At 41.1% G+C, this 144179-nt stretch overlaps 1 protein-coding gene and 1 non-coding gene across 5 annotated transcripts; one reads left to right on the top strand and one right to left on the bottom strand.

Annotated features, from left to right (window-relative positions):
* Window positions 1-9536: 9536 nt before the first annotated feature.
* On the bottom strand, window positions 9537-74285 carry LOC133800774 (DNA polymerase eta). 4 transcript variants are annotated; one of them, XM_062238828.1, is made up of 16 exons: window positions 74116-74284; window positions 67625-67745; window positions 67428-67539; window positions 67177-67347; window positions 66670-66834; window positions 66444-66547; window positions 63271-63390; window positions 62707-62830; window positions 48950-49063; window positions 48396-48611; window positions 47142-47247; window positions 46930-47060; window positions 11015-11084; window positions 10799-10929; window positions 10316-10421; window positions 9537-10205 (listed from the first exon to the last, which is right to left on the bottom strand). In XM_062238828.1, exons 1-16 carry the CDS (start codon window positions 74189-74191, stop codon window positions 9958-9960), a joined length of 2115 nt encoding a protein of 704 aa, XP_062094812.1. In that variant the 5' UTR covers window positions 74192-74284; the 3' UTR covers window positions 9537-9957. The 4 variants fall into 4 exon arrangements, with proteins under 4 accessions (XP_062094812.1, XP_062094815.1, XP_062094816.1 ...); XM_062238831.1 differs by lacking the exon at window positions 74116-74284 and adding an exon at window positions 68681-70929; XM_062238832.1 differs by lacking the exons at window positions 46930-47060; window positions 47142-47247 and having other exon boundaries at window positions 74116-74285.
* Window positions 74286-121138: 46853 nt separating this feature from the next.
* On the top strand, window positions 121139-121245 carry LOC133802971 (small nucleolar RNA R71). Its single transcript, XR_009877713.1, has one exon. It is a non-coding gene; the product is annotated as a small nucleolar RNA R71 (small nucleolar RNA).
* The last annotated feature ends 22934 nt before the right edge of the window (window positions 121246-144179 follow it).

The raw sequence follows: 144179 nt of genomic DNA on the forward strand, positions 1-144179 counted from the left end.
CACGGGTGCTCTGTGGTGCAGGTAAGTGCAAGGAGAAAGCCAACCAACCATGAGTGTAGCAGGCATGAGGCGGCGTGTACATGTTTGGCCTGCCTGGCTGCCACAACCAGTGGATTTTGGGAGATGATTGTAATAAAACCTAGATTTTGTCGTTTAGCCGACTTGGTTGTATTTTTATGTTGTAAATATTTCTAAACAGTATTTTGGGATCCCAAGTGTTAAACTTTTATGATTTTCAATGAAATAGAGTTATTTCTAAAGTTTCTACTCTATTTATGATTTAATTACACTTTTGCTTTAAAAGCCTCGATTAGCGAGTGATTGCACATTTTTAAACTCACTTAGTAACGACTCTAAGGTAGTAGGGCATTACAGCTTGGTATCAGAGTGAGCCAAGGTTATTGGTTCTGGAGATTGACCGAACATGTACGCTCGCTGTCGTGACAAGCTCGACTCACGGTTGGTTGGTATGATTGACTAATATGCTTGAATATGTGCTTGAATGCCCTGTTTGCATGCTTATCTTATATAGAGCATGATAAATGAGTTAACATATGCATGATGCTAGGGCATGGCCCGTTGTGTGTTATATGTTATCTGTATGCTATATGAGTTACTGTTTGTGGATGGCTAATGTGTTTGGGAGGTGGTTTTGGATGTTGTTATCATGCCTGATGAGCGGCGTCGTTGGTTGCAGGCATATTTGTTGAGATGCCTCGACAATCATCTAGACTCCGCGGCAGTAGGGTCGAGGATGGCAACCAGGGTCAGGACCCTCCACCTGCCCCACAGAATTTGGAAGAGATGTTTGCCGAGATGGAAGCGAGACTGCAGCGAACAGAGGAAGAGCTGCGATAGTTGAGGCAGCAGGCCTCACCTTAGGTCACAGGGTTGCCAGTTCAGCAGGTTGTGGCGCCAGTGCCAGTTCAATCTGCTATGGAGAATAAGTGGGAACCTTTGTATGAGAGATTTAGGAAACAGCATCCTCCCACCTTCGAGGGTGGACCAGACCCACTGCGGGCAGAGTAGTGGATGAATATGATCTCCTCAATTCTGTATTTTATGAGGGTTTAGGGAAATGAGAGGGTAGCTTGTGCTAGCTACATGTTTAGAGAGGATGCCCACATCTGGTGGGACGTGGTGGTTCAGAGAAGGAATGTAACAGTTATGACCTGGGAAGAGTTCAGAAACTTATTTAATGAGAAGTATTATAGTGTGGTAGTTCGAGCTGCGAAGGTTGATGAGTTCATCAACCTGACTCAGAACCGATTGACAGTGACGGAGTATGCTTTGAAGTTTGACAGATTGGCGAAGTTTGCGCCAGATTTAGTGCCGACTGATGCGGCAAGAAGGGACAGGTTTGTGCGGGGGTTGAAAATTATGATCACCCGCAATGTGAATATTACTTTGGATCTAGAGATACTACTTATGCCCATGTAGTGGACAAGGCCCTTACAGCTGAGAGGGCCGAAGATCAGATCTGGAAGGAAAGCGCTGTTAGGCGCAATGCTAGGAGGACAGTGCCTCCTTTTGTTGGAACCAGTCGGGGTAGTGGTTCTGGTGAGCAGAAGAGGAAGGCCCCAGATCCCTTTGTTCCTCCTAGTGCAGATAAGAGGGCACGGGGTGCTTCTACTGGTCGTCAGGGTGGAAGTGACAACTAGAGGAGCTTTCCAATGTTTCTGCGGTGCAGGCAATGACACCAGGGTGAGTGCAAGATCAGGGTCTGCTTTGTTTATGGGAGTGCCAATCATCTGAAGAGGGATTGCCCTCAAGTCAAGAAGGAGGAGCAGAAGCAAAGTGACAATCTTGCTCTTGCCAGGGTATTTACTTTGACTCAGACCGAGGCGGAGGCTAGCCCCTCAGTTGTGACAGGTCAGAACTCTAGTGCTGGTTCTCTGTATACTGCATTGTTTGATTCAGCGGCTACCCATTCATTTGTATCTACTAGAGTGATAGATCATCTTTGTAGACCTAGTGGTGTGTATGCTAGGGGATTTCAGACTTTGTTGCCAGAAGAACTGGTAGTCTCTGGGAAATGGATTAGAGCATTGCCAATAGAGGTAGATGGTAGGGAGCTGTCTATTGATTTGATTGAGCTAGAGATGGATGACTTTGATATGACTTTAGGGATGGATTGGTTATCAAAGTATGGGGCAACGATTGACTGCAAGCGCAGAATGGTAACTTTTGAACCAGAAGGGGAGGTACCCTTTGTGTTTGTGGGGACAGTTGGTGGACCACGAGTACCAATGATTTCAGCACTGAAGGCTAGAGACCTAATGCAGGGAGGTTGCATGGGATTTCTAACGAGTGTTGTGGATACCTCTAGGGTGGTGCCGATTGGACCGGGTGAGACTAGATTGGTGTGTGAGTTTCCGGATTTGTTTCCGACAGATTTGCCAGGGTTTCCGCCGCAGCGGGAGATTGACTTTGTTATAGAGTTGGTATCAGGAGCGGAGCTAGTATCTGGGACACCTTACAGAATGGCTCTAGCGGAGTTAAAGTAGTTGAAGATTCAGTTGCAGGAGTTACTTGATTTGGGGTTCATCAGATCGAGTTTCTCGCCATGGGGTGCTCCAGTATTGTTCGTTAAGAAGAAGGATGGATCCCTTAGGATGTGTATTGATTACAGGGAGCTAAACAAGTTAACCATTAAGAACAAGTATCCACTGCCTAGGATCGACGATTTATTTGATCAGTTACAGGGAATAACAGTGTTTTCTAAGATAGACCTCCGATCAAGTTACCATCAGTTAAGGATTAAAGAGGAGGACATACCAAAGACCGCTTTCCGAACGAGGTATGGACGCTATGAATTTCTGGTTATGTCCTTTGGATTAACCAATGCCCCAACAGCCTTTATGGACATGATGAATAGGGTTTTCAGAGATTATCTAGATAAGTTTGTGATTGTGTTCATCGATGACATCTTGGTGTATTCTTAGTCAGAGACAGAGCACGAGCAACATCTGCGGTTGATTCTACAGCGGTTGAGAGGGCATAAGTTATATGCTAAGTTCAGTAAGTGTGAGTTCTGGTTACCACAAGTTACATTTCTGGGCCATATTGTCAGTAAGGAGGGGATTCTGGCTGACCCATGTAAGATTGAGGCGGTCAAAGATTGGCCTAGACCGAGCAATGTTCCTGAAGTGAGAAGCTTTTTGGGCTTAGCGAGGTACTATCGGCGGTTCGTTGAGGGGTTCTCCAGAATAGCTACACCATTGACAGAACTGACAAAGAAGAAGACAAGGTATGTCTGGACGGATAGATGTGAAAACTGTTTCAAGGAGTTGAAGCGGCGATTGATCACCGCGCTAGTGTTAAGCTTGTCGACAGATAATGAAAAGTTTGTGGTTTATTGTGATGCATCCAGATAGGGTTTGGGGTGCGTGTTGATGCAAGCTGGTAAGGTGATAGCCTACGCATCGAGACAGTTAAAGGAGTATGAGCAGAGGTATCCCACACATGATTTGGAGTTTGCAGCGGTGGTGTTCGCACTTAAGATTTGGAGACATTATCTCTATGGTGAGAAGTGCGAGATATACACCGACCATAAGAGCCTAAAGTATTTCTTTACTCAGAAGGACCTGAATATGCGCCATAGGCAGTGGCTGGAATTGGTTAAGGATAATGATTGCGATATCCTATACCATCCTGGGAAGGCTAATGTGGTGGCTGATGCATTGAGTCGGAAAGGCCCAGGACAGTTGTTTAGTTCGAGGCAGATTTATGATAAGCTAGCCGAGGAGATGACCAGAGCAGGTATAGAGTTGATGGTTGGTCAGTTGGCCAACATCACTCTTTAGTCTACACTCCTTGAGAGGATCAAGGAGGCGCAGGGAAAAGATTCCCAATTGAGAGGTCACAGAGAGAATGTCTTAGTCAGAGCGACTAAGGACTTTTCTATTTCAGAGATGGGATTACTGAAGTACAAGGGTCAGATCTGCGTCCCGATGGATTCTGATATCCGGTGGGAGATCTTAGATGAATCGTATACCACTCCCTATTCTTTGCATCTGGGTACAACAAAGATGTACCAGGATTTGAGAACTTTGTATCGGTGGTCAGGCATGAAGAGGGATGTGGTGGGTTATGTGGCCAAGTGCTTAACGTGTCAGTAGGTTAAGGCTGAGCATCAGAGGCCAGCGGGGTTGCTGTAGCCTCTGGGGATCCTAGAATGGAAGTAGGAAGATATCACCATGGACTTTTTGGTTGGTTTGCCGAGGACCGTGGGACAGCATGACTCGGTGTGGGTGATTGTGGATAGGTATACCAAGTCCACCCACTTTTTGCCTGTTAGGACAACTTATACTGTGGAGCAGTATGCTGATTTGTATGTGAAGGAGATTGTTTGACTTCATGGGGCTCCTAGGTCGATAGTATCCAACAGAGACCCCACCTTCACTTCCAAGTTCTGGGAGAGTCTGCAGAAGGCTATGGGCATGCAGTTACGGTTTAGTACCGCTTATCATCCTCAGACAGATGGACAGTTTGAGAGGACAATTCAGATATTGGAGGACATGTTGCGAGCCTGTGTGCTAGATTTTGGGGGATCGTGGAGTAAATATCTCCCTTTGATCGAGTTCTCGTACAACAACAGTTACCAGGCGACCATCAGAGTGGCTCCGTACAAGATGCTTTATGGAAGGAAGTGTAGATCACCTGTTCATTGGGATGAGATAGGTGAGAGGAGATATCTAGGTCCAGAAATGGTTCAGAGGACCAATGAGGCGATTGAGAAGATTAGAGTGTGAATGCTCGCCTCCCAGAGTCGTCAAAAGAGCTATTCATACCTGAAACGCAGGGGCATGGAATTTCAGGTTATTGACCATGTGTTTCTTAGGGTTTCACCTTTGAGGGGAGTGAAACGATTTGGTGTTCGGGGCAAGTTGAGCCCTAGGTTTATTGGCCTTTTCGAGATTCTAGAACGGGTTGGGGAGGTAGCTTATAGACTAGCGATGCCTCCAGCTTTATCAGGGGTTCATAATGTTTTCCATGTATCCATGCTCCGGAAGTATGTGTCAGATTCGATGCACGTTCTAAGTTATGAGAATCTGGAGCTTGATCAGGATTTTTCCTATGAGGAGAAGCCGGTTTAGGTTCTTGACCGGAAAGATAAAGTCTTGCAGAGCAAGACCCTCGCCTTGGTAAAAGTATTGTGGAGGAACAGCAAGGTTGAGGAGGCGACGTGGGAACTTGATTCAGAGAAGGCCCTAGGAGGGCTGCTGTCATGAGGGTGCGCCGTGACCCTTAGGGGCAAGTCGTAGCCCACCTCCCTCCAGATGTAGAGGCTCCACCTCTGACTTGAGGTGCGCCGCAACCCTCAGAGCCAGGTCGCAGCCCACCTAGGCAGTTTTTATCTAGGGATATCTTGAGGCTTAGTAAGGCTCGGGGATCTAAACTTAAGCGCTCGGGTCGATTTCTACTACCCTGTTTAGTAGAAATCAAGGTCCCGGAGGCTAGTAATTTAGTCCAAAGTTTTTAAATGGTTTAAAATATCATGGTTATCCATTGTCTCTCTGTGACTAGGTTTTTACCGCTAGGGCTCAGGAATTAAGGATCGTGCTCGGGGCCGCTATACGTTTGCTGCTCGAGATCCGAGGTAAGAAAACTGCACCCTTGTGTGGTTGTGTTGGGACTAATATTCCCTATGTTTGGATATATGTGTTGTGTAATTATTATATTGCTATGCGAAATATGAAATGAGCAGCCTAAGAGAGAGCCAAGGCTGATGACTTGCGCACAGGACGCGGCTCGGCCACTGTGAATTGGGGTCAGCTAAATAAACAATGGACTCGGCCTAAGCGAGCCGGAGTCAGCTGAGTAAACAGAGGGCTCGGCCTAAGAGCGCCGACCCTGAGCACTTGTGTTTCTAGTTTTGATATGTTCTTGGAAGTACATGTTAATTGTTGTTAGCTTGATGCTTATAATTCCTTGGATTTCTGTTTAACTGTCTTATGATTGATTGGATGCTACTGCTGCACTTTTATTGAGATTGTTGCCTATAGTCTATTGTCAGTTGAATTCGGTGAATTACATCTACTGTCTTTATTATGTTGCCTAGTTATGCATGTTGTTTTAGTTTTCTTGCTAGGCTTTGGCTCACGGGCGCTGCATGGTGCAGGTAAGGGAGTTGATTGCTGGACCAGCCATGAGTTGGAGAGCTTCAGGGGCGTTGTGTACATATGCGGCTTGCTCGATCGCCACGGTTAGGATAGCTTGGGAGGAACTAGGGTTAAACCCTGTTTTTACTGCTTAGGTCGACTAAATTGTATATGTTTATCTTTTATCAATATGTAAACTGGTTTTTGGGATCCCGTGTACACATTTAATATTTAATGAAAAATAACCATTTGCTGACCAAATCTTTTATTACTCAACCTTGATTTAGTCTTTAATTACACATTTAAGTTCAAACGAATTGCTTAGTAGGTCAAGCACTATTTTAAACACACAGTGTAACGGTCTTGGTTATCCACGACATTACATTAGCGTAATCTAGTCTGGGTTGGAGCCAGGACACGGTAAGCTAAAGTCTGGGTCAGAGCCAGGACATAGGTCAGAGCCAAGACATGGTAAAAATATAGTCTCGGTTAGAGCCAGGAAATGGTAAAAGCATATAGTCCAGGTTGGAGCCAGGACAATGGTAATATAGTCCGAGTTGGAGTCAGGACATTAATGTTGTAACTGTGTTGATGCCCGAATCCCTTATTGTTAATCTATTGATTAGTTATCATATGTGTTATATATCTTAAATGTTCTGGGAATTTTCTGAGTGCAGGTTATTGTGATATGTGTGAACATGGTTGTTAGAAACAACTAGAGTATTTATTTCGGATATGGTTATATATCTTGAATGTCTGAGATTTTATGAGTGCAGGTTGTTATGATATGTATGAAAATTTGTTGTCGGGTGCAACCAAAGTGCTTGATTTTCTGTTATGGTTATTATTAAGAATTGTATGACAGGGTTGGAACTTATCCAATACCCTAATGAGCGGTAGCAATATCTACCTTAGGTCGCCCCGATACTGAGTTTTGTATACTTGTGTTGTAAGGCTATTCTTACTAAGCGATTTTGCTTACCTAGTTGTTTTATGTTGTAGGTAAGTGCAAAAGCAAAGTGGAGCAATGAGCGTCGGAGTCTGCTTGCGGATATATACATGTGGCCTGACCTGGGGAGGTTTTTGATGGAACACCATTTTGAAAAGAAAAAGTTGGGAGCTTGTTATTTTTTTTATGACATTTGTTTTGCTATAACTTTGTGGAAGAGTAGTTGTAATTCCGTTTGCTAAACTAAAAGTGTGCGCACACAGTCTTTTCTTAAAAGTTTTCTTTTATATGAATTTTTGGTACAATTATTTAAATTAAAAGTTTAAATTTCAACATGTTTTTTGTCTTGTATGTTTTGGGTCGTTACAGAGTCACTGTATGAATTCTATTACAGTGTTATTTGCACGGGAAAGTTCATTTATGGACTCAGGAATCCTGCTTATCCGCTAATGACAACTGTAAGACAACTTATGAATGTTTGGCTACAACATGACATGACTATTTTTAGTTTAAGACTCAAGTACACAGTTGAAAACTAGTTCTAGAAGGTTACTTAAGATTGTTGTCCTAAGGAGGTTCACATACTCATAAGTAAGGTAAGCAGTTCTGATTATGACATCCTGCTAGCTATCGGTATCAAGTAAGTAAGAACTGGGTAGCTCCCAATACGTAAGTAAGCAAGCATCAGACACCTCCGGTGACTTTATAAGTAAGTTCGGTTGGCCACTATTATAAGTAAGACATCCACTTTAACACCCGCGACATAAGAGGCCGGTTAAACTCTATGACATGTAAGTAAGACATATGGTTTAACACCCGCGACATAAGAGTCTGGTTAAACTCCGTGACATGTAAGTAAGACGTTCGGTTTAACACCAACGACACAAGAGTCAGGTTAAACTCTGTGACACATATGTAAGATGATTTCAGAATCAAGCCATTAAGATTATGAGAGTACGTTGAATTCTCCTTGGAGTCTTAGTAACCAATATATTTTAAGTATACACCCGTGTTTGTGCTGAGTAAGTTGAGTATGATAAGATGATAAGTACGATATGTATGATATGCATGTTAAGTATAATATGTATGATATGCATGTTAAGTATGACAAGTACGTTATGAGTTAACATCATATGTATATATACACTTGCTCTAGGATTTTTTGTGTGCAAGTTTACTTAGCTACGGAATCTGGTTGTTGGGCATGACCATAAGTTTGTTAGGAAGTTCACACGTTCTTGAATTATATGTTAGGGATCGGTCTTCCGAAACCCTATTTATGGTTGAAAATCTGTATGATCGCTGTTAGGGCTTTCTGTTTGCATTCTTTATGATATGTATGTTAAGTTGTTCTTAATAAGCGTTTTGCTTACCTAGTTGTTTAATGTTATAGGTAAGCAAAACGGCAAGACAAATCAGTGAAAGCTGGAGTCTATCATGCGGAATGTACATGTGGCTTGACTGTGGAAGTTGCTATGCTTTTGTCAAGTTTTAAGTTGTGTAAAAACTGTATGTTGTTTGTGTTTAAGTTGTTTTAAAGTTTCAAATACAGTAATCTTATTTTAAGCATGTGCATGCTTCTAAACTAAGTAAGTATTTAAAAAATATTTATACGAATTTTTGGGTCTTTTAATTAAATGAAAGTAAGATGTTTTCCGCAAATGATGTATGTTTCCCGTAATTATGTTGGTCGTTACAGAAAGTGAGAAAAAGAATAGAAAATTTGGGCTTTTCCTTATGTTGTTAATATCATATTAAAATGTGTATCAATTCGAGAGATTGAAATTTTGATTTGTATATGCTGTGATAAATTTTGTTGTTTAACTTTTTGCTGCGATAAATTGACGAGTGTTATTGATATTGTTTGGTTAGTGCAAAAGTAAGGGAAAGTGAAATGAAGTAAAAAAAATGAAAGAAAATAAGAGAAAATTTTAATATAGTTTTGTTTTTATCTATTTGATTTTTTAATTTTGTATAATTTAATTTAATTTAAATGAATTTATAATTTAATGTTTTTATCTTTTCTTTTTAATATTCAAATTATTGTTTAAATTTTAAATTTTAAATTCGATGGACATAATTTAGTAGTGATAATAATTCGAGGGGTAAAATCCTATTTATTCTATAAATTATACAAGTGACAATACCACATCAACAAGCAAAGAGTCACGTCAATATATCCTTGCCCACATTGGACAGAAATTCCACTTTACAACAATGTGAATAGTTTGTGGGAAATTTTAAACGACCAGAAAAAATTAAAAGGTACGATAATGTATAAGTCATAGTTCGGAGGGCAAAAATCATAAATAGCTTATTTTTTGTGGTTCTTGTACTATGGCAAATGGATTATATAGCCTACAAACGTCCAAGATCATTACAAATGAAACCTTTGCCACGGCATGTCTGACTCAAGCAGAGTTGCATCATAAATTTAAAGAGGAATATCTAGGAATAGAGATGTAGAAGGACCAAATCAATAGTGATGTTAAACCAATAACATTGGAACTATACATTTAAGCACATTTTATATAATTTGCAAGTCCTGTAAAAGTGGCAAAGCAACTTGCTACTAATTACACCAGTAGAAAAGCCCTAATAAACTTTATATGATATGTTGTTTTCATTGCTTACCTCCAATGCAACAAGAACTTGATGAACAAAAATCAGAAACAAGTTTTATAACATGTCTCAGAAATCGATACTACTAGTTGAAAAAAAAAAACACAAAAAGAGCAGAAATATGTCCAGACACAATCACAAAGTCACAAGGTAGTTGAATTTTCGAGCTTCACTTCCATTTTTTTCCCCTGGACTTGAATAGTCCCGCATATGAAAAGGGCTGTATGTTTTTTCCATTTTGAGATGAAAATGCTCATGTACAGGATACACTGGAGCTGAATATTAAGTTTTCCTTGTTGGCAGGAAATAATCAGCAATACTAGAACCTCGTTTAGCTATGTTTGATCGCTTTTGAGGCCGGAGACACAATCGAACTTCTTCCTGAATTTCTGGTGGTAACTCATCAACCACAGAAGAGTCAATTTCATCAATCTTGTAACTCCATGCTTCTTTGTGTTCAGACTGAGTCAAAGTACATTGCCCATTGTTGATGTCGCTGACTTCTATAGGTCTTTCAGTTAGCCGCACTCCTTAATACAATTTGAAACAGTTATTATCTTATTGGAAAACTTACAGGTCCTATGTAAGATATAAGAAATCAACAGTAAGACAAATGGGACAAGTGGGACACTGGAATTACCTGTTGATGCTAGTTCAACATTTTGTAAATTATCAGCATGTTCTTTAATTGAAGAGCAAGACGGGTCAGTTTTCTTGAAAAATTTCAAGATTGAACGTGTGCCAAGCTACAAAAAATGTTAAGAAACAGGCTTATTAAACTACTCAAAATGTAAAAATACCCTTCGGCTGATTGGGATATCATTGTTTTGACAACAATCTGCAATTTAAAATTTCTACCTGCTTGATCTTTATATTTTTTTTAGGGAGGAGTAACGAATAGGGTTTTCACAATAACAATAATAATACCTACTAATTTCCTTTGGGCATAACATTTGGTAGCATAGTCTCCAAATTATCCTCTCTTTTTTAGTGATATATCTTTTAAAAAAAATTGCATTAATTCCAAAATAGCTATTTTTTCCTTTTTAGTTTAACGTGATGAGAAAAATTAGAATAAAGTACAATGGGGGAATCACTAGAGGGAAGGTAAAAGCCATTAAACCTTTTCTTTCATTGCCTTTCTCTTTTGCTCCGGTCTATTCAAACTAGACATGCCACATTGACCAGTAGTTTCTTCCCCATGAAAAACTTCATGTTCCTCACTTTTGTTAATGCCTGAACAGCTTTCAGTTCCTACATTGATATCATGTATTGTTTATGATTCTGTGAAAGAAGAATAGCAGCAAAAGAGAAAGTAACACCTAGTAGAAATTACTACCTAGCGTTGACAAATAAGCTTCTTGGGTGATGTCATCTTGTCCCCGGTCTAAAGGCAAGCAACATGGAATCTGCATGACGAAAGAAAATCTCATCACCGGAAATTGTTGAGTAAGAAACTATATATCACATTTCTAAAATTGAATTTTGTCGAGGATGACATTGAAGCATGTACATGTCTATGATTACTAATTTAGGCAAACATATATGGTACAATGAACCACAATTCACATATACAAATTATACATAAGCTCTTATTATCTGTAAAAATAATCTCTTATATTGTTTAAAAGAAGCTTTTTAATAAAAAGTGGCTAAAATGCCAAACAAGAGGCATAAATTTTAAAGATCAATATTTTGCTGCAAAGATAACAAGGAGGGGAATTATAACGAGATCACAAGTTACGGGCACCAGAGCAGGGAACTAAAGTTTTGACCCATACTTAGAATGAAAAAGAAAGAAGTTGAATAAGAAAATCAACATTAGACAACAAGATCAAAGTGGTAAAATCAACAAATAAATGCAGCAAGATGAGACTGAAGCTCTTAAATGTTGCTTCTGCTTCACCAACACTATGAGAGTAACCCAACACTTTCGATCTCGTTTGATTTATTTTATTTTGTTTCAGAGAATACGGAAACATTAAAGAAGCTCTACGTCAAATTAACCCATCACAGAAGGAAATGATCTTGAATTGTTTACAGACCCACAATGAAGCACAATTTTTATATAACAACCACCCCAAATTCATAATCAAAACAAATTGTTTAAAACAAAAATCTGCAGTCCTTTTACACAAAAATGTTGTCTTTAATATATACATATATGTTAACCCTCGTTTTGGTCAACTAACACGGAGTCAAATGCTTGATGTGATAGAAAGTATTGAAATAAGTCTAATGAAAATAACAGTAAACGACATAACAAATTATAGTGGTTCAGCCCCACGAATTGGTAATGACCTACGTCCACTTAAGCTATTATTGATTTTGATTCTCAAAGGAGTGATCAAAGAACTAGGGTTCTTCGAGTTTCACAAGCCTTAGAGGGATGAATAATACAATCGAAAGATAATAGCTATAATTCTCTTGTAAAGCATAAACTTAAATCAGCCAAAAGTTCCTTCCTTGAGCTATTTCTTTTTATTTATAGGCTCAAGGAGGATTACATGAATTTGTTACAGATATTATTTCCAAATTAATCGGATAATCAGGAATCATGGAAGACAATCTCGGATATGATTACAATTGCACAAGATCATCTCAAAATATACGGAGTATACGACCAAGCTGGTCGTATATAAAACTCAAATGTTGTGTCAGGGGAATCTTCCTGGTCGATGGTCGAACAGAACCTCTGTCAGGTGTCAGCCACGTGTTAAAAATGTTTGCCACGTCATCCACACCTGCTTTTTGGATAACATTTGCCCCTCAAGTTTATTTATTACGACCAGCAATGAATAAACTTTTAGGAAAACGACTCTTCAATTACCCCACCAAATCTGTCAGAGTAGTTCGTGCCTCCTTGGAAAAAACTACTCCCGTCTAATCATGCATTTTCGGTTCCCAAGCAATCCTTTGACGGCTATCACTCTTCCCCACGCCTTGAAAAAAGGGTACTTATGATTACCTCTTTTTCCATATCTCAGACGATATATATAGCTTCCAGAACTTCCTTTTCACTTTCCGCAAGCTATTTTCCTGTCAAGAACTCCCAAGTCAGAACCCAGAATTTCTTTGAAGATCATCCTTCGTCGTTCCAGGAGTCTACTGTTCGCGCACCTACACTCGAACAATCTTCATATAGGGAAGCTTCCGAACTTTTGCACCCTTTACTTTGCTATGCATGCCGATTTAAGCTAGTTTTTAGGTTCTGATATTGCACCGTGTTCTTGGGTAGAGATGCATGAAAATAGGGCATTTGTCGAGTGATGGTAGATAGGGTGGTGTATATTTTCCATTTAGGAATTATGAATCAGTTTGATAGTCGAGATCATAAATTTAGGACATAAAATCGTAGTAAAAATTCTATTTTTATACTAGTTGAAAAACTAGGTTTTTCCTGCCCTTACTGAAGTTGAAAAAGTTTTTTCAGAAAAAACTTTTTGTTTTCACTTTTTGATCTGTTTTTCAAACTGTTCATATGAAACATTTAGTTTTCGTTAAAATGCTGCTGTATAAAAGTTAGACTTTTATACACGAGCAGCGTTATTCTAACCAACTTTTTAGTTTATTCATCCTCACCTCCCTATTTTTCTGTCCGCAGATTTTAATGCCAGATTTGTGGAGAGGTAAAAGGCCAATCAACGACGATCTACTTGCGCAGCTGCTCGAGGGCGAAGAACAGCCAGCCCAGTGCATCCACAAGATTCCTTTCTCTAGAATTTCTCCTTCCAGACCTCAACCAACTCCAGTTAGAATGGGTCGTGTCAAGTCCACTGCCCAAAAGAAGAAAAAACCTGAAAACCCTTCAAATCCTCCAGCCCAGCCTGACTCGCAGGCTGGGGTTCCCTCGACCAGTGGTCGAGAAAATATTGTTCCCGACCCTCGTATCCAAATTAGGGCCCGCCCTCGACATTCAGTTCTTCCCGATGTCGAGTGGTATCTTTCCCCACTCAGCCAAGTAACCCCCAGGATGCTAGCCAACTACTTCAGAAAGTATGGCGTTACTGGGGTAACCCTCAAAATCCCTACTACGGATCAGAGGGCAAATTTGCCTGGAGGCGTTTACAGCGCATGGTCGAGGTATCACATAGAGGTTGGGGCTACCCTTCCTCTCCATCCATTCTTCCAGGAGGTGGCGAACTACTTTGGTGTTGCTCCCTTCCAAATTACACCCAATGGATATAAAATGTTTGCTGCACTCTATATCATTTACAACCATAAGAAATGGTCAGAACCTACCCCGACGAGGTCAATTATCTTTTTGACTTTAAGTCCAACCCCCAACAATCTGGTACGGGGTTCTTTCATTTTTGTCACCAAGAGACCAACCGAACCTTCCTGAGTGACACCACCCACATTTCCAACGTAGGGAAATACAGTCAGGAGTATTTCCTTACGCCTGACATAGTCGCGAATAACCTGGCCTTCGCTCGATGAGGTAAATGTCTTTTTCCACTGGTCGCTATTTTTACTTAGCAATTTTCCTTACATTTTTCTGAAACATCTTGTGTTTTTCAGGCCCATGGTTGCGACCAGACCCAACACCAGACATGGTGTTGAGGCCTGCCATGTTGGCCAGCATGACGGACGTTGAGAAGGGCGTCAAGTCTCTGGTCACTGAGGCCAATTTGAGGCTAGCTAGCCTCCTGGCCCCTCACCAGGATGTGAGGGAACCTGCAGCAGGAAGTGCCACTGCCGAGGAAAATTCTGAGCAGCAACCACCAGCGTCTCCTCGACGGAGACCGACTGGGGTTACAATCAGGGAACCCATCGGCACTCCCTCAGCAGAAAGGTCTTCTGCTCCCCAAGGAAAGGGAAAACAAAAGGCAGCCGAGCCTGTCGTAGACTTAGACGAGTCCTCTGACGAAAACGGTATTGTCATTTCACTCTTAGATAACTTGCCAATTCCCTATCATTTATTCAACGGGGACGGCAATTTTACATATGCTCCAAACCTAGGGCCAGACTTCTTCATGCCAGAGAGTGAGTGTATGACTAGTAGAGTCAATATTATAGCGACCAGTAGTAATAGCTCGAGTATTTGACTTTGTAATTTTCCTTATTTCTTTCCTGATGCAACATAACTTATCATCTATTTTTGGCTTACTGTCTGCATGTTTACCTCTTTTGCAGAAATGGCTTCTGCAAACATTTTCGATCTCTACAGCACACATGAGGAAGAAGAGGTTCCCTTGGTCCGAAAAAGGAAATCGACCAGGAAACATGACGGTGAGTCCAGTCAGGTGCCTTCAGCCAAGAAGAACCGAGCCACCAATCCTTCGAATGATGGGCCCTCTGGCCAAACATCTGCCCAGCCTCCTGCACCTGTCGAGAAGGACATTCCGCCTCCACATGCTTCTGCTGCCACAACTCCACCTCCAGCCCCAACTGAACAGACTCAACAAGCTGAGGGTGTTCCCCCTGGGGCTAGACTATCGAGCCACTCCCTAAGGTCAGCCAAGGATCGCCTTATTCGCATCCTTAAGCATAACCGTTGCAAAGAAGCCATGGCCGACCAGATCCTCAATAGAGCCCTCAATGAAGTGGCCAGTGTAAGTAATCTTCCTTCTCTTTTGTGATCATGGTCTTGATTTTCCTTTTTGAAGTCAGTCTAACTCTTATTCTTTGATTGCAGGCAATGCTGACCATAATGGCTGCTCGCGCCCACGCGGGTGCAAGCGTCGAGCAGTCCCGTGCTAGGAGGCCAGGAGATGAGTACCAGAGAGATGCTAAAAAACAGAGAGATGAGTACCAGGAGGCCAGCCGAATCCACTGGTGCAAAGTCAAGAAGCTCTAGGAGGAAAATCTTGCGAAGGACAGGAGCATCGCCATCCTCGAGAGCCAAGTGGAGCAACTCAAGCTCACAAACGCCAAAGACCTGGAGAGGTACAAGAATGCGACACTTCGATGTTTCTACGACTTCTGGAAACTCAATCAAAGTGCCAAATTCGGCTACCTTCCAGACGATGCCAGGACAGCTGAGTTGGCTCGCTGTGCTGCTCGACTGGCTGCCGAAGAAAGGGCCAGAGTTCCTGCCTTCCCAGAGATTTCGCTGGCCACGGGGATGGATGGAGGGGAAGCTGCAAAAGACGCAGTTGACCAAAATGCTCCTCAGGATCCTCCTGCTGCTCCTTAGCCTGTTTTTAACTTATTTTCAAAAACAATAGGCTAACCCGAGGGCTTCATACTCAGTTTCGTTGTTCGAAGCGGTGAAATCAAACCTAACCCGAGTTCGACTGCCCATTTCAACAAACGACCAGCAGCCTCTGGCTTTTGCAAAACTTGCCGAAGGGGCTGGTCAGTCAAGACCGTGATTGGATGGGCTTGGAAGTAAGGACGTAACTTCCTTGAAGCCAAAATTAGACAATAGGCTAATCTTTCAATGGGAGGACAACTCAATTCGGCTCCGATTAACCTCTTGCTCACATAATACACCGTCTTTTGTACGCCTTCTTCTTCCCTTACTAACACCGCACTAACAGCATATTCGGTGATCGCCAGGTATATGAGCAAAGTTTCCCCATCTACAGGCTTTGATAAGACGGGAGGCTGCGCCATGTGGGCTTTTAAGACTTGGAAAGCCTGTTCGTAGTCTTCAGTCCACTCGAACTTCTTGTTGCCCCTAAGTATATTAAAGAAAGGGACGCACTTATCTGTTGATTTCGAAATAAATCTACTGAGCGTGGCAATCCTTCCAGTCAAACTTTGCACATCTTTGATCTTTACTGGCGATTTCATATCGGTCAGGGCCTTGATCTTTTCGGGATTAGTCTCGATTCCTCTCGAATTAACAATGAACCCCAAGAACTTCCCTGATCCTACTCCGAAGAAACACTTGAGAGGATTTAGCTTCATTTGATATTTGTTCGAACATTGAAACATTCTTGTAAATCCTTCACATGTCCTTCTGCCTTTTTAGACTTTACCAGCATGTCATCAACGTACACCTTCATGTTTACCCCGATCAACTCCTTAAACATGTGGTTAACTAGTCGCTGGTAAGTCGCACCAGCGTTTTTCAATCCGAAGGGCATTACTTTGTAATAGTATAACCCTGTATCAGTTCGAAAGCTAGTGTGATCCTCATCAAGGGGATACATACTAATTTGATTGTATCCTGAGTATGCATCCATAAAAGAAAGGATCTAATGACCTGCAATTGCATCGACCAGCTGGTCGATCCTTGGGAGTGGGAAGCAATCTTTAGGGCAGGCTTTATTAAGGTCTGTGAAATCCACACAGGTTCGCCATTTGTCATTCGGCTTGGGAACCAGTACTAGATTAGAGACCCATGATGGATAAAACGCTACCCAGATGAACCCATTCTCTTTTAGTTTTTCAACTTCCTCCTTCAAGACTTTTGATCTGTCTTTATCAAGCAGCTTTCTTTTTTGCTGCACGGGTGGACTGTTTTTGTCAACGTTCAGGACATGGCTGATGACTGCAGGATTTATTCCAACCATGTCTTTATGTGACCAGGCGAAAACTTCCTTGTTCTTTCTCAAAAATTCCACCAATGCATATTTAGTTGTTGTTTCTAAATTTTTGCCGACCTTTACAACTCTGGTCGGAAACTCTTCGTCAAGCTGGACCTCCTCAAGGTCCTCGACAGGTCCTACATCTTCTTCAAAATCCCCAAAGCGAGGATCTAAGTCTCTATCCTCACTTTGGGCAACACCCTATTTGGTGACTTCATCACCTGATTGGGCTTGTACATCAATGGTCATCTGCAACTTTTCTGGGGGAGCGCTCCTCAACATACCCTTCTTGGCCTTAGTGATTGAGGCATTGTAGCACTCCCTTGTTTCCCTCTGCTTTCCCAATACGCGTCTTACCCTTGCGTCTGTTGGGAATTTCATGGCTAAGTGCCATATAGAGGTGACGGCCCGCAGGTCAACCAATATTGGCCTTCCAATTACTGCATTGTAGGCCGAAGGACAATCAACTACTATAAAAGTAGTGAGGAATGTCCTGGTGGCGGGCGCAGTAGTCGCTGTTACTGGAAGCCTGATTAACCCTGTTGGAGTGAGTCCCTCACCAGAGAAACCATAAATTGTTTGGTTGCAAGGCTCCAAGTCCTTGACATACAACTTCATTCGTTCCAGCGAAGATTTATACAGGATGTTAACTGAACTTCGTTTATCGACCAGTACTCTTTTCACCATCATGTTGGCAATCTGAACATCCACGACCAGCGGATCGGAATGTGGCAACCAGACATGCTAGGCATCGCAATCAGAGAAGGTTATTGCACCGTCCTCTGTTCGAGCCTTCTTAGATGCCCGATCCTCCATAGTCATCATCTCGATGTCCTAGTCGTGACGTAGGGTCCGAGCGTAACGTTCCTTTGCCTTTTCGCTGTTTCCCGCAAGGTGCGGGCCTCTGCAAATGGTGAGTAAGGTGCCAGCCACGGGGTTAGGCTGTAAAGGTGGCGAGCGTTGTGATAGACCTTCCCTCACTTATGTGTATTCTAGGAAGCACAAGAAGAATACCAGTGGGGTTGCAGCAGGGGATAAAAATTAAGAGTTGGTTATTTGGGTTGTATTAGAGTATGGGTGAGTGCACCGTATTTTCCTAATCTTTTAGAATAAATAGGCTGGTCTGTAGAGAGGAGAGGTTGTCAAGTATTTTGTAAAGTTTAATACCTGTTTGGAGAGAACCAAGCTCTCTGTAGAGAATGGTGAATAGAATTGTATATTTTATTCATGTGAGTGTCATATATTTATACAACCTAGGAGAAACTAAAATAGGAAAGTATAAGAGAAAATAGGAAACGAAATAATTACAATTGCCCTTATCTTCTGGCTAATTTACAGCTAATTATTCTAACACTCCCCCTCAATTGGGAGCATAGATGTTAATCATGCCCAGCTTGTTACAAAGATAATCAACCCGCACCCCATTCAAAGCCTTCGTAAAAATGTCTCCTAATTGTTCTCCAGTTTTCACATATCCTGTAGAGATCAAGTCTTGTTGAATTTTCTCACGAACAAAATGACAATCAATCTCAATGTGCTTAGTTCACTCATGAAACACAGGATTTGAGGCAATATGAAGAGCAGCTTGATTATCACACCATAATTTTGCTGGCACTGAAGTCTAAAATCCTACTTCAGTCAAAAGTTGATATATCCACATTATCTCACACACAGATTGTGCCATAGCCTTATATTCTGATTCAGCACTGGATCTGGACACAACATTTTGTTTCTTACTCTTCCAAGAGACCAAATTACCTTCAACAAAGACACAATAACTTGAAGTGGATCGTCTATCCACCTTGGAACCAGCCCAATCTGCATCTGAGAAACACTCCATCTAGGTGTGCCCATGATCCTTGTAAACAATACCTCTTCCAGGTGCTCCTTTCAAGTAACACAAAATTTGCTCTAAGGCTGCCCAATGATGAATTGTTGGAGATGACATAAACTGACTGACAACACTAACTGAGAATGCAATATCTGGACGAGTCATAGTAAGATAATTCAGCTTTCCAACTAATCTGCGATATTTCTCAGGATCTTCAAATGGTTCACCATCACGTGTCAGATGCACAGCTGGATTCATTGGAGCACTACAAGGTTTTGCTCCTAGTTTTCCGGTCTCAGTTAACAAATCAAGTACATACTTCCTTTGAGACAGAAAAATACCTTGTTTACTCCGAGTGACTTCAACTCCCAAGAAATACTTGAGCACCCCCAAATCCTTCGTGTGAAACTAGGTATGAAGGAATGATTTAAGGGAAGAGATGCCTTCAGTATTATTTCCAGTAATAACGATGTCATCCACATACACAACTAACAAAATGATACCGGCAGTTGATCTTTTATAGAACACAGAATGATCTGACTTACTTTTCAACAAACCAAATTTCTCAACAGCCTGACTAAATTTACCAAACCAAGCACGAGGACTCTCCATAAGTTGATCATAACAGTCGAACAGATGTGAGTTTAGCAACAGGAGAAAAAGTATCACAATAGTCCACTCCATAAGTTTGATCATAACCCTTGGCAACAAGACGGGCCTTTAAGCGAGCAATTGTTCCATCCGGATTGACTTTAACCGTAAACACCCATTTGCACCCTATGGCTTGTTTTCCTGAAGGCAAATTAACCAAGTCCCAAGTACCATTTGCAACTAAAGCATTCATCTCTTCTATCATTGCAGCAAGCCAGCCAGAATGAGACATAGCTTCACGAACAGTTTTAGGAATGGTGATAGAATCAAAAGAAGCAATAAAAGAGCAAGAAGAAGAGGAGAGATGATTATAAGAAACAAAAGAAGAAATAGGGTATGTACATTGGCGTTTACCTTTACGTAGTGCAATGGGAAGATCATCTTTGAGTTCTGGATCTGATGACGAAGATGCAGGTGCAGGACATGAAACGGGAGATGGAGGAGGTGGACGCCTGGTGTACACTATAGGAGGCTTAGGAAGTGGTGGAGGTGTAGGCATTGCGGGAGCTATGACCGAGGCAGATGAAGGAACAAGAGACTCGTCAGAACATGTATCAGGCGCAGAGGATGTGACAGAATATACCAACAAATCATCATCCTCCCCCTGACGAGTAGGAGTACGTGAAGATGAAAAATAAGGTGTATTTTCCACAAAAGTAACATCAATAGAAACAAGATATTTGTTGAGATCAGGACAATAACACCTATACCCTTTCTGAAGACGAGAATAACCAAGAAAGACACATTTTAATGACTTAGGGTCTAATTTGGTGACATGTGGACGGACATCGCGAGTAAAACAAACACTGCCAAATACCCGAGGAGCAACTGGAAACAATGACTTACCAGGAAAAAGAATTTTAAATGGGATCTCACCATTAAGTACAAAGAATGACATGCGATTAATAAGAAAGCATGTTGTGGAAACTGCATCGGCCCAAAAAGGTTTAGGAACTTTCATTTGAAACAAGAGGGCACGTGCAGTTTCAAGAAGATGTCTGTTTTTACGTTTTGCTACACCATTTTGAGGTGCAGTATCAACCCAAGAAGTTTCATGAAGCATGCCATTAGAGGTCATGTAAGATTGAAATTGAGCAGATGTGTACTCTTTGGCATTATCACTTCGCAAAGTACGAACAAACACATTAAATTGATTTTGAATCTCAGCACAAAAAGCACAAAATATAGAAAACAACTCAAAACGATTTTTCATTAAATATAACCAAGTTACACGAGAATAATCATCCACAAAAGTAACAAAATACCTGAATCCAGATTGAGACAAAATAGGAGAAGGACCCCAAACATTAGAATGAACTAACTCAAAAGGAACACTAGCATGTTTATTGACTCGAGAACTCAAACTAACACGATGATGTTTGGCAAACTGACATGACTCACAATCTAATGAAGACACCTTACTATACTCAGGACAGAGTTTCCTGAGTAGAGGAAGGGATGGATGGCCCAAACGACAATGAGAATTGTATATTTTATTCATGTGAATATCATATATTTATACAACCTAGGAGAAACTAAAATAGGAAAGTATAAGAGAAAATAAGAAACGAAATAATTACAATTGACCCTATCTTCTAGCTAATTTACAGCTAATTTACAGCTAATTATTCTAACACTCTCGAAATCTTGGTAATCAATACAATTCAGAATTTTCTTCTACCCTTTTCTTCTTTTTTTCTACTGTTTTATGCTATTTTGACAGGAACTTCCTATCACGTTGGCATGTTGGTGCCTGCTTGTTGCCACCTGGAGCCTCTCGTTGGGAAGCTCCCAAGGCCCGCACGTATCTCCTCAAGTGTCATTGTCTAATAAGGAACTCGATTTCATCCTTCAGCTGGTTACACTCATTTGTATCATGTCCGTAATCGTTGTGAAAACGACAGAACTTGATCGTATCCCTTTTTGAAATATCCTTTCGAATGGCAGCGGGTCTTTTGTAAGGCACACTGGAACTTGTGACCTGATACACCTCTGCTCGAGACTCGACAAGGGCAGTGTAGTTGGTGAACCTTGGCTCATAACGATTGCCCTTAGCGCGCTTACTCTCGGAGGTAGAGGGTTCGTTATGGGGCCTCTTCCCCCCATTCTTGCCGTTGCTATTCTCATTGCCTTTGCCGTTGCCGTTGGGCTTTGACTCATTGGCGGCTTTGGCGGGGTCTTCAGTCCCCTTATCTTTATTTGGGGTCTTTCCCTCGCTGGCAATTGCATCCTCGAGCTTGATGTATCGATCAGTTCGATCCAAAAATTCTTGGGTAGTTTTAACCCCATGCTTCCTGAGACTACTCCAAAGAGGCGTACGGCGCCTAACTCCTGCAGTTAGGGTCATCATTTTGCCTTCGTCTCCCACTGTTTTGGCTCCAGCTGCTGCTCGCATGAAACGCTGGACGTAGTCTTTCAGTGGTTCTCCTTCTTGCTGGCGTATCTCGACCAGCTGGTTTGCCTCAGTTTGGTACACACGACCCACATAGAATTATCCGTAAAACTCATTTACGAACATCTCCCAAGATACAATACTTGCAGAAGGGAACTTAAAGAACCACTCCTGTGCAGCATCAAAAAGTGTTGCTGGAAATATCCTGTACCGAGCGTCTTCGGACACCTTCTGAATGTCCATTTATATCTCAAATTTGTTGACATGAGTTACCGGGTCACCATACCCGTCAAAGTTCGGAAGTGTGGGCATTTTAAACTTACTGGGAGCCTCTGCCACAGCAATCCTCTGGATGAAAGGAGTGCCCCTTCTCCTGTCGTACTCGATGTGAGACGTTCTTCCCCCGACCAGCTGTTGCACTGCTTGGTTCAGGGCATCTATTTGGGCCTGAACGGCTTCAGGAATTGCCGGGGCCTCTAGTGCCGGGGGAATGTACTCGTCGTGCCGTTCTCGGCGGTCGTTGAGTACATCCCTTAGATCGTCGTCTCTTCGTCGTTGCTCGCTGGCTCCGAGCTGGCTAAAGACGTTTTGTCTGGGTTGCCCCCAGCATTACGTCCTGCTTGTTGGTCTTCTCTAGGTGGTGGGCTTCTGCCTCCACCTCTCTCCTCGTTCCTCCGACCAGCATTCCCTCTGCCTGAGTCGGCCTCATTGTAGCCGTGGGCATCTCTGAACCTCGATTTGCTATGGTGGTACCGACTGTTTCCTCGGTTACCTCCTTGGGTGTGGGGGATTGCCTTGATCAACCTGGGATGGAGGTTGCGTCTCAGGGTCTCTAGGTGGGACATCATCCTGAGGCATTGGTGGCTGCTCCGGCCTTTGAGGGCTCGTTGGCTGAAGCGGAGGGCTAGGATTAGGACCTCTTTGAGGTGGCCCATTCGGGGTTGGTCAGGCTGTGAGGCAGGCGCAGCCTGATTCCTAGCCAATTGGAAGGCGGCTTCGAGGGCTGCCATGGCCTCCCTCTGACGACGGTCCATCTCCGCCTGTCTTTCACTCAGCTCTTGGCGTTGGCGCTCTATTTCTTGCTGCTGTCGCGCCATGGTCTCCGCGGTACTTTATTGACTGGCCCTCAGATTGGCCAATTCATCTTGCAACACTCCCAGAGTAGTTCTCAGCGTTTCGGAGTCCAGTTCTTCCTCATCAAACTCCAAGTGTGGCTCATTCTCAGCCATGTTCGGAGGAGGAAGATGAGATGGTGCAGCGTCAGCAGCCTGCCCAGTCTTCCTTGTTGTCTTTGCCATTAGTACTTCAACAACCTCATCTCAAGCTCTCAATGAAAGCACCAGAATGTTGACCCTCGTTTTGGTCAACTGACACGGAGTCAAATGCTTGATGTGATAGAAAGTATTGAAATAAGTCTAATGGAAAGAACAGTAAACGACATAACAAATTATAGTGGTTCGACCCCACGAATTGGTAATGACCTACGTCCACTTAAGCTATTATTGATTTTGATTCTCAAAGGAGTGATCAAAGAACTAGAGTTCTTCGAGTTTCACAAGCCTTAGAGGGATGAACAATACAATCGAAAGATAATAGCTATAATTCTCTTGTAAAGCATAAACTTAAATCAGCCAAAAGTCTCTTCCTTGAGCTATTTTTCTCTATTTATAGGCTCAATGAGGATTACATGAATTTGTTATAGATATTCTTTCCTAATTAATCAGATAATCAGGAATCATGGGAGACAATCTCGAATATGATTACAATTGTACAAGATCATCTCAAAATATACGGAGTATACGACCAAGCTGGTCGTATATAAAACCCAAATGTTGTGTCAGGGCAATTTTCCTAGTCGATGGTCGAACAGAACCTCTGCCAGGTATCAGCCACGTGTTAAAAATGTTTGCCACGTCATTCACACCTGCTTTTTGGATAACAATATATATATATATATATATATTGAAACAAAGCACCACAAGTTGTATTATTACTTAAAAGAATAATACAAACAGAAGAAGGTGTACAAAGATTGCTCAGCCATCTTACCAAGAAAACATAAAACAACATTAACAACGTACAGGAAACACAAATATTAAAGGAAGACTTGCCATTCTCTACATAAATCAGAGGATGTGCCTATAGTGTAGTTAAACGGCATGACTTAGCAAAATCAGAGTTCATTCATTCCCCAAAAAGAAGTTTCAAGTAGAACCTCAGCCTCCCAGATCCCATGCTAAGCTAAACTGTATGAGAGCTCCAAACCGCATGGAATGAGAGACTACATTGCAGGAAAAGTAGATACATATTTTCACCCTTGTTTAATTCACTCATGAGACAAACCATAAAAGCACCCAGCTGCTGCAAAGTTTCAATTGTATTCATTTTTCTATGATTAACCAGCCAAGCAAATACACGATATATAAAAGGAATGCAAGCTTTCCCAATAGACTAATAAGGAGCAAAAGCAGGGGAAAATAGCCAAGACTGTTTATTCAAAGTGGCGCCCACTCATTAAATTCAGGGGAACCCCTTCTATCTTGATCAACTTATTTGTTAGCTTTTCTTTCTGATTATGTCTTGTGTGTTATTTTTTTTCCCTAGTGGTTTTGCTCTTGGAAGGTTTTAATGAGGGCCTGTTCTAGTTTGTATCCCTTATGGTTGGATTTTTTAATACTCTTTATATTGGTTCCTTTTTCTTATTAATATATTGAGAGTGGGGATTTAGTTTTCAAGTACAAAACCTAGATGGAATCCTATTATTTTGCCTTATGTTCTTATTCTCTCATTTTTATTCAAAAAAAAAAATCTTGTACGTTATTTAGTGCGAATATTGAAATCAAAATTAGTTGGGTTCATTTGTTTTTTATTTTTTGAATAAGAGATAATCTGGTTGTTATTTCCACGAATATGATAGACTTCAGTAGCCTTTGAAAGAAATTCCCAAACTTTATTGATCAATTAGAAACAATACACACACTGCTAAGGCACTTGGAGAGGCCTGGGAAGTCTCCTTATAAGCAAAGCCCTATCAATTACAATCATAGAACTTCGATACCCAATCCCTTAGAACACTACGAAATACATACTAATCACTTGGTACTGAAGAAAAATGTAAAGAAATTAGGAGAATATTTTCTTCCTATTTTTCAGGAAACTTTCTAGGAATAGATTTTATAGATTTATCTTTCCTTGTTTAGTTTGGATTCTCCTAGTTTTTTATTCAACTATGTATTCTATAAATGCCTTGGCATATACACGGTTTATGAATGAAAAAAAGAAGAATATTTTTCATCCTAACTTTTATGGTACCAGAGCCTAGGTTTAGGGTTGCCAAAATCAGAACACCATGTCCAAAACTCCAGCCAGCCAAACTCCTCCTTCATCTCCCACCAAAGCCGCACCTCCTGCCATTCAAAACACCCAAAACTCTGCTGATTTCAATTCCAATGCTTCCATTCAAATTACTCCTGTTAGGTTAAACGGTAAGAACTACTTAGAATTGGCCCAATTTGTGAAATTAGCTATCGATGGTAGGGGAATATTAGGTTATTTGATGGTGGAGGAGACTCAACCAAAGGAATCTGACATTACCACTGGAGATGGGGATCAGAAAATTCCCTAATTACCACTTGGCTTCTTAACTCTATTAACTCTGTGGAGGAATCTATTAGGAAGTCCCATCTTTTTATGTCTGCCAAAGAAATATGGGAAGCAGTTCGTGAGACGTATTCTGATGTGGAGAATCATTCCCAAGCCTTTGAGTTGAAGATACGGTTGTGGATATCCAAACAAGGAAACTTGGATGTCACAATGTGCTACAACAACATGCTAGCATTGTGGCAGGAACTCGACCTCTATTACAATGATGAGTGGGTAAATCCCAAGGATTTGGCTCAATTTAAGAAGCATGAGGAAACTGATAGAATTTATATGTTCTTAGCAGGCATTAATGCGGGGTATGATGATGTTAAAGGGCGCATCATAGGGCGGCATCCCCTACCATCAATTCGTGAAGTTTTTTCTGAAGTGCGTAAGGAAGGACACAAACGAGTCATGGCTGGGTCTTTCTCTCAATTTCCAGAACATGAGGGATTGGCTCTAGCCACAAGAGGTCATGATTTTGATTTCGACAAAAGGAAGAAACCTTAGTGTGATCATTGCAAATGCAACTGGCACACGAAGGAGACATGCTGGAAACTCCACGGCAAACCACCAAATTGGCAGTCGGGCTGGAAAAAGACAGCGACAAGGCACTGAACACCAGTTCTAAAACCTGAGCACAATTCTACTTCCAGGAATCCCAGCCAATCTCCATTCACCACGGAACAAATAGAGCATCTCTTAAAACTTTTTAATTCTTCACAATTTTCAGGTTCACCTTCATGTTCCTATGTCAATCAAGGTATTCTATCATTCTTTTCATCTAATAGTTCAGAACCTTGGGTCATAGACTCTAACACTACAAATCGGATGACTCGTTCTCGTATTTTCCATTCTTATAATCCATGTGCAGGAAATAAAAAAATCAAAGTGGCTGATGGTTTGATTTCAGGCATTGCAGGGATGGGTGACATAAAAGTTTCTTCATCCTTAATGCTAAAGGATGTGTTACATGTCCCCAAGTGTTCTTGTAATTTACTGTCAGTCAATAAATTAATTCGTGATCAAAACCGTCATGCTAATTTTCATCCTTTTCACTGTGAATTTCAGGATCTGATCTCAGGGAAGTGATGGAAAAAGGGCCAAAAAAATGTGGTGTCACCTTCTCATTAAGTTGCTTCGCCACTGTCCTCTACCTAGACGGCCTCAACTTGACATAAACTAGGTCTCCCACCTCAAACTAAACATCTTTGCGCTTGCGATCTGCTTGAGCTTTCATTTGTTATTGGGCACGCTGGAGATTTTGTTTTAACAAGCAAAGTATGTCATCCCGGGCCTACTAGTTCTGCTCCAATGCTAAAACCCGAGAACTAGCTGGTTCAAAGCGTATAAGAGGTGGAGGGTCACGATGATATAAGGCCAAAAATGGAGTCATACCAGCCCACGAATGAAATGTCGTATTATATCAATATTCAGCCCACGAAAGCCATTTGGACCAATGGTTGGGCTTGGAACTAACAAAACAGCAAAGGTATGTATCCAAACAATGGTTAACCACTTCTGTTTGGCCATCAGACTGCGAGTGGTACGCCATGCTTTGCTTCAAAACTGTACCGTGTAAACGAAAGAGCTCTTTCCAGAAGAGGCTGAGAAAAATCTTGTCTTTGTCTGACACAATGGAGCGAGGAACCCCATGGAGCTTGACGATCTTACGAACAAAAACCATGGTTACTATAGTGGCTGTGAAAGGGTGTCGAAGTGGCAAGAAGTGACCATACTTGCTCAAACGATCTACCACCACCAAGATCGAAACAAATCCATTCGAGGATGGTAATCCTTCTATGAAATCCAGTGAAATATTCTCCCAAACCTTTTCTAGAATAGGCAGGGGCCGAAGCAACCCGGCGAGTGATTGTGCGATATACTTATTCTGTTGACACATAGAACACTTGGCCACAAACTTTTGGACATCTTTACGCATTCCCAGCCAATACAAATCAGCTGTCATTCTCTGAAAAGTTTTGAAAACTCCCAAATGGCCACCCAGCTATTATTGTGATACTCCTAAAGCAATAACAGTATAAATGGCGATGTCGAAGGTAGCACTAGATGACCCTTAAACTTGAGGCACCCTTGAACCAACAAATATCCCCAACTCTCTCGACCATTTTCTAAATCCCGAACCACTTTAGACAAGGTCGGGTCTGAAGCTATATGTGCCTTTAAATCCAGTATAGACAAGACATTAGGAATTGAAATTGCAGCTGAAGACCCATATTGAATTTCAAAATCATATCCCAAAAGTTTCATCAACCATTTTTTATGTTTAGTAGCTATTAGTCTCTGTTCTAGCATGTACTTAAGGCTCCGCTGTCCTCACCAAAAACTTTCGCCCCAACAAATATGGACGCCATTTTTGAATTGTCAACACTATAGCCATTAACTCCCGCTCATAAACTGACTTGGTGCACGCTCGGGGAGACAACACTTGGCAGTAAAATGCAATGGGCCACTGGTTTTGCATTAAAACAGCGCCTAGGCCCGACCCGGAAGGATCTGCCTCAAGAACAAAAGGTGCTGTAAAATTTGGAAGGTCTAACACAGGGACTATGCACATGGCCTCCTTGAGCTGAGCTAAATAAACACCTCTTGTGCAGCTGGAGTCCACCTGAAAGCATCTTTTCTAAGCTGGTCCGTGAGTGGCCGAACAATATGCCCATAACCTTTAATGAATTTGCGATAATAACCCGCAAGGCCAAGGAATCCCCGGAGCTCCTTTATGTACTTCGGAATTGGCCAATTGGCCATTGCTTCTAATTTGTTCGGAACTGTTGCCACTCCCTGAGCTGAAATTATATGACCAAGATACTCCATGCTGGTTTGGGAAAACAAACATTTTGTTCTATTTGTGTAAAAACAGTGATGGTTAAGTCTCTTTAACACCAACTCCAAATGGTGCACATGCTCTTCCAATGATGAACTATAAACCAAAATATCGTCAAAAAATACCAAGATGAATTTGTGTAAAAATTCCTGAAACACCTCACTCATTAGCCTCTGGAAGGTCGTCAGTGCATTAGTGAGGCCAAAGGGCGCGACCAATAACTCGTAATGCCCTTCGTGCGTGCGAAACGCTGTCTTCTCAATGCCCCAAGCTGGAACCCGAATCTGATGATATCCTGACTTCAAATCTGTTGAATTTCTCTGATTAATTTTATTAATCGTATTGAATAAGTTTACAAATTGTGTATTTATACAAAAAGAATGAAAATATGTATCCTCTAATTCCCTCTAATTCTGTTGTGAACAGAATATCCTAAAATCTAGGACAATAAATAATAAAATATTTATACAAGGAAAGAAATAAAAATACAAGATTCCTAATAATTACGGTATCCTAATCAAACTTTTCTATTTTAATATTTCCACACTCCCCCTCAAGTTGTGTTGTATATATTAAACAAATCCGGCTTGGAATTAAATTCTTCAAAGTTTGTTCTTGGTAGAGCATTTGTTAGGATGTCTACAATCTAAATCTGTGTAGGAATATAGTTGAGTTGTATAATCTTCGAATTCACCTTTTCAGAAATAAAGTGCCTGCCTATTTCAACATGTTTTGTTCTGTCATGGTGAACTGAATTTTCAGCAATGCTAATAGCAGCTTGACTATCACTGTACATTTTAAAACCATCGGAAGAGTCAGTTCTTAACTCATTCATTAGCCTTTTAATCCACTTCCCTTCACATATACCCAGGGCCAATGCATGATATTTTGACTCTGCACTACTTCTTGAAACCACAGATTGTTTTTGGCTTCACCAGGTAACAAGATTGCCCCAAACATAGGTGCAGTAGCCACTGGTTGTTCGTCCGTCGGTTAGTTCTCCTGCCCAACTAGAATCTGTGTAAATTTCTAAGTCTCGGTTGTTGTGCCTTTTGATGTGAAAACCAAGACCTAGTGTCATCTTTAAATACCTTATAAACGGCTTCCAGGTGTTCCTCACAAGGACTGTGCATATGTTGACTAACCACACTGACAGAGAAAGCGATATCAGGCCTAGTATGAGAGAGACAAATTAGTCTTCCCACTAATCTTTGATAACTCCCCCTCTTTACTAGAATTGATTCCCCACTTCTGTTGGTTCTCAAGTTTGGATCCATTGGAGTGTCTACAAGCTTGCTCCCAATCATTCCTGTTTCTTTTAGAAGATCTAGAATATACTTTCTTTGAGATATAATAATTTCATCTTTGGATCGAGCTACCTCCATTCCAAAACAGTATTTGAGTTGTCCTAGATCTTTGATCTCAAATTCTAAAGCGATGGAGTGTCTGCAGGCTTGCTCCCAATCATTCTTGTTTCTTTTAGAAGATCTAGAATATACTTTCTTTGAGATATAATAATTTCATTTTTGGATTGAGCTACTTCAAATCCAAGAAAGTATGTGAGTTGTCCTAGATCTTTGATCTCAAATTCTGAAGGGAGAAATCTTTTGAGATTCGAAATTTCACGTGAGTCATCTCTAATGAGGATAATGTCATTTACACAGACAATGAGCATTGCCAGCTTCCCTGTTGGAGAAAACTTTAGAAACAAAGTATGATCAGTCTGGCATTGAGTGTATCCAGTCTTTACAACTGACTTTGCAAACATATCAAACCATGCCCGAGGTGACTACTTCAAGCCATAAAGGGATTTGAGATGTTTGCACACTACCCTACCTTTGGAGTGTTTTTCTAGTCCTGGTGGAACCTCCATATAGACTTCTTCCAATTCTCCATTTAGAAAAGCATTTTTAACATCCAACTGATATAAAGGCCAGTCACAATTCACAGCAAATGATAACAGAACTTACTGTGTTAAGTTTAGCAACAGGGGCAAAAGTCTCCTAATAGTCAACATCGTATGATTGAGTAAATCCCTTGGCAACCAACCAAGCCTTGAATATGTTGATACTCCTATCTAAGTTATATTTGACTGTAAAAATTCACTTACACCCAACTACTTGTTTTCCGTTAGGCAACTCAGTGAGAACCCATGTACCATTTTCTGAAGTGCATTAATCTCCTCATTGACTACAATTTTCCATTTTGGATCTTTCAAGGCCTCATAAATATTTGCAGGAATCTAAACATAATCAAGAGAAGAGACAAAAGCTCGGTATGTAGGATTTAGTTTCCCATAAGGGACATATTTTTCTATGGGATAATGAGTGCAAGTTCTAACACCTTTCCGATGAACAATAGGTAAATCAAGATCATTATAAATAGGAGAAACTAACTTATGAGTCAAGGTCAAGAGAGCTCGGATGTGTGTCTGAACATTCCTTGTTTGGCATATTGACCTCTATGTTCTCAGTTTTTCTCCTTGTATAAACAAGAAGTTCTTTGTTTCCTACGTCAAGTTGTGCTTGATTTTGAAGAGGTGATGAACTTGGAAGAGTGGTTGTATTTTCTAGAGGGTTGATTGATGGATGGTTGACTGAAGGATTGTTTATGAAAGGAGAGGTAGATGGGCTGACTGTACTATTCAGACTTGGACTTTGTTGGTTGTGCACAAGAGGCTTTGGTATTGAAGAGGAATCAGTTGATCTAGGAGTAGTGGAATGTTCATGTGTCATGATATTAAGTTGTGGAAAAGCAGCTTGATTATCTTGAAGAGTTTCCCTGAGCTGATATTCCCTTGAATACTCCTAAATATCAGCCCTTGGAAAGAAAGACTGGTGTTCAAAAAATGTGACATCCAATGTGTTGTAAACTCTTTTGGTAACCAGAGAGCAATACTTGTATCCCTTCTGAGTGTTGGAATAGCCAATAAAGATACACTTAAAGCAGACCCCTCTTGCTCTTTTGTCTTGATGCTCAGCTTCTGTCATGCGACGTGTAGGCGGACGTTTCGTAGCCTTTGAAGCACCTGTGCTGGAACTAGCTGGTGATGGCATGGTGGTCACTGAAGCAGGTGGAAGTGATTTGGCGATGAAAGGGTTCATCACCACCCTATATGATATATGATGTAATCGAACTGATGTTTGGCCAAGTAACAGAGACCCGTGGGCCTTGGCCCATCATAAACAACCGGTGCCCCTCTTCACAACTAAAAAAAAATACACAACAACACAACTAAAACAATAATAGGCACAACCTAAAACAAGACAATGATATTAACAAGACACTAAATCAACAAAGCTACAACCACAGAACAAAAGAAATAGTAAGAACAACATAGGAATTAAATGAAAATGTGTTGTGATGAGAAAACTCCCCTCGCCTATCCTTTGGGATTATCATCCGAAGAGATAGGATCGATTTGAGAAGCGATGGTTCATTGTGGAGTAATGGAGTAGAGGAGTTGGTGAGCTTTTGGTGCCTTGGCTGCCATTTCCTGCAAATTCTCGAACACCATGGGCAGCCAAAGTAGAACAATGACCACATCACACCAAGATGTCTTGGATCTAGGATTCACACAGATGGGGTGGGGTCGTGAAATCCCATGGCTGGGTTGGTTTGGGTCGATGAAGAACGCGTGGGGCGGGGTCTTGGGGGGTGGGGTTCTCGCGGTTGGTAGGCGGAGATGGAAGGGACAGAGATGCAGAGGTGGCGTGGGTTTGCGATTTCTGGCCGATAAATGGAGCTGGGCTCACGGCAATAGACGGAGATGAGGCCTGGGGGTGTCGGGAGTGCTGGGTTGGGGCTCGGGACTGGCCGCTTCAGGTTGAGGGAATCTCAACTGGGTGGGGTCGGGGTTCTCTGGCCGTGGTTGTCGTGGTGGAGGTGGCTGGGAGATTGTGGGTTTGGGAGATGAGGCGTGGCTATGGGAGGCGCGGGGTTCAGGTGGTGGTGGTGTGGTTCTTGGTGGCGAGGGTGGTGGGTGGGAGGCGGCTGGGTTGATTACAGAGAGAAGGGGAAGATGATGAAATTAGGGTTTCAAAAATAGACTAGGACTTTGGGCAAGAGATTTTGGCCCAAATTTTACTTTTCTTGTGTTTTAACAACTTTGTTGTAACGTCATAGAACTTTGCTGCAGCAAAACCAAGTCAGAGAGCAAGCTCAAAACTGATGTTGTAACATCATAGAACTTTGCTGCAGCAACAGCAAGTCAGAGAGCAAGACCAGAATTGATGCTGTAACATCATAGAACTTTTCTGCAGCAAAACCAAGTCAGAGAGCAAGCTCAAAACTGATGTTGTAACATCATAAAACTTTGCTGCAGCAACCGCAAGTCAGAGAGCAAGCTCAAAACTAATGTTGTAACATCATAGAACTTTGCTACAACAAAAATGCCCCAGAATATAACTTCTATTTCTCCTCAAAAATTGCTACAACATCACCCAAACTTCGCAGCCCCTTTTTGATTCCATTTTCCAAGTGTTTGATTTATAGTCGTCGGCTTGACTTTATGGAAAAGTGCTCATCAAAGAGCGGTTTTCGCCCATAGAGAGTGGCATATGCCCTCACATATGGTTCTAATTATGAATGCCATCAAGCTTGGCGAGATGTGAAATTGACAGACTCATGTGCTCAACTCGACTTGCTTTCGATGATTGAGTGTGGTAGATACCAAGATACGATGCTATTGATGGCAGAGGAGTTGGTGGCCAAAAAGGATCTTCATATGTGTATGGTTCCATGACTAATGGCTTCCAAAGTTGAGAATCAAGGACTTGTTGCTCCTGAAAGTGTTGCATAAGGGGTGGTGGTGGGTGGACATCTAACTTTTCAGCACTGTTTTGCTCAAACATTTTCACAGCATCTTGGGAAGAGATAGAACTTGACAAGCTTGACTTCACTATTTTCTCTCCTTTTTCTTCGCTACTTTGGATTGAAGTGGGCTCCTTGTGTCGCTCCAAATTTTCCCCAAACTTCTCTAACTCTTCACCACTTCTCAAAATGACCTCCTCACTTTTCTCTTTTCCCCTTGCATTTTCCATATCACTAAGCAACTCTTTGGCCAATAACCCAATTTGATTCTCCAACTTCTTCAAGGATGCATCTTGGCTTTGAATCAAGGCATCATTTTTAGCCATAAACTCCCTCATCAATGCCTCAGACGAACTTGATTGATCAACTTGGTGAGGTTCCTCTTCTATGATAAAATCTTGAAAATCCTCTAATGTTTCCTCCCATAATTCTTGAGTGCAATCTTCAAAAGTAGGCTCCATATGGCTAAAATTGTTCTCCAAAACTTGGTTGGTTATTGGAGAAAGCAAACAATACCACTCATCATATTCCACCATATCTTCCAACATCTAATAGGCTTCATCAATGGTTAATTGGTAGAAATTGGTGGTACCATCTCCTCTTTCTACCCATTCTCTTGTGGTGGCATACAACCCATTGAGAAAGACTTCAAGTAAACACTCTCTAGAGAGACTGGTAGGGAACCTCTGAACAAATTTTTGTATCTCCGCCATGCTCTATGTAAAGGCTCCAAGTCATGTTGAACAAAGTTAATGAGTACTTGCCTATGAGACATCTCAAGTACCTCGCAAAAGAACTAAACAAACAGGCGTAAATAGGAGCTAGGAAAAATAAAAATAAACAAATGAAAAATAAGAAACCAAATTGACAAGCAATTGATTTTAACAAACAAAAATTTCACTAAATTCAATTCCCGGCAACGGCGTCAAAAACTTGTTGCGAAATTAATAATGTGTGCAAGTATACACAGTCGTCAAACAAGTAATAAAGTGATAAGTCAAGTATCGTTTCCACAGGGATTGAAAATTGGAAATTAATTCACAAAATTAATTACTCACAAATTGGTTACAAATAAAAGTAAAACAATAAGATAAAACTAAATTAATGAAAAACAAATAAAATTAACAAACAAAAACTAAGAGAAGAAACAAGCTAGAATTATTAAATTGTCCTAAAAATACAATTATGGTAACAATGTTGCAGAGGAATGCTATAGCAACTGGGCAAAGTTGACTAGGAATTTAAATTTCATAATCTTTTTTCCAAAGTGTTTATGGTTTGGTTCTTTAATTAATTAACATATTCCTATGCCCAATTAATTTCAAGAATACCAATATAAATACAATTCCTCTAAGTCATGCAAGGTGATAATATATCCCTATACAATCACAAATCCAAATCTAAGAAATTAAGAACTTGCATCATTCAAGTTTGTGTCCATTAACATTAACATTTCCAGAATTAATATTAATTCATCAACCCACAATTGGTGATCAAACAAAAGTAAGCATTAGGCAATATACACACTTGAATGAACAAAACTCATCCACCAAAACATTCATGCAACAAAGTACCAAATCACAATTTCAAGTCAAGAAAATAATACTAGAAAAATAGAAATTAACTCATAAATAGATGTGCAAAAATACAAAATTTTAAATTAGAGAAAGATAAAAAGAAAAACCCATATGGAGTTTGTCACAAGACTCCAAGCTTTTCCCCCAAAATCATCTTCTTCTTCCTCTTGATTTTTGCCAAATCTCTAAATAAAATTACTAGAGGAAAACACCAAACCTAAAACTAACACTCAAATAAAATATTTTTTTCTTTTTCTTTTTCTTCATTTTTCTAGGTGTTTTTCTCTCTACAATAGCAGCTCTCTCTCCAAAATGGTGGCTGCTCCAACGTTGAAGAAGATAAAAATTAACTCTCTAGAGCTCCAAAATTGGGTATAAACCCTTTCTTTTTCTTCTACACGTGGGGACCACTCTTCTTTTCAGAAATTTTCAGCTCCTTTCCACCTCATCCTCACACTATTCAAGTCTCTCCCCCTCATTTAATCACTTGCCAAGTGTGCAAACTTTATGTTGCTGGCTGTACACACTTTGCTGCAGCAAAGTTGACTGATGCTACAACAAAATGCCAGAATTTCAGCTCCAAGATGATTTCCTTGCACATGTTTCACTAAGCTTTCCAAGCACCATTTCTTTTTGCTTTCAAAATAGATACCACATTTTTAGAACATAATCCCATTATTTTCCACAAAAGTTATCATTAATTAAAACAGAATACACAAACAAAATTAAAAGACAAAATGACTAGAACCACACAATAATAACACATACACTCTATTTCACTTAAAATTTTAAGTTCAAAAGCTCAATTAATAACTCTAAAATATAGAGTTATCACCCCTCTTCAATATGTTGGGCCGTTTCCATAATCTGGACTAGGCCCGTGGGCTGAAGTATATGAAGGGCCCCCTTGATGTCTTCCTTTAGGCCCTTTACAAAGCTTCCCTCCAATATGTGCTTGGGAACATCCGGAACACGCGAAGCCAAAGCCACCCACCTTAATCGGTAATCCCTGACGGTGGTGGTTTGAACCATTGACACGAACTCCTCCGTCACGAAACTAACGGAATCGGCCCGAAATCTGAGAAGTAACTGCTGCTTCAACGTGGCCCAGAATGGAAAGAAGTTGTACTAGAGGAGATGCGAGCTCTGTAAAGGAATCGAACGTGGGAAGTGATGGAGTTGCTGAAGGAAAAGAAAATTGTGGGTTGCAAATGGGTCTTCATTGTAAAATTTAAGTCTGATGGATCTCTTGAAAGGTATAAAGCAAGACTTGTTGCCAAGGGATTCACTCAAACAAACGGAGGGTCTCCCAACTAAACCAGTACAGAGCTGCCCCTTCCAAGCATATCACCGCCACCTCAAGTTGGTCCGCCACCGACAACCACTGCAACCCAAAACACCAGTCAGCTCGATACGTCCATTCATCCGAGTCCCCTCCAGAGTAAACGGATAATTCAATCTTTCGAGCCCAAAACTTCGAACAGCCACCTTCCGACCCATGCGCAGACCACCGTCGTTGCTGCCTTGTGTCGACCCCGACGATGGTAGTGCATCCCCTGCCCACGGTGGCCTGGACAAAAGCCACAGTTAACCAATTCGGAAGCAATGAAGGCTTGGCCCTTGAGGACCAGGTCTAACTTCTCAGTAATCACAACTATGTCATGAGCATGGGCTTGAATTGTCTCCTTCAACACACCCACATCGCCCTCCACAGAATCAACTCGGGATTCCATCCGAGTCACCGGCATCCACAAGACCGAACTTCTTTGATACCACTTGATATGGCCCAATTACCTGCAAGGGGATTAGATTCAATAGAACAGTACACAACTCACAGAGAGATAGAATATTGAGGGAGTTGTTATTCAATTCAGCAAAAAAAACCAAAACACCAAGTACAAGCTCCACAGGTATTCGAGAGCCTGGGTCTCTCCTAATGCAAGAAAGCAAACACAAATCCAGAATACCCTCTCCTCCTACGGATACTATATCAGCTCACCTCTAGCCAACTCAAAAATTACCAAACTACACACCCTCACATACAAGGAGAGCCAATCAAACCTATGCTTGCCCATTGACCCGCTTACCCCTCCTAGCATATGTGAAATGGATCTCGGGCCTATCATACTCGAATGGTTGTTTAAGTGTGTCGTAGTCCCACAAAATGAGCATATTTGGTTAGTTTGTCAATGACAACGACGATGTTGTTCAATCCCTTGGATTTTGGAAGACCATCAATAAAATCCATAGAAATATCCTCCTAAATCACTGCTGGTATTGGAATTGGTTGGTGTTGACAGCCAGGAAATAAAATCACAAAAATATGCAATATTAGCTGTAGTTTTTAGATGTGATAGTTGTAGTCTTTTATTGTATACAAGTTTCCTTACTTATAGGATTTTTATTCTGGCATTTATTGTGATCATTCTGTACAGTCCCTATAAAAGGGCATACCTAGCATTGATAAAATATACAAGAAAAATAGTTTCAAATCTTCTCTCATGGTATCAGAGCTTTAGGTTCTTTTCTCTCCTCGACAATTTTTTTCTGTTCAGCTCCGGTTATCTTCTCCAGCTTCTGTCCCTTTCCAGCCAATCGTCCAGGAACCCATCGCTAGTCCCAAATTTTCTTTCAGTACCACTCGCACCATTTTTCATTCCCTTCGATTCTCTGATTCACCATCTCTCCCAACATTTTTTTTCTCTAGTTCAAGATCTCACCAAATTCCTCTGTCCTATTTTTTTTCCACATCGCATAGCCTAGTCCTTCTCCAAATTGTTTAAATTGCAAGTCTAGGAGCCCATCTTCAATCACAGCAAGTCCAAATTGGACCAACGGTGTCTTTCTCATGGCTCTCAGGTGATCCTTTCAACTCTCAAGCAACTCACAGCAAGTGATCCTCTCTCTTTTCTTCGACGATGTCACCCATTGAAGATATTTCTTCTCAGACCAGTGGGCCTACTAGCCCTCAAGCCCAAACACAATTCAGTGGATCTGTGGGCTCTCTTTATATCATAGCCCACAAACTTAAGGGTAAAAATTATTTCCAATGGGTTTCAAGTTTCAGATCTCATACTATGTCTAGCTTTGTTGCCCACTCAGGTAATTTCCCCTCTGCTCTCACCAACTCTCAAACACCATGGATAATTGATTCTGGCGCCTCTGATCATATGACCAGTTTATATCCTTTGTTTGAATCCTATATTCCATGTTCTAATCCTTCTAGTGTCAGAATAGCAGATGGTGCACTCTCTCCAATTGCAGGAATTGGTACCATTAAATTGTCAGCTGACTTAATCCTCAAATCGGTCCTTCATGTTCCCTCTTTAACATGCAATTTAATTTCTGTCAGTAAGCTAACTACTGACAATCGTTGCCTTGCTAAATTTTTTTCCAATTCTTGTCAATTTCAGGAACCATCTTCGGGAAGGACGATTGGCAGTGCTAGGATTCAAGGTGGACTTTATTTCTTTGAAAATCGTCAACCAATAAAACAGCAACATTGTTCATCTAGTTTGACTTCTAATTCTATCTCTACAATAAACTCTGTTTCTGTTTCAAACTCCAGCAAAATTATGTTATGGCATTATTGACTAGGTCATCCAAGTTTTTCATATTTAAAAAATTTGTTTCCATCATTATTTTCCAATAATAATTATGGTTCTTTGCAATGTGATATTTGTCAATTGGCTAAGCACACACAGGTTGTTTTTCCTCAAAAACATTATACTCCAACCAGTCTTTTCTCTTTAATTCATAGTGATATGTGGGGACCTTCAAAAGTCACTACTTCACATGGTCATTGATTGTTTATCACATTTATTGATAATCACACACGTTTTTCTTGGGTGTATCTCCTCAAACACAAGTCTGATACATTTCATGTGTTTCAAAATTTCTATAACATGATTCAAACACAATTCCAAAAATCTATTCGTATATTCCGAACGGATAATGGCACAAAATATTTCAATTCTATCTTAGGACCCTACCTCTCCGAAAAAGGGCTTATTCATCAAAGTTCATATGTCGATACCCCTCAACAGAATGGCATTGTTGAACGTAAGAATCGTCATCTCTTAGAAGTTGCCTGAGCTCAACTTTTTACTATGCACGTTCCTAAGTCCCTTTGGGGAGATACCATCCTTACCACGACTTATCTCATCAATCGTCTCCCTAGTCGTCCAATAGGTTTTCGGACACCATATTCTCTTCTTCACACTTCATATCCTCATCTATCTTCAAAGACTCTTCCTGTCAAAACCTTTCGGTGTACCGCCTTTGTCCATATTCATCCTAAAGATCACACCAAACTTGACCCTAGGGCCATTAAAATTGTCTTCATTGGTTACTCTTCTACTCAAAAAGGCTATAGGTGCTACTGCCCTCTTACCAAAAAACTCTTCGTCTCCAAAGAGGTCAGTTTTTTTGAAAACACTCCATACTTTTCCCCCACCTCGCTTCAGGGGGAGACTAATACTTATCAAGAGAACGAAGCTCAGTGGTCATGGGGATTAGAGCTACCTCTGAGTCAATCCATAATTCCATCACATCCCACAAACTTCTCTCTTCCAGAATCGACTCACTCTCTTCCAAAATCGACTCGCCCTCCAATAGATTCAAATTTAAAAAACCTTGCCTCATCTTCTGAGTTAATAGAAACAAATACACATCCTCCAAACCAACAACAAGAGCTACGTGTTTATTCTGGACGACAAAGAAATAACCAAATCATGAATCCTCAACACAATCAAGAAGCCAACCCGGTGATAGATCCTCGTCCTCCAAACAAGTCAGGTAATAATCACTCAAACACTGATCTAGACATTCTTATAGCTTTGATAAAAGGAATTAGGTCTTGCACTCAACATCCCATCTCCAAATTCATCTCTTATTCAAAGTTGTCATCCTCATTTAAAGCTTTCACTTCTAGTTTGTCAGATGTTTTTATTCCTATTCCTGAGTGGAAATCAGCTATACTAGAAGAAATGAAAGCGCTAAAACAAAATGATACTTGGAGATTAGTGGAATTACCTCCTAATAAAAGTGTTGTGGAGTGCAAACGGGTGTTCACAGTCAAGTATAATGCTAATGGCTTTGAACGGTACAAAGCACGGGTGGTAGCAAAGGGATTCACATAGACTTATGGGATTGACTACACTGAGACCTTTGCTTTGGTTGCCAAGCTCAATACTATCAAGGTCCTACTCACTTGCAGCAAATCTAGAACGGGAAATACATCAGCTAGATGTAATAAATGCTTTTTTTAATGGAGAACTTGCAGAGGAAGTTAACATGAGCCAACCACCAGGCTTTGAAGAAACTCCTGATGCAAAGGTTGTCTGCAAGCTTAACAAGTCACTATATGGCCTAAAACAATCTCCTCGAGCTTGGTTTGATCGATTCTCGAAAGTAGTCAAAAGTCTTGGGTACACACAAGGTCAAACCAATCATACATGGTTCATTAAGCAATCAGAAAAAGGGAAAATTACTATCCTAATAGTATATGTCGATGATATAATTGTCACTAGAAGTAATACTGAGGAGATTGTAGAAATAGTGATAGCATATGTGTAAATATCTAGGGTGTCTTGTATAGCTAAGCATGAGTTGTAATATTAGACAGCTAAGCATGGGTTGTAATATTTATTTCTTTCCTTTTCTAGCTATCTTGTACATTGTAATTTGCCTATATATTGGCCTTTCTATTCTTCAATAAAATCATATTAGAAGAATTAATCCCAAAACAACTACATGGTATCAGAGCATTTGTAGTCCAAAAATTGGGAAATCTTTCCAAATTTTTTTCTTTGCCATTTCTTAAAAAAATTAGGGTTTCGTTCTTTGAAGCTCAAACTTAGAAATCCTTTTTAAAGTTGTCTTCTAATCTCACCTCCTGCCCAGAAAGCTTGCCCCACCTCCGATCAGCAAAACCCCAAATCTCGAGGTCTAGAAGAGTGGCGCGTGAGTCACACACGCCGCCACACTCTCCGGTGCCTTCTCCCACGGGCGCGCGCATGCAGGTGCGTGACAACGCCACCGGCCATCTTTCTCCAGCGTCTTCCTCCTCGGCACTTCCTATTGTGGCTATAACTCTTCATCTCGGGTTCTCCCACCATTTCATCAAAGAATTTCATTTTTGTGCTAAGTTTTTCCATCCATCTTGAGTTCATAAACATCTTTTTTCCGCTGCCTATTGTTTTCTCTGCTGCCCATTCATCATGAAAATCCGATCTCCAAATTTCATGGCTCCTCCATCTCAGCCAATTAATCTCATAAACTTGTTTCAACATCATGAGAGCCCTCTACCAACCAACTATCACAAAGTCAGCCACATCTCAAAGGAACAAAGTTTGCCACCTCTCAAAACACCTACGAACCCTCTTCGACATTTTTTGCAGCAGCTACAACCACATACAATTGAGCCAAACGTCAGTATAATGTGTCATGTTCTTCATCTCACACATTTACTGCATACGCCAACAAAGATCTTTGGATAGTGGATTCAGGGGCTTCTGACCACATGATTGGTGATTTACAAGTCTTCACCACCTTCAAACAATGTGCTCATTGCCCCACAGTCAGAATTGTCGATGGATCCCTCTCAAAAGTGATGGGGAGTGGTTCTATAAAATTATCAGATGATCTTCTCCTTTCATCTATTCTATTTGTCCCTAAATTAAGTTGCAATCTTCTCTCAATAAGCAAACTTACAAAAGACTTGAATTGTGTGACTAAATTCTATCCAATTTTTTGTGAATTTCAGGTTGTGGGCTCGGCAAAGGTGATTGGCAGTGCTGAAATGCACGATGGACTCTATATTCTCAAGAATTCTTCTAAAAGTAAACAAGTTCACAAATCAAGTTGTGGTAACCATTTAAATTCACAAATCAAGTTGTGGTAACCATTTTGAACACCAATCTTTCTTTCCCAAACATGGTATTCAGGGGGAGCATTCAAAGGATATCAGCTTTGGGAAACTCTTCATGATCATCAGGCTACATTTCTTCAACCCAATGTCTTCACACATGAACACCATCAAACTGCTCAACCCTTACCTGTGTTGTCACAGTCAACTGGTTCTCCCTTGCCTTCTTCTTTGCTTATCCAACCAAATCTCAGCCCAGAAAATACATTCAGCCCGTCCTCCTCACTTCCTATAGTCAGTCCGAGCCGATGAAAATCCAAACACTCTCAAATGTACCGCCACTTCAAACTCAAGCACAATTTGATATAGATAACAAAGAACTTCGTGTTTATAGCAAGAGACAAGCTGGGAATATAGAGGTCAACATGCAAGACAAGGACTGTTCAAACACTCAACCGAGCTCTCGCGACCTTGAAAATCATGATGGTATGGATTCTATAACTCATGAGTTAGTTTCTCCTACTATTGATGACATTGACCTGCCTATTGCTCTTCGAAAGGGTGTCAGAACTTGTACTAATCACCCAAAAGAGAAATATGTTGCCTATGGGAAACTAACACCTATGTACCGAGCCTTTGTCTCTTCCCTTGATCTTATTCAGATTCCTACAAACATTTATGAGGCCTTGAAAGATCCTAAATGGAAGATTGCAGTTGATGAAGAAATCAATGCTCTTGAGAAAAATGGTGCTTGGGTTCTCACTGAGTTACCTCAAGGAAAGCGGACAGTTGGTTGTAAGTGGATTTTCACCGTCAAGTATAACTCAGATGGGAGTATCAACAGATTCAAGGCTCGGTTGGTCGCGAAAGGGTCTACTCAATCATATGGTGTGGACTATCAGGAGACCTTTGCTCCCGTCGCCAAGCTTAATACAGTAAGTTTTGTTATCACTTGCTGTAAATTATGATTGGCCCTTATATCAGTTGGATGTAAAAAATGTCTTTTTGAATGGGGAACTCGAAGAAAAAATCTATATGGAAATTCCACCAGGGATGAAAAAATACTCCAGTGGTCAAGTAGTGCGCAAACTTCTCAAATCTCTTTATGGCTTGAAACAGTCACCTCGGGCATGGTTTGATAGATTTGCAAAGACAGTTATTAAACATGGATATACTCAAAGTCAGGATGATCATACCCTGTTTGTTAAGCTCTCTTCAACAGGGAAGCTGGCAATTCTCATTGTCTATGTGGATGACATAATCCTAACTGGAGATGATTCATGTGAAATTTCAAATCTCAAAAGACTTCTTGCCTCAGAGTTTGAAATTAAAGATTTAGGACCCCTCAAATACTTTCTTGGAATGGAAGTAGCCCGATCCAAAGATGGAATTGTTATACCTCAAAGAAAGTATATTCTAGACCTTTTAAAAGAAACTGGAATGATTGGGAGTAAGCCTGTTGAAACTTCAATGGATCCAAACTTGCAAGCAATTCGAAGTGAGGATTCAACTCCAGTAGAGAAGGGGAGTTATCAAAGTTTAGTGGGGAAACTAATCTATCTCTCTCATACTAGACCTGATATCGCTTTCTCTGTCAGCGTGGCAAGCCAACATATGCACAATCCATTCAAGGAGCATTTGGAAGCAGTTCTTCGTATTCTAAGATATTTAAATATGACACCAGGTCTTGGTTTGCACTTCAGAAAACACAACAATCGAGACTTAGAAGTCTACACAGATTCTAGTTGGGCTAGAGAGCTGACCGACAGACGATCAACCAGTGGTTATTACACCTATGTATGGGGTAATTTAGTCACTTGGCGAAGCAAAAAGCAGTCTGTGGTCTCAAGGAGTAGTGCAAAGTCAGAATATCGTGCTTTGGCCTTAGATATATGTGAAGGAATGTGGCTCAAAAGGCTAATGAATGAGTTGAGAATTGACTCTTCTGAGTCATTTAAGATGTACAGTGATAGTCCAGCTGCAATCAACATTGCTAAGAATCCGGTTCACCATGATAGAACTAAACATGTTGAAATCGACCGACACTTCATTATTGAGAAAGTAAATTCAAAGGTTATTGAGCCCAACTACATTCCCACAAAGAAACAGATTGTCGACATCTTAACAAAGGCCCTACCAGGAACGAGTTTTGAAGAATTTAATTCCAAGCTGGGTTTGTATAACATATACAACACAGCTTGAGGGGGAGTGTAGAAATAGTGATAGCATGTGTAAATATCTAGGGTGTCTTGTCCAGCTAAGCATAGGTTGTAATATTAGATAGCTAAGCATAGGTTGCAATATTTATTTCTTTCCTTTTTTAGCTATCCTGTACATTGTAATTTGCCTATATATTGGCATTTCTATTCTTCAATAAAATCAAATTAGAAGAATTAATCCCAAAACAACTACAGAGATAAGTCTAATCAAAGAGATGATGGCAAAGGAGTTCGAAGTCAAAGATCTCAGGGCATTAAAATATTTTCTACGTATGGAAATTGCCAGAAGCAAAAAAGGCATTTCTGTATCTCAACGAAAATATACTCTTGATCTCCTAAAAGAAACCGGGATGCTCGGTTGCAAGCCTAGCATAACTCCAATTAAACTTGGAGACAAGACTACAATGTTTGAAGGAGATCCAGTTGAGAAAGGAAGATACCAGCAGCTAGTAGAGAAGCTTATTTATCTATGTCACACTAGACCAGACATTGCCTTCACTGTGAGTCTAGTAAGTCAGTATATGCACGATCCGTGTCAAGGCCATCTCAATGTTGTGTATAGAATCTTGAGATATCTGAAACAAGCACCAAGAAAGGGACTATTCTTCAAGAAGACAAATGAAAGAAAGGTTGAAGTCTTTACAGATGCTGACTGAGCTGGATCAATTGATGACAGGAAATCTACATCCGGTTATTGTACCCTACTATGGGATAATCTAGTTACTTGGAGAAGTAAAAAGCAAACCGTTGTTGCAGGAAGCAGTGCAGAAGCAGAATTTAGGGCTATGGCTCACGGGGTATGTGAAGTTATATGGCTAAAACGACTGCTTGGAGAATTAAAGATAGAATACGAAGCTCCTATCCAATTATTCTACGACAACAAGTCCACCATCAGTATAGCACATAATCATGTACATCATGATAGAACCAAGCATGTAGAAGTGGATCGACACTTTATCAAAGAAAAAATTAATGGAAGGAAAATCAGCGTTAAGCATGTGCACACTGATCAACAACTGACGGATATACTAACTAAGGGACTATCTGAACAAGTATTTAATTTCCTTACAAACAAGCTTGGACTTGTTAACATTTACAGTCAAGCTTGAGGGGAAGTGTTGATAGCCAGGAAATAAAATCACAAAGATATGCAATATTAGCTGTAGTTTTTAGATGTGATAGCTGTAGTCTTTTATTGTATATAAGTTTCCTTATTTATAGGATTTTTATTCTGACATTTATTGTGGTTATTTTGTACAGTCCCTAAAAAAGGGCATACCTAGCATTGATAGGATTGACATTTATAGGATTTTTATTCTGACATTTATTGTGGTTATTTTGTACAGTCCCTAAAAAAGGGCATACCTAGCATTGATAAAATATACAAGAAAAATAGTTTCAAATCTTCTCTCATTTTATTCTTTAGTTGGAGAAGTTCAACTAGGGTTTGGGCAAGATACTTATTTCTTTGGCATGTATCACATTGCCGGATAAATTCCTACACCTCTCTTCTCATTCCTTCCCAATAAATCTCTGTTGCTAACTGCGGTATGTTTTGGTCTTTCTGACATGTCCCCCAATTGGTAAATTAAAGCTTTGTATTTGCTTTGTTTTGGCATGACCAGACGCTGCGTAAAGTGGAGTACTCGTACAACACATCAACTCATTCAGCCATTAAATGAACCCCTTTTAAAAGCTCTGTATGGCAGGGATTCACCTCCTTTCATGAGATACAAGCATGGCTCTTCCCTAGTTTCAGAAGTAGACTCCATCCTAGAAGACCAAGATGCAATACTTGATGAGCTAAGAATGCACCTACTCAAGGCACAGCAACAAATGACACTATATGCTAGTGCCAAGAGACACCATGAGGAATATGCAGTGGGGGACTTGGTATTTCTAAAGTTAAGACCTTACAGGCAGAAGCTAAAAGAAAATTCGAAAAGTTGGCTGCCAAGTACCATGGACCTTTCATGATTGTAGAAAAGATAGAGAACTACCAGCTACTGCATCCATTCATCCCACATTTCCTGTATCCCAACTTAAATGGACTCGTGGAAGAAACATATCCTCACCAGTGTTACTGCAGCAACTATCCCCAGATTTGGAAATGATATCAGAACCAGAAGAACTTAAAGAAATCAGACAAAAACCAGTGGAACTTCAAGGGACATTGAAGTACATATAATGTGGAAAGCTCTACCAGATTTTGAATCAACTTGGGAAGACTACAACATGATCAACAATCAGGGTCCCAGATTTTCACCTTGAGGACAAGGTGATGTTTGGGCTTGGGGTAATGTTAGGCCACCTATTAGGCCGATTTATTCTAGGTGTCAGCCAAGAAATAATTAGCTAAGTAATGTATTATTTCAATTGGCTGTGGGGTTATTAAAGTCTAAGTTAGTTAGGTTTTTCATTTTCCAAATAAGAGATGTTTTGGTTGTTGTGTCCAGAATATCAGTAGAGTTTATTTCCTAAAATAAAGGAGATATTTTCTCCTTTAAATAGTCGCTTTTTTGTTCCTATTTTTGAGGGATTTGGAACTGTTCCAAATTGCCTATTGAATGTGTGCATTTCTGTTCATGCATTAAGAAACAAGAGCTGTTTATTTTATTCCAAAATCTTCACATATCTTTTAAATTAGTTTTTCTTTCTAATTTTCCTGGTATGTTATATATCAGAGATGAGTCACTTAATCTATTTTTAGCAAACTTCCTAGTGCGTTAATTGCTAAACAATGAAGCAGGCCATAAACTACTCCAAATCTTCCATTTCCAATGACAGCACACAAATAAGAGCAAAACAACTTCCACTATGAACTCCTCCACTCTTCTTTGTCCCACTCTCACAGACCATAATGTCCTCAGATGCTCCATATTTATGTATAAAAAAAATATTATTGATAATCGCAAGTCATTCTAGGCTATCATAACCTGTTCGTTCTGCAAATCCTTATTGTTCTCTTGTTGATCTAGACAAGGCATCTTGCCCTTGGTCATTGTATCTTCATCAGGAAAATTTGTTTGTTGCTGAATTAAATTCATTTCTGAACAGCTTTCAGCACCTGAAAAATGTCACTATTAGTATAATAAACAGAAATATAAAAGATTATGAACTAAATTAAAGCAAAGAAGACAGGAAACACCTGAATGTGACGGCTGATCAGTATCTTGAACAAAATGATGTGATTGTTTCGATAACAAAGAGGATGGACTTTGACTATGGAAGTATTTCATGATTGAAGATGTTCCCTACCAGAAGTAATCACTTAGATTATGGCTTAGGAGCAATAAAACAATAGTTTAGGATAAATTACATTTGAAAAAAGCAACTCATCTCTTTTCTCCTGAAATTCAATAAGCAAGATTAAATTTTGTGGATATAGTCCCTTCTTACTATCTTTAGTAAACATGACAGTAATCATGTGAGGGAAGGAGGATTTCCACATTGTGGACAGTAGCCATTCTTGCTGTTTTCTGGGGTCTTTAATTGGAAAAGAATAACAGAACATTTGAAGATAAAGAGGAGTCAGTAGAAGGGTTTTGGGAGAAGTTAAAGTTTTGGGTAGCAATTTGGGTTTATCTTTTCTTGATCTTAGTAGAGATTGGACAAGTTTTCTGTACTAGTTATGATCTGGTTTTGTAAGTAGATTTTTTTTTTGTTTTAGTTTTATTTTATGTTGATTGTTACCACAGTTTTCCTCCGCCATAAGTGAGGGTTCTTAATATACTTGAGAGTAGGTCACTCAAAAACATGTGACCTTTGTCTCTTTTCAAAAAAAAATCTTTAGTAAACACGAAGCTTGAGGTTATTGAGTGGGCATATGATGATGATCCTATAAAATTGAACCTCTAACAAAGTGAGGAGCAAAAATCACAGGCCTAACAGCTCAACTAATGCCCCAGGGTTCATGGTCACTTCTTACTAAGTTCATTTATTGCATTCTTTTACTTGTTAAAAGTAAGTTTTGAATTCTGAGGTGATGCAATAGACCTTGGGATTGGTAGAACATAGAAAATAAAAGGATTATATGGGTAATTGTATTGACGGGTAGTGAATGAGCTAGAATCTAATAGTACAAATAGGAGGGTAAGTAGAAGAAATGGAGCATTTTTATTTTATTTATTTATTTATTGCTCTGAAGGAAGTGGAGCATGTTGATTGTGATGAATTGATCAGTAGCTCTTGGGGAGTTGAGGTCTCTCAAATACCTCATGTTCTTGTGTGTTCTTATCATTCAATATCAAATATCGGGTCTGCCTTCTATAATCAATGCCCTCTTTGATTTTGCCTATTACCTCTGTAATTCAATGAAGCCCCTAGTTGTGGTACATCGACAAGGAATACAGAAATTGCAAGGAGAAAACAATTATAGCGAAAAATGTAACTTGAGACTCACAGAAGGTATTTCAACAATTTTACTAGCTGAAACAGAAAGTCCTGTAATTCTCCATCCATTGTTCTGACTTCCCAGCGCTCTGGTGTTGTAAGTTCCCAAATATTCACGTAGTCCAGCTTGGAATAGGTTAAGGGCATCTTCTTGCATCTTAGCAGCTCCATACCTTAGGGGACAAGACTTGGAAGGAAAATTCTTTTGTGCATCTGAATCGCAGGACTGTAAGATGTATCAGAATAATAATAATAATAATAATGACAGCAACAATTACAATAAGAGTAGAAGAGATAAAGCACGTATGAGATATACTTTTTTTTTTTTTTTGGAAAAAGAGAGGAAGACCACATGTACATGAGTGGTCTATTCTCACAATTTATCAAGAGTCTCACTTTTGGCAGAGGAATATTTGTAAGACTAGTTTCATTTCTTATTAAAAAGGAAAAAAACAAAGTACATGCATGAAATTTACTAGCTACATTCATCACTGAAGAGGTGGGGGGAGTATTGTGACAAGAAAAGGGGTTCAAACAAGGAAATGTTAGATATAAGATCGGCACCTTATAAGCTGTAGCATGCAGGGTCAGTGTCCGTACAATTCTTTTGTTTTGATCCAAGTCAGAGTGAAGCCGTTCATTCAATTCTTCACACAGTTCATTAAGCCAATGTTCAACCTGCCCAAAGAACCAGAAAATCAAGTGGGGCCCTTGACAAATGTTTGTACGACCAAGAGCATTTAAAATTAGTTTTATGATATGATGCTAATAAGGCCCATTACTCGAGACTCCAGACATATGTTATCAAAGTTAGTAAATGTATAGGAATGGGTTGCTAGGCATCCGTGTTAGAATATAAAAACAACAGAGATAGTCATTGTTGACAGCCAAGAAATCAAATCCTCTTGAATCACCTTTTTGAAATAGATGCACGTGCTTGCCATCCCTCTACAATTAATATATAAGTCTGACTTTAATCTATTAAATATTCTCCTTAATGGCAGGCATGAGTTACGTGAAGCAACGGTAACCTCATTAATGGTGATCGTGTATGGCGCCGACCCTCTCCTTTCTGTCTGCAACTTCCGATCAGCCATGGCTACCATGGCGCCGCCTTCCCTCTCCTTCACTACCCCACGCGTCTCTTCGTACTCAGCGTTGGTCCCCTGCTGCTTCTCCGAACAACCTCCTTCATCAGGACCCGAGCCACACCCAGACTTCCTGGTCGTTTTCCTCACCCAGAATTTGCGGACCGGAAAAAGCTTCTTCCCTCGAGCTTTAACCAGACACAAGGACAACTGATTGCCGTCATACGGCAAAGAGATGAAGCTTGGAATAAAACCCAAAGCATCCCCCTTCACATTAATATAGGCACAAAAAAGATTCTTCCTTTCCAAAGTGTGCTTGTCTATAGCTAATAGCCCTCCACAGAGTGAGCCGATCACCTTGAAAACATGGTGGTTCCATATATTCAACGGAATACCTTCAATACCAATCCAATCATGTTTACAAGAAATTTTCCTGTTCTCCATTTGATTCCTCCAACTCCATTTTGCAAAGGAGACTGCAGTCAATTCAGGAATAGTAACCGAGCCAGTAGATATCAGCCTTTCCTTCTCTCTCTTGTTTGCACACCAGATTAGAGCCCTGTCGTCTGAGAAATACGAAACACATAACTTTTTCCCCCACCATCTTTGGACTCCCTCCTGAACAGCCGACCAAGGGCACCGACTATCCCTTCTGAACATGAAAACAGCCAAACTCCATTCGAAACAGGCCTCATCCCCTGTTAACAGAGAGTGGCAATCCTTAAATAACACATTATCCGGTTTGACTGCCCCTTCCTTCTCATCCATGACCACCTCCTTGGGGTTTCCTTTAACTATAGAAGCCCAAGAGACTTTTCCATCCACCTTCCTTCCGAGATCTCCTTGTGAATCAAAGCCCTTCTTCTTAACCAAGTGTCTCAGGCAATCCTCTAGTCCTTTCCATCCCAAAGTCCTCCTCCGGAATGATGATCGAATTGAAAGCACTATTTTTGAGTACGAAAATCTTCAAAAAAATTCCTCTAACGTTTTGAAAACATTCCAGCCACACCCTCATGGAATAATCCCTGAAAGTTCTCCTCTGGTGCACCCTAAGGTCAGCTCTAGCCTCGATCAACCACACTACTTCTAACAGCCACCTAGAAGCGTCTAAAGATAATGAAATCTCATAACCTGATAGTCTTGTCCTCTCACAGATCCTTACTGAGCCACCATCCTTAGAAAGGGTCAGCATGAACACCTTGAAGGCTGTACGAAAGCTCCAATACCTCTGACCAGAATACCCGATGGGACCCCCCGAACCAGAATTTTGTCCAACTCCAGTGGGAAAATGGACATATTTCTTCCCATAACCAGTGGGGTTATGGTGCGCAATAGACATGGACATACACTCTCTCTCTCACTACACTCTCACATCTAGTATCCAAAGAAATTAGTCATTGCTTGTCGGTGTTTTACCAAACTCAAAGAAATCAAGCAAGGTAATCACACTGTAACCCAATATATTTCAGACTTACGAGACCTGTGGCAGGAACTAGATTTGTATCTGATTACCATAGCATTGTGTTCTAACTGCACCACACTCCAGCGGCAACAGTTAGAAAAGGAAAGAGCCTTTGAGTTTCTTACTGGGTTGAACAGTAATCTTGATGAAGTTAGGGGTCATTTGGCTAGTCGCTCTCCATTTCCTGACACTGAAAAAGCTTTCTCTGAGGTCAGAAGTGAAGAAGCACGTCGTCGCGTCATGCTCACTACTCCAGAATTGCAGCCCCTAGAAAGCTCGCCAGTTGTCTCAAAGTCAGGACCACCACCTACCAAATCAAATCCTGACCCTTGATCTAATCGTAAGGGTGACCGACCTTGGTGTGATCAATGTCAACATCATGGTCACATTCGCTCCACTTGTTGGGAAATTCATGGCAAGCCACCAAACTGGACTCCTTGTCGTCAAAATGATAGAAAGGCCTACCAAACTCAGACTGAGAGCAGCACTAATCAGAGTGTCACTGCTACTCCTTCCTTCAGTAAGGAACAACTCGAACATTTATACACGCTCCTCAATCAATCCTCCATGAAACCCAAGTCTGGTCCCGAGTCTCATAGTTCCTCAGTTGCACACTCTGGTAATTTCTCTTCCACTTTCCAAACATCATGGATCATCAATTCAAGAGCAACTGACCACATGACACGTTTATCTCATTTATTTGATTCTCTTTCTCCATGTTCTACTACAACGAGTGTCAAGATTGCAGATGGCCCTTACTCACCTATTGCAGAAATTGGCCTCATTATATTGTCTACTGATTGACTTCTTAAATCAATACTCTATGTTCCTTGATTAAAGTGCAATTTAATCTTTGTTCACAAATTAACATCTGATAATCGCTGCCTTGCTAAATTTGTGCCAAATTCTTGTCAATTTTAGAAACTATCATCAAGAAGGATGATTGGCAGTGCAAGGATTCTTGATGTATTTTATTACTTTCAAAATCCAACAAAAGAGCAACCTTTTTTGCATTGTTTGACTTCAAGTTCTATTTCTCATTCTGTTTTTTATTCAAATTCTCGAACAATTATGTTATGGCATTATCAGCTTGGACACCCAATTTTTTTATATTTAAAACAATTGTTTCCTTTTTTGCATATCAATAAAAAGGTTGCTGATTTTCAATGTGATATTTGTCAATTTGCTAAATATACTCGTGTTTCGTTTCCTCACAAAATGTATATACCATCCAGCTCGTTCTCTATTATTCACAGTGACCTATGGTGACCCTCAAAAGTCACTACCTCTCATGGTAAGCGTTGGTTTATTACATTCATTGATGATCACACATGAATCACTTAGGTCTATTTGCTTAGCCATAAATCCAAAACTTGTCAAGTCTTTCAAAATTTCCACAAAACGATCCAAACACAGTTCCAAACATCTATTCGCACTCTTCGTATCGACAATGGTATTGAATACTTCAATACCACCCTCAGTCCCTATCTTCTCCAAAATGGGATTGTTCATCAAAACTCGTGTGGATACTCCACAACAGAATGGGGTAGCAGAAAGGAAAAATCGTCATCTCTTAGAAGTAGCCCGTGCCATTATGTTCAGAATGCATATTCCAAAATATCTTTGAGGTGTGCTATCCTTACCGCTGCCTATCTTATTAATCGTCTCCCCGATAGGCCTCTTCAGATCAGGACACCATATCTTGTTCTTCAATCTCTCTATCCACATATTTCTACTAATACTCTGTCAGTCAAAGTTTTTGGCTGCACTGCCTTTGTACTCATTCACTCCAACACAGGAGTAAACTTGATCCTAGAGCCATAAAGACAGTTTTATCGTTGCTACTATCCCTTAACCAAAAAATCATACATCTCTCGTGATGTAACTTTCTTCGAAGAGTCTCCATATTTCACTCTCACCTCGCTTCAGGAGGAGCATAGTCATCACGAGCAAGAAGCTCAGTGGTCGTGGGGTTTAGAATTACCCCTAGAAACTCCATTTCCTTTGGAGTCAGAAATTGATCAATCCTCTAAATTGATCGATCCTTCAGAGTCAGAAATTGATCAATCCTCTAAAGAAATCTTGGAACTAGAAATACTTCCTCAAGATCAAAACGTGTAGAAAGAACTTCGGGTGTATTCTAGAAGAGAGAAATAAACAAGTTACGAATCCTCATCACAGTCAAGAGCCCGATCCGGTGATAGAACCACTTCCCTCAAATGATCCAAGTACTCTTCCCTCAAAAACTCGAACAGATCTTGACATTCCTATTGCATTAAGAAAAGGAACTAGATCTTGCACTCAACACCCTATTTCAAAATTTCTCTTATTCTAAATTATCGTCTCCATTTAAAGCTTTTACCTCTAGTCTATCAGATGTGATTCCCAGAAACATCAATGAAGCAATTGCTTCTCCCTAATGGAAGACAGCTGTCCTTGAAGAGATAAAAGCACTCGAACAAAATGAAACTTGGAACTTAGTAGAGTTACCACCAGACAAGAAAGTAATAGGGTGCAAATGGGTGTTTACAGTAAAATATAATGCAAATGGATCTATTGAGAGGTACAAAGCTCAGTTAGTTGCCAAGGGTTTTACTGAGACTTATGGAATTGACTACACCGAAACATTCGCTCCAGTCGCGAAACTCAATACCATCAGAGTTTTACTCTCGTTAGAAGTCAACTTGAATTGGGACTTGCATCAACTTGATGTAAAAACTGCGTTCTTGAACGGTGAGCTGGAAGAAGTGTACATGAGTCAGCCTTCTGGTTTTGAAGAATCTCCCAATACAACCAAAATGTGTAAGCTAAACAAATCTCTTTATGGTCTGAAACAATCTCCGCAAGCTTGGTTCAATCAGTTCTTGAAAGCTGTCAAGGGACATCAAACACTCAGAAAAAAGGAAAATGTAAGTATTGATCGTGTATGTGGATGGCATTATAGTCACTGGCAACCATTCTGAAGAGATGATTCTGATCAAAGAAATGTTGGCAAAAGAATTCGAAGTTAAGGATCTCGGTGCACTTGAGTATTTTCTGGGTATAGAATTTGCTAGAAGCAAAAGAGGTATTAATAAATCTCAAAGAAAATGCACTTTTGATCTCTTAAAAGAGACGAGAATGCTTGGCAGTAAGCCTAGCAAAACACCAATTGAGCTTGGAGACAAGAGGAGAATGTTTGAAGGAAGTCCAGTTGACAAAGGAAGGTACTAGCAGCTAGTAGGGAAACTTATCTGCCTCACATAGCAGACCTGATATTGCGTTTGCGGTAAGTCTGGTTAATCAATATATGCATGAACCATGTCAAGGACATCTCAGTGTAGTATACAGAATTCTGAGGTATCTCAAGCAAACACCAGGAAAAGGCCTTCTATTCAGAAAGACAACCGAGAGGAAGGTTGAAGTATTCACAAATGCAGACTGGCTGGGTCAATTGATGATAGAAAGTCTACATCTGGGCATTGTATAGTTGTATGGGATAATGTGGTAATATGGCGAAGTAAAAAACAAATAGTGGTTGCAAGAAGTAGCGTAGAAGCAGAGTATAGAGCCATGGCTGGCCCATGGAGTGTGCAAAGCAATATGGATCAAATGCCTATTAGGGGAATTGAAGATTGAGTATGAAACTCCCATTCAGCTTTTACTGTGATAATCAGTCTACCATCAGTATTGCACATAACCCTATACATCATGACATAACTAAAGATGTGAAAGTGGATCATCACTTTATTAAAGAAAAGATTGATAAGAGGAATTGTCAGCATTAGATATGTTCATAGCTGACATTCTCAGAAAGGGGTTATCCAAGCGAGTATTTGATTTCCTATGGATCAACAGCTGGTTGACATTCTCACAAAGAAGTTATCCGAGCGAGTATTTGATTTCCTAGCAAACAAGCTTGGACTCATCAATATCTACAGTCCAGCTTGAGGGGTAGTGTTGACAGCCAAGAAATCAAATCCTCTTGATTTGTTTTTCCAGTTCAGTTTCCTATTTTATAGGAATACCATTTATTGTATTCATTCTACATTAAAGGGGATTGATATGAAAACCCTATATATGTGTAGAATTATGTAAATATCTTGTATTTATTTGGTATCAATTCTTTAGGGAAAACGAATTATCTTATTTCCTAATATATTGTATATTCCTGATTTTTAGGAGATTAGTTGACCTAGGTTAATTGTATAGCTTAGCCTATAGTTTTCTGATGTAATCTGCCTATTAATAGGCAATTCTCTTTGATGAATAAAATATCAATTATTCAAAAAACTACATGGTATCAGAGCGGGGTGGTTTTAATCGCAATATTTTTTTTTTCCTTCTCTTTCTTTTCTGCCCTAATCGCACCAGCCTCTTTCCACTCATTCTTTCTCTAAATCGTACCAGCCCTTCTCCTCTGTTCATCTTTTCACGCATCACTTTCACCATGGCTACTGGAAAAGAAAGCCTAAACTCAGATGCATCCTCCTATCCATCAACCCTCTCTAATCCACATGCATCAATCGGTTCTTCATCTCACAGTAATGATGTTGTTTCTTTGGTCACCAGCCACAAGTTCAATGGCCATAACTATCTTCAATGGTCACAGTCTGTAATGATGTATATCGGTGGAAAGGGGAAGGAGGAATATCTCACAGGGGAGATTGAGACTCCAAAATCAGATGATCCAAAGTATAAAACTTGGAAAATAGATAATCACATGATCAAGTCCTGGCTGGTTAGTTCAATGAATAATGATATAGGAGAAAACTTTCTTTTATATTCGACAGCCAAGGAACTTTGGGACGCTGTCAAAGATTCTTATTCTCATTCTGATAATACATCAGAATTATTTGAGATTGAAGCCGCTCTTTACGATCTCCGCCAAGAAGATACTACAGTCACACAATATTTTAACACTCTTGCTCATTTTTGGCATCAATTGGACCTATTTGAAACCTATTCTTGGAAGTGTGCAGATGATACTACTCTATACCGGAGTATTGTAGAGAAAAGGAGAACTTTCAAATTTCTTCATGGTCTCAATAAGGATCATGAGTATCAAGCCACTTCCGACAGTCAAAGAAGCATTCTCTGAGGTTTGACATGAAGAAAGCAGAAAGAAGGTCATGATGGGCGCTTCTCCTCTTCCATCTACTCAAGAGTCATCTGCTCTTGCTGCAAGAGGACAGCAGAAGGGTCGACCATGGTGCGATCATTGTCGTAAACCTGGGCATTTCAAAGAAACATGCTGGAAACTTCATGGAAAACCTGCTGATTGGAAGCCGAAATCATGGAAAGACAAAGAGAGTCACGGGAATGTCGCTGCCATTTTAAATACTGCTGCTGCTGAAGGAAAATGGGACACATCTGATTCATCACCGTTCACTAAAGCACAGTTAGAGGCACTTCAGAAACTCCTAAGTCAGTCACACATCGCTGCAAAGCCGAATACTACACCTGGTACAGGGCTGTTGGCCATGAAAGGTAACCATTCAGTAGCTTTTATTGTCAATAAAACAACTACTAACCCTTGGATTCTTGATTCGGGAGCATCAGATCATATGACAGGAGATGCAAATATTTTTTCTGAATTTCACACAAGTCCAGAGCATCATACAGTGAAAATTGCAGATGGCACATCCTCTAAAGTTGGGGGTTCTGGTTCAGTCAACATAAATCAGAACCTAACTCTCACTTCTGTTCTCTATGTGCCTAAACTGGATTGTAATTTACTGTCTATTAGTAAATTTACTCGTGACCTAAACTTTGTGACTAAGTTTTACTCAAATTTGTGTGTTTCAGGAATTGGATTCGGGGAAGATGATTGGCAGTGCTAAGATGTGTTCTGGGCTCTATATCCTACAAGATGACACTCCATCCGTTAGAACAACTCAGAAATTCAGTTTGTTTTCTTTAAATAATCAGTCTATTTCAACTAAAGATAGTGATATTATGTTGTGGCACTATCGTCTTGGTCATCCGAATTTTCTATATTTGTCAAAAATGTTTCCCTCCTTATTTATTAATAAAAATCCAAACTCTTTTTGTTGTGAAATCTGTCAATTTGCGAAACACACTCGAAATACCTATTCTAGAATACCATATAAATCTTCCAAACATTTTTCATTGATCCATAGCGATGTGTGGGGTCCTTCATGTGTAAACAATATAACTGGACAAAAATGGTTTGTATCTTTTATCGATGATCATACTAGATTAACTTGGGTGTTTCTCATAAAATCAAAATCAGAAGTAAGTGAAATTTTTAAAAATTTTCATTCTATGATTCAAACTCAATTTCTTACTAAAATTCAAATCCTCAAGACCGACAATGCCAAAGATTTCTTCAATTCTATTCTCGGTCCTTACCTCACACAACAAGGTATTCTACACTTAACCTCTTGTGTTGATACTCCTCAACAAAATGGGGTTGCTGAACGGAAAAATAGACATCACTTAGAAGTTGCTCACTCTCTCATGTTTTCTACTCAAGTTCCCAAATATTTCTGGGGAGAAGCGGTTCTTACAGCCACCTATTTAATCAACCGAATGCCATCCCGGTACTTAACTTTCAAACTCCATGTCAACAGTTTTGCAATCATTCCCTCATACGAAATTCATTAGTCTTCTTAATTCTAAGATCTTTGGTTGCACAGCCTTTGTTCATCTTCATTCTCAAAATCGTAGTAAGCTAGACCCTAAATCTATCAAATGTATTTTTCTTGGTTATTCCTCTCATCAAAAGGGTTATAAATGTTATTCGCCTATAACTCGGAAAATGTATAACACTACGGATATCACATTTTTTGAAAATCATGCTTACTACAAATCTGAGATTCAGGGGGAGAATGCAGGTGAATCTCATCTTTGGGACACTATTCCGAGTATTAATAATACTTCATCTCCGAGTATTCACCATGAGGATTCTTCCAACTCTCAATTCATAGAACATCAAGTTTCATCTTCCCCTAAATCCATAGGTTCCCAAATCATTGAAAACTCTCCAGGTCCATCCATGGCTATTGCACCTTGTCAAGAACCAGAAATTCGTGTCTATACGAGAAGAAAAAAATCTGGTAAAGATATAAAGCACACAACACATCTGGAGGACCACCATGCATCGGAACCGGATCCTCATTCTCCAGAAACTCATTCAGGTTTAAGTAATTCTAACCATGATAATGTTGTTCAAATAAATGATGATTTAGATTTGCCGATTGCATTGAGAAAGGGAGTTCGTGCATGTACAGAACATCCTATTGGCAATTTTGTATCTTACAAAACATTATCACCATCCTATCAGGCGTTTGTCTCTGTTATTGATAATATACAGATTCCTCACACAATTCAAGAGGCTCTGACTGATTCTCGATGGAAAGAAGCTGTGGAAAATGAGATTAGTGCTTTGGTGAAAAACAGTACTTGGACAATCACAAGTCTACCACCTGGGAAGAGATCCGTGGGTTGCAAGTGGGTCTTTAACGTTAAACACAAAGCAGATGGGAGCATTGAGAGGTTTAAAGCTCGCCTTGTTGCTAAAGGCTTCACTCAGTCCTACGGAATCGATTATCAAGAAACGTTTGCGCCTGTTGCCAAGCTTAACACTGTACGTGTACTGTTATCCCTTGCTACAAATAAAGATTGGCCCCTACACCAACTTGATGTGAAAAATGCATTCCTGAACGGTGACCTTGAAGAAGAAGTTTATATGGACATTCCGCCAGGCTTCGAGAACTCTTCCAATCAGGACAAAGTGCGCAAACTCAAGAAATCTTTGTATGGTCTTAAACAATCTCCACGAGCATGGTTTGGCAGATTCACTTAAGCAATCATTCAGAATGGGTATACTCAATGTCAAGCAGATCACACTTTGTTTGTTAGATTCTCGTCAGATAAAAGGATAGCTATCCTAATTGTCTATGTGGATGACATAATACTTACAGGTGACTACAAGGAGGAGATGGAGAGATTGAAAGATTTCTTATCTAAGGAATTCGAGATTAAAGATCTTGGGTATCTTAGATATTTTCTTGGCATGGAAATTGCTCGATCAAGACATGGCATATTTGTTTCTCAACGTAAGTACGTTCTAGACTTACTGAAGGAAACAGGAATGCTTGGATGCAAACCTGCCTCAACCCCAATGGACTCCAACAAGAAAGTGGGTTCAGGAAAAAACATGACACCAGCAGACAGGGGGAGATATCAAAGGTTAGTTGGACGCCTGATCTACCTATCTCATACTAGACCTGACATTGGTTTTTCAGTTAGTGTTGTCAGTCAATACATGAACAATCCTACTGAAGAACACATGGAAGATGTTACTAGAATCTTAAGATACCTCAAGATGAATCCTGGGAAAGGTCTTCTATTCAAGAAAAGTGATAGCAGAGAGATCAAAGTCTACACTGATGCAGACTAGGCAGGAAACGTAACAGACAGGAGGAGTACTTCAGGATACTGTTCTTATGTTTGGGGTAATCTAGTGACTTGGAAAAGTAAGAAACAATCAGTGGTTTCCAGAAGTTCAGCTGAAGCAGAATTTAGAGCTCTTGCTCTAGGTGTTTGTGAAGGGATTTGGCTAAAAAGATTATTGAGTGAACTAAGACTATTTGCAAGTGAGTCCATAAAAATGCTTTGCGATAATCAGGCTGCTATTAGTATTGCTAAAAATCCTGTTCATCATGACAGGACAAAACATATTGAGATAGATCGACACTTCATCATTGAGAAGATTGAGAGTGCCATAGTTCAAACTATCTATACTCCATCAAGACTTCAAACAGCCGATGTTCTTACCAAAGCCCTTCCTAGAATTGTCTTTGATGAATTAGTGTGCAAGCTGGGAATGTTTGATATACATAACCCAGCTTGAGGGGGAGTGTAGAATTATGTAAATATCTTGTATTTATTTGGTATCAATTCTTTAAGGAAAACGAATTATCTTATTTCCTAATATATTGTATATTCCTGATTTTTAGGAGATTAGTTGACCTAGGTTAATTGTATAGCTTAGCCTATAGTTTTCTGATGTAATCTGCCTATTAATAGGCAATTCTCTTTGATGAATAAAATATCAATTATTCAAAAAACTACAATATGTCCTGCTTTAGGTTGTAAAATATACACAGAAAAAGAATTCAGAAATTATTTCCTCATTTTTTATGGTCATCATCCACAAATCACCCCTACTTGAGAAGAGATAAAGCTGTAAATTTAAAAATTAAAAGTTATATTATTTTTCAAGAAATAAAATTACACTCAAGCTGGTAAACGGCAGAAACACAATAGAGCAGCAGCTAGAAATGGTGGGAAATTATTATTATTATTATTATTATTATTAGTATTATTATTCAAAGGAAATACAAAGTACTCCAGGTGAGCAGTAGCTAGAAATGGTGGGAAATTATTATTATTATTATTCAAAGGAAATACAAAGTACTCCAGGTGTTCGAGAGACACCTGGACACTCCCACGAGCTCAGCTCATACAAAATTATTCAATAAACCTCCAAACTCTACAAACTGACCACATATCGAACCTTCTATTTCCTCCTCTATCATTCTAACAAAAATTACTCATGATACCCTCCAATCACCATAAAAACCATTACTCTCATTTCCCAACTTGTTAGCTCCACAAACAGATCACCCATTGCACAAACAAATCAACCATCCATCGTCACAAAAGATCACAAATGTGTCTAAGGAAAACCACACTGACTCCATTTACAATCAACATAAGAGTCCACATACAGCGTCTATTAACAAATATTCTCCAAAAGAAATTATTGAGTGCTTAATGGTAATAGGCAGCAAATTAAGTGCTTAACGTTGATGGGCAGCAAGCATAATTTCTGCTGTGCTGCCTCTACAAGCAATTAATTTTTTAACTTTATAGAGAATTCACAACAGACTGTAAAGTTAACCATTTTTCAGAGGTCAAGCATATAAAACAAACTGGAACCACATATATCTCTGCAAAGTTACAGGTAAATGCTTCATTATTATAATGCTCTGCTGAAGTGAAGCTCAGAAACAAAGGATAAAAATAAAATTATGAAGCAGTTGTTGTGTTAGAATATACTGCTCCCTAACTTTTATTTTTGGAAAAGAGACAAAGGTCAAATGTCTTAGACTGACCTCCTCCCAAATTTATTACGGAGTATACTGCTCCCTAACAACCATAAATATCACACTATACATAATTCTTTAGTAAAATAAAAATATCCTAAGTATAACAATTTGCAATTATTCTTTTGTCTTTCGCTTAAATTAAATTGTTATTTTCTCTATGCACTTTGTTGTGCACCAAAATAAGCGTCGATTCAATCATTCGGCTAGGGGGTACAGCTGACAGATAAACACATGGAGAAAGCAGGCGAGCAGAATATCTAGCTAACTTCGATGTAAGTAGATCGAATTAAGACTTGACAGTGCGCCATGCAGATAGTCTCTAGATCGCCTCTCAGGACAATAACCTAGTTCGAGACATGTAATGGTTAGGTCGCCTTCCAGATATGTTGAACTTGATCCGAACTACAGTCCATTCACTCTTCGATCTCCAACTAGAGGAATATGTTCAAATCGTGGAAACCTAATCATGACGCATAGTGAAGGATCCCGAAAGACTTGGAGGTTCCTTTTACACTCATTAATGCCCGGGCTGTATTACATATTTATTGACCAAGATAACGGAAGTATTTTCCATAGGCAATCATATCCCTATGTAAATGGGAATTATCTTGATTGATTGTTTACCATATTTATACACGCGGTTACCCAAATCTGTCCAAGAATATTCACTATAAATATCAGGGATAATGGACAAGAAAAGGGACTGCTTTTTTATGATACAGAACCTCTGCAGAAATTGTAAGAGACAAATAATATTGTCTCGTGGACTAGGTGGATTTTTAACCACTAAACCACGTAAAAGTATTGAGTGAGAAATTGTTCATCTAGTTAATTACGGTTTAGAAAAGAGCACTAATATCTTTGTTATCGGATTTCTTAATTTATTGTTGGCGAAAAACTACGTCAACACACTTAAAAATCTTAGTGAGTTTAAATCTTCATAAAAATACAATTATAAGAGTTGAAATTTATCACAAAGAGCTTGTTGGTTCAGCTTTTGCTGAATTAATAAATGATCCAATGATAGACCCCAAATAGGATCCTCAAATCAATAGCACGGACAGTAGATAAGGATAGAGAGAAAACATGGAAAATTAGACAGATCTGGAAATTATCATTGAATGAACAAAAAGATAAGCTAGTACTAGAACAATGAGATATTCAAGAGACCTCAACTCTCCCTTAGAACAAAGTTCACACAAAACCACAATCCACATGACCCCTAATTCACTTCTTATATTAAATATATATACTAGTAACTAACAGTAACTAAAATCATCCCAACTAACTTAGCAAAACAACCTATGCCAACTAATCCACTAATCATCAAAAAAAAAAAAAAAAAAAAAACTAATCCACTAATCATCACTTGAATACCCATCTACCCCACTGCTACCATTATTCTATCAATTCCCCAGTTTTACCAGCCTTGGTGGGTGCCTATCATCCAAATATTTACATATTGATTCTTTAGTGCTAAGACTCCCTAAAATACCCGGAATAGCTGTCGAGGATCTATTATTGACTATCAGAACAGCACTTGATGCCCACATGCAGATTCTAATAATTATGTCATGTCAAAAAGGATAACACCATAAAGCTAACATATGCTCCTCTAGACACTTATCTGTCTGGGACAATATTACTAACAGAAGCAAATGTCTTTAGAGCTCGAGGTCCAGCAAATGACTTCCCAGATCCATGGCTCTTAGGAAGAAGGCGTCCCTGAACTTCTTCTCCACTGACTCCTCTTGCAATATTCCATAACCAAGTACTGCCATTTGTTTAATATAAAGATTAATATCAACATTATAAATCGCTACACAAATATGTAAATGGGAAACTAATGCTGTAATGGTTAGATGATGACACAAAGAAAACGGAAAAAAAAGTTACCTAGGAAAAGTTGAATAGACTAAGCCTTAATCAGGGTTTCAGTGATTAAAATGTAATATATCAGCAATAAGCTTCAGGGCATAAGAGAAATGGAAAAGAAGCCAAGTATAATTTAAAATAATAATAATAATACCAAAGAAAGTCCAGAAAAGGCAAAACAAAAACAAAACAAAACCTTAAGTTGGGACCCTGCTTGGCCATTGTATGGAAGTAATTTTGCACACAGTACAGAAGAATGTAGCACATGTAACAATATGACCACTTATAAAATTTATACCCAAAATAACTAGAGAAAATTGTTAAAAAATAAATAGTCACCCAGTGTTCACGCCATAATGTTCTTGCAGCTTTTCCTCTGGAAACTGCAATAAATCTCCAACTGTTTTTACACCCAGGTCACTTTGTAAGGAACTCCCCAGCTTACCTCCAAGCTGTTTCCTGTGAAAAATAAAATTATAACAATAATAATAAAATTATCCAACAATATATGCATTCATGATAGGATAACTTTAAAATCAAGTAACATGTGTTCCAAGAAGAATATAACATCCACAGATACTCTAAGATCAATTTTTTCACCATTGTACTTCGAGCAACTAACCCAATACAAAATTATGGGCACCACATTCACATAAACAAAATTACTATTTACTACAAGCAATATAATAAACTAAAACTGAAAAATACAAATTTGTTTGTATAATGGAACAAATTTAATGGGAAAGAAAGAGAAAAAACAAAAAAAAATACAAATCAAATGTTTGGTTTAAGTTTTCAAAAGTCATTGTTATAAGAATGGCTTGATTACTTAATATCCTTAGGCATAGGTGGTTCAGGGCTTGTGTGTATTTATCGATAATTGTCAAGGGTACAGAAGAAATTATGTAGTTCATTTGAATGGAAAGGGAATCAAAGTTAGGCTCCTCCCCAAGGATTGAGATTCCCTTTTGTGAGTTTGAACAATTCTCTACATATTTTTATTAATTAGCCAAAGGCTGAATAAATAGATACAGATACTAACAAACTAAGCACAAATATAGGAACTGACTAATAACAACATAGCCTCTATCCTGATATTCAAGCTGTAAATTCTAAATACACGGTAGACTAATTCAAAATTTTAATTACAGCTTTCTACACTCCCCTCAAGTTGGAGCATAAATATCATACATGCCCAACTTGCTTACAAGAAACTCAAAAACAGGCCTAAACAATCCTTTAGTCAAAATATCAGCAGTTCGTTCTTTGGTAGTGACGAACGGAGTGCAAATAATCCCAGCTTCCAGTTTCTCTTATATAAAGTGTCGATCAATCTTGATGTGCTTCGTTCGGTCAAGTTGTACCGGATTTTGTGCAATACTGATTGCGGCCTTATTGTCAAAGAACAATTTGAGCGGCAACTCAGCGTCTTTCTTCAGATCTTCAAGAACACGTTTTATCCATAACAACTTGCAAATTTCGTTTGCCATGGATCTAAACTCGGCCTCTGCACTACTACTTGCTACAACGTTTTGCTTCTTACTCCTCCAAGTTACAAGATTTCCCCAGACATATGTGCAGTAGCCTGAAGTTGATTTTCTATCACACAACCCTGCCCAATCTGCGTTTGTAAATGCCTCTACTGACCTGCTGTCACTTTTATTGAAAAATAACCCCTTTCCTGGACAACTCTTTAGATATCTAAGTATCCTAACTGTTTGCGATTTCCTAAGGGCAGAGAATAAAAAAATTGCAATCTCTAGGGTGAGGGGATGGTCTCTGATACCATGTGCAAAATAGCCTCTAATAGTTTATTATTTGAGAGCTATGCCATTTAAATAGGCACGGTACAACCTAAAGAGATATTTGGTATTGAATACATAATATTCTGGAGTAATTACAATAAAATCAAATCAGCTAATTACAATTAAATCAGCCTAACAAAAATCTAAGAAAGAAAATATACAAATTGGTTTCACATTCTATGTAACTAATATCTCTAACAAATATTTAAATAATATTAGCTAATAAAAAAAACAATATTTCTACAACAAATATCACACCAGAGAGATTGAGGGTTTATATTGACAAATAGGGATGGGAATAAGTGTTCAAGGTACACAAAATTTGGATGATCTGGACGGTAATGCCATAATGTGATTGTACTAATTTTATTGGACTGGTTTACTGATGTAAGAGATTGACACTAAGAGAGAGACGACAATGATTTCCATGGTTAGACTCGGGGATTCTGATTTTTAGAAGATACAAGCCCTTACTAAACTCAGTCTGGCCAATCATCATCCCTGATTCCACATCCTGAAAAACACAAAAATTAGTAGCAAACTTAGCTTCACAATTAAGATCTCCATTCAATTTGCTCACTGAGATTAAATTACAATCAAGTTTGGGAACGTATAGAACAGAATTTAAAACAAGACTTGATGAGATTGTCATGGGCTCAATTCCATCTATTCTCGAACATGAGCCATCTGCTATGCGGATAGTGCTATCTTTGGAGCATTTGCTAAGAAATGAAAATTAGTGATCTATCACTTGTCATGTGGTTTGAACCACCAAAATCCACAATCCAATGGGTATGAGGGGTTTGAATAACCTGGAGTGCATGATTGTTGCTTTCTTATGCAACTAAAGAGAAATATTGTGAAGAGCTTTGTGCTGCCATAGAGAAATACCAACGAAGACGAGGCAAAGGAGCACAAATGAGTGGTGCGCCGGAAACGAGGAATACGCCTAAAAAAGAGGTCGTCGGAGGCAGTCACGCGCCTACATGCACCAACGCATGGCGTAGCTGGCACAGGATGACGAAGGCGTGTGGGGCTCACACGCAGCTTTGCTTGGCACCAGAGTTTGGGGGTCCACTGATCGGAAGCTGGGCAATCTCCCTGGGCTAGAGGTGAGAATAGAATAACACTCAAATATGGTTTTCTAAGATTGAACCTCAAGAATATCAAACCCTAAATTTTTAAGAGAGGGCTGAAGAAAAATTGAAAAATAAATCCAAATTTTGAGCTTCTATTGCTCTGATACCAAGAAGAAAATGGTATGAGAGATTATTTTTATTTCTGTATTCTCTATCTTATACAACATAGAACTAGGTTATATATACAACAAACAACTAAGACCCTTCATATTCAAATAATAAATACAATAAATAGGAATTCCTAGACTAGGAAGCTGAAACAACAATTGGAAACATAAATTCTTTGCTTTCAACATCTTACAACCAATTACTAGCTTGATTTCCTACAAAATCAAATCCCATTGATTTGGGTTACCCGTTATTAGTTAGTTTCCTATTCTATAGGAATTCCATTTATTGTATATATTCTGTATTAAAGAGGGACTGAAACAAAAACCCTCTATATATTCATAGCATTTGGATGTGAATTCTACACATAAATAAAAAATATACTTTCTTCTTACAAATTCTATAGAATAAATCAGATCTAAATAAAGAACTTGAATTATTTATGTAAATCAAAGCTCACATTTTCTTTATTGGCAAGGAATCAAGCAATCCTTTCACAGATGATAATGGCACAACAGTTTGTTGTGCAGGTTTGTTCATACAACTTGCTAGCTTGGCCAAGATCTGCAACAAAACATATGCAAGCTTATAAAAAAAAAATAGTCCAATTCATCAAGAAAACTATTTTTGTACAATCTGAACTCAACAAAGAATACAGAAAAACTGAGAATCACTTCGCTTTCCACCTTATTATGAGCAATGCCAGCCGAACAAGTAAATTTTGTCTCCTTCAAAACTTGCATTCTAACCTCGGCAACAATGATAGCCCCACAAGCTAATAGTTTATCACGATGATCAGCGTTTTTCCTGCACAGCCACTCTCTTACGTTTTCCTTGTCATCGATTCCTCTCTGTAGTCAAAACAATTTTAACATAACACACTGCTCAGAAATATTGAGTAAGTTCAAAACCAAACAGGGTCAAGTCTTAATAAAATCTAACTAATAGTATAACTAAAAAAGTTGAAGCCCATTTATATAGTGTCATTGGAGTTTTCAAATTAAAAAATATATATATACTTTAGAAATCTCATTACAACATAGCTTTCAGAGTAGATCAATTTTTCATTGGCTGAATTTAGAATGAACAATTAGTTTTTTCTCCCCTAAAGGATTATAGATTGATAGTAAATGATAAAAAAAAGACTTAAATTATCCTAGTACTAATTTAAAAGACAATTTTTTTTACTAAACCTCATTAGTAAGCCCCAAAATATGCGACTTAAGAGTTTCATCATCAACTGGTTCAAAAATTTCTGGAGGAGCTTCTGCTAACATTTTTTCTGCTGCATCAGTAAGATCAAGATACACTTCATCAATTGACGCCCTCTCACATCGACCAGTCCTTGCAAGAATAGAAACCACCTGAAAATGTACATGTTAAATTCTCTACAAGAATTATCAGTAGTACATAATTGAAGACATTAATTTCAAATTCCATAGACCTCTGAACCAGCAGTACGGTATGTATTCAAGTCAGCTTTACCACGTGCTACAGGGACTTGGACCAGCTGAATTTCTGGGCATACTTCTTTTGCTTCATGACCTCGCATTGAACTGAAAAGTATATCTTAATCATAATTTAGAGAGACCTGTTTATTATGCAAAATCCCTTAAATGTGGACTAAAAAAATCACCATACCGCTTCACACCATATGTGCGGGCCTCATAGCTAACAGCAATTAAAGCCCCACCTTTCCATTCATTATATTGTACCACAGCTGTAGGCAAACCCCGTAAGTACGGCAGTTTTCGCTGCTCCACTGCAAAATAATCACATTATATAAGGAGTTTCTGAAAGAAAGAGTAAAAAAAAAAATATACAGGGGAAAATCATTAATAATTTGGCACCACATTCATGGATATTTCCACCGTACCAACAAAAAAAAACAGTTGCACGTACCATGGTATGATATAACATAGCTATTTCATTTCTATATATATATAGTATATATTGAGTATGGTATTAGTTTAGACTAGGAAATCAAGTATCTAAAAAAAAAATTGGTAATCCAAAAATCAAACTAGGAAGATAAAAAAGTGTCCAACAATAGGTTTTCATTCAAGCACTTGAGAAACAACAACCAGCTGACAAAAATAATTTGCATATTCTAACAATTCAATTACTTCCATTTTCTGACAAAAGAAGAAATCCAACTAAAGTATATAGCAAGCCTACAGCATGCTGCAATAGGTTACCAGGTTCTAATCCCCAAACCAAACTTTGGAGCAAAATTTGAACATTTCCTTCTAATTAAGAGATGACAACTAAAGCTCTCAACTTCATTAATTCTGTTAAAGTTTTTTTTTTAAAAAAAAAAACAAACCTGAGTAAAGTAATAAACATTTGGATTTACATTTCCTATGTGTCAAGTTTTTAAAACACACGTTCAACCAATATAATTATTTTCATGCCATGAGCAGTGTGTTAAGTTAGATTCCCCTTAAAGTTCTATCAAATAGAACACTATCTCATTGTTTTGTTCAACTACTTTCTAATATGTTTGTTAACAGTCAGAAAATAAAAAACGGAAATCAAAACATTACCAAAGGATGGTTCAGTTTCCTAGTCTATAAGAATTCCCTTTTATTGTATTTATGTTGTATTAATGATGGTTTGATATGTAAAACTGTATATAAGTCCAATTTCTAGGCTGTAAATTAACACAGAAAAAAAGAAAACATTTCTTCTCCTCACCATTTTATATGATATCAGAGCCGTAAGGCTTTCTTCTTCTCGACAATTTTTTTTCTGTCCAGCTCCGGTTGTCCTCTTCTGCGCTGGTAGCTTCTGTTCAGCAGGCGCAGTTCTCCTCAGCAGTCTCCAGGCGCAGCTCTCCTCGGCAGTCTCCAGGCGCAGCTCTCCTCGGCAGTCTCCAGGCACTACTCTCAGCAATACACTCCGGCGTGGCCAGTCCATCGCACGACCTCCGGCGGTTGCCTGAAGTTCTCGGCCAGTCCAGTCTCCAGTCGGCCAGACCAGTCTCCAGCCCGGCCTTCAGTCTGCCAGTCCGTAGCCTCGGTTGGGTTTTTTTCTTCAAAAAAAAAAGGCACAAATTGTCTTGGTCCGTGTGAGCCTTGGCCACTTGACACACAAACTGCCAAAAATCCACTTGCCTGCCCTTGCCACGTATCAACATGTCAGGCAGTGAAGAGGTCTCCTCTCAAACTAGTAAGCCTAACTCAATTCCAGCCCAAAGTCAGTCATTTGGCTCCATTTATAGTTATTGGCTCCATTTATAGTTATGATACCAACTCTCTCCACATCACGGCCCACAAACTTGATGGTAGGAACTATTTACAATGGGCACAGTCAGTAAAATTAGTCATTTGTGGATGTAGAAAACTCGGATATCTCACCGGTGACCTTCCTGCCCCTCCACTGACTGACTCAACCTACAAGGTATGGCAGGCTGAGAATTCAATTGTCCTTGCATGGCTTATTAATTCAATGGATCCAATAATCAGTCACATGTATTTATTTTTTAAAACTGCTAAGAAAGTATGGGATGCTGCTAAAAAGATGTACTCTGATCTTGAGAATGCCTCTCAGATTTTTGAAATTCGTACCAAACTCAAAGAAATCAAGCAAGGTAATCACACTGTTACCCAAAACTTTTCAGACTTACAAGACTTGTGGCAGAAACTCGATTTATATTTGGATACCACTCCTTTGTATGCTACCTGCACCACTCTTCAGCACCAACAATTAGAAAAAGAACGGGTCTTTGAATTTCTTACTGGGTTGAACAGTAATCTTGATGAAGTTCGGGGTCGTTTGGTGAGTCGTTCTCCATTAGGTTGGTTTAATGGTAATTGGCTGGTTTGACTTTATTGTAATTACTCCAGAATATTAGGTATCAATACCAAATATCTCTATAAGTTGTACCGTGCCTATTTAAATGGCATAGCTCTCAAATAATAAAAAATGAGAGGTTATTTTCCACAATATCATCAACATAAACAATTAAAGTTGCAACCATTCCACTATCAGAGAGTCGAGTGAATAAAGTATGATCGGATTGTGCCTGTGTATAGCCTTGTTTCTTCACCACTTGAGTGAATCTTTCAAACCAAGTTCGTGGTGACTGTTTCAAGCCATAAAGTGCATTTTCCAACCTGCAAACCTTACCTCCAAATTCATGTTCAAAACCAGGTGATGGAAGCATATATACCTCTTCTTCCAATCTTCCATTTAAGAAAGCATTCTTTACATCAAACTATCTCAGGGGCCAATCTAAATTAGCTGCAATAGACAATGAAATTCGAACAGTGTTAAGCTTGGCTACTGGTGCAAATGTCTCAGTGTAATCAATACCATAGGTTTGTGTAAACCCCTTGGCCACCAGTCGAGCTTTGTGCCTCTCTAGAGTGCCATCTCCATTAAACTTGGGTGTCAAAACCCACTTACAGCTGACTGCTGAAGCCCTTGGGAAGATCTTCAAGTCTCCATGTCTGATTTTTCTCCAAAGCACTCATCTCCTCGAGTACAGCCTTCTTCCACTCCGGAACATTTAGAGCTTCCTGTATACTATTATTTGAGAAAAGTAAAGCACGACTTATCTCAAGGAGATGCCTATTTTTTCTCTTGGCAATGTCGATTTGTTGAGGAGTATCGTTACAAGAACTCTGTTGCACAATTCCTTTTTCTGCAAAGAAAGTACCTAAAACTTGCAAAATATTCACATCCATTATCACTTCGTCAAACTTGAATACTCGTCTGAAATTGTTTTTGAATCATGTTATAGAAATTTTTTAGAACACTTTCAACTTCCGATTTTTCTTTTAGCAAATAAACCCATGTTACCCTAGTATGATCATCAGGTAATAAACCAGTGTTTACCATTGCAAGTAGAGACCTTGGATGGTCCCCAAAGATCACTGTGCATCAATGCAAAAGGCTTCGAAGGTGTATAAGCACGTGGAGGATATGTACTCTGATGGTGCTTAGACAAAACACATTTCACATTGAAAAGAAAAGAGATTTTTATTGCGAAATATAACTGGAAATAAATGTTTTAAATAATGAAAAATTGCATGTCCTAGTCGAAAAATGCCATAAATAAATCTCATCATCTGCAAAATCAAATGCAGCTTGCAGGCAAGAACATTCTTGAGTCTCTTTATGTAGAATCAGTCGTATGATTTCCCTAGTCATAGGCTGATTAGTTAAGTCTTTAGTCAGGTCCTATTAGTTAGGGAGTTAGTTCCTATTTTATTTATTGTAAATACAGTATAAATATCAGATGTAATCTATTCATTAAAGATATAATAAAAATATAGAATTTTCTCCCGTAAATGTTCCCTCATCTAAAATGTAAAGACCACCACACTCCCTAGCATTGCCAATCATCGTCCCCAAGGTCAGATTCTGAAGAAAAAAAAACAAGTAAAAAAATTGTGCAGTACAATTTAGAGTGAGTTAGTTTACTAATCGAATGAGATTGCAAGATAATTTCGAAACATGAAGAACATTAGACAAATTTAAAGTATTGGAGAGTTTTACATCTCCTATACCAACAATAGCAAAAAAAGATCCATCTGCTATACGAATTTTTTTATTCCCTGCACAAGGCTTATATGACAAGAAAAAACTAGAATAATTGGTCATATGATCTGAAGCTCCCGAATCAATGATCCAGGTAGTCTTAGGTGGAATACAAAGAAAAGAGGACAAGTTATTAGACTTACCATACTGTACCAAGGAACATGAGGGCTTATCAGAGTTGGAATTTAATAGTTTCAACAATTGTTCTATTTGTTCCTTTGTGAAAGGAGACTGTCCCGAATTAATGCTTGGCTCTGAGAAAGAATCAACCACAGATTGTAAAGCTCTTTCTGGGCGGTTTGGCTTTCCTCCAGGGGGCTTCCCGTGTATCTTCCAGCATGTCTCACGCGTATGCCAATATTTTTTGCAGAAATCACACCGTGGTTTCTTTTTCTTGTAATTGTTTGACTCGTTTCCTTTGACAATCAAAGCAGAGGCATCATTATTTAAAACAGAATTTGACTCGCTACTAGACATTACCTTCCTGCAGCTTTCCTCAACCCGAATTTCATAAAAGACCTCAAATTGAGGATAAGGGGCGACGGCCAAGGATCCTGCTTTTCACCTCATCCATGTTTTGATTAATTCCAGCAAGGAGCATGAAGACCTTATCATTTTCTTCACGTTTCTTGTGCTGGAGCAGATCCGCTTGACTTTTCCAAACATCATCATTACACTGATCCAGCTCTTGTCACCATGCCACCATCTCATTATAGTAACTTGTGACATCTCGCTGCCCTTGTTTGGATTGTCATAGCCGATTTTTTAACTCGAAAATCTGAGAAAAATTCTCTAGGTCAGAATAAGTATCACGAATTGAATCCCATACCACCTGAGTTATCGTCATAAGCATATGAGGTTTTGCGATTGAGGCATCCATGGAATTCAACAACGATGCCATGAAAAGTGAGTTCTCTGATCGCCATTGTCCATATCCAACATCTTCCACCTATGGCGGCTTCTTCTCTGAATCCCAATTTTCCATGGCCATCAATTGCAAGCTTCACAGACTACGACCATTCAAGGTAGTTCTTCCCATTCAGTCTATGCACAGTGATTTGCATAGATAAGTGGACAGTAGTGAATCAGGTGTGGCAGCAGCAATTTTTTGGATTGGGGTGGAGTTATAGTCATCGGCCATTTGGAAGTAGATGAAGAAGAATAAAAAGTGATTGGCTTAGGGCTTAGGCTGCAATATATTTTTTAGGGTTCTATTCCTAGTACGATAAGCTCTGATACAATGTAGTTTTAGAGAATAATAATTTTTCTTATTATTCAATAAATAGTCGAATGGCTTATATAGATTACAATATATTTACAAATCAGAAATATGTCTCCTAAATAATAGGATCTAACTAACAACTCTCCTAGGTATAACATAACAACCTATGACTTAGTAAAATATCTTTCTTTTTACAGGGTAACTTACATATGTATAAATATATAATATCAATTACATTATTCAACTCTGATTTTAAAATTCAAGTCCTCTCAAAAAAAAAAAAAGCACCACATTATTCAACTCTGATTTTAAGATTTCAAATATTCCAATCTCATTTAAGGACCTTTAAAAAAATATTACTGCAAGCTCAACTTCAAGACAGCACAGGCTGCAGATCAAGTCCAGACCTTAAGATACGAAACTTTGTGTACTAAGAAAGGAGGAACTTGTTCCAATAAATTCCACCACTCGTTAAAATTAAGATATTTAAAACCTATAATGACTTCAAAATTCTTTGACCATTAGGATTAGATGAATGGGAAATCAAGCTGACTAAACCTTTGGTATATTCTAAGTTTTCAAAGTTGTAAAGTTCACCATATGAAGGTTGCAGGCAGCATCTAATAAAACTACACCTGTAAGTTTAAAAAAAAAACAGTACATTTTCTCTTTGTAAGTAGTTTCTTCAGAAAAACTGAGTCCCCAAAGTGCGTTTTCTAGGAGGGGTTTGATTTGTTCTATAATTTATTAGGCAATTTATGTTCAGAAATGTCTGGGTTCTTCCTAAATTATACCTAAGAAAAGAATAAATAAGGATCCTGATTCAACTTAGAAAAATCATCACTCTCAAACCAATCTAGACAAATCCTTCTTCTGATATCAAATTTAATTGAGCTAAAACAAATCTCTCTCTCTCTCTCTCTGAAACTAAAACGAAAATCTCTCTCTCCCTCCCTCTTCGTCTCTCTCCCGCTCTCTCAACAACATAACATACAGCTAAAGTTGTCTTTTTATTAAAAATTTCATATTACAAACTTCAACAACTAAAAACAGTACAAGCATCACTCTCATCAGAAAATAGTGGTACATGTCATGGTTGTTGTCCAAAATTGTCTGCAAAATCAACATTTTACATCCAAATAAATAAATGAGTAATCGGGAATTTGTCAGAGCTTGTATACTATACTATACACACACAAAATCTCACATGGCCACATGGGTATCGACTGAAACTAGGAAAAATTTAGTAATCTAAAACTCCAAGATGATCCCGTAATCCTACACGGGCACCTACAAAAGGCACATGTAGACATGATAACGAAGAAAAAGAAAAACACACACGGAGAGAAAGAGAGATTGGGACCTTGAACGTAGAAGCAATCCATGTCGACGTGAGCGATGATCCTGGAGTCCGATGATTCAGGTCTAGCCACCGGCATTTTTTATGATTTTCGCGGTCCTTTCTCTCTTCCCTCCAAAGTCCAAAAAAAATGCAATGCTCTTAAATAGTGTGCTTTCTTTTACACTTGCAGGCGCAATGCGAGCTTTGGAGGTGAAAAATTAAAAACAAATGTCCTTAAAAAAAATTTGTGTGCAAAATGTCCTTAAAATTTGATTATTAAAATATATATTTTTTATTAATTTATGCTCATGTTCTTAAAAAAAAAAAAAGATTCTTCTTTTTCATGTCCTAAAAAAATATTTAGACATCAAAAATATATGAATTAAAGTAAAATTTAAAAATATATATATAAACAAAATAGAGTAAAATGATTAAAATTAACACAAAAAAGAAATTAAAAATAAAATAATATAAAAAAATTGAGAAAAAATGTTAAGAATAAATTTAAAAAATTAACTTAATGTAATTTAATTTAGTTAAGAAACGAGGATAAAATACATCTTATAGACCGATAATCACCAAGGACGTAAAGATGGTAAGCATCGGGAGAATACTGATAAGGTCTTGCTTGAGATAAGGGTTAAATAAACTCATGAAAAGAGAGCGTACTGTTCAAATTGGAAACCAACGGGCAAACGTGCCTGGAGGCACCTTCAGTGCCTGGTCGAGGTTCCACATTGAGGCAGGGGCAATTTTTCCCCTGCACAAATTTTTTCAAGGGGTGGCCACTTACTTCGAGGTCGCCCCCTTCCAAATTACACCCAACAGATATAGAGTACTATCAGCACTCTATATCCTTTACAACCATAAAAAGTGGCATGTGCCCACATCGCACGAGATCAACTATCTGTTCAATCTCAAGTCCAACCCCAACCAGAACAACATGGGGTTTTTCCATTTCTGTCACCAAGAATCTACTCGCATATTCCTGAGTGACGTCACCTACAAATCAAACATAGGAAAGTACTTCCAGGAGTACTTCCTTACGACGGACCTGGTCGCCGACAACTTGGCCTTCACCCGAGGAGGTAAATTTCTTAATCTCTGGTCGTTTCTTTTTATTGGTTTTTCCTTCACCGTCCTTAGAACCTTGATGTTGTGTCTAGGTCCATGATGAATATTGAGAAGAGTGTCAAGGAGTTGGGCACAATCTAAGGCTGTTCGGCCTTTTGGAACATCACTAGGAAGTGAGGGAGTTCACCGTGGGGAGTGCTACTGGAGAGGAAATCCTCGAGTAGCAACAGGATGTGTCTCAACCCCCGAGACAGCAGGCAATGGGAATGACCATCCGGGAACCCTCCAGTAACCCTCAGGCTACTGCTACCCTTGCCCAACAAGGGGGAGACAAGCAAAAACTTCTGGAGTACAAGGAACCTGTACTCGAGTCTTCTGACGAGAATGGTATTGACTTCTCACTCTTAGATAGCTTTCCAATCCCTTGTCATTTATTTGATAGGGAAGGAAACTTTAAATTTACGACCAGGAATTTTAATTTAGACTTCTTCGAGGCAGAGAGTGAGTAGCAGTAATTCTATAAATAATATATCGACCAGTAATAATAGCTCGTGTATATTACTTAGGATTTCCCTTTTCATTATTTCCTTGCTCTTTTAAATTATATTGTCTGATCGATTGTTTTTATATTGCAGTCATGCCTTCTGAGGAAGCCTTCAACATATACACCAATGCCGAAGCTCCTGGGGGCAAAAAGAGAGCGAGCAAGAGGCACCCAGGGGAGAGCAGCAGCGATCTCTCCAAGAACAAAGCTCCAACAGAGGATCTCCAGTGCCCACTCCTTCCAGAAATATGACACCTCCTCCTCCTCCTCGCAATAGCCTTCCCCTCGAGTAGGCGAGGAGACCCTCGACCAACGACCCATTGAGTAGCGCCTTCAATGTTACTTATGAGAAGCTGTAAAGGCTATCAAAACACCGCCGTAGCCAGGAAGCCTTCTCGCATCTTCCTCTGCTACCGAACAGCCAGGTCATCAGCCACGGACTGTCTGAAGTCCTCAGCGTGTAACTACTCGCGGTGTAAAACATTTCATTTTGATATTATAATATTTTTTATTATTATAACATTTGTTCGTATGACTGAACTTAGCATAGCACTTTGTTTTGATTTTACAAAATTTAAACTAAATTTTTTGAAAAATACTCTAAGTACCGTAGTATGTTTTCCCTTATTTTGCTTGTGTGTTTACATATGCCTATTGATATGCTTTGCTTGCTTAATATCTTCTATGCCCCCAAGTCATTGAGGAGCTTAGGGTCCTCGGTCACTTGCCATGACCAAGTCATGTTCGAACATTACTACTTGCGTACTTATAATAAAAAATGGTAATATAGCAAAACAACACACCTAATGAGCAAATACTTGTAATAAATACAATAATTTGGCAAAAGTAACTGGCTGCGCACAGTTCCTTTTATTTCTTGTAATAAATGGACAAAATCATGTCTGTATGAGTGATCAAAAATTGATCTTACACTTGTGAGCGACCGGTCAGATAATTGACTAGCCCTTATTCATAAACTTGTAAAAAGTGAAATTAATGTAAGCCAATTCTTTAAAAAGATATGTTTATTGATAATACTTATGCAGGTGTTCTCCATTCCAATAACGAGGAATGAGATCTCCGTTTAAGCGAACAAGTTTATATGTGCCTAGTTGAAGAACTTCTTCAATCTGATACGGACCTTCCCAGTTTGGTCCGAGCACTCCAGCAGCTTGGTCGCGAGTGTTGAGAAAAACTCTTCCAAGCACCAAATCTCCCACGTTAAACTTTCTTTCTCATACTTTAGAGTTAAAATATCGAGCGAACTTTTGCTGGTAAGCTACTACTCGAAGCTGAGCTTGCTCGTGCCTTTCATCGACCAAGTCTAAGGACTCCATCAATAATTGATCATTAGTGCTTTGATCGCATGTCAGCCTTCTATGTAATGGTAAGTTGAGCTCAACAGGCAACATGGCTTCATACCCATAAGCCAAGGAAAATGGAGTATGGCCTTTCGCTGTTCGATGGGATGTTCATACGACCAAAGTACTTCGGGTAATTGCTCTGGCCATATGCCTTTTGCTTCTTCGAGCCTTTTCTTAAGTGTGTCCTTTAGAGTCTTATTGATAGCTTCAACTTGTCCATTTGCTTGTGGATGATCTATTGATAAAAAACCTTATATAATCCCATGCCTCTCGCAGAAATCAATGAAATGATCACTGTCAAATTGTGTGCCATTATCCGAGACAATTTTCCTTGGCAGCCCATATCGACACACTATGTTTTTGACAACAAAGTCCAAAACATTCTTGGTCGTTATTGTTGCCAGTGGCTCAGCTTCGGCCCACTTTGTAAAGTAGTCAACAGCAACAATTGCATATTTGACATTTCCTTTTCCTGTGGGTAAAGACTTGATCAAATCAATCCCCCAAATTGTGAATGGCCACGGGCTTTGCATCTGTTTAAGCTCATTTGGGGCTACTCGCGGTATCTTGGAGAATCTTTGGCACTTGTCACATTTTTGAATGAAATCCATTAAGTCCTCATTCATTGTAGGCCAGAAATACCCTTGCATTAAGATCTTCTTCGACAAACTCTGCCCCCCAGCGTGATCTCCACAGCAACCTTCATGGACTTCTTGCATCAGCTCCTTGGTTTTCTCCTTAGAAACACACCGCAACAAAGGCATCGAGTACCCCCTTCTATACAAAATTTTGTCGACCAGAATAAATCGAGCCAATTGCCTCTGAAGCGTCCTCGCCTTATTTCATTCTACTGGAAGCAATCCCTGCTTAAGATATTAAAAAATGGGCGTCATTCATGTGTCTGTCACTTGGATCATTAGTGAAGACTCTTCTGCTTGAATGCTTGGTGCCGACAGGCGTTCAACTGGCACTATGTTCAAGGTGTCAGCATCTTTCGCACTTGCTAACTTGACCAAGGCATCAACATTTGAATTCTGATCGCGAGGCACTTGTTGGAGAGTATACTTTTCAAACTGCACCAATAAGTCTTTTGCTTTGTTCAAATAAGCCACCATCTTGAGACCCTTAGCCTGATACTCTCCCCTAATCTTGTTAACCACTAGTTAGGAATCGCTATAAATTTGTAGTGACTTTATATCCATGTCTTTGGCTAGTCTTAATCTTACGAGCAGAGCTTCATATTCGGCTTCATTATTGGACGATGTAAAGTCAAATCTGATTGCACAATGGAACCGATGTCCTTCAAGTGTGATTAAGATCAAACTCTCTCCTACATTATGCTCATTGGAAGAGCCATCTACGAACAACTTCCAGAAAGGAGTTTGATTTTGACTTTCCATTTCTTCCATCAGTTCGCTAATTGGGATCCCTGTGAATTCTGCGACAAAGTCTGCTAGAGCTTGTCCTTTCACAGTTGCTCGTGGAGAATAAGAAATGTCGAACTACCCAAGTTCGACTGCCCATTTTAACAACCGACCAACGACTTCTGGTTTCTACAAGACTTGTCATAATCGCTGGTCGGTGAGCACCACGATGGGGTGAGCACCACGATGGGGTGAGCTTGAAAGTAAGGTTGCACCTTCCTTGAGGCCAGAATCAAGCAATAGGCTAACCCTTCAATGGGTGGATACCGCAATTCTGCTCCCACTAACCTCTTGCTCATAGAATATACTGCTTTTTGAACGTTGTCTTCTTCTCTGATAAAAATAGCACTAGCAGCATACTCGGTGACTGCCAAATAGATGAACAAAGTTTCTTTTCATTCGGTTTAGACAAGATTAGTGGTTGTGACATGTTGGACTTTAACACCTGAAAATCCTGCTCGCACTCTTCTGTCCATTCAAACTTCTTCTTTCCCCTGAGTAGATTGAAAAATGGGACACACTTGTCCATTGACTTGGATATAAATCTACTCAGGGCGGCAATCCTCCCAGTTAGGCTTTGAAAATCTTTAATCTTGGCAAGCAACTGCATCTTGATCAGGGCCTGAATCTTTTTGGGGTTAGCCTCGATTCCTCGTGAGTTTACTATGAATCCCAAAAATTTCCCTGATCCAACACCAAAGGAACACTTGATGGGGTTTAGCTTCATCTGATATTTGTTCAAGATGTTTTGCTACATACAAACTCTAATACCATGATGTGGTATTTATAACAACTTTTGAAAATCTAGTACACAACCATCCATTTAGATCAACTTTATGTTCTCATGTTACCTCAGTCAAAGTATGGATGTCTTCAAAGATGCCTCATGTAGTAGTCGATTTTTCCCTCTGGTTTCACTATGCTTTTCGCCCCTAAGGTGTTCCTATAGTAATTTCCTTACGGTTTCCATGTTAATTACCTCATACATGATCCCATTACCTCCCATCACATGACCTTGAACATCTTCTGGAGAAATCAGAACTTGTCCCTCTTGGAACCTTACCTGTTTCCTTAGCCTTCGTACTATTAATAAAGGTGTTATTCGTGTTCTACTTCTAGCTGGGAGTAGTCTGAAACATCCTTGATCAATCTGAATATGACTCATCAACATCATCCCTATACTCTCTGCTTATCGAACTTACTTGGGCCACTGAAGCATTGGTTAGTTTAAAAGCCTTTACCAATAATCCATCACATCCTACTTAGTGTAAGAGGATATTCTTGAAACACCTCTTGCCTTGATCCTCAACTGGGTAATTCTTGAAAACATTGTCCTATCCTCGCAATCGGGTAATGAAATCTTTATTTTAGGCAATTGATACCTATCCCTAACAATCACTTCCTTGACTATCCATATGCGATACATATCCTAGTAAACTTGGCCTTTTTCTTGTCAAACTGTATTGACGTGTCCCATAATAAGATGCTCTGTCTGATCAACCCTCAAGTCGAACACTTCTTCAACTAAACCTTAATTCTTCCCACTGAGCTAGTTCCATTCTTTGTAATGTTCCAGATACCTCTTCTATCTATACCTTAATCACATTGCACGCTCAATTCCCTAAATGCGACAATTATCCCATCGAATCCTCATGAACCCATCTAGAACCTTATCAGCCGATCCGGTATTCATCTGGTATAACCTCAATGGTATCTTCCTCAACAGCTAGACACCCTGTAGCTGCACCCGGGTCCTTTCCCTTTTATCCTCATAAGTCACCATCTTATTTTACAATCCACAATTATCCTTTATTTGACCATCAAATCCACACTCAAGATCACCTCGTATACCTCATAGAATTAGCTCAATCAATTACTACCAATTTTCCCAGGTAGTTGCTAAAATTTTAAGCCCTGTGGCATGATAACCATATTACATGTTCCACACATCAATGTCTCTCCCAAGAGATACGTAGCACCAAATTCAATCAGCTTACTTTATAAACAGGAACAAGAACTAAGAAGTCAATCAGTCGCCTCCAAGGGGCTAGCCTCAGGTTCTTACCATATCGAGACAGTCACTCAAACTAGGGTAGAGTTATCTGTATTCTTTAGTTCTTCCGTCTTTATCTTTAGGCAACCCCCCTTGATGTGCGCTACCATTCTTCACCGATAACATGCCTTTACTCAACATTCTCCCACGTAACGTCTCCTGCGCCTAGTGTATACCATGTAACCCCTTCGGACCTCATCGTCGTCCTAACGGTCGCCCTGAACACTATGAACTCTCCTGTCAAGACCAGGAGTAATAGAACCAGTGGAGGTCTTTCTCTCCTAGTTACTGGGCCTCTGCCCCTACCTGCTCCCGCAAATGAGGATACCCCTTGCCCGAGCTTTTTTCCCAACGACACTCTTACTTCATGTCTCGACTCCCGCGTCCTCTATAATATGAGCCCTCCCTACTGCCCAAGCGTAGGTAACAATCTCCTACACTAGAGCGATCCTAACACTCTGGCCATCCCAGGGTTCAATCCTTGAGTGGATCGCTCCTTCTGGGCCACATCCATTGGTACCAAACCAAACACAAATTTGGTCGATCTACAAAGCTCACTAACATACTCTCTCACTGTCACACTATTCTTAACCGAGTTCATAAACTCATCAGTCTTTGCAACTCAAAATACGTCACCGTAGTGCCTCTCATTGAACCAATGTTTGAGTTTCCTTCCAACCTATAATGACAATATTCTGAGTCTGGGATACAACCTCCCACCACGTTCGGGCATCCTCTCGCAACACGTACGTGGCACATGCCACTCTATCATTGACTTTCACTCTTATATTGCCGAGGACGGAGCTAACCATGTCTGTCCACTATTCAACCCTAAATGGGTCCAAGCCTCCATTAGAGACTGGAGTTTACACTTCTAAAATCTTTCATGAAGTAACTCCCATCTATTTCCACAATTAGGTTAAGTCATAACTGGTGCCATTGTTGCCAACCCTCACAGGGAAGCGTTCCCTGACGAAACCCGCTGTCTCAATCACCAAATGTCTTTCTTTTGCCTTTACAATCTTGCCTGTATGCCAGCAAACACCTGCCACCAATCCCAGGGCCGATGGATGATTTTGGCCTCAGCTGCCATCATTCACGCTGCCTGATCCAATTGACTGCCTTAGATACAAGACTTCCAAATCTATCTGCAGCCAAAAACTTGACCTACTAGCCTTGATACTCTTATACAGCGTTAAACCATAGCAAGGCCAATCAACACAATAGCCATATAATACACATACTAGGTTACAAAACCATAATGCTCATGCATCAATCATCAAACCTCATTCCCACAAAACACATACATATTCATCATGCTCCCTATTCTAGCAGATAAGGCAACTCACATAAGCAATTAAACAAGTATTGCATTTAATACCAACCCTGAGTCAAGCTTGTCTCTAGCAGTGAGCGTACATGTTCGGTCAATCTCTAGGAACCATAAACCTTGGTACGCTTTGATACCAAGTTGTAACACCCTACTTCCTTAGAGTCGTTACCATGTGATTTATAAATGTGTCATTAGCTTGCTAATCAAGTTTTTAGGTTAAAAAGTGTGATTAAATAAAAATAAAGACTCATTTAATAAACATTAAGTATAATAAGTTGGTCTTTCATTGAAATTCATAAAAATGTTAAATTGGGATCCCATAACACTATTTTGAAATACATTTACAATCCAAAGGTACAGTACAGTCGACCTAAGACAAAACCGAATGTTTACCACTTGTTCCTTAAAATAACCCCAGTCGTGGTGCCCAGGTAGGCCAAACATGTACACACCGCTCCACGCCCTCCAACTCATGGTTGTTCGACCCAATTTCCTTACTCTTACCTACACCACAGAGCACCCGTGAGTCAAGGCCCAGCAAGAGAACTTCAAGCACATCATACAATAACAATATACCTCAATGAAACATACTTAATCAGAGTAATAAACAACTACCAGATCCTATTAGAATGCATAATGACACATCAGTATAACAACTTAAAAGCACAATGGCATAATAGCCTAATAGTACAACAATACAATAACATAGCAGTACAATAACCCAATATGGTAAGATAGCACAACAACATAATAATACAGCAACTCAATACTACAACAGCGGCCTGCGCCAATCGGTGTGCATCACTAGGCACCAAGTCCGTGGTCCCAGCCGAACGGGTGTGTACAACACCCTTGAGGGTCTTGCCCTGGCAGCTAGCATTCAACATGCTTAACACCAATTTCAGCCCCTTGTCGCTCCCGACTCCATGGTCCTAGCCGAATGGGTGTTTACAACACCATTGAGGGTCTCGCCCTAGTGGCTTGCATTCAGCATGCTTAGCGCCAATCTCGGCCTCTTGCCGATTAGTCATGATCCCATGTATGAAATAACAGCTATAAACAATACATACAGTACAACACCCCACATAGCTCTACGGGTACAAACAGTTCTCTTACCTTGTGTCCAAAGCTAAAATCCCAAAGCAATCCCGAGCACGATCCTAATCCCGAGCCTGAGCGGTGAAACCTAGTCACAACGTATTAATAAATATCCATCATGATATAAATCAATTAAAAGCCTTTGAAATAACATACTAGCCTCTAAGACATTGAATTCTACTAAATCGGGTAGTAGAATCCTTCCCAAGCCTTAACATTTGGGTTCCCAAGCCTAAAACCATCAAACAACCATTATTTGCATTTGAGTTGCGGCCCAGCCCCTTAAGGGCTGCGGCGTGCTTAAGTCAGATGCAAAATGCCTCTTTGTTGAGGGACACGGGGCGCAGCGCGCTACACCTTGCGCCGCGGCGTGCCTAGGCAAACAGAGGCTTTCCAGCCTCTTCGAACACACGGGCTAGGAATGCCAGGAACGTGCGTGCTATTAATGTTTGTAAATATTAAGAACATGCTTACTAACATCCTGTTTGAGCATGAATATGAATCGCCATGCTTATTAGCATGATTGTATATGTGTGAATTGCTAGGATGCTTATTAGCATTGTCGATGCATGTGAATGCTTATTCGATCAGTTGTGAACCGTGGGATGACATGGGATATTGTTTTTATTGCCTGATAAGCTGAGTCATTGATTGTAGATAGACTTGGAAGTATGCTTCCAAGGCAATCTAATGAGCCAGCCGGCACTGAGAATCAGGTCGGAAGCAATGACCAGGGTCAGAACCCTGCCAGCCCCTGAAAACTTGCAACAGATGCTTGCTGATATGCAAGCTAGGCTGCAGAGACAGGATGAAGAGATTCACTAGTTGAGGCAACAACAAGTTTTGGCAGGGAACACTACATCAGAGGCCCCATCTGCTGCTCCAGTACTAGCCGTACAGCAGCAAACAAAATTACAGAACCATTGGGAATTAGTATATCAATGGTTCAGGAAAACACCCTCTAGTTTTTGAGGGTAATGCAGATCCACTTAAGGCAGAATAGTGGATGGCTATGATTACATCCATCCTAGATTTTATGAGGGCGGTGGGCAATGAGAGAGTGACCTGTGCCACGTACATGTTTTGGGAGGATGCCCGAATCTGGTGGGATGTGGTGCCCAGACTAGGGACACAACCACAATGAACTGGGAAGAGTTTGGAACTCTATTCAATGAGAAGTAGTATAATGAGACAATTAAAGCTGCAAAATCTGAGCAATTTAGTAGATTGTTACAAGGGAGTATGATAATGACAGAATATGCCTTGAAGTTTGACAGATTAGCCAAGTTCACTGTTGTTACACCCAGATTTCGAGCCTTAAGATTTGTGATCTCGAAAGCTGGATTCGTCAGGAATGGGCTCGTAATGTCTGGAACACGTGTCCGCAACCTAGGCACCGAACCTACAAGCAGTGGGCAACCTCGAAGATGGTAGCCTCGAAACCCTCACAAGCTAGAAAGACAGACATCAAAGTATGTCTATTCTCGGATGACCTCGGATTAGGGGTTCCGAGCCTCATATAAGTATGAGCTCGAAGCCACATGATCTCGGGGAAAAATGCTACAACTCAAAAGTCATTAAGAGACCTGGGTGAACACGGCACTGACAATGTAGATTGATAACTTTGAATATCTTAATGAATCATTTTGGAGAGACGCAGTCTACATTCATTGCTGTAAATCCCCTATAATAAAGGGATATTTATTATTCAGTTATACGCCCCCTGATCTTCAGGGGACGTTTCCTTGTATATAGAAGTTACAGGCTTTTAATGCCATTAAATTTATTTACATATACAGAATAACTTCCCGAAATGTGTGGGATAGTATTCTGAAATCTCCTTTATAAATAGAGAAGATTTGCACCATTGTAGAGGACCGAATTTTGGTAATCTTGGGAGAAACTCTAGAGAATTCATTCTTAAAGAATTTCCAGAAATCATCTTAAGTTCTAATAACAAAGATTCGTGGACTAGGCAGAGTTAACTGCTGAACCACGTAAAAAATCCCATTTGTTTTATCGTACTTTTCTGGCCATAACTATTTACTGTTTTCGTGCTCTTTGTTCACTGTTGACGAAAAACGACATCAACAGTTTGGTGCTTTCATTGAGAGCCTTAAGCATTTAGTCCCTGAACAAGTTATGGCCGCTAACGATCAGAACGTTCGTGAAGAAAATTATCTGAGACGCTCTGGGAAACAGCCAATGGTAAACCCGGATGTTGAAGAGAGAAGCGAATCCTTCGATTCTCGGGGACCACCCGCACCACCAAGGGATGAGGATATGTATTACAATCCTGAGCAGTACGTTCCCATTGTGGAATTTGAAAACCGGCAGCTGAAACAGCAGTTGGCAGAAGCCAACAAGCGGAATGAGGAGTTAGCAAGGATAGCCGTAGAGGCGCAAGCGGCTCAGTCCCCGCCTCTGCGTGAAAACCAAGCTCCCCCTCCTAGGGACGTGCATGTTCCTCCCCGCAGGCCTCGTGGGCGTCCACGAAAGAATGTTGCCACAAGAAGGCTGAAACAACCTCCGGCACCAGCAGAGCCATCCGCTCCCTCGAGACCCCAGAGAAGTACCCGAGCTAGGGCCTTGGTTAATCCACCTACGGGGGTACCTACGGGAACTGAGAACCACCGAGCCCTTGCAGAGGCTCGGACTCAAGCCCCTAGGAACACACAAAATGCAGCCAACCCATCTCGGGCAAACTCCGAATCGTCCAGACCACGAAATGGGTGGCAGCCACCGTCACCCATACGGTTCCCTCCATTACCTATAAGATATCCTTCACCTCCTTGCAGGAATGCTCAACCAGTTCGAGATGAGGATGAAAGACGTGCGGGGAGGAGACAAGGGAACAGGGAAGCTTTCTAGGAGCGGAGAGGCGCCCTATCTGAAAAAAGTCAAACGTCCCGGTCTCGCACGGCAGAAACGAGGCGGCACGAAAAAGACCCATCTCGAAATAATCATGCGACAAGTTTTAATAGTGACAACTCTGGAGATACCAGATCGGTCAGCATGCATGATCGAGGTCGAAAGAATACTGGGAGCCGCAGGAATCGCTCCGACCTACGAGAATACTTAAACCAGAGTCGGGGAAATGTTAACCCGATAAACCCGGACCTGAGGGATCGCTTAAATAGGCATAGAGACCCCCTGCGGAGGCGCGAACCTGGAATTGTGATCGACAACAACCAATTCCAGACAAGACCCCTCGCGGACCCAGTCCAGGAAAGAATTGATCAGTTAGAAAAGGCCTTCAGGCTTTTGAAAAATGAGCAAGGTCAGGATCGATATGAAGATTATGATAAGGAGGTTGAACCGTTTGCTCCCCATATTTCCAACACTCCATTTCCCCAAGGATTTCGGATCCCTCACGTCCCAACGTTTGAGGGAAAGTCCGACCCGTACAGCCATTTGAGTACATTCAATACCATAATGAGAGCAAGTAACATGGGTTACGAGCTCAGATGCATGTTATTTCCAGCATCACTGATAGGACCAGCCAAAAGCTGGTTCGAAAAATATAGAAGACACTCAATAACTTCTTGGGATCAGCTGTCTAAAGACTTCAAGAAGCAGTTCAAAGCCATGATGGGGGTTAGACCTGAGGCGTCAACCCTGACTAACGTTCGACAGCAGCCAGGTGAGACATTGAAAAGTTACCTTACAAGGTTTAACTTGGAAGTTGCCCGAGCTCGGAATGTGGATGACATCAGTCACCTAATGGCTGTCCAAGCTGGAGTAATGCCAGGAAGTGCTCTCTGGGACGACATGCAGAGAAAACCGGTGAGGTCCCTAATCGAGTTTAACAAACGAGCACAGAGGTTTGTCAATGTAGAGGAAGCGAGGTCGACACTTAATGTGACTTCCCAGCCCGTAACTACAACGATAAACGTAAACTCTGCCTCAACCTCGACAGACCCACCAGCTTCAAAGCCTGCTGCGGAAAACCCTTCCAAGAGAAAAAAGAACGAAGGGAGTAACCCTGAGGCCGAGGGAGGAAAGAAAAAGAAGGGGGAGAGATATTTCTCCGTGTACAAAGTGTACACCGAGCTCAACGAGTCTCGGGAGAACATATACCTGGCTAATGAAAACTAGGTCCCCTTCAGGCGTCCAGACCCAATGAGAAATCAGAAGTCCAAGAGGGACTCCAGCAAATATTGCCGATTTCACAGAGACATCGGGCATACTACTGATGAATGCCGACAGCTGAAAGACGAGATCGAAGGATTGATCTCGAGAGGTTATTTCAGACAATATGTCAAGAACCAGAATACTAATCAAGCGTCTGCGAGCCAGAGAGCAGCTGCGCCACAGCCCACACAAAACAACAATTCCCGAGCTAGGGAAGAAGATAGGCCCCCTCCAATTGACGGAGAAGACGTGATAACCATCTCGGGAGGGCCTCATCTCACGGGAGTAGGCAGAAATGCCCAAAAGAGATATGTGAATGAGCTAAAAATTGGGGACGGGTCTCCTTATGAACCCGAACCTAGAGCTCCTAAAAATCAAAAGATAGAGTCTCAGCCAATAACCTTTACTGAGGACAACGCGTCCCATGTTCAGTTTCCTCACCATGATCTGCTGATCATCACTCTCCAGCTGGCAAATAGGAGAGTTCACCGGGTTCTCATAGACAATGGGAGCTCAGTTAACATTCTCTATAAGGCAACCTTAGAGAAAATGGGACTCACTCTTCGTGACCTGAAAGCATGTGCGACAACACTGTACGACTTTTCAGGAGAAGGGACCGTTTGCATGGGATCTATCGAACTACCCGTAACCTTGGGAGACTACCCAGTCTCAACAACCAAGATGATGGAGTTCGTGGTAGTAGACCTGCCTTCGGCCTACAACGTGCTGCTCGGGAGACCCGCCCTAGTTGGGTTGGGGGTAGTCTCGTCCGTAAGGCATCTGGCCATTAAGTTTTCGACCCCTAGTGGCGTCGGGACATTGAAGGGAGATCAGTTAGCTGGAAGGGAATGCTACAACATTTCCTTAAGAGGAAAGAAACAGACGAGTGCACAAGCACTCGTCATTGTTCAGAATAAAGATGGGACGGTCTTGGAGATTGATGAAGAAATCAATCCAAGGGTTGAGGAGAAGGTTGACCTCGAACCCTTAGAAGAGCTCAAAGAGATTCAGCTTGAAGAGTCCGATCCCTCGAAAAAGGTAAAGGTCGGAAAACACCTCCAGGAAGAAACCAAATAGCAACTAATTTTCTTTTTGAAGAAAAACCAGGATGTCTTCGCATGGTCACATTCAGACATGGTAGGAATAAGTCCGAACATAGCAAGCCACGCGCTAAACATTGATAAAAGCTTCCCTTCGAAGCAACAAAAGCGAAGACAGTTGGATGACGACAGGAAGAAGGCACTGAAGGAGGAGGACGACAGGTTAAAAGCAAACCGATTCATTAGGGATGCTTTTTACCCTGACTGGGTATCCAATCCGGTGTTGGTCCCAAAACCTAATGGGACGTGGCGAACCTGTATTGACTATTCGGACCTCAACAAAGCTTGCCCGAAGGACTGTTTTCCCTTACCAAGGATTGACCAGCTCGTGGATGCCACGGCGGGGCATGGACTGATGTCGTTCATGGATGCCTATTCTGGATATAACCAGATTCCCATGCATGCCCTCGACCAGGAACATACGAGCATCATAACGGACAAGGGGCTATACTGTTATAATGTCATGCCATTCGGGCTCAAAAATGCTGGGGCCACATACCAGCGGCTCGTGAATATGATGTTTTCAAAACAGATAGGGAATAACATGGTAGTTTATGTTGATGACATGCTTGTCAAGTCTCAACTTAACAATAACCATGTTGATGACCTCGAAGAGTGCTTTGGCGTGCTCCGGAAGTATAACATGAAACTAAATCGTCAGAAGTGCTCCTTCGAGGTATCATCAGGAAAATTCTTGGGTTTCATTGTAAATGCTCGTGGAATAGAAGCTAACCTAGACAAGATTCAGGCCCTGATCGACATGCCCTCACCTCGAAGACACAAGGATGTCCAAAGTTTGACATGCAGGATGGCAGCACTAAGTAGGTTTATTTTGAAATCTACAGACCGCTGTCTTCCATTTTTCAACCTTTTGAGGGGAGGCAAGAAATTTGAATGGACGGAGGAGTGCGAGCTAGCCTTCCAGGAGCTTAAAAAGAACCTCGCAGAACCCCCCATCTTATCAAAACCTGTTACGGGAGAAGTACTGTACTTATACCTTTCCACCACCGAACACGCAATAAGTGCAGTGCTCGTGCGAGAAGAAGAAAAGGTACAGAGACCCATCTATTACATCAGCAAAAGGTTACTGGGGGCAGAGTCGAGATACCCCTTGATGGAGAAGCTGGCTCTCAGCTTAATTCATTCATCTCGTAAAATTCGACCCTACTTTCAGGCACACCCCATCCATGTGTTGACTGATCAACCACTTAGGCAAGTCTTGTCTAAACCGGAGGCTTCAGGTCGACTTCTTAAATGGGTGGTTGAACTCGGACATTTAGAGATCACCTACCACCCGAGGATGACCATTAGGGCACAGGCATTGGCAGACTTTATAGTGGAATGTACTGGCATGACCAACAATGAAGTTATAACCCCAGCCCACGAGCTGTGGAAACTTTACGTCGATGGTTCATCTAATGAAAATGGATCGGGGGCAGGGGTCATTTTGATTACCCTCGCAGGGAGCAGATTTCATTCTGCCTTAAGATTCGACTTCAAGGCGTTGAATAACGAGGTCAAAAACGAGGCTTTACTGGCGGGACTTCGTATAGCCAAAGAGCTCAAAGCTAAAGCAATACATTGCTACAGCGACTCCCAGCTTGTGGTTAATCAAATCTTGGGAGAATACCAGGCTCGTGGCACGAAAATGGCAGCTTACTTAGAGAAGGAAAAATCCGCATTGGAACATTTCGAGTTTTACGCGATCGAACAGGTTCCCCGAGAGAAAAACTCAAATGCAGATGCCTTAGCTCGGCTTGCTACTTCCGCCGAGAATGATGAGCTAAACGTTGTGCCCATAGAACACCTCTTGGCACCTAGCATTAATGAGCCGGAGGAGGAAGACGTGTGTATGATTGAGTCCGAGCCTACCTGGATGACCCCGATAGTCGAATATCTCGAGACCGGAGTCCTTCCAAAAGATCGGAACCAGGCTCAAAAGTTAATGTATCAACTTCCCTGTTACACCATTTTGGATGGCAAGCTGTATAGGAGGGGATATTCCATGCCATTACTTCGGTGCGTGACCCCACCTGAAGCCAAGAAGATCATTGAAGAAATTCATGAAGGGTTCTGTGGAGACCATACTGGGGGGCATAGCTTGTCCAAGAAAATCATACGCCAAGGATATTTCTGGCCTACTATTAAATCAGATTCTTTCGAGTACGTAAAGAAGTGCGATAAATGCCAAAGGTTCGCCACGATTCCTCGAGCTCCACCATCTGAGCTGACCATGATGACTTCCCCATGGCCCTTTGCGGTATGGGGAATCGACCTCATAGGCTCTCTCCCAACTGGCCAGGGCGGTGTGAAGTATGTTGTAGTCGCCGTAGATTACTTCACAAAGTGGACAGAGGCTGAACCGTTAGCAACAATAACTTCCAAAAAGGTCCTTGACTTCCTGGTAAAAAACATCGTGTGCCGATATGGGGTGCCAAGGAAAATTGTATCCGACTTTTGCGAGAAGAATGGAATAATAAAGAGTTTTTCGTCAGTAGCTCATCCTCAGGCGAATGGCCAGGTCGAAGATGTAAACAAAACTCTCAAGAGTTCGCTAAAGAAAAAGTTGGAGGAAGCAAAGGGACAATGGCCCGAAGAATTGCCCCAAGTCCTATGGGGATATAGGACTACAGCTCGAACATCAACGGGACATACCCCGTTCTCTCTAGCATACGGTTGCGAAGCTATGTTGCCTATCAAGGTCGAAATCCCTACAATTCGAACTCACATTTATGACCAAAACTTGAACCACACCCAGCTTGAAGAAACCTTAGACTTAATCAAAGAAAGAAGAAACGAAGCTCAGCTAAGGAATGCTGCCTACCAGCAACGAGCTACCAGGTACTTCAACAAGAGGGTTCGAGATCGAAAGTTCGGCGTGGGAGATCTGGTACTAAGGCGTGTATTTTTGGCAACGCGAGATCCAGCAGCTGGCGTGCTCGGGCTAAATTGGGAAGGACCCTACCAGATAGAGTCAGTCATCCGCCCCAGTGTCTAGTACCGCGAGCATGGAATGGTGAACACCTAAGGCCTTACTTTCAATAGTGTAGGAAGGATGTTGCCTGTAACCATGCTTGTTTATCTGTACTGTTTTGCCTACTTTTGGATTTTGTTAAATAAAGAGTTATTTCGTCTGATATAATTTATTTTTGCAATCTCTCTTAATCTAATAACCTATGGTCACATTCATAGGATATTAAGGGGGCATCATTGGTATATATATAAATACCACCAACTTGAAAAATAAATTAAGGTATACGAAAAACATAAGTGTTTGGATATAACCAAATACGTGGGCTAAGGTAGTTTGGATAAAACCAAATTATAAAAAACTTAAGTGTTTGGATGTAACCAAATGCGCGAGCTAAGGTAGTTTGGATAAAACCAAATTATCAAAAACATATAAGTGTATGGATTACAAACCAATCACAACCTTAAAAGGTTTGGAGCAAACCAGCTAAAACTAATCGACAATGAGTTGGAGCTTAAACCTACTTCGAGATAAGTCGAGATCGAGGCTGGAGTATCTTATAAAAAATAGTTTCGAACTCATAACCTGGGAGAGATAACCAAGGACGAGAAAAAGTAACTAAACAATAAGATATAACTAAACCGTTTGTATTACACACCATACAAGTACTTTCGGGTTCATGGTTAAAGTAATATCCGACCTTGATGAATAACGAGATCGGAAGCGGATAATTCGAGCAAACGGTGCATGAATGCATTGAGTCTCGAGCCTAAATCCAAACTATGTTTGTACGAATAAATAAACATATACGATTCTTTAATATAAAATGTGCAAAATATTTCAAACCAAGAAATGAAAAGCATAAATATTAAAAGAAAAAAAAAATTGTATCAGCCCTACGGGCATAAAATAAAACAATTACAAAAATAAGGGGACGCAGCCTCGAGATGAGATTCCCCCGAGATGAGATTCAAGAAGGAGCAATCTCCTTGGCCTTCTCAGCATGACGAATAGCATGACTATCCTTCTGAGCAACCTCGGAGGCGGCCTCCCGAGCAGCCTCCTCCGCCTCAAGCCGAGCATTCCACTTATCTAGGAGCTTTGCCTCAAGAGGACCTAGGAAGCTGGTATCGAGGTCTTCGTTATTGGCCCACATTCTGTACATGGCCAAATCAACCGCCTGGTCCTTCTTCTCTTTATACTCGGCAAGGAGGCGAGCCTTTTCACCCTCAATTATATCAAAAGTGGCGCCCTGGTCTTCTCCGAGCTTTTTCTTAGCCTCTTGGAGCCGAGTGTTCTCCTTCTCAAGCTCCGCGAGCCTGGCATTCTCCTTCTCAAGCTTCGCGAGCCTAGTATTTAGCTTCTTAAGCTCAGATGCTTTGGCCTTAAGCTCCTCGACTCCTGCCTTAAGCTTTGCATTTTTTGCCTTCAGGTCATCACTCACTTTGAGTTGAAGATCCTTCGCCTCCTGAGCATAGGACTTGCTCGAATGGATCTCGCTGTTCAACTTATAGTTGAGCTGGGCAGAAACAGCAAGAGTCTGACACAAAAAAAAAAATCATCATTAACACTCGGACCGTCTATAAATATAACTAAGAAAAAGAAAAGGGGGGAAGAAAGGTTACCGCAGCGGCAAGCTCGATACTCTTCTCATAGAGGGCGGTGCAGTCTCGGGTGTTGTTCAAAAATTGCCATTGGGGAGCGTCAAAACTGCTAAAACTCTGGCCCACTTGGGACAAGTCATCCGAAGCCAGCGTAGCCTCATGGGATCCAGCAGCATTGTCAATTACATACTCCTCAACGTGAGTAAAAACTAACAGCTTGTGAGTTAGAGAAGCAGAAGGCTTTTTGGGAGGTGGACCGAGTGTTGGGAGAACCACTACAGGAGGTTGAGGCTCAACCATAACGGAGGCACCAACCTGTGAAGTCGGCACCACAGTGGAGCTAGTGGCTGGTGGAGCCGGGGGAGGAGGTGTTTTTTCGGTCCTCTTGAGGACCTTAGGAGGCCAGTCAACCTTTTGCGACCCCCTGGGGCGCTTGCTTCTCTTGGCACCGCCACTCTCCAGGATATTATCGAGGTCGGAATCCATCTCACCTACACAGTCACACCACAATGTGAGTTATAACAAAAAAAAAAGAAAAAGTATATAAAGTAACTCAGCATCGCGTAGATATACAAAGTAATGAAAGGGCGATTGGAGAGAAGCCTAACTGGAACTCTCCTCCGAGCTTGAACTCGGAGACCATGAAATTCCCCCATCTTCAGAAGAGGTGGGGGGAGTACCTTCCCTATAGGTGGACGTCAACCTCGAAAGGTCCCTATAGTCATTGGTCCCATATTGGACGGATATTCTGTCCCACACCTCGTTCAGACTGTACATAGTGTCATACTTTCTGAGCCAACTATCAAACCTATGAACCCGATCATCTACCCAAGTCCATATATAGAAATGGTCCCTATCGTCCTTGCATAATACTAACCTATCGGGTTTGTGTTTTAATAGGGTGGGGGACCACATTTTCGAGCTTAGGATGATTGTACCTTGATCATCCGAGCCCGAGCTCGAGGCTTCGTCGTTGGCCTCGTTCCCCGACTGCGGGCTCCGTCGGTGAACCGGAGGCGGGGGTCTCACCTCTCTCCTTGGAGGGAGGGTGCCTGTTGGCAAAGGCACGAGCTCCCAGAGATCGTACTTTTTGTTGGACCAATCCGAGGTGGACTGGCCATCTCCCAAAAGCCCGCAAGCTCGGAGCTTACTCTCATGCAAAAGATATGAGAGAGACCTCCTGCCATAAGGGAGTTGGAGCAGAGCCTCTCTATGCTCCTTCATCACGTCATTGGGAGTAGGACGGTGATAGTTGGCTGGAAAATAAAACACACTTCAACTAAGTACGAGCCTACAAACAAAAGTCTGAGCACAGAGATAAAGAGGGTTGGGGTACTTACGAATCCGTTTGAATGAATAGTATCGAGACGGGGACAGGCCATCTGTCCAGAAGAAGGCCTTCTTAAAGCCAGGGGGATGGTTGGGAAGATCCTCGAACACCTTTTTCTCCTTGGGGTAGCTCGAAAGATAGTAGAAGCCGTTCCCTCCCCGAGCTCGAGAGGGATTGCTTTTCAAACAAAAGAGATACAAGATCTCTTCTGGCGTGGGTCCTTCCCACTTCAACTCGTGGTACAACGACTTCAGGGCAGACAGAACCCTGTAAGAATTAGTGTTTCTTCCTGTTCGCGCGCGAGATCGTATTCACGAATCAGACGTTGGTTTTGAGCAAACAGCGATTCTGAGCTCGGAGTTTTTGGTGAATACGGAATTGCCAGCAGCGACCCCCACCCTCTTTCCAGATTCTGTGACATTTAGCAAGAAAGAAAAAATGGTGAGGGCCATGCATGCAAGGATTCAAGAATTACGAGCTTGGCAAGACAAGCTCGGAAAGTGCTTGGGTACGAAACGAGCTCGATCCTGGAGACCCAATTAAGGGTCAGAACGTGTATTCTACGAGAAAAAGGAGGGGAGTGGGTCTAATTTTTGAAAATCCCGAAATATCAGGGAAAAAGGTGACAGTTATTCAGAAATGGTAGTCTTGGGTATTGTGAATTCTTTAAAACCAAGATTGTGTACCTGATATCTTGGTGTGCAAGATATGTCTTTTAAATTTTGAAAACCCAGAAAAAAGAGACCTTGTTTAAGCTTGTTCTACATCAAAGCTGGATTTGGAACCAGTGACTTAAACCTAGCGTGGAAACTTAGACTTGAATGCTATCGGCCAGAGCTTCCTAGCGTGTCAAACTAAAAAATAAACCAGTACATTCCCAAAAATAAAAGAACAACACAGAAAGAAACCGACATAAAGGAAAACGAAGAAATCATCAGATACTTACACAATGATGGCGATTGCAGAGAAATCGTTGATTGAAGGAGAGGCTGCAGGTATAACCTTACGGTTTCGAACAAGCAGGGGGTCCTTGTTTCTTCGGCTGGGAAAACATGCAAAAGCAAAAAGCTCTCTGGGATGGCTTCTAGTTTTGTCTTTTCTTTTTTCTATGATGAGTGTAAAATAAGAGGAAGAAGATGTCCAGGGCCTTATATATAGATAGTAAAAAGTGAAAAAAAAAGGGATTAATCTGAGCCATTGGCTAGAATCCTTATAAAATCTGATGGCCAGGGACAAATGACAAGATGGCACCGAAAAGGTGGCAGGCGAACGATCGTGGGCGGATTTCCAAGGTACTCGAGTACCTTGGATGAGCAATACCTTACTGACACGTGTCCACCCTCAAGTATGTGTGACGGTGCGGTTCCCGAAGAAAGTAGTTCAAAAGTTTCCTTCTCATAGGATTCAAACAAATACTTTTGAGGGGGCAAAATGTTACACCCAGATTTCGAGCCTTAAGATTTGTGATCTCGAAAGCTGGATTCGTCAGGAATGGGCTCGTAATGTCTGGAACACGTGTCCGCAACCTAGGCACCGAACCTATAAGCAGCGGGCAACCTCGAAGATGGTAGCCTCGAAACCCTCACAAGCTCGAAAGACAGACATCAAAGTACGTCTATTCTCGGATGACCTCGGATCAGGGGTTCCGAGCCTGATATAAGTATGATCTCGAAGCCACATGATCTCGGGGAAAATGCTACAACTCGAAAGTCATTAAGAGACCTGGGTGAACACGACACTGACAATGTAGATTGATAACTTTGAATATCTTAGTGAATCATTTTGGAGAGACGCAGTCTACATTCATTGCTGTAAATCCCCTACAATAAAGGAATATTTATTATTCAGTTATACGCCCCCTGATCTTCAGGGGACGTTTCCTTGTATATAGGAGTTACAGGCTTTTAATGCCATTAAATTTATTTACATATACAGAATAACTTCCCGAAATGTGTGGGATAGTATTATGAAATCTCCTCTATAAATAGAGAAGATTTGCACCATTGTAGAGGACCAGATTTTGGTAATCTTGGGAGAAACTCTGGAGAATTCATTCTTAAAGAATTTCCAGAAATCATCTTAAGTTCTAATAACAAAGACTCGTGGACTAGGCAGAGTTAACTGCTGAACCACGTAAAAAATCCCATTTGTTTCATCGTACTTTTCTGGCCATAACTATTTACTGTTTTCGTGCTCTTTGTTCACTTTTGACGAAAAATGGCGTCAACAACTGCAAATTTGGTTCTCACTGATGGGATGTCAAGTTCCTTCAGGGGCTACAGCCTATGATAGCCCGGGATGTCAAAATTACAACAGTACCTGGAGTGACGACATACGCTCAGGTAGTAGAGAGAGCCCTTACTGCAGGCGCTGAGAATAAGATCTGGCGCGAGAATGCGGCCAAAAGAGATATGAGGAGGACAGGACCTCCCTTTACAGTATCAGGTAGGGGTGGAGGCCCTAGTGACCATAAAAGGAAGACCTCGGATACTGTTTTGGTTTCTGGTCCTGACAGGAGGCCACGGGGTCTACAGATTGGCCGCCAGGGCAGTAATGAGAACTTGAAGACATATCTAGAGTGTGCCAGATGTAGAAGACGTCATCTGGGGGAGTGTCGGGCGAAGGCTTGCTTCTTATGTGGGATCGTGGGGTATCTCAAGAAGGACTGCCCAAGAATGAAGAAAGAGGAACCGAAGAAGGCAGGCAGCTCGACTCTAGCTTGAGTGTTTGCATTAACACAGGCTAAGGCTGAAGCTAGGCCCTTAGCAGTCACAGGTCAACTTTCTAGTGCTAGCATTTCTTATATTGTGCTAATTGACTCTGGTGCTACACATTCTTAAGTTTCAAGTAGGATTATTGATAGACTGTGTAGACCATGTGACTACTATGCTATGGGGTTTGGGACATTATTACCCTCTAGGGAGTTAGTTGTTTCCAGGAGATGGGTCAGATCACAGCCAGTGATAGTGGACGGCTGGGAGTTGTCGGTTGACTTGATAGAGTTAGTTATGACCGACTTTGATATGATTTTGGGGATGGACTGGTTAACTAGATATGGGGAAACCATTGATTGTAAAAAGAAGATGGTAACCTTTAAACTTAAGGGCGAGGACCCCTTTTATTTGTTGTCACTGTGCATGGACCTCGAGTACCTATGATTTCAGCATTGAGGGCTAGAGACCTATTGCGAGGAGGTTGCATAGGATTCTTGGCCAGCGTAGTGGATACCACCCAGATCGTGCTAGTGGGACCAGAAGAGTCTGAGTTAGTTTATGAATTCCTAGATGTGTTTCTAGAGGAGTTATGTAACGCCCTACTTCCTTAGAGCCGTTACTAAGTGAGTTTAAAAACGTGCTTTCAACTCGCTAACCGAGGTTTTAAGTTAAACAGTGTAATTAAGCCATAAACAGAGGAAAAATGTAGAATTAACTCCATATCATTGAAGATTATAAAAGTTTGGCACCTGGGATCCCAAAATATAGTTTAGAAATATTTACAACATAAAAACTGTACTAAGTCGGCTAAACGACAAAATCTAAGTTCATTTACAAGCATCTCCCAAAATCCTCTGGCTGTGGCAGCCAGGCTGGCCAAACATGTACACACCGCCTCATGCCTGCTGTACTCATGGTTGGTTGATCTTCTCTTTACCCTTACCTGCACCACAGAGCATCTGTGAGCCGAAGCCCAGCAAGAAAACCCAGAAACAGATAACATATGCAACACATATATCAAGCATATAAACAGGCCACCAATTGGCTAAACACATACGGCCTAGCCGTCCCAGGCGTTACCAAGCCCTGGGTTCGCAGACCACGCCGTGAGGATATCCCAGGTATCCTTTTAGGGACTCGCCCTGGCAACCTGTGCTCCACGTGCTCAACGCTGCACCCGGCCCCTTGCCGTTCTCGGTCTACACCGTTCCCGGCTCTTGCCGTTCACTCACAAAATAACACATATAATATAACAAGCAAGTACTGAATTCTAGCATAATCAGATAAAGGGCTACGCCCCGCAGTTCCAACATATTGGGCTCGGCCCTGCATATTAATTCCATTCAAACATATTGGGCTCAGCCCTGCACACAAGCTCTATGGGAACAAGGGTTTTCTTACCTGAGTTTTGAGCTTTCTGAGCACCGATGCCCCGAGCACAGTCCTCTAATGTGAGCCTTGCCGAAACCCTAGTCACAACACATTAACAATGTCCATCCATCAAATTCTAATCCAATAAATAACTTCGAGCCATAACCCTAACCTCTAGAACCTTGAATTCTATCAATCCGGGTGATAAAATCCATCCCGAGCCTTACCCCTTGAGTTCCCAAGCTTAAAATACCCTTAAAAACTCAAACTGGCACTAAGGGCCACGGCCCCACCCACAAGAGCCGCGGCTAGCCTCGAAACAGAGGCTAGCACCACACTGACCCCCACACGGGCCGCGGTGTGCGCACCAAGCGCCGCAGTGCGCATGAACCTCTCGGCCTCCCATGGCCGCGCACACACACGGGCCGCGGCGCACCCCTCCTAGGGCTCAAAAGCACAGTTATTCCAGCTCAAAAGCAACATCAAGACCCCATTAAGATATGCTCCAAAACTCAACTAGAACGCCCAAAGATAAATCAAGCTTAGCTAACATGCAATCCCCTATAACCAACAGAAATTTAAGACTAAATCTTAGTTATTAGAGCTTACCTTGCAGAGCTTAGTCCCTGAGTTTGATCCTCAATCCCCAAGCTTCAAGTTCCTAGAGTATCCTAGCTGAAATCCTCCTAGTTCCTAGCCAATTCCTTTGAGTTTGCCTTGAAGAGTAAAGAAGAGAAGAGGATAAAAGCTATCTCAGTTATGAAGTAATGTGTGTGTGTCGGTTTCCCCAAGGTTCTAAGTAATTCCTCCTTTTTATTTTATTTGACTTAAGTCTAAAGGGTTACCTCAAGGCTCAGGGTACCAAAACGTCCCCGAAGGCAAAATGGTAAATTTCCCCAGTATTCCCGCCTAGACATTCTATCCTCAAATATATCTCCAAATATTTATTTTCATGTCCCAATAATCACGTAACACACCTAGTACCCAAATTACCCCTTGAATTTACCCGAGTCCGAATCTCAACCCTGTTGTGACTTTCCGACTAACCGCTCACCAGGACTGTCTCGGTCCGTGCTGCACAAACATATCACATATACATAACATTTATCACATTTATACCCCTAATATCCAGATGGGGTCCACATGCGTATTTAACTTAACTAAACATGCATCACAATCATATATACACATAAATCCACATATAAGCATATTAAACCACTTATTGCCCTCCAGGCACACTAATCAGGGCCCTAAGCCCAATTAGCGAATTTGGGTCGTTACAAGTTACCGGGGTTGCCACCACACAGGGAGATAGAATTTGTGTTTACCCTAAAAACGGCTGCTGATGACATGGCAGGGATTTCTCACACGTGGTTGACACGTGGCCAAAGTACTGCTCGACTATCGACCAGAAGCACATCGCTTCGTCGGGGCTTAACATTTAGATACGACCAGGCTGGTCGTATAGCTTGATTTGTTTCCTTCTTAAACTGTAATCTTATAATTAATGCATGGAAGATTTCCTCATTATGACCCTGATACGCAGTTATTAAGGAAAGATATGGCCCGTTGGCCGATGTAACCCTCCTTGAGCCTATAAATATGCATGAAATAGCTCAAGGAAGGGACTTTTGATCGCTGAATCTTTTTGCTAAGATAGAGAAAAAGAGAGACCTATAGTGCAATTATCCATCGTTTTATTGTATTTCTTCCAAGGTTTGTGAAACTCAAGAACCCTAGTTCTTTGATCACTGCTTTGAGATTCAATCTTAATAATAACACTAAGTGGACGTAGGTCATTACCATCTTTTGGGGCTGAACCACTGTAAATCTTTGGTGTTTTCTTCTCTTCCATTAGATTATCTTTCTTAACTGTCATTTTATCTTCAGTCGTACATTTGACTCCATGTCATTGGCCAAATCGTGGGTCAACATTCTGGTGCTTTCATTGAGAGTTTGACAAAAAACTGTGAAAAAATCTAATGGCGAAAACATCCAAGAAGACTGGACAGGCTGCTGGCGCTGCACCATCCCAACCTCCTCCCCCAAATGTGGCTGAGAATGAACCACATTTAGAATTCGATGAGGAGGAATTAGATTCTGAAACACCGAGGGCAAAGCTAGGAGTGTTGCAAGATGAGTTGGCTAATTTGAGGGCCAATCAGGAGAATGTTGCGGAGACAATGACGTTGCAACAAAGAGAAATAGAACAGCAGCACCAAGAGCTGATTGAGCGGTAGGCAGAAATGGATCGTCGGCAGAAGGATGCCATAACCGCCCTCGAAGCAACCATTCAGCTGGCCAGGAGCCAGGCTGTGCCAGCTTTCCAGCCAGATCAGCCACCGAATGCACAACCTCAGAGAGGTCCCAATCCAAGCCCTCCGCTCCAGCCAGCAAGCCCTCAAAGGCTGGAGCAGCCGCCTGTGGCTTAGGATGATGTCCCACCTAGGGATCCTGAGCAGCAGCCTCCATTCCAGGTTGGTTGCGGCAATCCCTAGCGCCCGAGGCAGAATAGGGCAGGGCAGCCGCTCCGTAGCCCTAGACGCCCAGGGGATGAAGAGCTGAATCTACCGAGCAGGGGCAGCGTCCTTCTGCCAACAGGAGGAACACCGAGTTAGGCTCTGCGGTCAGGGGCCCCCACGGCATAACAATGCACGGGGACCCAATGACTAGCACAGGCCTCCCCCTGACGCTCGGGAAATGCCAGCCCGAGGAGGAAATAACGTGAACAGCCGGTCATGCCGTAGTCAACCACAATTCAGAGATGGCCACGACTATAATGAAGCTGATTCCGGAAGAGGAAATGCTGGTCGGAGAAATGAAGAAAGAGGTGGAGGCAGAAGCCCCCCACCTAGAGAAAATAGGCCAGCTAGCCACAACGTTGGGGGGCAACCCAGGCAGCAGAATGTCTTTAGTCAGCTAGGAGCTAGCGAGCAGAGTCATAGAGACGATGAACTAAGGGACGTACTTAACGACTGCCATGAGAGGCACGACGAATACGCTCCCTCGGCACCGGTGGCCCCAGTAGTCCCAGAAGCTGTTCAGGCTCAGATTGATGCCCTGAACCAGGTGGTACAACAACTGGTCGGGGGACGAACGTCCCATATTGAGTACGATAGGAGGAGGGGCACCCCCTTTGTACAGAGGATTGCTGCGGCCGAAACCCCCAGTAAGTTCAAGATGCCTACATTGCCGAACTTTGACGGGTATGGAGACCCAGTATCTTACGTTAATAAGTTTGAGATACAAATGGACATACAAAAAGTGTCGGAAGATGCACGCTACCGGATCTTCCCTGCAACATTGTCTGACACTGCTCAGGAGTGGTTCTTCAAGTTCCCTCCTGCTAGTATAGTGTCTTGGAAATGTTCGTGAATGAATTTTACGGACAGTTCTACGCGGGTCGCATACACCCCATAGAGGCCAATCAGCTGGTCGAGATACGCCAGAAAGAGGGAGAACCCTTGAAAGAATATGTCCAACGCTTCATGCGAGAAGCAGCTGGAGCCAAGACAGTGGGAGATAAGGGTAAGATGATGGCTCTAACTGCTGGGGTTAGGCGCCATTCACCCCTCTGGAGTAGCCTCAGAAAGAATGGGGTAAGAAGTACCCAAGAGTTTTTGGATCAGGCTGATCGACACATCAAGCTCGAAGAAGAGATTGCCAACAAAGAGAAATCACCAACAAAAGACAAGGGGCCCAAGGAAGAACCCGCCAAATCTGCCAACGGGTCAAAAAAACCCAATGGCAACGGCAAGGGCAACGGGAATGGCAATGGAAGGACGGTGGAAAACGGGCGAACAATGAACCCTCGACTTCTGAGAGTAAACGCCCCAAAGGCAATCGATACGAGCAAGATTTACCAACTACACAACCCTGGTCGAAAGCCGAGCTAAAGTTAACTAGGCGACCAGCTCAAGGGTGCCTTACAAACAACCCGTAGCTATAAGGAAAGATATCTCCAAGAGAGATACGACAAAGTTCTGTCGTTTTCACAATGACTACGGACACGACACCAATGAATGTAACCAGTTGAAAGACGAGATTGAGTTCCTGATCAGGCAGGGACATTTAAGAAGATATATGCGAGCCATTGGAGGGTCACAGCGAGAGGCTCAAGTTGGCAACGAGCAGGCGCCTGCACGCCAATGCTCGCCACCTCTACAGCCAGCTCCTATGGCAGGCACTTTACTCACCATCTGCGGAGGCCTACATCTTGCAAGAGACAGTGGGAAGGCAAGGGAACGATACGCTCGAACCCTACGCCACGACCAGAACATCGAGATGATGAGTGTGGAGGATTGATGTAACGCCCTACTACCTTAGAGCCATTACTAAGTGAGTTTAAAATGTGCATTTAACTTGCTAACCAAGCATTTAACTCAAAAGTGTAACCAAACAGTACTAAAATCACATAATTTGAAAATGTAATCATTCATTGAAAATTATAAGTGTTTTACATTAGGGATCCCAAAATACTGTTTATAAATATTTACAACTCAAAATGTACTTTAGGTCGACTAAATGACAAAATAGAATCCAGTACAAAACATCTCCCAAAAATACCCCTGGCCATGGCAGCCAAGTAGACCAGACATGTACGTGTCGCCTCACGCTCTCCGTACTCATGGTTGGCCGATCTTCCCCTTGCCCTTACCTGCACCACAGAGCACCTGTGAGCCGAAGCCCAACAAGAAAACCCCACACAAATAGATAACATATTCATATCAATCAATCAGCATATAACAAATCCGCCAATAGGCTAAACATACACGGCCATGTCGTCCCAAGCGCTTTACAAGGCCCTGGGTTTGCGGTCTATACCGTAAGGATATCCTAGGTATCCTTTAGGGTCCTACCCTGGCAACTCGTACTGCGCGTGCTAAACGTTGCTCCCGGCCCCTTGCCGCTCCCGGCCCCTTGCCGCTCTCGGCCTCCGCCATTCTCGGCCCTTACCGTTCTCGGCCTTCACCGTTCCCGGCTCTTGCCGATCATACACATATTTGCATACATAGCACAATTAATCAAACATTTAAACATGTGTTATCATAATCAATGGGTTATACCCTGCACATAAACATATAGGGCCTTGCCCTGCAACACAGTTATGGGGCCTCGCCCTGCTCTATGGGTACAACGGTTTTCTTACCTGTGTACGAAGCTTCCTGGGCACCGAAATATCGAGCACGGTCCTCTAACGCGGGCCTCATAGAAAACCTAGTCACAACACATACATAGAAATCTCATTACTAACCAATTTATAATCATCTTCCGGAACCAATCCCGTGTTCTCGAGACCTCCTGTTTCCCCCCACAAGGTAGCGGAAGCATCCCCCGAGCCCCCTGAGCCAAAACCCCAAAATCACATTTTCCCCTGCCCAGGAATTGGCCTAGCACCGCGGCACTAACCCATAGGGGCCGCGGCGCCCATAATGGTTCCCTTCCCCTGATGCATCCTAGCGTCGCGACATGGAAGAACAGGGCCGCGACGCCCATAAGTGAACCCAAAAATCTGGGTTTTTCCCCAACATTTTCCCAAGCCAAAACTCTTCCAAATCAATACCAAGACATACCTAAGTCCCGAATTCAATCCAATACCCCAAATAGACCATATGGCAACCCGAAAACACCAATAACTAGCCCAAACACACATTCAAATCCATGATTCATAAATTGGTTAAAAATTTCATAGAACTTAAACCAGAACTTACAAAACTTAAACCACCCTTCAGAAATCTTAAACCACATCAGCAATCAACTTCAAAGATGCACGAAATTCTTACTTCAAACTGAAATTCGACTCTAAGCTTCTTTCAAACCCAACTCCTAGCTTAATTCCTTTGATTCTCAAGCTGATTTTCACAATTATTAAACCAAAACCCAACTTTCAATATTCAACCCAAACTCTAGAAGAACTTGCAAGAAAACCAAAATCCAGAGATGAAGCTTTACCTCTGGATTAACCTTGGCCTATGCTTGATTCTAGTTGCCTCAATTCAGCCTTGAATCCCCTCCTTAGCCTCAAAGATATTCAACTCTATCTTCCACCATTTTCTCTAACTTCTTGGTTCCTCTAGCCTCCCAACATAAACATTCAGATTATGCCTAAATCAAATAACGTGAATGATTTTTCCTCAGCCAAAGCTATCTTTTCCCAAGGCCAAATGACCCAATACCCTCCTTTCTAACGTGGATTCTAGCTAATCCTCAAGGGCATCCTAGACTTTTCCTTAATCCCTTGCAAAAATACCACTTTCCCACTTTAAACAACTATCCTCAAGAGTTACCTAAGTTACCATAGTGACACTAACCATTTCTCAATAACTCCCATACTCAAGTTATAATATACCCAAAATACACCTAGGTTCCTCCTGAGCCGGGCATTTGACCCCGTTGTGACTTTTACCAGAACAGCTCCCTAGGACTGCCTCGGAACGTGCATCACAGTTATCACCACCCACACGTGGTATCAATCACAACATATACAAATATTACATTTATGCCCTGAGGGGACTAGAATTTACAAATATGCCCCTAACAACCAAATGGGGCCCACATGCATATTTAATTCACCTCAACATGCATTTCTAATCACACATTCATTAAATTCACATATTAATACAATATAACAATTATTGCCCTCCAGGCACACTAATCAAGGCACCAAACCTTATCAGCAAATTTGGGTCGCTACAACTATCCCCTCCTTACAGAAATTTTGTCCCCGAAATTACCTGAACAACTCGGGATACCGCTCCCACATGTTTAATTCAAGTTCCCATGTCACCTCCTTAACCTTGCTGTTTTTCCACAACACTTTCACCAAAGCGATGGTCTTACTCCGCAAAACTTTATCCTTCCGATCAAGAATCTGAACCGGCTTCTCCTCATATGACAAATCCTGGTCCAGCTCCATATTCTCATAACTCAACACATGTTAAGAATCTGACACATACTTCTGGAGCATGGACACGTGGAACACATCATGAACCCCTGATAAGGCTGGAGGCATCGCCAATCTGTAAGCTACCTCTCCAACCCATTCCAGAATCTCGAAGGGGCCAACAAACCTAGGGCTCACCTTGCCCCGAACACCAAACCATTTCACTCCTTTAAAAGGTGAAACCCTAAGGAACACATGGTCACCGACCTGGACTTCTACGCTCCTGCGTTTCAGGTCTGAGTAGCTCTTCTGGCGACTCTGGGAGGCGAACATTCAACTCTAATCTTTTCTATCACCTCATTGGTCCTCTGGACCATCTCAGGACCCAAATAACTCCTCTCACCCATCTCATCCCAATGGATAGGTGATCTGCACTTCCTTCCATAAAGCATCTCATACGGCGCCATTCCGATAGTCGCCTGGTAACTGTTGTTGTATGAGAACTCAATTAAAGGGAGATACTTACTCCAAGATCCCCCAAAATCTAGCACACAGGCTTGTAGCATGTCCTCTAGTATCTAAATCGTCCTCTCAGACTGTCCATCTGTCTGAGAATGATAAGCGGTACTAAACCGTAACTGCGTGCCCATAGCCTTCTGCAGACTCTCCCAAAACTTGGAGGTGAAGGTGGGGTCTCTGTCAGATACTATCGACCTCAGAGCCCCATGTAGTCGAATAATTTCTTTCACATATAACTCAACATACTGCTTCACAGTATAAGTCGTCCTAACCGGTAGATAATGGGCGGACTTGGTATACCTATCCACAATCACCCACGCTGTCCCACGGTCTTCAGCAAACCAACCACGAAGTCCATGGTAATATCTTCCCACTTCCACTCTGGAATCCCTAGAGGCTGCAGCAACCCTGCTGGCCTCTGGTGTTCAGCCTTGACCCGCTAACAAGTTAAACACTTGGCCACATAATCCACCACATCCCTCTTCATGCCCGACCACCAATACAAAGCTCTCAGATCTTGGTACATCTTTTTCGTACTTGGATGTAAGGAGTAGGGAGTGGTATGCGATTCATCTAAGATCTCCCGCTGGATATCAGAGTCCATCGGAACACAGATCCGACCCTTGTATTTCAATACCCCCATCTCCGAGATAGAGAAGTCCTTAGCCACCCTGACTAGGACGTTCTCCCTGTGACCTCTCAACTGTGAATCTTTCCCCTGCGCCTCCTTGATCCTCTCAAGGAGTGTAGACTGAAGAGTGATGTTGGCTAATTGACCAACCACCAACTCTATACCCGCTCTATTCATCTCCTCAGCTAGCTTATTAGATATTTGTCTCGAACTGAATAACTGTCCTGGGCCTTTCTGACTCAATGCATCAGCAACAACATTAGCCTTCCCAGGATGGTATAGGATATCACAATCGTAATCCTTAACCAACTCCAGCCACCGTCTCTGGTGCATATTCAAATCCTTCTGAGTGAAGAAGTACTTTAAACTCTTAGGGTCGGTGTATATCTCGCACTTCTCACCATACAAATAATGTCTCCAAATCTTAAGTGTGAATACCACCGCTGCCAACTCCAAATCATGCGTGGGATATCTCTGCTCATACCCCTTTAACTGTCTCGATGCATAGGCTATTACCTTACCAGCTTGCATCAGCACACACCCTAAACCCTGTCTGGAAGCATCACAGTAAACCACAAACTTCTCATTGTCTGTTGGCAAACTCAACACTGGTGCAGTGATTAGTCACCGCTTCAACTCTTTAAAACTGTTCTTACATCTATCTATCCAAACATACTTTGTCTTCTTCTTTGTCAATTCTGTCAATGGCGTAGCTATCCTAGAGAACCCCTCAACAAACCACCGATAATATCCTACCAATCCTAGAAAACTCCTAACCTCTGGAATGTTGCTCGGTCTAGGCCAATCTCTCACTGCCCCAATCGTACTTGGATCAACTAGAATCCCTTCCTTACTGACGATATGGCCCAGAAACATGACTTGCGATAACCAGAACTCACACTTGCTGAACTTGGCATATAACCTATGCTCCCTCAACCGCTGCAACACCGAACGTAGACGCTGCTCATGCTCTGTCTCTGACTGAGAATACACCAGAATGTCGTTGATGAACACAATCACAAACTTGTCCAAATAGTCCTTGAAAACCCTATTCATCATATCCATAAAAGCTGTTGGGGCATTGGTTAATCCAATGGACATGACAAGGAATTCATAGTGTCCATACCTCATGCGGAAAGCGGTCTTTGGTATGTCCTCCTCTTTGATCCTTAACTGATGGTAACCTGACCGGAGATCAATCTTGGAAAACACCGTACTTCCCTGTAGCTGGTCAAACAAATCATCAATCCTAGGTAGTGGATACTTATTCTTAATGGTCAACTTGTTCAGCTCCCTGCAGTCAATACACATCCTAAGGGATCCATCCTTCTTCTTGACAAACAACACTAGAGCACCCCATGGCGAGAAACTCGGTCTAATGAACCCCAAGTCCAGTAACTCTTGTAATTGAATCTTCAACTCTTTCAACTCTGCCAGAGCCATTCTATAAGGTGCCCTGGATACTGGCTTCGCCCCTGGTGCCAACTCTATAATGAACTCAATCTCTCGCTGCAGTGGCAGTCCTGGCTGATTTGCTGGAAATAAATCTAGAAACTCACACACTAGCCTGGTCTCTCCCGGTCCAACCGACACAACCTTGGAGGTATCCACAACATTCGCTAGGAATCCCATGCAACCTTCCTGCATCAGGTCTCTAGCCTTCAGTTCTGAAATCATAGGTACCCGCGGTCCACTAACTATCCCCACAAATACAAAGGGTACCTCCCCTTTTGGTTAAAAAGTCACCATTCTATGCTTGCAGTCAATCGTTGCCCCATACTTCGATAACCAATCCATCCCTAAAATCATATCAAAGTCATCCATCGCAAGCTCAATCAGATCAACAGACAATTCCCTACCATCTACCTCTACTGGTAAAGCTCTAATCCATCTCCTAGAGACTACCAGCTCCCCAGTTGGCAACAAAGTCTGAAAACCCCTAGCATACAAAGCACTAGGTCTACACAACTGATCTATCACCCTAGCAGACACAAATGAATGGGTAGCTCCCGAATCAATCAATGTAGTATATAAAGAACCAGCACTACAAATCTGACTTGTCACAACTGAGGGGCTAGCCTCCGCTTCAGTCTGAGTCAAAGAAACACTCTGGCAGGAGTGAGACTGTCACCCTGCTTCGGCTCTTCCTTCCTGGCTTGTGGGTAGTCCTTCTTCAAATGATTGGCACTCCCACAGACAAAAATGTCCTAATCCTGCATTCACCCTGGTGTCATCGTCTGCACCAAGGACACACTAGGAAGCTCCTCCAGTTGTCATCTCCATCTTGACGGCCATTAAAAGCACCCCGTGCCCTCCTATCCGAACTGCGAGGAACAAAGGAATCTAAGGCTAACCTCTTCTGCTCATTGGGGCCACTACCCCGAATGGATCCAATAAAAGGAGGCACTGTCCTCCTAGCATCGTGCCTAACAACTCTTTCTCCAGATTTGGTCCTCGACCCCCTCTGCTGTAAGGGCCTTGTCTACAACCTGAGCATAGGTAGTAGTCTCTGGATCCAAAGTGATCTTCACATCACGGACGATCATAACGTTCAATCCCCGTACAAATCTATCTCTTCTTGCCGCATTTGTCGGCACTAAATCTGGTGCAAACTTCGCCAACCGGTCAAATTTTAGGGCATACTCTATCACAGTCAACCGGTTCTGAGTTAGGTTGATGAACTCGTCAACCTTCACAGCTCGTACTGCAACATTGTAATACTTCTCATTGAAGATGTTCCTAAATTCTTCCCAAGTCATAACTGCCACATTCCTTCTCTGAACCACTACATCCCACCAGATGTGGGCATCTTATCTAAACATGTCGCTGGCACAGGCTACCCTCTTGTTCCCCTCAACCCTCATGAAATCCAGGATAGAGGAAACCATATTCATCCACTGCTCTGCCCGCAATGGGTCTGGTCCACCCTCGAAGATGGGAGGATGCTGCTTCCTAAACCTTTCAAACAAAGGTTCCCACTTGTTCTCCATCACAGGCTGAACCGGCATTGGCACCACAACCTGCTGAACTGGCAACCCAGTGACCTGTGGAGGGGTCTGCTGCCTCGACTGTCGGAGTTCTTCTTCTGTTCGTTGCAATCTTGCTTCCATTTCAGCAAACATTTGTTGCCAATTCTGTGGGGCAGATGGAGGGTCCTGACCCTTATTGTCATCCTCGGCCCGACTGCCGCGGAGTCTAGATGATTGTCGAGGCATCACAACAATATGCTTGCAATCAACGACACTGCTCATCAGTCAAGATAACAACATCCAAAACCACCTCCCAATTACATCAGCCTACCACAAATAACAATCCACATAGCATACCAATAGCATATAACACTCAACAGGCCATGCCCTGACATCATGCATATGTTAACTCATTCAGCATGCTCTATATGAAATAAGCAGGCAAACAACCATATAAACACATATTCAACATATAAGTCAATCATTACCAACCAACCCTGAGTTGAGCTTGTCACTGATAGCGAGCATACATGTTCGGTCAATCTCCAGGAACCATAAACCTTGGCTCGCTCTGATACCAAGTTGTAACGCCCTACTACCTTAGAGCCGTTACTAAGTGAGTTTAAAATGTGCATTTAACTTGCTAACCAAGCATTTAACTCAAAAGTGTAACCAAACTGTACTAAAATCACATAATTTGAAAATGTAATCAATCATTGAAAATTATAAGTGTTTTACATTAGGGATCCCAAAGTACTGTTTATAAATATTTACAACTCAAACTATGCTTTAGGTCGACTAAACGAAAAAATAGAATCCAGTACAAAACATCTCCCAAAAATACCCCTGGCCGTGGCAGCCAGGCAGACCAGACATGTACGCGTTGCCTCATGCTCTCCGTACTCATGGTTGGCCGATCTTCCCTTGCTGTTACCTGCACCACAGAGCACCCGTGAGCCGAAGCCCAGCAAGAAAACCCCACATAAATTGATAACATATGCATATCAATCAATCAGCATATAACAAATCCACCAACAGGCTAAACATACACGGTCGTGCCATCCCAGGCGCTTTACCAGGCCCTAGGTTCGCGGTTTATACCGTAAGGATATCCCAAGTATTCTTTAGGGTCCTACTGTTGTGATCAATTTAATATTTGATTTTAAATACGCAAGTGCACGTAATCACACAAGTAATATAATGATAAGTAAATCGTCTCCACAGGGATTGCAAATTAAAAAAAATAAGCAAAATAATTACTAAACAATTTTGGAAAATTAAAATCAAGTGGGTTGTTTATAGGCTAAGCAAACTATTAAAATAAAATGGAAATACTGAATTTAAAAACTGAACTGAACAAGAAAATTGAGAGAAATATATGGATTGCAAAATGGACTTGAATTATTGAATTCCCCTATATTATTCGTCCTGAACAATTTGCGGACAGATTGCCGCAGCAATATTCTAGCAAAATTCCCAGGTTAACAAGAATTCCTTTAAACACTCATAAAACTTTCCCAAATTTTATGACATTAATTCTTCTACCTAATTAAACATATTCCTATGCAAAATCAGATTCAAGAATGCAAATCAAAGTTTAATTCTCAAAAGTTACACAAGGCAAATAACATATCCCTATGTTACTTACTAACATAACCTAACCTAGATTATGACTTGTGTCATCCAAGTTTTTCCTATTACATTTGATCTTTCCAATATTAAATATAACTAAATAACTTGCCATTGCTGGCCAAACAACAACAAGAAATTAATGTAAGCACACTTGAATGAACAAAGGAGATTTACAAGAATAAAGTGCAAGAAATTTATAGACTATAACATAGGGTTCATCAACAATTCAAGCCACCTAAAAATTAGTTCATGGCTGAGTTCATAGACATTAATTCACAATCAAAACAGCCCATAATATTCAGATTTAGAATCTAACTCAGAAATTAATAGAATAAAGTTTAGGAAAAGAAGAAAGAACAAATCCAAAATGATGCTTGAGCTTTCTATGCTTGTCCTCCTTCTTCCTTGTTGGTATCTCAGCTTGTCTCCTCTATTTTTTTCTGGTTTTTCTTTGCCAAAAATGGCTGCTGGTTCAATATTATGGCTGGAGCATTCTTTTGGGTATGTTAGGTTTTCTCATCTCCTCCAAAAGTACCATAATGCCCCTCTTTTTCTCCCAAAACATAAAGTCTTCCTTCTCTTTTGTCCTTTTCTCCAATATGCTGATTATTTCCTTCTGCCCTTGCCACATTAGCCGAAATATAAGCTTGCCCCTTGACTGTCACGTGTTCCATGCTCCAAAATATACCTGATCACAATGCTTCAGTTTTGCTGCAGCAATCCTGAATATTCAGCCATCAACAACAAAATTTTATCAAAATAGATTCATATGCTAGCTCATTCCTTTGTGCAAATATTTATCCATGAAATCATTATCTTTAACCCAATAGCTATTAAAAACTAAAAAATAATTACACTTAATTAAGATAATGAAAACATTAAAGTTAGCTACAAAAACTAAAAATAAACTAACATCACCCATGATTTTTTCACAATTATAAGTTCAAAAGCACATGAAATAACTCTTTATTCAAGAGTTATCACACCCCCAAACTTACAACATTACTCGTCCTCGAGTGATGACTCTAAAAACAAAACACAACTAACACAAGACACAAAAGACACAAACTAAACAACAAAAGACAAGAAAATACAAAGACAAAACACCACAACAATGGACAAACTTTGCTATGCCAATGGTAACCAGGGGAAGGCTCTCGGGAAATTTTATTTTGAAAAAGAGAAGCTGAATTTCAATCTTTCACAAGTTTTAAACCAAATTCTTCAAGCATGAATGTTGCTGCCAAAAATATGAATCAAGTGTTTCACCCTTTAGTGCATGCATAGTTTTTTTCCTAAACAATTTCAATCACCAAAAATCAAGCTAGACCTTGGTCCTCAAGCTTAAATAATGTCTCCATAAGTTACTTAGTGATTCCCTCTCCACTAATGTAGACAAACACCACTCCAAAGATCAATAGGACTTTATCAAGCTTGTAATGATAGGCTAGGGTGAAGGTAGGATAAGAGAGATAAATTTTTGGCTCAAATCACCCTAAACACCTTAATCTTTCTAGGACCTAAATACATAAATGCACACATTAATTTCCCCTAAATAAAACCCCACAACACAATATAAATCTTGCCACTAGCTTTTATTGCTAACATACAAAGACAAAACTGAAAACAACTTTTCCTTTATTTGAAAAGTACACCCCCAAACTTATTTACAAACATACATACTTTTTTTTTTGTTACTTTTGTTTTTGTTTTGTTTTAGTTTTTTTTATATGCTTTGATGCAAGGGAGTGCACTCATTAATTTTTGTTTTTTGTTTTTTTACTATGAAAATAAACAACTAGATGACAAGAGTACAAGAAAATTGAGAACACACTCTCCCCCCAAACTTAAAATCAACATTGTCCCCAATGGTGAAAACAAGAAAAAGAAGAAAAGGAAAACGCTCACCCAAATTTCTCGCATCCACTCAACTCAACTCAACTCCCAAAAATACACAACAAATAAATCCTAGAAAGAACAAGGTGCTAAAAGGGTGTGGTGAAAAGAGATGATTATATATATGTAAAGGTAGGCTAATGAGTGGCTAAGAAAGAAAAGTGACACTTAAGCTCAATGGGTTGACTAGGGATAAAAAAATGCATACAAGGTAGGCTTCAAAGGTTCAAACGGTCCAAAGATGGCCTAAATCATTTCATCGGTGTGGTATTGTCTAGGATTTCGCCTCAAGGAAAATCACTAAGTAATTCTAGAAACTTAAGCTCTCACAAGAAACTAGCTCTTTCTAGGGTCTCAAAATTGTTTAATCTAACTATGCACAAACTAAAAAGAGAAACATTTGCATCAATCAATGGCTAGCAACATTCACATCCAAAGAATTTAGTTGAAAACTCAAGAAAGAAAAACATGCAGCTGCAACTTAGATTGATTAAAGAAGTCATCATTGAGTCCCCTAGTTACATATGAACAAAAGCAAAGAGTATCGCTACAAGAGTAACTAAACAACAAAGCAGGAACATAACAAGCAACACAGCACACAGAAGTAAGACAAAATAATAGATAATAAAGGTAGACAACAAGAGAGTTCAAGACAGGAATTAATTACAGAATAATAATAATTACAAATCAAAAGTGGGTTAAAGAAGCTCCCTCCTCCTAGTCCTCGGAATCAGCATCCGAAGGACTAGGGCCATCATGCACAACCGGCGCGGTCCACGCCTCCAGGATGGAGCTGGGAAAGACTGGAAATGGAGCTATTGGTTTGTTGAAGTTTCGCTGGAGGGATTTGATGAGGGCTGCATCCCACTGCTTAGAATACTTCCAGTAAGCATGCTGTTGAGCTTCCATAGACACCAACCGGCCAAGAATCTCATGCTGCTGGGCAATGAGGTCAGTGAGTGGAACTGGGGGAGGCACGGTGGAGGGCCCAGAGGCTGAGGCAGGTGCATGAGTCTGACCAATAAGAGTGAAATCAATGTCCCGGCGCTCGAAAAGTATGTCCTCTGTGGAAGCAACAGGTACCCCAACTTTGATGCATAGCTATGTGATGAGTGAGGGAAAGAACATCTTCCCTTTCTTCTTCCTGGCATAGCTAACAAGCTGCCTCGAGATTAATTGGCCTACATTGATACTCAGCCCATCTAGTATACAATATAACAGGAGCACCCTCTCCTTGGAAACCGTTGTGTCATGCGTTGTGGGTAGCAATTGACACTTCAGAAAGCTTAACCATACTCCAACTTCAGGAAAAATGGAGGTGTGCAAGAGAGTGCGCACACACCATTGAGTTCTGGGAGCTTTGACACGCTGCAGTGCCTTGTCAAAATCAGCTGGGGTAGGTGCCAAGATCATTTCATTATAAACAGTGTAGTCAATGCTGGCTAACCCAAAGAGGGCAATAATAGCCTCACCAGCAAAAGAGACAACCTTGCCACGAACCAACACTTCAGAATTTTCAGCGGAGGCTAGGTTGGCATAAAATTCTCTGACCAATGGAATAATGGCATGCTCTGGTTTCTGACAGAAAAGTTCCCAATTGTGTTGCTCAATGACAGTATTGATGAAAGCAGGCACCTCAATAGTGGTAGGCAAAAATCCTCTTTCTGGAAACAATTTCTTTGTCTTGACAGACTCATATCTGGCCTTGGCTTGAGAAGAAGTAAGTTTTCTAGCAGGACCTGAAGAGGTAGTTGTTTTCTTGGTTTTAGCTAGTGGGACAACTGTGTGTGTAGGCTGGGGGGTAGTGTTTGTGGTAGTGGCAGTCTTTTGGTGCTTTGGTGGGGATGCAGTTGATGCTTGTGGGGCTGCTCTTTTGGATTTGGGTCAGGGTGGTTTTGATGTGGTGGCAGGTGGGGAAGTTTTGGTGGAGGTAGGAGCATTTATGGCTGTTGGGGGAGGCAGTAGGAGTGGGGCAGTGGGGATTTGTGGGGTCTTTGGTGGGACAGTGATGGTTTTGGATGTCTTTTTGGGTGCTTTGGTTGTTTGTGGGATAGAGGTTGGTGGTGGTGGGCAGGGGATGGTGGGGTAGTGTTGGGCTTCTTTCTCTGTGCTCGTGTTTTAATGGTCATGATGGGCAAAAGGACAATAGCTAATTCACAAGGCTATCACACAACAAAAGGAGCACCTGAACAGTAATGCCACAGAATTTCCAGCAGAATAACAGAGCAATATTACCACCCCGTAAGGCCACAGATTATCCAACAGAGTTATGCTCACCAGATCAAAGAATATCAGTAACTCAAATTCCCAGTAATATATATAGCACTATACGGGGACAAGGAAATTAATACCCCATGGTTGAGTGGCTCGGGCGAATGTTGGAATGCTTGGCTGGGTGGATTGGGCAGAGAGCTTCTTGGCTGGGTGGTGGTGAGCCTCGGTCTGGGTTTGTTCAGAAATGGCTGGGCTGGAGAGGAGTTGCTCTCAGCTGGGACACGCAGAGGGTGCTGGGGTCGCTGGGAACCACCTCGCCTCAGATGCGCCTGGGGTGCCGAATGGTGCTGGGTTCCTTGTGCTTGGACTGAGTCGGGGCTTGCTCGGCTGACGCGCGCAAAGGCAGGGGCATCTGGGGTGCGTGTGGGTTCGGTGCTCTGGGTTGCTCGGATGCGGCGTGCGAAGAGGCGAGGATAGGATGCGGCGAACCCACACACGATAGCGGAACCAGGGAGTGTGTTCTCGGTTTGGGAGGCTGGGCTGGGGAATGGCATGGGATATTTCTAGTCAGGTTCAGGGGTGGATGGGTGGTGGTGGGTCTCGGTCAGGGTGGTTCAGAGGGGGCTGGGCGAAAGGGTGGGCGGAGCTGCGCGGCTGGTGGGATATGAATATGGGGAAGATGGCAATGGGTATTAGGGTATTTGGGTATATACATATATATATTTTATAAAATAAATAAATAAAATATAAACAGATATATTGTATATGTATAATATATATTATATAGTTATATATATACAGATATATATAGTTTATAAATATAATAAATTTTTTTACTGAAGTATATATGTATATATATGGCTTTTATCTAGTTTATAGGGTATACATATATATAACTCTTTTTTTTTTTATATATATTTCTATTTACGTATATATGCATATAATTATATATATATGAATGACATCGCTACCCAGGTTTTTTTTCTCTGCCCAGATTGCTAACAGTTTGCCCAAGATTCTCTTCAGCAACCCAACTTTGACGTAACTCTCTTTTTTTTCCGGATATTTTTGCGGCCATTTTGCTGAAGCAAAAATCTTGCAAAACCTTCAGACTCCAACATGACTCTCAAAACTCCCTGTTTCTTGATTGCTCAACACCTGAAACACCAAAATACACCTAAATCCACTCCAAAACATCACAATAAAATAGAATTAAACTTACAAAAAATTAAAATAAAAATAATTAAAAAAACTCAGATGTATGTATATATATTTGTTTTCTTTTCTGTTTTCTCTCTTCTTTTTGTTTTTTTTTTTTTTTTTTATATACAATATCAATTTACCCTTTGCTTCTTTTTGGATTGTCTTTAAATTAGTGCCTGAATCACTTGACAACCCAAAACAACCTCAGCTTTAAGGATCCTCCAAAGTGATGGAGGTCTTCTCGCGGTTGACCTCACCTCCCAAATAATGTTTCAGCCGCTGCCCATTCACTTTAAACTCCATTCCTGATTGATCTTCGCGAACTTCAACTGCTCCAAAGGGGTAAACTTGCACCACTATGAATGGGCCAGACCAACGGGACTTTAACTTGCCAGGAAATAACTTCAAGCGCGAGTTGAAGAGCAATACTTTCTGCCCCTTCTCAAAGACCCGAGCTTGAATTTTCTGATCATGCCACCTCTTAGTTTTCTCCTTGTACAACTTAGCATTTTCATAGGAGAACAACCTCATCTCTTCCAGCTCATTCTGCAACTTTCGAGCTTCTCCAGCAGCTTGGAGATCCATATTGAGCTTCTTAGTTGCCCAATATGCCTTATGCTCCACCTCAATGGGCAAATGGCAAGCTTTCCCAAAAACCAAATGATATGGTGACATTCCCAAAGGGGTTTTGAACGCCGTTCGATAGGCCCAAAGAGCATCATCCAATCGCTGAGACCAATCCTTTCTACTAGGATTCACCACTTTCTCTAGGATTCCCTTGATCTCCCTATTGGATATTTCCGCTTGACTGTTGGTTTGGGGGTGGTAGGCGGTGGCAATCTTGTGCTTCACACTATATTTGGCTAATAAAGCTGCCAAAATCTTGTTCACAAAGTGGGTACCTTCATCACTTATAAGCGCCCTTGGAGTGCCAAAGCGGGTGAACACATGCTTATGTAGGAATTTCATGACCACCTTGGAATCATTAGTAGGACTTGCCACTGCTTCAACCCACTTAGAGACATAGTCAACAGCCACCAAGATATACAAATTTCCAAATGATGGTGGAAATGGCCCCATGAAGTTGATTCCCCAAACATCGAACAATTCCACTTCAAGAATGCTATTCAAAGGCATTTCACTCTTTGCTGAAATATTTCCAACACGCTGGCAGCGGTCACATCTCTTAGCAAATTCATGAGCATCCTTGAAGATAGAGGGCCAATAGTACCCCGATTGAAAAACCTTAGTGGCTGTTCTTTGCCCACCAAAATGTCCACCATAAGGAGTTGAATCACAATGCTCTAGTATGCTAGAAACTTCATCCTCAGGCACACAACGCCTCATGATTCGATCTGAACACTGCTTGTACAAATAGGGCTCATCCCAATAATAGAATCTCACATCATGAAAGAACTTTTTGAGTTGCTGCCTATTCAAATCAGGTGGCTGCAAACCACTCACCAAATAGTTGACAAAATCAGCGTACCATGGAATAGTGGTTTGGTTCACAACCAACAATTGCTCATCGGGGAATGTCTCTTTAATAGGCCCTTCATTTTGTTTTTCACATCTAGCTTCAAGTCTAGATAAGTGGTTAGCCACTTGGTTCTCCATTCCTTTTCTATCCCTAATTTCCAAGTCAAATTCTTGAAGAAGCAACACCCATCGAATAAGTCGTGGCTTAGCATCCTTTTTGGCAATTACATACGGGATCGCTGAATGGTCTGTATAAACTACCACTTTAGTCCCCACAAGATAAGCTCTAAACTTGTCAAAAGAAAACACCACTGCCAAAAGCTCTTTCTCGGTGGTAGTATAGTTCAATTGGGCATTGGCTAATGTCTTGCTTGCATAATAAATGGAATGAAAAACCTTCTCTTTTCGCTGCCCAAGTACAACACCCACAGCAAAATCACTAGCATCGCACATCAATTCAAAGGGGAGAGACCAATCTGGAGATACAATGATGGGTGCAGTGATAATAGCCTTTTTTAAAGTCATAAATACTTCTTGACACTCCTTGGTGAACTCAAATGCGCGATTTTTCTCAAGTAAGGAACAAAGGGGCTTAGAAATCTTTGAAAAATCCTTTATAAACCTCCTATAGAAGCCCGCATGCCCCAAAAATCTTCTAATCCCCTTAACTGTAGTAGGTGGTGGCAATTTTTCTATAACTTCCAGCTTTGCTCTATCCACTTCTATGCCCTTGTTAGAAATTCTATGGCCCAACACAATGCCTTCTTGAACCATGAAATGGCATTTCTCCCAATTGAGTACCAAGTTTGTTTCTTCACATCTAGCCAAGACTTGCTCCAAGTTAGCCAAACAAGTGTCAAAAGACTCCCTAAATACTGAAAAATCATCCATGAATACTTCAAGAGACTTCTCCACCATATCTGAAAATATTGCCATCATACAGTGTTGGAAAGTGGCGGGGGCGTTCACAGCCCAAAAGGCATCCTTCTAAAGGAAAAGGTGCCATAAGGACAAGTAAAGGTAGTCTTCTCTTGGTCTTCCGGCGTGATGAAAATCTGATTATAGCCTGAATACCCATCAAGGAAACAATAAAACTCCTTTCCCGCCAACCGATTAAGCATTTGGTCAATGAATGGCAGCGGGAAGTGGTCTTTACGAGTAACCTTATTCAACTTCCGATAGTCCATACAAACACGCCACCCCGTCACTTGTCTTGTGGGAATCAACTCATTATTTTCATTGGCCACCACCGTGACTCCACCTTTTTTAGGAACACACTGAATTGGGCTGACCCAAGAACTATCTGAAATTGGGTAAACAATTCCATAATCAAGCCACTTAATTATCTCTTTTTTAACCACTTCCTTCATGATAGGATTAAGCCTCCGCTGCTGCTCAACAGAATTATTACAGCAATCCTCCAACAGAATTTTATGCATAAAAAATGAGGGACTTATCCCCTTGATATCCGCCATAGTCCAACCAATGGCCCTTGTGTATTTCTTCAAAACAGCCAGCAACAAACTCTCTTTTTTAGCTCCTAACATGGCTGAAATAATCACAGGCAAGGTCTCATTGTCTCTCAAATAAGCATACTTCAAGTGACTAGGAAAAGGCTTCAACTCCAATTTTGGTGGATTTTGAATAGAAGGCTTAGGAGGCTTAAAATTCCCTTCCGACAAGTTCAATGACTCAAAAGGCCTCCTAAATTTAGCAAAGGGCTACTTTGACTCTACCCATGTAACTTGGCTTTCTTCCTCTTCACTTAAGTTTTCAAGCTCTTCAAGTGACCTCACCCCCACTCCATCTTTACAAGCTTCCTTATGGAATTTTTCAGCGACAATAGACTCAATTACACTTAGCCTAGAACATTCCTCAACCTCATCCGGATACTTCATAGCATTGAACACGTTGAAAGTCACTTATTGGTCATTCACCCTCATAGTAAGCTCCCCTTTTTGTACATCAATCAAGGTCCTCCCGGTAGCTAGAAATGGCCTACCCAAGATAATAGGAACATCTCTATCCGCTTCATAATTAAGGATGATGAAATCAGCCAGAAAGATGAATTTATCAACTTGCACAAGTACATCTTCAATTTTTCCTTCCGGGTGTGCCATAGAACGATCCGCTAATTGCAAAGTGACTGTGGTTGGTCTTGCTTCTCCAATCCCCAACTTCTTGAAAATTGACATGGGCATCAAATTGATACTAGCCCCCAAGTCACAAAGTGCTCTACCAACATCTCTATCACCAATAGAACAAGGAATTGTGAAGCTGCCCGGATCCTTCAACTTAGGAGGAATTTCACTCTTCAATATAGCACTACACCCTTCAGTCAACGCCACTATTTCAAATTCACCAAGCCTCCTCTTTTTAGTTAAAATATCTTCCAAAAACTTCACATAGTTGGGCATTTGCTCCAAAGCTTCCACCAATGGTATATTGATGTGAAGTTGTTTCAAAACATCTAAAAATCTCCGGAATTGACTATCTTGTTGCTGCCTTTGAAAGCGCTGAGGAAATGGTGGAGGTGGCTTGCTTATATGCTCTCCTGTAGCATTTTGCGGAGGAATTGCTGCAGCAATTTCTTCAAGATCAGCATTTAAATTTTTTGATTTCATAGCTTTGTCTCCTTTGTCCCCACTACTTTGGATTGAAGTGGGCTCGTGGTTTCTAGTAAAATTATCCTCAGTCAATTCCACATTTTTTCCACTTCTCAAGGTAACCGCCTTGTAATGCTCCTTGCCATCTTTTCTTGGATTTTCTGTATCACTAGGCAAAGTGCCTTGTGGTCTATTCCGTAGCTCATTAGCAAGCTGCCCCAATTGAGTTTCTAGATTCCTCAAGGATGCCGCTTGACTCTAAATCACAACATCGTTCTTGGCCATATATTCCTTCATTAAACTCTCCAAAGAGCTTGATTGAGACACTTGAGGAGGAGGTGGTTGAGCTCTTTGTTGTTGAGAAAACCCCAGTGGATATGTAGGCTTGTTTTGCATTGGTGCTTCGCTTGAATTAGCTCCTTGACCCCCCCATGAGAAGTTTGGATGCTGCCTCCACCTCAGATTGTAAGAGTTCGAATATGGGTTATTTCGGTTGGCATTTTGATTTCCTACATAACAAACTGAAGCGGGATTCGAAGGACAACTCTCAAATGCATGCCCATCTCCACAATAAACACAAGATACATCGACAACTTGTCCCATAGCAGCTGGTTGTACCATTCCCCCCAAACTCATGTTCTTGAGAAGGTTCGTCATTGAAGAAACTTGAGCGGTCAAAGCTGTCAATGCATCAACTTCAAGTATACCAGCCACTTTTCGACTTGTTGAGGCTCTAACATTGGACCATTGATAATTGTTGCTAGCTATCCTCTCCAAAATCTCATAGGCTTCATTATAGGACTTAGAGAGAATAACCCCATTGGCTGAAGCATCTAAAACCATACGAGTGGAAGAATTGAGCCCATTGTAGAAAGTCTCCATTTGTATACAATGCGGGATCCCATGGTGTGGGAACTTTCTCAATAATTCCTTGAATCTCTCCTAAGCTTCACAGAATGATTCATCTTCCAGCTGCTGAAATGACATGATTTCATTACGAAACTTGGCATTTTTGGTAGGGGAAAGTACTTCATCAAGAATTTTTCAGCCAACTCATTCCATGTAGTCACCGAGTCGGGAGGAAGGGTGTTGAGCCAAGCTCTAGCTCGATCCCTCAAAGAGAAAGGGAACAATTTCAACCTTAGGGCCTCATCAGTCACTCCTTATAACTTGAAAGAATCACTCACTTCCAAAAATGAACGAAGATGAAGATGAGGATCCTCAGTAGGCAGCCCACTAAATTGACCCACTGTTTGCAACATTTGGAACATAACGGGCTTTAACTCAAATTGGGGTGCTTGAATTTCAGGCCTAACAATGCCCGGATTGAGCTCATTAAACATGGGGGTAGCATACTCCCTTATGGCTCTCTTTCTATCATTAGCCATAGAAATTGTGTTAGTGACATTATTAGCACCCTCAACTCCTTCAACATCTTCAGCCATATTAAGGCGATTTTGAGCCCGTTGTTCCCTTAGTCTTCTTCTAATTGTTCTTTCAATTTCAGGGTCAATAGGAGCTAGTTCAATGTCTTCTTGCTCGTTCATATAGTAAATCACCTGACAAAACACAAGAGCAAGCAAACAAGTCAGCTCAACAAAGAAAAAAAAAATTGCAAGTAATTGATTTTACAAGAATTTCTAATTTCAATCCCCGGCAACGGCGCCAAAAACTTGTTGCGATAAATTTAATATTTGATTTTAAATACGCAAGTGCACGTAATCACACAAGTAATATAATAATAAGTAAATCATCTCCACAGGGATTGCAAATTTAAAAAAAAATAAGCAAAACAATTACTAAACAATTTTGGAAAATTAAAATCAAGTGGGTTGTTTATAGGCTAAGAAAACCATTAAAATAAAATGGAAATACAGAATTTAAAAACTGAACTGAACAAGAAAATTGAGAGAAATATATAGATTGCAAAATGGACTTGAATTATTGAATTCCCCTATATTATTCGTCCTGAACAATTTGCGGACAGATTGCTGCAGCAATATTCTAGCAAAATTCCCAGGTTAACAAGAATTCCTTTAAACACTCATAAAACTTTCCCAAATTTTATGACATTAATTCTTCTACCTAATTAAACATATTCCTATGCAAAATCAGATTTAAGAATGCAAATCAAAGTTTAATTCTCAAAAGTTACACAAGGCAAATAACATATCCCTATGTTACTTACTAACATAACCTAACCTAGATTATGACTTGTGTCATCCAAGTTTTTCCCATTACATTTAATCTTTCCAGCATTAAATATAACTAAATAACTTGCCATTGCTGGCCAAACAACAACAAGAAATTAATGTAAGCACACTTGAATGAACAAAGGAGATTTACTAGAATAAAGTGCAAGAAATTTATAGACTATAACATAGGGTTCATCAACAATTCAAGCCACTTAAAAATTAGTTCATGGCTGAGTTCATAGACATTAATTCACAATCAAAACAGCCCATAATATTCAGATTTAGAATCTAACTCAGAAATTAATAGAATAAAGTTTAGGAAAAGAAGAAAGAACAAATCCAAAATGATGCTTGAGCTTTCTATGCTTGTCCTCCTTCTTCCTTGTTAGTATCTCATCTTGTCTCCTCTATTTTTTTTTTTGGTTTTTCTTTGCCAAAAATGGCTGCTGGTTCAATATTACGACTGGAGCATTCTTTTGGGTATGTTAGGTTTTCTCATCTCTTCCAAAAGTACCATAATGCCCCTCTTTTTCTCCCAAAACATAAAGTCTTCATTCCCTTTTGTCCTTTTCTCCAATATGCTGATTATTTCCTTCTGCCCTTGCCACATCAGCCAAAATATAAGCTTGCCCCTTGACTGCCACGTGTTCCATGCTCCAAAATATACCTGATTACAATGCTTCAGTTTTGCTGCAGCAATCCTGAATATTCTGCCATCAACAATACAATTTCATCAAAATAGATTCATATGCTAGCTCATTCCTTTGTGCAAATATTTATCTGTAACGACCCGAATTTGCTAATCAGGCTTAGGGCCTTTATTAGTGTGCCTGGAGGGCAATAAGTGGTTTAATATGCTTATATGTGGATTTATGTGTATATATGATTATGATGCATGTTTAATTGAGTTAAATGTGCATGTGGGCTCCGTCTGGATATTAGGGGCATAAGTGTGATAAATGAGATAAATGTTGTATATATGTGATATGTCTGTGCAGCAAGATCCGAGACAGTCCTGGGGAGCAGTTAGCCAGAGAGTCACAACGGGGTTGAAATTTGGACTCGGGGCGAGTCGAGGGGTAATTTGGGTATTAGATGAGTTATGGGGTTATCGGGACATGAAAATAAACATTTGGAGATATATTTGAGGATAGAATGTCTAGGCAGGAATATTTGGGAAATTTACCATTTTTGCCCTCGGGGACGTTTTGGTACCCCGAGCCTTGAGGTAACCCTTTAGACTTAAGTTAAACAAAAAAAAAAGGGGAGAATTGTTTAGAAACTTGAGAAACCGACACATATTTCCTTTGAATTGAAGATAACTTTTGTCTCTCTCTCTCTCTCTCACTCTCTAAGACAAACTCAAGGAGAAACTCAAAGGAATTGGCTAGGAATTAGAAGGATTTTAGCTGGGATACTCTAGGAACTTGAAGCTTGGGGATTGAGGATCAAACTTAGGGACTAAGCTCTGCAAGGTAAGCTTTAATTACTAAGGTTTAGTCTTAAATTTCTGCTGGTTATAGGGGATTGCATGTTAGCTAAGCTTGATTTATCTTTGGGTGTTTTAGTTGAGTTTTGGAGCATATTTTAATGGGGTCTTGATGTTGTTTCTGAGCTGGAATAATTGTGCTGGATATCTGGGAATATTAGTCAAGTTTTAGGATGAATTGTCTTGGGGAAAGGTTTAGAAAAATGGTGTGAAAATCTGGGTTTGGTGGGGAGTGCCGCGACCCTAGGAGGGGTGCCCCGCGGCCCGTGTGCGCGCGCGGCCATGGGAGGACGAGAGGTTCATGCGCGCCGCGGCGCTTGGTGGGCACGCCGCGGCCCGTGTGGGGGTCAGTGTGGTGCTAGCCTCTGTTTCGAGGCTAGCCGCGGCTCTTGTGGGTGGGGCCGCGACCCTTAGTGTCAGATTGGGTTTTAAGGGTATTTTAAGCTTGAGAATTCAAGGGGGTAAGGCTCGGGATGGATTTTATCACCCGGATTGATAGAATTCAAGGTCCCGGAGGTTGGGGTTATGGCTCGAAGTTATTTATTAGATTAGAATTTGATGAATGGACATTGTTAATGTGTTGTGACTAGGGTTTCAGCGAAGCTCACGTTAGAGGACTGTGCTCGGGGCATCGGTGCTCAGAAAGCTCGGAACTCAGGTAAGAAAACCCTTGTTCCCATAGAGCTTGTGTGCAGGGCTGAGCCCAATGTGTGTTGAATGGAATTGATATGCAGGGTCGGGCCCAATATGTTAGAACTGTGGGGCGTAGCCCTTTAACTGAATATGCTAGAATTCTATACTTGCTTGTTATGCTATGTGTCTTATGATGTGAATGGACAGCTAGAGCTGGGAACGGTGTAGACCGAGAACGGCGAAGGGCCAGGAACGGCGTTGGGCACGTTGAGTGCAAGGCCGAGAACGACAAGGGGCTGAGAGCAGCGTTGAGCACGTGGAGTGCGAGTTGCCAGGGAAAGTCCCTGGAAGGATACCTGGGATATCCTCACGGCGTGGTCCGCGAACCCAGGGCTTGGTAAACGCCTGGGACGGCAAGGCCGTATTTGTTTAGCCATTGGTAGCCTGTTTATATGCTTGATATATGTGTTGCATATGTTATCTGTTTGTGGGTTTTCTTGCTGGGATTCGGCTCACAGATGCTCTGTGGTGCAGGTAAGGGTAAAGAGAGGATCAACCAACCATGAGTACAGCAGGCGTGAGGCGGCATGTACATGTTTGGCCAGCCTGGCTACCACAGCCAGAGGATTTTGGGAGATGTTTGTAATGAATTTAGATTTTGTCGTTTAGCCGACTTAGTACAGTTTTTATGTTGTAAATATTTCTAAACTGTATTTTGGGATCCCAAGTGTAAAACTTTTATGATTTACTATGAAAAATTACTATTTCCAATGTTTTTTCTTTGTTTACGGCTTAATTACACTGTTTGACCTAAAACCTCGATTAGCGAGTTGAAAGCACATTTTAAAACTCACTTGGTAACGACTCTAAGGAAGTAGGGCATTACATTATCCATGAAATCATTATCTTTAACCCAATAGCTATTAAAAACTAAAAAATAATTACACTTAATTAAGATAATGAAAACATCAAAGTTAGCTACAAAAACTAAAAATAAACTAACATCACCCATGATTTTTTCACAATTATAAGTTCAAAAGCACATGAAATAACTCTTTATTCAAGAGTTATCACCTACCCTGGCAACTCACACTCCGCGTGCTAAATGCTGCTCCCGGCCCCTTGCCGCTCTTGGCCTCTCTGTTCTCGGCCCTTATCATTCTCGGCCTCACCGTTCCCGGCTTTTGCCGATCATACACATATTTGCATACATAACACAATTAATCAAACATTTAAACATGTGTTAACATAATCAATGGGCTATACCCTGCACATAAACATATAGGGCTGTGCCCTGCAACACAGTTATGGGGCCTCGCCCTGCTCTATGGGTACAACATTTTTCTTACCTGTGTACGGAGCTTCTTAGGCACCGAAATCTCGAACACGGTCCTCTAACCCGGGCCTCGCAGAAAACTTAGTCACAACACATACATATCACTCTCATTACTAACCAATTTATAATCATCTCCTGGAACCAATCTCGTGCTCTCGGGACCTCCCGTTTCCCCACACAAGGTAGCGGAAGCATCCCCCGAGCCCCCTGAGCCAAAACCCCAAAATCACATTTTCCCTTGCCCAGGAATTGGCCTAGCGCCGCGGCACTAACCCATAGTGGCCGCGGTGCCCAGAATGGTGCTCTTCCCCTGATGCATCCTAGCGCCGCGGCACGGAAGAACAGGGCTGCGGCGCCCATACGCGAACCCAGAAATCTGGGTTTTACGCCAACATTTTCCTGAGCCAAAACTCTTCCAAATCAATACCAAGACATACCTAAGTCCCAAATTCTATCCAAAACCCCAAATAGACTATATGGCAACCCGAAAACACCAATAACTAGCCCAAAGACACATTCAAACCCATGATTCACAAATTGGTTAAAAACTTTATAGAAGTTAAACCAACTTACAAAACTTAAACCACCCTTCAGAAATCTTAAACCACACCAGCAATCAACTTCAAAGTTGCACGAAATTCTTACCTCAAACTGAAATTAGACTCTGAGCTTCTTTCAAACCCAACTCCTAGCTTAATTCCTTTGATTCTCAAGCTGATTTTCACAATTATTAAACCAAAACCCAACTTTCAGTATTCAACCCAAACTCTAGAAGAAATTGCAAGAAAACTAAAATTCAGAGATGAAGCTTTACCTCTGGATTCACCTTGGCCTATGCTTGATTCTAGTTGCCTCAATTCAGCCTTGAATCCCCTCCTTAGCCTCAAAGATATTCAGCTCTCTCTTCCACCTTTCTCTCTAACTTCTTGGTTCCTCTAGCCTCCCAACATAAACATTGAGATTATGCCTAAATGAAATAATGTGAATGACTTTTCCTCAGCCAAAGCTATCTTCTCCCAAGGCCAAATGACCCAATACCCTCCTTTCTAACTTGGATTCTAGCTAATCCTCAAGGGCATCCTAGACTTTTCCTTAATCCCTTGCAAAAATACCACTTTCCCACTTTAAACAACTATCCTCAAGAGTTACCTATAGTTACCCAAGTTACCAAAGTGCCACTAACCATTTATCAATAACTCCCATACTCAAGTTATTATATACCCAAAATACCCCTAGGCTCCTCCCGAGCCGGGTATTTGACCCCGTTGTGACTTTTAGCAGAACAACTTCCTAGGACTGTCTCGGAACGTGCATCACAGTTATATCACCACCCACACGTGGTATCAATCACAACATATACAAATATTACATTTATGCCCTCAGCGGGCTAGAATTTACAAATATGCCCCTAACAACCAAATGGGACCCACATGCATATTTAATTCACCTAAACATGCATTTCTAATCACACATTCATTAAATTCACATATTAATACAATATAACAATTATTGCCCGCCAGACACGATAATCAAGGCCCCAAACCTTATTAGCAAATTTGGGTCGCTACAATCGAGCACCGAAAAAGGCTCGAACAGAGGAGGAATTATAACCTTCTCTGAAGATGATGCCTAGCACGTGCGATTCCCACACTCCGATCCGTTGGTCGTAGACATACAAATTTCCAACATGATGGTAAAGAGGGTGTTGGTCGACACAGGAAGTTCGGTCAACATCCTGTACAAGTCTTCGCTGGAAAGAATGAAGCTGTCTGTCAAAGACTTGGAGCCATGCAACCAAACCATTTATGGTGTTTCCGGTGAAGGGCTTGCCCCAACAGGGTCGATTAGGCTTCCAGTTATAGCAGGTACTGTACTTACTTATAGGACATTACTCAATACTTTCATAGTAGTTGATTGTCCTTCAGCATACAATGCTATAATTGGGAGACCAATTCTGGTGGACCTACGGGCCGTCACTTCAATATGACACCTTGCCATGAAATTCCTGACAGATGCAGGGGTAGGATGCATCTTGGGGAATCAGCGGGAAGAAAGGGAGTGCTACAACGCCTTGATCACCGAGGCGAAGAAGGGTGTATCAAGAGATGTTCCCGGAAAAGAGTTGCAAGTGGCAACTGATGGTCAGGCCCACTCGGGTGATAATGTCACCAAATAGGGTGTTGCCCAAAGTGAGGATAGAGATTTGGATCCTCGCTTTGGGGATTTTGAGGAGGAAATTGGACCCATTGAGGACCTTGAAGAGATCCAACTCGATGAAGAAAATCCGACCAGGGTTGTGAAAGTTGGTAAAAACTTATAGACAACAACAAAACAAGCACTGGTGGAGTTTTTAAGGTGGAACCAGGAAGTCTTTGCCTAGTCGCACAAAGACATGATCAGAATAGACCTTGCAGTCATTAGCCATGTCCTGAACATCGACAAGAGTTTTCCACCGGTGCAACAAAAAAGAAGGCTGCTCGACAAAGATAGATCAAAAGCCTTAAAAGAAGAAGTCGAAAAGCTGAAGGAGAATGGGTTCATCAGGGTGGCATTTTATCCATCGTGGGTCTCTAATCTCATGCTAGTTACCAAGCTGAATGGCAAGTGGCGCACGTGCATAGATTTCACAGATCTTAATAAAGCCCGCCCCAAAGATTATTTCCCACTCCCAAGAACTGACCAACTGGTCGTTGGCACTGCTGGACATGAGATTCTCTCATTCATGGATGCAAACTCCGGGTACAATCAGATTAGTATGCATCCCCCTGACGAGGATCACACTAGCTTTCGGACTGATACATGGCTTTATTGTTACAAAGTAATGCCTTTCGGTTTGAAAAACGCTGGTGCGTCTTACCGGCGACTAGTCAACCACATGTTTAAAGAGCTGATCGGCACAAACATGGTGGTCTACGTCGACGACATGCTGGTCAATTCAAAGAAGGTAGAAGGGCATATAAAGGATTTGCAGGAATGCTTCAACGTCTTGAATAAATATCAAATGAAGTTGAATCCCCTTAAATGCTCCTTCGGAGTAGGATCAGGGAAGTTCTTGGGATTTATAGTTAACTCGAGAGGAATTGAAGCGAATCTCGAGAAAATTAAAGCCCTGATTGATATGAAATCGCCATCAAAGATTAAGGATGTTCAAAGTTTAACCAAAAGAATTGTCGCTCTCAATAGATTCATTTCGAAGTCAACAGATAAGTGCGTTCCATTTTTTAATCTACTTAGAGGCAACAAAAAGTTTGAATGGACGGAGGAGTGCGAGCAGGCTTTTCAAGCATTAAAAAATCACATAGTGCAACCACCCATCCTGTCAAAGCTGGTCGATAAGGAAACTTTGTTCATGTACCTGGCGATCACAGAGTATACTGCTAGTGCCGTTTTAGTAAGGGAGGAAGAAGGCGTGTAGAAGGCTATTTACTATGTAAGCAAAAGGCTAATTGGAGCAGAATAGCGGTACCCGCCCATCGAGAAGCTAGCCTATTGCCTAATTTTGGCCTCCAGGAAGCTGCGGCCTTACTTTCAAGCTCACCCAATCACAGTTTTGACCGACCAGCCTCTACGACAAGTCCTGCAAAGACCAGAGGCTGCGGGTAGATTGTTAAAATGGGCAGTCGAACTTGGGCAGTTTGATATATCTTACTTGCCGCGAGCAGCGATAAAAGGACAAGCCCTAGCTGACTTCATTGTAGAGTTCACTAAACTTACAGATGGCGAACAGATTGAAGAGCCTAATGAGCCTGAGTGTCAAAACCAAGCTCCCTCGTGGAAATTATTTATAGATGGTTCTTCTAACAAGTGCCATGCTGGAGCAGGAGTGATATTGATAACACCAGAAGGGCATCGATTTCACTGCGCAATCAGGTTTGACTTCACTGCTTCTAACAATGAGGCCGAGTATGAAGCATTACTCGCTGGGTTGCGGTTAGCCAGGGACATGAATATAAAGGTGCTTCACATCTACAATGATTCTCAGCTGGTGGTGAATCAAGTCATATGAGAATACTAGGCGCGAGGTTTAAAGATGGTTGCCTATCTAAAAAAAACAAGAGATCTATTGGCTTAGTTCGACAAATACACCCTCTAGCAAGTAACTCGTGACCAGAATTCCAATGTTGATGCTTTGGCCAAATTAGCAAGTGCAAAGGATGTTGATACTCTGAATATAGTGCTGGTTGAGCGGCTGTCTATGCCAAGCATCCAAGCAGAGGAGACCACTATGGTAGTCCAGATGGCGGATACATGGATGGCACCATATATAGAGTATCTGATGCAAGGCGCATTACCAACGGACAGAAACAAAGCTAGGACCCTTCAGTGGCAAGCTGCTAGGTATATCCTGGTCGATGGAATCTTGTACCGAAGGTAATACTCAATGCTACTCCTCAGATGTATTTCAAAAGAGAAGGCCAAAGAATTGATGAAAGAGGTACACGAAGGCTTTTGTGGAGACCACGCTGGGGGGCAAAGCTTGTCAAAAAAGATCATGAGGCAAGGATATTGACCCACGATGAATGAAGACTCGATGGAGTTTGTGCAAAGGTGCGACAAGTGCCAGAGATTCTCCAAAATCCCATGAGCAGCCCCCAATGAGCTTAAACAGATGCAAAGTCTGTGGCCGTTTGTAGTTTGGGGCATATATTTGATCGAATCTTTGCCCACAAGGAAGGGCGGCGTCAAGTATGCTGTGGTTACCGTTGACTACTTCACTAAATGGGTCGAAGCCGAGCCACTTGCAACCATAACGACCAAGAAGGTGCTGGATTTTGTAATAAAAAACATCGTTTGTCGCTATGGATTGCCAAGGAAAATCGTCTCGGATAACGACACCTAGTTTGATAGTGATTTGTTCACAGACTTTTCCGAACAACATGGTATTATCAAAAGCTTTTCTTTAGTCGCACATCCCTAAGCAAATGGACAAGTCAAAGCAGTAAACAAAACTCTAAAGGATACACTGAAGAAAAGAGTGGAAGAAGCTTAGGGGGCATGGCCAGAGCAATTGCCTGAAGTCCTTTGGTCGTACAGAACTTCCCACCGAACAACAACATGCCATACTCCATTTTCTTTAGCTTATGGATATGAGGCTATGTTATCTGTTGAGTTGGATTCGCCTTCACATCGCAGAATAACATACGATCAAGGCTCGAATAGCCAACTACTGATGGAATCCCTAGACTTGGTCGATGAGAAGCGTGAGCAAGCCCAACTCTGAGTAGCTGCGTACCAACAAAATGTCGCTCGATATTTCAATTCTAAAGTGCGAGAAAGGAAATTAAATGTCAGAGATCTAGTACTTCAAAGAGTTTTCCTAAACACTCGCGACCAAGCTGCTGGAGTACTCGGACCTAATTGAAAAGGGCCATACCAGATTGAAGAAGTCCTTCATCCAGGCACCTATAAACTTGCTCGCTTAAACGGAGATCTCATTCCTTGCTATTGGAATGGAGAACACCTGTGCAAGTACTATCAATGAACAATCCTTCTTAAAGGATTTGCTTGTATTAATTTTACTTTTTACAAGTTATGAAAAAGGGTTGGTCATTTTATGTGACTAATTGCTCATAAGTCTAAGATCTTTTTGATCACTCGTACATACACGTTTTGTCCATTTATTATGAGAAATATAAGGGACTGTGTGCAGCTAGTCATTCTTGCCAATTATTGTATTTTATACAAGTATTTGCTCATTACGTGTGTTGTTTTGCTATATTACAATTTTAATTATTTTGCTACGAGTAGTATTATTCAAACAGGTTTTGGTCAAGGCAAGTGACCAATGACATAAAGCTCCTCGATCACTTGGGGGGCATATAAGGTATTTGGTAAGCAAAGCATATCAAAAGGTATGTAAACACATGAGCAAAATAAGTGAAAGCATGCTAGGGTACTTAGAGTGTTTTTCAAAATTTTGTATTTTGTTAAATCAAACAAAAGTATTATGCTAAGTTCAGTCATGCAAACAAATGTTATAATAAGATGCAAATATATTATAATATCAAAATGTATCCTTTTACACTGCGAGCAGTCGCTGCTCGGATGTAATTGTTCAATTAAAAGTAAAGCTGCCCATGCAGCAATAAATAGTCAACTAGAAAATAAGTGTCTTTACATCACGACCTGTAGGCCGTGTACTTAAAAAATTAAAGAGAAAAATAGCAGACTACGAGGCTGGAGGATCTTGAGGGGTGCCCTGGTCGACGACATTTGTAGCTTCATTGTCCGCCCTGTCCACGCCAGTTGCCAAGGAGATTTCGGGCGAGGCAGGTACCCTCGCTTTCTCTTCTTCCGCCAATCAAGCAACGCAGCGGGCTATCTCAGCATGCCTTGCGCGCTCGGGAAGGTAGCTGAAGTCAGCCCCTTGGTTGTGTTTCCAGAAGTCATAGAAACACTTAACCGTGGTGTTCTTGTACCTTTCTAAATTACTGGCGTTGGCTTGTTCAAGCTTCTCGATCCGGCCCTCCAAGGTTGTAGTCTCTTGTCTACTCGCAGTCAAGTCCTCCTCGAGCTTTTTAGCCGCACGATAATTGACTCGATTTTACTCCTTGAAGTTATCTCTTAGCTCGATGGCCTTATCCAAAGCATTTTGCTTCTCCCTCAACTCCTCAGCCAGTTTGTTCTTCTCCTCGAGCACCGCCTCAAGCTGTTTAGCGTATTTTGCTTCGGCAGCTTTGAGTTCGTCAGCGTGCCGTTGCTCCAAAGACGTGGACTGCTCAGTAGCAGCACCCGAGTGGAGCCGACCAGCAGTAAGGGTCAGCATGGCCTGTGATCAGAGCAAAGGTTAGACTGACTGTAAAATGTAAAAGGGGCTGTCTTCACAGAAAAAGATAACTTACACTGGCAAACTCATTCAATGCGCGGGATAGGATCTGGTCGACGTCCATTGTCTCTGTCGAAGCCAACGCTTCTCGGCAACATTTGTGCTTCAAAATTTTGGCGACCCTGTCTTTGACCGATCTTAAGGAGCGACTCAATATGTCGCCCCCTGTGGAAGCAGGAGCAGCCTACGGAGTCTGGTCGGTTGGGGCCAGTGGAGACAGTGTCGACCGGGCAGGAGCAGGGGGAGTTTGCTGCTCGAGAGGAGAAAGAGGTGGTGTTGCATTGGCTGAGGGTCCGTCTACTGGAGGGCCTATAGTGTGGCTTTTCTTGGCCTGAGGCGCTTTGCTGCTTTCCCCGAGATGCCTCTTGCTCAAGGGAGCTTCGGGAGCCTCGGGGGCACTGTATATGTCGAACACATTCTCAGAGTCCATGTCTGTAAGAAAAGCAAACACACGAACAGTGAGATAGTATAAACAATTGAGTGTGTTATTTCAGGAAAAGAAACAAGGAAAATTGTAAGTGAAATACCCGAGCTATCATTACTGGTCGCTACATTAAATACTCTACTAGTGTTACACTCACTCTCTGGCATGAAGAAGTCTGAATCTAAATTGGGAGCGTACTTAAAATTGCCGTCCCCGTCAAATAAGTGACAGGGAATTGGCAAACTATCTAAGAGTGAGAGATCAGTATCGTTCTCATCCAAAGATTCGTCGAGGGGATCGAGAGGTTTGGTGGCTTTCTTTTTTCCCTTTCCCGTTGGGGTGGGGGGAGCAGCAGCTCGTGGGGTGCTGGAGTGTTCCCTGATTGTCACTCCAGTGGCCCTCCTTGGAGGGGGTTGTGACACGTCTGGGTGCTGCTTGATAACCTCTCCACCAGTGGCACTCCCCGCTGTTGACTCCCTCACATCGTGATGAGGTGCCAAAAGACCAACCAGTCTCAGATTGGCCTCTGTGACCAGCTATTTAACACTTTTCTATATGTTGGTCATGCTGGCCAGGAGGGCTGATCACATCTCCATGTCTAGAGTAGGGTCTGGTCAAAACCATGGGCCTGAAACACACTAAATTTCTAAGGGAAATGCAGCAAAAAATTGAAGAAAGATAAATGACCAGTAGTACAAAGACTTTACCTCCTTGAGTGAAGGCCAAGTTGTTCACGACCATGTCAGTTGTCAGGAAATACTCCAGATGGTACCTCCCCACGTTCGAGATGTAGGTGGTGTCAGTCAGGAAAGTGCGACCTGTTTCCTGGTGACAGAAGTGGAAAAACCCTATGTTTTCTTGGTTGGGGTTAGATTTTAGGTCGAACAGATAGTTGACCTCATGTGGTGTGGGGACGGGCCATTTCTTGTGGCTATAGAGGATATAGAGTGCAACAAGAATTCTATATCCATTGAGAGTTATTTGAAAAGGGGCGACCCTGAAGTAGTTGGACACCCCCTGGAAAAAAGGATGAAGAGGCAGCGTTGCTCCTGCCTCGATGTGGTACCTCGACCAGGCGCTGAAGGTGCCTCCAAGCAAGTTTTCCCGTTGATCTTGAGTGGGTTGAACTAGCGTCACCCCATGAAGTCCATAGTTTTTAATGTAGTTAGCGATCATCCTGATTGTTACCCGGCTGACAGGGGCGACGTACCATTCAACATCTGGTTGAACGACATTTTGAGGTTGAGCGCGAGTTTGAATGTTAGGGTCAGGGATATTCCTTTCCCAACCACTGGTCGAGGGAACTCCAGCCTGAGGAGCAGGCTGATTTGAAGGGTTTGAAGGTTTCTTTTTCTAGGCAGTGGATTTTACTCTACCCATGGCTGAAAGGTTTGACTGGGGTCTATGGCGTGCGGTTTGAGAAAAAGGAATTTCTGGTATCAGCAACGACAGTTGCTCCTCGACTTCAAGTAATTGGGTAAGCAAGTCGTCATCGATAGGCCTTTCACCTCCCCATGGATCTTGCATGAAAAGCTGCGAACAGAGAAAGGGGGGAGGTGAGAACGTAAAGCCTAAAAATCTATATTGCGATTTAGAATAACGTTGCTCGCGTATAAAAGTTAAGCTTTTATACGACCAGCAGCATTCTAGTGAAAACACTAAGTTCTATACGAGCAGTTTGAAAAACAGATTGAAAAGCGGAAGTAAAAGGTTTTTCGGGAAAAAAGCTTTTTCAACTCCGAAGGGGCGGGAAAAACCCATTTTTTCAGTTAGCCTAAAAATCAAATTTTTAATTCGATTTTATGCCCTAAATCTACAATCTCGACTACCAAACTTGCTCTTAACTCCTACAAGACTTTGTTTCATCACCCTTCCAAGCATCGGTTAACATTCCCAATTTCCCCAAAATAGTTTCAGTCAAGAACAGTAAAAAATCTCCAAGAACTCATAAATCAGAAATAGAGATAAACAAGTGTTGCATGGCGTATCAACAACTGAAAGGTTTGAAGAAACGTACTTGTATGAAAGATGGAGTAAAGTTTTGAGATGCTAAGTTGATTCAGTTGGGCAGGAGCTTCGTGATCCGTCTGAGTTTTTGGATTTCTGGAAATATAGCTCCCAATTCTTCAGTTTTCTTGAGGATAAAGTTAAAGCGTAAAAAGTAAAAACTGACTCTGAAGGGTTATTTATATTAGCCAAGGAGCAGTTACCAAGGTAATCATAAAGGGTAACTTTTCAAACATGGGGAAGTGTAATGGCCGACAGACAAGTTATTGGGAAACTGAAAAGACTTGATTGGACATGATTGATCACCTTTTTTTCGAGAAAGCATGGGCGACTCTGATAGATTTCGTGGGGTATTTAAAGAGTCATTTTCCTAAGTTTACTTATTGCTGGTTGCAATAAATAAAATTGGGGGTCAAATGTTTACCCTAAAAACGGATGCTGATGACGTGGCAGGGATTTCTCACACGTGGTTGACACGTTGCCAAAGTACTGCTCGACTATCGACCAGAAGCACATCGCTTCGTCGGGGCTTAACATTTAGATACGACCAGGTTGGTTGTATAACTTGATTTGTTTCATTCTTAAACTATAATCTTATAATTAATGCATGGAATATTTCCTCATTATGAACCTGATACGCGGTTATTAAGGAAAGATATGGCCCGTTGGCCCATGTAACCCTCCTTGAGCCTATAAATATGCATGAAATAGCTAAAGGAAGGGACTTTTGATCGCTGAATATTTTTGCTAAGATAGAGAAAAAGAGAGAGCTATAGTATAATTATCCATCGTTTTATTGTATTTCTTCCAAGGTTTGTGAAACTCAAGAACCCTAGTTCTTTGATCACTGCTTTGAGATTCAATCTTAGTAATAGCACTAAGTGGACGTAGGTCATTACCATCTTTTGGGGCCGAACCACTATAAATCTTTGGTGTTTTCTTCTTTTCCATTAGATTATCTTTCTTAATTGTCATTTTATCTTCAGTCGTACATTTGACTCCGTGTCGTTTGCCGAATCGTGGGTCAACAATTTGTTATTGAGCTGACACCAGGGATAAAGCTAGTGTCTAGGGCACCTTACCGAATGGCCCCAGTGGAGTTGAGGGAACTCAAGGTACAATTACAAGAGTTGTTAGACTTGGGTTTTATTAGACCCATTTTCTCGCCATGGGGTGCGCCAGTTCTATTTGTGAAGAAGAAGGACAGTTCTCTGAGGATGTATATAGACTACAGGGAACTGAATAAGCTAACCATTAAGAACAGGTATCCTCTACCAATGATAGATGACTTATTTGACCAATTGCAAGGTAAAATGGTGTTTTCGAAGATAGATCTTTGATATGGTTATCACCAGTTAAGGATTAAAGAGGAAGACATACCAAAGACAACTTTCTGTACTAGATATGGGCACTATGAGTTCCTCGTTATGTCATTTGGTTTGACTAATGCCCTGAAAACTTTCATGGATTCGATGAATAGGGTATTCAAGGACTATCTAGATCGATTTGTGGTCATTTTTATCGATGATATCCTGGTAAATTCGCAGTCAGAGGAAGACCATGAACAACACCCCAGGTTGGTCTTACAGAGACTGAGAGAGCACATATTGTTTGTGAAGTTTAAGAAATGTGAGTTTGGTTACCTCAGGTGACTTTCTTGGGTCATATTGTTAGTAGAGATGGGATCAAGGTAGACCCAGCTAAGATTGAGGCTGTCAGGAATTGGCCGAGGCCAAGGAATGCCTCTAAGATTAGAAGCTTCCTCGAATTGGCAAGTTATTATAGAAAGTTTATGGAAGGGTTCTCAAGGATAGCTACCCCACTGACGGAACTAACACGCAAGAATCAGAAGTTTGCATGGTCAGACAGATGCGATAACAACTTCCAGGAGTTGAAGCAGCGTTTGATTACCACCCTAGTCTTGAGTCTTCCGACAGATTAGGAGAAGTTCATGGTTTATTGTGATGCTTCAAGACAAGGGTTAGGCTGTGTCCTTATGCAGGCAGAGATGGTGATTGCTTATGCATCATGCCAGTTGAAGGATTATGAGCAGAGGTATCCAACTCTTGATCTGGAGTTAGTAGCAGTGGTCTTTGCATTAAAGGTATGGAGGCATTATCTTTATGGAGAGAAATGCAAAATATATACGGATCACAAGAGCCTCAAGTACTTCTTTACACAAAAGGATTTGAATATGAGGTAGAGGTATTGGTTGGAACTGGTGAAGGACTATGATTGTGACATCCTTTATCATCCAGGGAAAGCCAACATGGTGGCAGATGCCCTAAGTCGGAGAGGTCCGGGGCAATTGTACAGTTTGAGGCAGATATCCAAGGAGTTGGCAGAAGATATGACCAGAGTAGGGATTGAGTTAGTAGTGGGCTAGTTAGCCAACATTACCCTGCAATCTACTCTTCTAGAAAGGATAAAGGAGAGTCAGTTACAAGAGCCACAATTGATTAAGATTAGAGGGGATGTCCTAGCTGGAGTGGCTAGGGACTATACAATTTCAGATATGGGTTTGCTAAGATATAAAGGTCAGATATGTGTTCCGATGGATACTATTATCAGATGGGAGATTCTGGATGAATCTCATACTACTCTGTACACTTTGCATCCTGGCACCACGAAGATGCACCAGGACCTAAGAACTTTATATTGGTGTCCGAGGATGAAGAGGGACATAAAGGCGTCTGCCGTGTCAGCAGATCAAGGATGAACATCAGAGACCAACAGACTACAACCCTTAGACATCTTAGAGTGGAAATGGGAAGACATCACAATGGATTTTGTGGTGGGATTGCCTAGGAAAGTGGGTCAACATGATTCGGTGTGGGTGATTGTAGACAGATACACCAAATCGGCTCACTTTTTACCAGTGAAGACAACTTATACAATTGACCAATATGTAGATCTCTATGTAAAAGAGGTAGTACATCTTCATGGAGCTTCAAGGTCAATCATGTCAGATCGAGACCCCACATTCACTTCCAAGTTTTAGGGAAGTTTGCAGAAGGCGATGGGCACTTAGCTGAAGTTTAGTACTGCTTATCATCCTCTGGTCGATGGTCAGTCTGAAAGGACCATCCAGATATTGGAGGACATGCTGAGAGCATGTGTACTAGACTTTGAGGGGTCCTGAAGTAAATATTTGCCTCTGATAGAGCTTTCCTACAATAACAGCTACCAGGCGACCATAGGAGTGGCTCCTTATGAGATGGGTGAGCGTAGATACTTAGGTCCTGAGATAGTTCAGAGGACTAGTGAGGCTATTGAGAAGATTAGAGCCCAGATGCTCGAATCACAAAGTAGACAGAAGAGTTATGCGGATCCGTAGCGCAGAAACGTGGAGTTCCAGGTGGGAGACTATGTCTTCCTTAGAGTCTCGCCACTGAAGGGGGTGAGGAGGTTTGGGAAGAAGGGTAAGCTAAGCTCTTGGTTTGTAGGACCTTTTGAGATCCTGGAGAGGACCGTTTAGGTGGCCTATAGATTGGCCTTACCTCCGGCATTGTTGCCTGCGCACAATGTGTTCCATATTTCGATGCTGTGGAAGTATATATATGATGAGACTCATGTATTGAGATATGAAGATCTGGAGCTGCAGGCGGACTTATCTTTTGAGGAGCAGCCAGTCCAGATATTAGACAGAAAGGACAAATCCTGAGGAATAAAACCATACCTTTAGTTAAGGTATTATGGAGGAATAGCAAGGTTGAGGAGGTGACCTGGGAGTTGGAGTCAACCATGCGGGACCAGTATCCCGAGCTATTCTGGTAAAATTTCGAGGAAGAAATTTCTGTAAGGAGGGGATAGTTATAACATCCCAAATTTCCTAATAAGGCTTAGAGCCTTGATTAGGAGGCCAGATTGGAAAATTATGAGTTTTATATGATTAACCGTGAATTACTTGTTGTTTATGTGTATATGTGATATATATGTATATCATTACTTCATTATGTGAGTTATATTATAATATGACTAGATATGCATGTTTAGGTGTATTAAATATGCATGTGGGCCCGTTTCATTATTGTAACGGCATTTTCGTAATTTTGACTCGTTATGGGTATATTTGAATATATATGTGCATATATGTGATATATTTGTGAGACCACATTATTATGTGGATATATTCAGATTATTCATCACGAGGCGACCTTAGTGAGCAAATTAACAAAAAAGTCACAACGAGAATAAATACCCAGCTCGGGGTAGGCCTAGGGGTATTTTGGTAAATTAGCACATTGCTGGGAATTATTGAGTAATGGGTATTTATTTGGTGTATTGGAGATAACTAAAATCTATTTAAAGAAATGGTGAGATGTGATGGTAAAAGACCAAAACGCCATTGAAGGCATTAAGTGGCAAGTTGTAGGCTTAAGGGCATATTGGTCATTTGCAGTGTTGGGGTTTAGTATACATAGGCAACCTAGAACTCTGCTCAGTTCCAAAGGAAATAAACAAGTGCAGCAACTCTCTCTCCCTCTCGTACTCCCTTCTCTCTCTCATAGGGTTTGAAGTTTTGAAAGAAAGCTTGAATTTTTGGAGTGGAGTTTTGGATTTGAGGCTTGAGAAAGGTGTAGGCAAGCTAGGGGATTGCTAGGAACCCATCTTCATAGAATAAGGTAATGGTTTTAACCCTTGATTCTCTCTGAATTTTTGAGTTTTTACTCTATTTTTTTGGTGTTCTTGAGTTTTACAAACTCAAGACTTGGATTTTGAGTATCTATAGAGATTTTGGGTATTTGTTGCTATTTTCATGGTGCTAAGCTATTGGGTAAACTGTTGGGAGGATTGAAATGTTGGTTTGAGGGGCTGAGGACTCGTTGGGGTTGGATTTGAGGCTTTGAGGTTCGGAGAATTCTGGAAAAAAACCCAAAATTTTGGATTTGCTGGGATCAGCGCTATAGCTAGGTATGTAGCGCTACAACGCTAGTCTGATGGGCGGTTTGAGTTTCTGACATTAGCGGTGTAACGCCCAGTAGGTAGCGCTGTAGTGCTGCTAGCTTTCAGGACTTGATTTTCTGGTAATTTTTAGGGTTTTTGCTTAGGGGCTCGGGGGACGATTTCACCACCCTATTTGGTGGAATTGGAGGTCCCGGGAGCATGGGATTGGATCCAGGGTTCATTTATCAAATCAAATGTTGATAAGATATTATCCATGGGTTATGACTAGGTTGTCCCTAAGGCTCGGGACAGGATCGTACTCGAGGGTCGCTTATATCCAGTGTTTGGACCAAAGGTAAGAAAACTGCACCTGATGCGTGAGATGCATGATTGAGGCTTGGCCCATTTGTTAAATGTATACGTGATTAGGGCTCGGGCCCAGCTGATGAGCATGATTATGCCTATGTATATCCATTTTAGTGTGTTGTAATGCATTGTATCTGTTTGTATGATGAATGTATTATGTGATTGTTCATTATAACCAAGAACCTCATTTATAAGCAGAGAATCTGTTTGTTGCATCTGATTAAGCTTGACCTGCTAGTCGAGGGCATACTTGGTTTACAGGGTCTTGACCTATAAGTCGAGAGTCTCCAAGGTTCGACTTTTAAGTCGAGGATATGCAAGGCTCGACTTATGAGCCATGACTGGCATCGCGCGTGTTGAGCGCAGGCCGCTATGGTTGGGCCACCCCGGGAGTGCATTAAGCACTTGAATGGCTCGGATGCCAAATAGGTGGGAGTGCGACTCATACTTGTTTGACCCTATGTCCACTCATTTGTGCAATGTTTATGCTTGATTCCAGTTATTACTGCTAAGCATGCTGTTATACTTTGAGAGCTATTTGAATACGTTTTCTTGCTGAGTCTTTTGGCTCATGGGTGCTTTGTGGTGAAGGTAAGGGTAAGGAGAAGCTTGGCCAACCATGAGTTGGAGAGCGATAGCGGTGATGTGTACATATGCAGTTCGTTCGACCGCCACGGCCGGGGTATCACAGGGGAGCTAGGATCGGACAATGTTTTGCCACTTAGGCTGGTTTATTTTGTAATCTCTGGATTGTAACAAACTTTTAAACTTGTATTTTGGGATCCCATGTAAAGACCGAAAATTTCTTTTAATGAAAATGTTTACTTTTTGACCAAAATTTTTAATACCTGAACCCTTAGTGGCTTAATCACATGTTTAGTCCAAATGACTCGTTTAGCGAGTCCAGCACTAATTTTAAACACACGTGGTAACGATCCCTAATTAGTAGGGTGTTACAGTCAGTATGGTAGTTGCACGTTTTCCCATGTTAGGCGGCGTTCTGGTGTATCCATTTCATTTCTTATATGGAGTCCACACCACGATCCATTGACAGTGGATGTTAGAAAGCTATTTGTGGTCCAAGGTCATTATGCTTGTGACCTGGCTACCCTTCTCCTAGGCTGGAGGAAGGTTCTTGTAGAACCAGAGGAAGTGAGGGAAGGAGAAGGTCTTGTAATGAGACCTGGAGCACCATCTCAGAGCATGGTGGTGAACTGAAGTTGAAGGACAGGTTTACCTCTTGTGGAGCCTAAAGTACACTCCGTGAGACTTAATTAACTTATGTGGAGTCTTCATTCCCTTTAAAGTGTGCCAAGTGTCACTTGGTGAAAACACAAACAACATTTGCCCCAATTCTTCACTCATCATTCCCTTAATTGAGAAGTGTATCCTCGAGGGATTGTATTTGGGTCGAGACGGTTGGACGTCTTTGAAACCTGACATTTCCAAAGAGAGGATTGTGAAGTGTTGGCTCCCTATTGTCGGGCCCATCAATCGGTGCCATTAATGAAGGGTCTTTTCCGTACCTGAGACATCCTTTCAACTTTTCAAGTATTATCCTCACTTTGATTTGTGTGACTGTTCGATCACACTCGAATATCTATTCCCTAAGTGATCAACGACGGGGTTGGATTGCTTTTTGCCCACGTCTGGAAATTTATATTAAAAATTTTGCCTCCCACGCATCACTTTTTACATTCGAAAACATTCATTCCTAGAGCTCAAAAACTCCCACTGTTGGGAATTGTGCCCTTAAAGCAATTGTAGTTGACAATGTTTTTAATGAAATGAATAGAATTATTGTGCATATGTAGCTTATGTACTATATTATTGTTAATAATATTAAGTAAATATCAGAAAATTCCCAAGTTCATCTATGTGATCTCAATCTCATATTGGTATGAGAGGATCGAAATTGAGATAATGGACTTAAATAGTTCGCAGTAAATAAAGTTGTGGAATCTTTAGATTAATTAGTACTAGTATGGCCCACCGGTATTATGAATACATGTGACCTAGATCCATGTTACTAGTGTAGTAGGATACTTTAGTGGAGGTACTTTGCATACTGAGAGTATGTAGAATTGGACCAGATGTAATTTGATAATACTTGTTTAAATACCATTTTGTAGTATTATAAAACACATCAATTGATGATCATATACAAGCTGGTCTTAATCTTGAAGTTACTATCAACTCCCATATATGTCATTTGATCCTTTGATTCATGTGTTACGGTTTGTCAGAATGATCAGGCTAAGAACTATTGTTTTGGGGACTCAACGATGTATATGGCTGGGGACATAGCTTAACAGATATGGAGTCTATACCTTTTTATAGATTGAATGATGGTTCCCTATTGGGTTGGCTTTTGGAACTGAAAAGGTTATTGACATCAAATTCATAATCAGATTATAATTTAACCTTCACTAGTAAATTCAACGGTACACTAGGAATCAAGATATAATTAAAAGGGTAAAACATTAATTTTATCCCACTTAATTATGAATCATCAATAGATGATTAATTTGTATGTAATGATCATTTCAATGGACACTTTATGGTTACAATAATACTCAGTAAATATATGTCTTTAATTATCAAGAGTACAGTCTCATATTTATAATGGAGTATTCATGAGATTAATAAATATGATTATTGAATCAAAGAGTTTTGGTTTATAATCTTTTATTTATTGGAGCTTGGAATTATTGGTCCGTAGGTCCCCGGGGCAGCTCTATCAACACTATTCAAGGTAAGAGTTGATACAAGGGTCAAACTGTGAATCTGCTATTTAAGAGAATATCTATTCTTCAGGATAAATATACAATTATGTGATAATTGAAGTTACACAATTTATTATTGCATTAATGCAATTTTTGAAATTGTGTAGAAATAAAATAAATTGGTTTTAATCAATTATTTTATTTAAGTGAGAAAGGATAAATCTGGATAGTCAAAATTAGTTTTGATTATTATATTTATTTAATTAATAATAAGATGATAATGAAAATTCAAATTTTGAATTTTGAATTTTGAAATTCAAGTTGTTATCTTTTCTTTAAAAATATGATACCATATTTGAATTTCTAATTATTAATTAATTAAAATAAATATGCATGAAAGAATCAAATCCCCTTATTTTAGGAAGGTGTTACATGCATAGGGCTTCCTGGACTACCCTATGCGTGTACCACTATTGATAGTGATCAGTTATTGGTTTTTTATTTTATTTAATTAATTAATAAAATATTTTGAAAAAGGTTTTTAAAATGGAATGTAAGACTTTTTCTTTGATTATCATTTCTTTTATTATTATTAAAATGATCAATTTTATTTGATTATTATTATTATGATAATAGTACCTACATATTCTATATGATAGAAAATAGGAAAAGATAGAAGTTTTACAAGAAGAATAAGAAAAACTAATCACCTTTTCTCACAAAAAAAGATAAACCTTTCTCTCTAGCCTATAATCAAGAGTCTCATGTGTTGAGAATACTTTTGATTCACAAATTTGATTCTTGTTCTCTATGTTCCCACCCACATCTTGAGGTGTAAAGAACGTCTTGGAAGAACTTGGTGTGAGTACTCAAGCGAGGATAGGAAGATCTAAATATATACGAAAAGATTCAAGGATTCTTGATAGGCTACAAGAGGTAAATCATTTTGTATTACTTTTACATATACATATATTTTTTTATTAAGTTATTGCATATTAAAGGATCCTCATATAAAGTTGTTTATATGAAAATTTTGTTGTTGTATACAAT

This window comes from Humulus lupulus, chromosome 9, assembly GCF_963169125.1.
Source record: "Humulus lupulus chromosome 9, drHumLupu1.1, whole genome shotgun sequence".
Classification (NCBI taxonomy): domain Eukaryota; kingdom Viridiplantae; phylum Streptophyta; class Magnoliopsida; order Rosales; family Cannabaceae; genus Humulus; species Humulus lupulus.

Coding starts and splice junctions, on each gene's coding strand:
- LOC133800774 (XM_062238828.1), bottom strand. CDS start 74,191: ATGCCGGTGGCTAGACCTGAATCATCGGACTCCAGGATCATCGCTCAC. Junction 66,835..67,176: donor TTTTGGGGCTTACTAATGAG/GTTTAGTAAAAA, acceptor TTTTGACTACAG/AGAGGAATCGATGACAAGGA. Junction 47,248..48,395: donor AAATTGTTGAAATACCTTCT/GTGAGTCTCAAG, acceptor TACTTCTGGTAG/GGAACATCTTCAATCATGAA.